At 41.1% G+C, this 143,723-nt stretch overlaps 11 protein-coding genes and 2 long non-coding RNA genes across 18 annotated transcripts in view; 6 read left to right on the top strand and 7 right to left on the bottom strand.

Moving 5' to 3' along the window:
• Nucleotides 1–27,962, bottom strand: part of LOC311054479 (rho guanine nucleotide exchange factor 10-like protein) — a 34,162-nt gene extending 6,200 nt beyond the window's left edge. The window contains exons 1-21 of one of the 2 annotated variants that reach the window (XM_084070483.1): nt 27,853–27,962; nt 23,578–23,645; nt 18,010–18,240; nt 17,291–17,318; nt 16,823–16,899; nt 14,411–14,680; nt 13,421–13,560; nt 11,196–11,309; nt 10,724–10,832; nt 10,070–10,173; nt 9,036–9,113; nt 8,325–8,504; nt 7,428–7,544; nt 6,719–6,811; nt 5,217–5,387; nt 4,444–4,583; nt 3,626–3,804; nt 3,224–3,339; nt 2,179–2,306; nt 1,911–2,011; nt 386–507 (exon numbers count right to left, since the gene is read on the bottom strand). In XM_084070483.1, the coding sequence (XP_083926609.1) occupies nt 386–507; nt 1,911–2,011; nt 2,179–2,306; nt 3,224–3,339; nt 3,626–3,804; nt 4,444–4,583; nt 5,217–5,387; nt 6,719–6,811; nt 7,428–7,544; nt 8,325–8,504; nt 9,036–9,113; nt 10,070–10,173; nt 10,724–10,832; nt 11,196–11,309; nt 13,421–13,560; nt 14,411–14,680; nt 16,823–16,899; nt 17,291–17,318; nt 18,010–18,240; nt 23,578–23,614 (2,535 nt within the window). In that variant the 5' untranslated portion in view covers nt 23,615–23,645; nt 27,853–27,962. The remainder of the gene's footprint in view (nt 1–385; nt 508–1,910; nt 2,012–2,178; nt 2,307–3,223; nt 3,340–3,625; nt 3,805–4,443; nt 4,584–5,216; nt 5,388–6,718; nt 6,812–7,427; nt 7,545–8,324; nt 8,505–9,035; nt 9,114–10,069; nt 10,174–10,723; nt 10,833–11,195; nt 11,310–13,420; nt 13,561–14,410; nt 14,681–16,822; nt 16,900–17,290; nt 17,319–18,009; nt 18,241–23,577; nt 23,646–27,852) is intronic. The other variant, XM_084070484.1, reaches the window with a different exon arrangement.
• A 3,154-nt stretch (nt 27,963–31,116) lies between these two features.
• On the top strand, nt 31,117–41,577 carry rcc2 (regulator of chromosome condensation 2). 2 transcript variants are annotated; one of them, XM_084069104.1, is made up of 13 exons: nt 31,117–31,314; nt 32,687–32,910; nt 33,806–33,899; nt 35,310–35,453; nt 35,616–35,747; nt 36,337–36,425; nt 36,914–37,028; nt 37,138–37,304; nt 37,794–37,974; nt 38,690–38,795; nt 39,594–39,666; nt 39,906–39,983; nt 40,353–41,577. In XM_084069104.1, the coding sequence occupies exons 2-13, from the start codon at nt 32,701–32,703 to the stop codon at nt 40,455–40,457; spliced, it is 1,494 nt and encodes a 497-aa protein (XP_083925230.1). In that variant the 5' UTR covers nt 31,117–31,314; nt 32,687–32,700; the 3' UTR covers nt 40,458–41,577. The 2 variants fall into 2 exon arrangements, with proteins under 2 accessions (XP_083925230.1, XP_083925231.1); XM_084069105.1 differs by lacking the exon at nt 31,117–31,314 and adding an exon at nt 31,574–31,620.
• Nucleotides 41,578–43,586: 2,009 nt separating this feature from the next.
• On the bottom strand, nt 43,587–48,220 carry LOC311053503 (large ribosomal subunit protein eL22). Its single transcript, XM_084069092.1, has 4 exons — nt 48,170–48,220; nt 47,164–47,274; nt 45,913–46,037; nt 43,587–43,773 (listed from the first exon to the last, which is right to left on the bottom strand). The coding sequence occupies exons 1-4, from the start codon at nt 48,179–48,181 to the stop codon at nt 43,629–43,631; spliced, it is 393 nt and encodes a 130-aa protein (XP_083925218.1). The 5' UTR covers nt 48,182–48,220; the 3' UTR covers nt 43,587–43,628.
• A 4,504-nt stretch (nt 48,221–52,724) lies between these two features.
• On the top strand, nt 52,725–71,729 carry rnf207b (ring finger protein 207b). Its single transcript, XM_084068616.1, has 17 exons — nt 52,725–52,760; nt 53,081–53,280; nt 56,887–57,019; nt 57,582–57,726; nt 65,166–65,247; nt 65,486–65,561; nt 66,043–66,168; nt 66,568–66,614; nt 67,344–67,416; nt 67,987–68,055; nt 68,148–68,216; nt 68,790–68,914; nt 69,230–69,401; nt 69,792–69,977; nt 70,076–70,127; nt 70,620–70,737; nt 71,293–71,729. The coding sequence occupies exons 2-17, from the start codon at nt 53,090–53,092 to the stop codon at nt 71,369–71,371; spliced, it is 1,743 nt and encodes a 580-aa protein (XP_083924742.1). The 5' UTR covers nt 52,725–52,760; nt 53,081–53,089; the 3' UTR covers nt 71,372–71,729.
• A 2,587-nt stretch (nt 71,730–74,316) lies between these two features.
• Nucleotides 74,317–79,966, bottom strand: icmt (isoprenylcysteine carboxyl methyltransferase). Its single transcript, XM_084069916.1, has 5 exons — nt 79,729–79,966; nt 78,743–78,831; nt 78,056–78,225; nt 77,382–77,599; nt 74,317–76,320 (listed from the first exon to the last, which is right to left on the bottom strand). Exons 1-5 carry the CDS (start codon nt 79,954–79,956, stop codon nt 76,141–76,143), a joined length of 885 nt encoding a protein of 294 aa, XP_083926042.1. The 5' UTR covers nt 79,957–79,966; the 3' UTR covers nt 74,317–76,140.
• An 871-nt stretch (nt 79,967–80,837) lies between these two features.
• LOC311054125 (uncharacterized protein) lies at nt 80,838–89,399 on the top strand (the record flags this gene model as incomplete). Its single annotated transcript, XM_084070005.1, has 12 exons — nt 80,838–80,940; nt 82,568–82,760; nt 83,129–83,233; nt 83,541–83,748; nt 84,074–84,126; nt 84,461–84,632; nt 84,912–85,031; nt 85,715–86,125; nt 86,495–86,890; nt 87,233–87,823; nt 88,243–88,382; nt 89,307–89,399. Coding segments are annotated over exons 1-12 (2,562 nt in total), but the record flags the coding sequence as incomplete, so codon positions are not given.
• Nucleotides 89,400–89,447: 48 nt separating this feature from the next.
• On the top strand, nt 89,448–91,852 carry LOC311053202 (uncharacterized protein; the record flags this gene model as incomplete). The annotated part of the gene is made up of 5 exons (XM_084068659.1): nt 89,448–89,511; nt 90,174–90,278; nt 90,476–90,663; nt 90,763–90,904; nt 91,182–91,852. Exons 1-5 carry the CDS (start codon nt 89,505–89,507, stop codon nt 91,850–91,852), a joined length of 1,113 nt encoding a protein of 370 aa, XP_083924785.1. The 5' UTR covers nt 89,448–89,504.
• A 921-nt stretch (nt 91,853–92,773) lies between these two features.
• On the bottom strand, nt 92,774–94,727 carry LOC311053203 (P2Y purinoceptor 12-like; the record flags this gene model as incomplete). Its single annotated transcript, XM_084068660.1, has 2 exons — nt 94,173–94,727; nt 92,774–93,196 (listed from the first exon to the last, which is right to left on the bottom strand). The coding sequence occupies exons 1-2, from the start codon at nt 94,542–94,544 to the stop codon at nt 92,774–92,776; spliced, it is 795 nt and encodes a 264-aa protein (XP_083924786.1). The 5' UTR covers nt 94,545–94,727.
• A 3,567-nt stretch (nt 94,728–98,294) lies between these two features.
• Nucleotides 98,295–99,449, bottom strand: LOC311054124 (ELAV-like protein 1; the record flags this gene model as incomplete). Its single annotated transcript, XM_084070004.1, has 1 exon — nt 98,295–99,449. The coding sequence occupies one exon, from the start codon at nt 99,447–99,449 to the stop codon at nt 98,295–98,297; it is 1,155 nt and encodes a 384-aa protein (XP_083926130.1).
• A 2,411-nt stretch (nt 99,450–101,860) lies between these two features.
• On the bottom strand, nt 101,861–105,961 carry LOC311053034 (tumor necrosis factor receptor superfamily member 6B-like). The gene is made up of 4 exons (XM_084068410.1): nt 105,871–105,961; nt 105,135–105,534; nt 104,312–104,494; nt 101,861–104,141 (listed from the first exon to the last, which is right to left on the bottom strand). The coding sequence occupies exons 1-4, from the start codon at nt 105,889–105,891 to the stop codon at nt 103,888–103,890; spliced, it is 858 nt and encodes a 285-aa protein (XP_083924536.1). The 5' UTR covers nt 105,892–105,961; the 3' UTR covers nt 101,861–103,887.
• On the top strand, nt 105,375–122,456 carry LOC311053035. Its single transcript, XR_014601598.1, has 3 exons — nt 105,375–105,509; nt 120,855–121,037; nt 122,381–122,456. It is a non-coding gene; the product is annotated as an uncharacterized lncRNA (long non-coding RNA).
• On the bottom strand, nt 107,842–140,028 carry rtel1 (regulator of telomere elongation helicase 1). 4 transcript variants are annotated; one of them, XM_084068406.1, is made up of 33 exons: nt 139,672–140,028; nt 139,053–139,272; nt 138,478–138,571; nt 138,077–138,158; nt 137,917–137,977; nt 137,226–137,301; nt 136,974–137,058; nt 136,357–136,422; nt 134,757–134,910; nt 134,591–134,629; nt 134,153–134,225; nt 133,523–133,620; nt 133,184–133,239; nt 132,890–132,949; nt 131,989–132,048; nt 131,758–131,839; nt 125,286–125,418; nt 123,946–124,059; nt 122,999–123,039; nt 122,374–122,459; nt 122,185–122,262; nt 121,918–121,995; nt 120,869–121,015; nt 119,232–119,347; nt 118,998–119,121; nt 117,485–117,650; nt 116,569–116,714; nt 113,685–113,780; nt 112,708–112,918; nt 109,536–109,739; nt 109,242–109,379; nt 108,822–109,010; nt 107,842–108,718 (listed from the first exon to the last, which is right to left on the bottom strand). In XM_084068406.1, the coding sequence occupies exons 1-33, from the start codon at nt 139,774–139,776 to the stop codon at nt 108,642–108,644; spliced, it is 3,555 nt and encodes a 1,184-aa protein (XP_083924532.1). In that variant the 5' UTR covers nt 139,777–140,028; the 3' UTR covers nt 107,842–108,641. The 4 variants fall into 4 exon arrangements, with proteins under 4 accessions (XP_083924532.1, XP_083924535.1, XP_083924533.1 ...); XM_084068409.1 differs by having other exon boundaries at nt 109,242–109,370; nt 109,602–109,739; XM_084068407.1 differs by having other exon boundaries at nt 134,760–134,910.
• On the top strand, nt 129,298–131,701 carry LOC311053036. Its single transcript, XR_014601599.1, has 2 exons — nt 129,298–129,392; nt 129,673–131,701. It is a non-coding gene; the product is annotated as an uncharacterized lncRNA (long non-coding RNA).
• Nucleotides 140,029–143,723: the final 3,695 nt, after the last annotated feature.

Raw genomic sequence — 143,723 nt, 5'->3', positions numbered from 1 at the left:
AAAGGAATACTGTATTCATCTCATTAATTCTACGGCTTAGATAACCTCATCAAACGTACAATCATTCTCTCTTTACAACCAATCTATCTATTTACCATACACAGTAAAATCCTCACTGTTCATTTATCCATTGGTTTAACACTCAGGAGTTTACAGTGCACTCATCATACCAGGGTTGTATCCACGGGCAAATAGACAGTGAATAATAAATCCATTATTATTATTATAAAATTGGCATATTGATTCATTATAATTCAATATATTAATTCATTATAATATATACGCTTTATAACCTCATTAGATATGTTCTGTATCCACCACTGCATCATAATCTCAAATAAAGTAGATATGTTCCAAACCGTTGTTGAACATCAAATGTGCCTACCTTGGTCGCCTGTGTTTTGTTGGTAAATATGGGTAACCGACAGGCCAACAGTGGACACCAGAATGGAGCTCTGGTCCTGCCATCGTCCTCGGGACAATCCCAGCCTGGTGTGTTCTCCTCTCCTGTCAAAAGGAAAACAACTCATGAAGTGGGAATTATCACACCTAAAACAGACCAACACACGCATGCACGCACAGACGCAAGCATGCACGCACGCACACACGCACGCATGCGGGCACGCACACACACAGCTCTATGAAACTGACTGTAACCCCAAAACTGTATGGTACTTCATGGCCTGGCTCCTGATTACTGATTTTAGAGTTACTAACACCTTACAAGCCTGTGCGCATCCTGAGCTCCTTAGGCACTGCTGGTGCCTAAGGCTGGTGACACAGTGTCTTTGCTGCCAGGGTTCCTTAACTCTGGAACAACCTGCCTGAGGAGCTCATATGGTCTTCTTTTAAATCATTTCATAAAACATATTTCTACCAGAAGGCCTTTCCATAATTTTAATGATTGCCTTGATGTTTTTATTTCATGATGCACATGAATTTTATACACATCGAACCTTTTTCTTGATGTTTTTCTTCTGTTTTGTTTATTCAGTTTTAAGCAAAGTATGTTTTAGATAGGTTCTATATAAATCAACTTATCTATTATATTATTATTATAAATAACAACCCTATTTATCATTAGCTAGTGTCATGATAAATAGGAATAATTAGGGATTTATACAATAACCTCTAGTCCTCTACAGTAGTCTCTGCTTTGTGCTTGTGCCAATTGCTGTTTGCACCCTTTACCCTAATCTACTGGCTAATCTACATGGCTTTCTACTTTATAGCTCCAGCCTCCAGCATTCTGGTATGCAAGACAATGCTCACACCATTTTTCCTTTACATTCAGTCCAGCTCAATACATCTGCTCCCGGGTTTTTTGAAGCTCGTTCCATACTTACTGCCAGAGGATCAATAAAATGTTGTTTTTCAGAGATGCTCTCAGGACCAGGATCCATTTTTTCTGAATTGAGCTGAAGGAATTTCTGTGGCATCCAGTCATTTATAGCTTAGCAGTCTTGCATGACTGACAGCTTGCTAAGGTAATTTAGCAAATCTGCATTTCCTTGACTCTTGGCTAAATTCCATCTTTAGTTTTTTTCCACATTTCTGTGTGTTGTCACTGCTGTTGTATCCTACTGGCTCACATGCCAGTGAGGAGCCCCCAGCGGGAGGACATAGAGCCTTCGTCCTCCGGCCCAACACTCCCCACTGACATGTTCCACCCCACCCCGAAGGAGTACGTATTGACAAATATCACCCTCCCCGCCAGGCTGCCCGCCCCGAACACGGGCAAATTGTGTTCGTATAGACGCTCGACAAAGACAGAAGCACCGCGGTGGATTCTAACCCCCAGACTCTGCGGTGGTGGGCAGCTACTTTACCACTGCGCCACCCGAGCGATATCGTCTAATGCCATCTTAATATGCAGCTTCTGTGGTCCGTTAGGCAGGTACTGCACTTACTCTGGGCAATCTTGGCCAGGTGCAGTCGGTTGACCCAGGAGATCTTACTGAGGGAGCTGGGAGTGTTGAACACCACCATGACACTGACAGGACGACCAGACCTGCAGGGCACAAAATCACGCAGGTACTGTATGAGAAAATATATTCAGGGAGTTACATCCTTGGCCTAGTGGCACTGGATCAGTCCAGTGGTTTGTGAGATTACACACAGGCCCTCTTCTAGATGGATTGCCCCCTAGGTACCATGGAGTAAAGAACTTGAGCTTACTTGTCAGGTTTTCCTGGTATGGACAGACGCAGACGACACTTGTTGGCACACTGGATCTCTTCTTCCTTCATGCGGATGAATCTCTGAAGCGCTAGACACCAGTCCTGAGATACCGTGGTGTTCAGATTCTATGCATAATGAAGAACAAACCATCATTATTCAAAACATTTTTATTACTGTCATAATAGGCAAACATTCATCAAAAAGTAGCTGGTCTACAATTTCACAATGTGTCACCTTGTGACTCGTTGTGAGCTTGTAGGTCTGGTATTTTCACCAAAGAGATTTGGTGTAGACGGAAAAAAAGGAGAGGTCCAATTACAGACCCCTGGGGGACCCTGGTCAACAAACACATACAAATTACAATGTAGGCATTTAGAAGACGCTTTATCCAGAGAGACTTACAGTAAGCAAGGTAAACACATACTGTACATAAAATGCATAGACAGGGGTCAAGCAATCTATGGTCATAGGTAAACCAAGAACCTAGCATCAGTCTAAACAGTATAATATCAAAAACTATAGGATGCCAGGTCAACAAATGAACCTAAATGCCTTTGCCTTAGGGTCGTCAAGGCTAGGTCACGTGCTACGGGCTATAAGGTGGAGTCTGAAGAGATGAGTCTTCAGATTACGGAGAAAGTATAGGGTGTAAAAAGTGATTTACCAGTAAAATACGCAGAAACACCAGCCTCCAAAAGATATTATAGAATTAAAGGCCTCATAATACCAGTAAAATAGGATTTAACAAGTAGCTTATTGCGAAAGTTTGAGCTCCGCAGGCAAGATTGTTCCAGATCAATCAAGAACATTGTGCTCAGACATACAATTAAAACAACATACACAACATAGACACATTTGCGTAAACCTAGCCAAGCCGTGGATTGACTGAATGAAGTTATTGTCATCGTGAAGAAGGCATGAAGCCTTACTTGTGTCAACAGAGCTTGACACAAGTCAGTCATTATCGTCGAGCAACACGGTCATACAACAAAGTATGCATTAGGCTTCATTATTAATAAAGTCAAGTGAGAAGAAACACTACCTGGTAGGTGCCGTTGAGTGTGCCAACTAGCAGGGTGACCTCCTCAACTACACCGAGGTCATGTTGAAGTTCCAACAGCTCCTGGTACAACTTGGGAGGACCCAGGAACACTTTACCTGCAACACACGATGCACGGTGCAATGTTTGTGAGCTTGTTGATCAGCTATTTTTGAACATTTCTTTTTCCTAGTAAAAAAGAATGAGATACCATAATCCCATAAAAATAGTGATCGTGTTGTGTTGATAACTAATTATATTCATAACTGATAAACTGGCACATTCTGATGCTGGCAAATATTTTACATTTGTTTATTATTTACAGTGCCTCCATATTGATATATTTTTACAGTTAGCATAATCTGTATTTGAAACAAGCTTTTTTTGGGTTGTCTTTTATTTTACCATTTATGCTGGAGGTGGAGTTGAGTTGTTTCTCTGTGCCACGTGGCTGGACGAGGCCATCCTTGATCTGGAAGCTATCCTGTCCCACCTCCACCACCTGAGTGTGCTGGAGCGGGCCATTCCACTTCACTGTGTACTTGGGACCCATGGGAACTAGGCTGCTGAGCTCAGGGGGACCCCTAGTGGACACAGAAATAATAGCAATAAAAAAAATAAACTTTTATGCTACAGAAAATAAAAAGTCCCATGACACATTCCTCTATGACTGATGTGGTTTTTGGCCAAGGCAACAGAATTAGGCTCACCAGTCCACGGAGAATATAGGTTACATACAATAACTTTGGCAATTACTGTATGTTACCAACATCCTTCTGTGTTGTTATGGATACAAGTTCAGATGAATAATCACAATCCTTGCCAAATCTGCCATTATTATCAGTGCATGGGTCTTGAACAGCATGCAGAAAATGGTACTAAGGAATTACTGAAATAAATGGGGCAGGACCATTTTAAGACACAATATCATTCATCCATTTTCCAGGTCAGATTGTGCACGAGAAGCAATATGATGCATACACTGAATCATTAATCATTTGAGGGCATACAGTATAATGTATTTAGCTTTAAGACACTTTAATGAGGAGAATGGCCTAATGTCTGCTCTTTGAAGAGGTCTAATTGTGAAGCTAATTGTGAAACAAATGAATAACTGATAGTCAAAACATACATTTACAAACCACATTAGCAACTACGTAGCATGTGAAAGGAAAGAAATATTTGATGCTAAAGCATAAGATATCAAGTGGGACAAGACTCACTTAACGTTGGCACAGATCAGGGTGTCACTGAGGAGGAATACTTTGCGTTCTTTAGACTTGAGAACTTGTCCTTTCTCCCCGTACACTATCTCAGTCAGCATCTCACAGTGAATTAACTGCCTCTGGTCTGAGTTCAACAGCTGGAGAAAGACAGAGGGGGTGGGGGATAGGGAGAGAGAGAGAAAGTTAAATCAACACTGAAACTGGTGGTGGTGCCAAGCTCATAGGTTGACACTAATCTGATCTGCTGTTCTAGGTGCATAGATGGTACATGGGTGGATAGATGGACAGACAGACAGATCATCATTGCAATGCGTTGTGAGCATGTATATCTGCTTTTTTCGACAAATGTTTGGAGATTATGACATGCCAAGAATAGAGACGCTAGGGTTCATGTGGTTATAGATCAGACCAGACGTTAAACCCTTAAAACCATGTGTAAGGCTGGTGCCTTACTTGAACAGCATGCAGAAAATGGTCTGGAATGCAAGAAATGCTTAGTGTGTTCACATTGGGTTCTCTTGTCTCTGATAATCTAGCAAAACTGTAACATAGAAAGTTGTTTATTAACCTAATATTTGCCATTGCTGGAGAAACAGCCTTCTCTGTTCAATTGAAAAGTTATGCTGGTCAAACAGGTCAATGAAGTAAAGGGCGGTCGAAATTCGAGGCTCTCCACAGACTTGCCAGCTCTGCTGAGTTTGAAAAATCCTAGCTTATATTCTATTTGATGTGAAAGGTATAGACTGAGACTCAATATAAATTACAGTCACCTTATTGAGGCTCCGGTCTCCGACGCTGCGTGCTAGTTGCCGGAGCTCCACCACCTGCTCGGCCAGACGCTTCTGCTCGTTGAGTTTCTCGGCAAGCGTCTCCAGCTCTGTGAGAGCCATCTGCAGGGGCAGCCGGTCCGGGTGAGCCCTCGGAGTGTTCTTCAACATGTCCTGGCACATGACACACAACATGGCACAACACATCGTTAAAGACAGTCCGTCAAAACATATTATAGGCGGGTTTCTTGCTTACAGAAATGACTGGGTGTGTGAGCATGGGGGGGGGGGGGGGGGGATAGCCATTGACATTCTTTGCTATAATCTAAGGACATTAGCTATTAAGCTTGTTTCACTGCAAGCTGGACACAATGCCGCTTTAAAAACATTACGGATAAAAACCTTGCATATGTTTTATATGAGGTGGAAAATGCATTAAACTTGTATTTGATTAAGCCTCAAAGACTTACAAAATGGCTTTTGGGGAGAACATGTGAATGTAAATGTATACACAGTATATAATGTGTGTGTTTAGTATGGCACAGAAGCATCACATTATAAGTATACTGTATATGGGTTAGAAGTTAGGATTGTGCACAGACTTTTTTTTGTCTTTGTTCTTGTTTTAGAGAAGTAGGTACAGATAAAGGAGAGGGCAGACATCATGAACCATACGGAGACTGGTGCAACGGCAGAAAGCACAGCCTCTCACTTCCCTTGGGCGGGAACTCCCACTTACAGTTCAAATGGAACATTCAGCCTTTCATTGACACAAAGAACTTCCAGAAAAAGCACTGGGGTTTCTACCTTGTCGCGCCCGACGGAGCACGTCTAGTACCGGCCCGGCCCTTCCTGACCGAGTTTCTACTTCCTATTAGAAAATGTTTAACGGGCCTCGTTATCATGCAACTTGTAACGATGTCATCTGAAACTAGTCAGAAATACGATGATGAACGTTGTTTCTGTAAATTAATTTCTATCACATCATCTAATGTGTGTGCTCATGCAATTGTGTAAATGTGTAAACAACAGCTATTGGGAGCGAAATGTATTTGTATTCACAGCAAGCCTTAAAAAAGAAATACAAACTCTGGTTCAGGCTTCAGGGACAAAACATGGTATGTAAAGTTATTGTGTTAAAGATGCAATCGGGAACTTATTTTCATGATTAAAAAGTTGGTTACAATATATGCTAATACAATATAAATAGCACATCTGCAGTGATTGGAGGTGGTCTCCGTACTCTTCCACTGAGAAATGTATATCCTGGTGTCAAGTAGTATGCCTGAAGCTCAACGCTACATGGTAGAAATTCTGCTGGAGACCTGGGTTCGAATACCCAGGAAGGACATAAATCTTACGGATTGCAGCTTTAAGTCTAATGTACTTTAGTACAACGGTGTCGCCTTCCAAAAAGAACTGATTGTTGTGACAGGCAACACCGTCGTATTACAGAGTTAGTATGAATGAGGCGTTAGGCTTCTCTGGCCTGGCTGGCTACTGACCTGGAGCAGCAGAATGAATTGTGGGAAACGCTGGATAGGTTTGACCATCAGACCGTACAGAGTGATTCTGTCTGGACTGGCCACCTGCTTCTTCTGGAGACATTCAAACAGAAAGGTTATCAGTACTCTGCTCTACACAGCAAGGGATAGCTTAGCATTTAATATAGCGGTCCAGAACAGGCTGAAGCCTCGCCCTTTTTTTCCTTTTTCCTTTTTTTCTTTTTTACATAAAAGGGAAGCAAAATTCAATGAATTGTATTCAAAAATGGGAGGGAGGAATTCTAGTTAATCTCTTCTGTGCATAATTGAAGTAACATCAATCTAGTCTCTGTTTTGGCCTCATTTCAACAGAATGATAGCGAATTTGTTTCGTTTAGCATTTTAACATTTTATATCTTCTCAAAGCACTGACAACTTATAGATGGTCACATGTGCCATGTTTCTGTGTTCATAGCCACCTACTGTACTAGTAGAGACACAATGACACTTATTGGTATGGATACAGGGACCTGCAACAATTGTGTACCAAACAAATGTGGGCCCCATGGATTGATTACTGCCTCTATGGCGATGTTATGAATGGAAACGTACATTCCATACTTTTCTAAATTATGATCAAAAGGTTGAGGTAAAACAAAGTTCAACAACTTCTTGACATCATATATTAAACAAAATCATACAATGCCAACAGAAGAACCAGTGAGAGCACCTTCAGAAATTCCAGGAAAGCTTGTTTGGAGAGGCAGGCATTCTTGATGAGAACCATGGCATTTGTGAAGTTGTTCACATAGTCGCTGTACACCTCAAAAACCATTGATTTGGAAAACTGTGAAAGTAAGGGGAGGAAATGTTATTTGTATAGTACATTTCATACACAAAGGTATTGGGATGGTTATTTGGAAATGTTTTGGTAAAGGTTTAACCTTTGGACTGTGGGCGGTTAACCGTCTTACCACGGTTATGAAGTCATATAAAAAATAAAGTTGCAGTCCTATGTGTGGGCAGTTCAAATAATAAAAAAATATATATATCAAATAGGGCATACGTTGTTAAAGACGAAAAAAAGATAATGTGACAAAACCCACAACACCAGGGGACTATAATCTTCTCTAATATTGGAAGATTAAACCATCCACAAGGAAATAAAGTAGAGAAATAAAAATAAATAAAGGAGACTGAATTGTTTTATAAAAAAAGGCGAACATGAGGATCAAAGGGCTGCATGAAAGAAGCAAATGACAAAAGAATGAAGGAAGGAAGAAGTGAAGGTAAATTAGGAAGAAAATAATGAGGAAGGAATTATGGCGGGACGTTCAAAATAAGTGAGGAGTAGCCATAGAGTTATAATATATCTAGAGCTAAAATATCCAGCTATTAATTTCAATGAAATTGCTCAGTGGCGTTTTGAAGCACCCGGAAGTAAGACTATATTGGTTCCATGGGTCCATTCTTTTGGTTCATGTGTCGTGAGCAGGCGCACAAACAGAAGATGCACGCGCAAAATGCGGAAGTGTTGCAATATCAGATTTGACCACCAGGCTTGGCCGCTTCACTGTTCTACCGTGGTTCTGGGGCCTTGGGAGTAGCACATAACGGTCTGACTCACCGAGGCCACGAAGAGATCTCCGATCTTCTCGCTGAGGTCCCACTCTGCCACGCGAGACGCCAGGGCTATCTGGAACATGGAGTGACACTGATGAATCTCCCGCAGCCGGTGGAAGATGACACGCACCTTTTTGGGGTTTAGCAGACGAGTATCGGACTCCAACAAAGGCTTCTGGTACTCCTGAGAGCAAAAGGGGGGTCAGACTGTGTTAGTTCTCACTCCTGTTCATAGAAGTTCATAGAAGTTTCTATACTTTCTACGGATGCACTTGGGATTTTGTGAGAACACACAGTATAATACTCTCCTGTGCTTAAGTGAAGTCAACAACGAATATGCACTATTGACTATACACTATTGATGTGTGGTATTACAGAGTTCAGTTTATGGTCATTATATGTTATTATATGTTATTATATGTTTATGTGTATGCCTTATTAGTGAGAGTTTGATGAGAGCAAGAACCCTTTATGGTATACTGTACAGCACTATTTGGTTAGCACATCATCTTTCTAAGACCTCAAGGGAATAGATGAATCGTGGTCTGGGAAACATCACAGGGACATAGCTGGACATCTGTCCTTAAAGAATTAAAATCTAAACTAAGACCTGGCTGACCCTGTCATCTGCAGTGCAGTCTCTTATATTATATTAAAGTTAATGGATTTTTGATCAGATTAAGATTCCACCGTGTTCACATTTTATTTTACTAACCTGTAGGATTCTCTTCAGAGAGTCCAAGTAGTTCCTCTCACTCTGCACAATGGAGTTGAGAATGTGACGCCGGACAATCTGACAGAATCAACCCAACAGAGAAACACATTATCCACACAAGCCTTTGCACCCTCACAATTAAGGCATTTACAATTTAGCCATTTAGCAGACGCTCTTTATCCAGAGCGACTTACAGTAAGCAAGGTGAACACAACATCAAATGCATAGAGACAGTGTAGTGCCTCAGTAATCTAGGATCATAGGTAAACCAAGAACCTAGCATCAGTCTAAAGCTAAGCAGTATAATATCAAAGAAGAAACATATACAAACTATAGGATGGCAGGTCAACAAATGAACCTGTCATCTGTCTAAATAACATGGTATCTACATTTTATTTTTACCTTTGCATAAGCCTGAAAGGTTACGGCGGAACATTTGGGAGTGGGTCTGCAATTCTAACTGCAATGGGGAGTTTGTATCACAGTTTGGGAGCTAGAAGGGATAAGAGTCTGGGTCGTGTGGAGCGTTGTCCCGGATGTTTTAGGGAATCTTTTCCTAATTGGAAGCCTAAAGGTCATTGCACACTGGGAGTGTGTATTTTGTATGATTAATTTGCATTAATTTAAAATGCTGTTTGTGTCCTGAGTACATCCACACTGAACGCAAATATTCCGTGGTAATAAAGCGAGTTCATTATTTTTCAAAACAAGGTTGATTTTTAACGGCCTGGACCGCTGGCGTTGATTTTTCACCGCTAATAAAAACATCAGCCTGTATGAATGAGACATCAGGAACACCAGGAAAATGTCCATTTCTCAAATTCTACTATGCTTGTGGGCACGTTTGGCCTTCACAAGTATAGTAATACAAGTATACACACACACAAACACACACACACACACACACACACACACACACACACACACACACACACACACACACACACACACACACACACACACACACACACACACACACACACACACACACACACACACCATACACACACACACACACACACACACACACACACCTGCTGGCTGCTGAGACCCTCGGGCATGGGACTGAGCTGGGGTGGGGGATGCTTTAGCTCGTTTACAAAGACATCCATGTAACCTGTATCATCCTCGCCTTCCCCTGGGAATCAAACAGAGAAAATAGCTTTATTCATGGGGCCAAATAAATGTATAACAGGACCTCACATACAAAGGCAAGATAGTATAGTACATATCTCAATATATTATACATTCAGCATTATCAGTCTAGTTGGTTGATCGATCATGTGCATAGGATGTATGTACTGTAACATTAGTATATCATTCCTGTTGGGTGTAAACCTTTAATGTAAAAAAAAAAGAATAGTTAATGTAGTTATTTAGTCAAAAGCTCTTGTTAACACTTTTCATTAGTTGAATTTTCAACCAGTGAACATTTTCAAATATTCACTGGTTGTCGTTTGTCTGTGCACTATAACATCCTCAGTGTTAATTAATTTAACTGTGAGGATATTATTGTGCACTGATCACTATTTTTTTCCCAATCGTTTTTGTTCTAATGCCATCTTGAGTCTCCCTTGTAAAAGACATGTGTATCTCAAAAAAATATATAAAAAAATGAACAAATCCCATATTATCAATATACCACAAGCCACTACTTTTGTCAATTATTAAACTCCCATCCCAATTACCAGCAGATTCCTTTCGCTGCAGGAATGAGACTTTATGCATCATGGCCAGCTTTGTCTTTTCCAGACCGTCTTTAGTGCCATGCTTAGCTGCTTTCATAAACTGCTGCACCTGAATGGCAAAAAGAAAAGAAGAAAAGAAAAGAAAATGCAGATGAAAGGAATAGATCTTTTTCAAGTTTTTGGGCTTATGCACTACAGGCAGTACTATTTGACAACCAGTAGGTGTCCTACACCGGGGTCTAAATGTCTCAATGCAAGAGTAGAGAGAATAAAATAAGTTCCGGAATGTAGCTTTAAAGGTACATTAGTCAACATCTTTATGAAAATGGATGATAAATGTTTTAAATGTCAAATCAAAAAAACATTCAAAGTGTCCCTGAGTCTTCAATAAAGGCTGACTGATTGAAATAAAAGGACTGATTTACACGACAGCAGAGTGGAGACATCCCAGCTGTGGCATATGGATTCCTACCTTGAAGTCACAGCTCTGCTTGATGTTGACCACGTTGCATGCACCCCAACGCCCCACCAGGTCTCGCTTGGTCTGTGCACAACGATCTTTTAGACGGCGCACATCTGGAGGCTGCTATAGATAGAGGAGAGGAGAGGAGAGGAGCAGGGTAGGCGAAGGGAGGAGAGGAGAGGAGCAGGGTAGAGAAGGAGAGGGTGTCAATTCAAAGAGGATAGGAAAACTAAGGCAAGGGACCAGAAGGGACCAGAAGATTCTAATTCATAAACAGTCATAAACTGTCACTTTATGAACAATACACTGTTGAATCCATATTATTCCATTGTTCAATGAGATTGTCCAAACGTGACCTACTGTACGACATGACACGTCCCCATTGCCAAATATCGTATTAAAAAATCCACATAAAAAACTGTCAGTTTCTCAAAGATATGAAAATGAGTTTGTGTTGGAAAATCCATTAAATGGTCTCCTGCTGTCTCTGTAAAATGATGCACTGATGTCTTCAACAAGTTCTAACAGCTCATCACTTCATTCAACACAGACAGAGAAAGCACAGTCGCTCATCACAGCCTGATTTCGCATGCCGAAAATAGCCGACCTACAAGCTCACGATGCATCGCGATGGTATGCGTTGTGAACTTGTAGATCAGCTATTTTCACAGGGACAAAGAGGAAGTGAGAAAGACTGCTGACGGAGCAAGGGACTACCAAAAATATACAGTATTCACTTCCTCAAACCAGTGTACATAGAGACTATTATTGTAAGCAGATTCAATCAGGGGCTTCTCTCAGTCACTGTTGGAAAGTAACTAAGTGCATTACTTGAGTACAATTTTGAGGGACTTTTACTTGAGTATTTCCATTTCTTGATACTTTTCGACTCCACTACGTCTTAGTGGCAAATATTGTACTTTCACTCCACAATTAGTTGTCAGCTTTAGTTACAAGTTACTTGGCATATTTAGATTAACACAAAACATACAGCACATTAGATAAATTAACAATGTATTTTTATAGGCTAAGCTACTCAACAATCAACGTAACAATCATCCCCACCTTTGCCAGCTGCAACATTAAAGTGATGAACACACTAATGCATTACTAATTGTCAATAATGTGATATGTGAAATTGACCATTCTGCATAGTGAGTAATTTCTACATAGTAGTATTGATACTTTTACTTAAGTAAAAGACAAATATGATATGCTGTTCCAGCAAGATGTTTTAAGGGTTCTTGTGGAACATCACCCAGAGAATAAAATGCACTGTGCTGCCATCTAGTGGTGTGAAGTCATAGCAATGACACCAAGAACAGTGGCTACTCATTGAGGGGAGAGATGCCATTCATTTCTGTATTATAGAAAAATATAAAGTGTTTCTCGATTCCAGAATATCAGATCTGAGCACTGCTGACTGCCAGCATTTTCATTCAGCTGAACACGTTTAACTGGATAACTGCCAGGCGGTCCAGACTACACCATCATAAAGTACCTTTCTGTATAGGCCCTAAGTCAAGGGACCAGTAGATTCTCAAGTCATATACAGCCATAAACTGTCATTTTATCAACAATACACTGTTGAATCCATATCATTCCATTAATAAATGAGCTTGTCCAAACGTGACACCTACTGTACGATCTGACACTTCACCATTGCAAAATACCATATTCAAAAATCCACTTAAAGACCAGTCAGTTTCTCAAAGATATGAAAATGTGTATGTGTTGGAAAATCCATTAAATGGTCTCCTGCTGTCTCTGTAAAGATTATGCACTGACGTTGAGTTTTTTCTTAAATGTAATGCCCTATGTGATGATACTACAGCGTCACACAAAAGCATCAAAAGAAGCAGATCCACAAGCTCAAAACGCGGCGCGATGTGTCGCAATGCGATGCGTCGCAATGCGATGCGTTAAGAGCTTGTAAATCTGCTATTGCTATTGTTTATAGTTTATAAAATGTGTGTTTTTTCCCCCCTGAAAATGAATGTGATTAAGTACATGTGCTTAAGGAAATTCTCTTGGCAGAATGTGGGGGTCTGAATGTGGGGGTCTGAATGCAGATCTTTTGTGTATCATCTTTTGTGTATCATCTTTTGTGTATCATCTTTTGTGTATCGTCGGATGTCCAGCTCAATAGTTTAGCCGTACCCTTGTCTCTGGTGCTACAGATGCAGATGAATGTACATTTCCCATTGAAGGGACGAGTGCTTGGTGTTTCTTACCTTGCTGCTGCTGAGGGCTTGAGGTTTGGTCTCGCTGTCCGACAGCTCGTCGTAACTCTCAAACTCACTGGAGCTCCAGCCGTTACTGTTTGAACGATGAGGCGGTGGTCTCTGGACGTCCTCATAGATGTCATCTGGATCTACCAAACAGCGGAGGAAAACAGTTATCATATTCTAGCGATAGCAATACTGTATGCTTTGTATTAGATGCACATAATCATAATAGCTACATACTAGATACTAAATACAGCACACTGACTGTTCGTAGTATGGACCGTATGGAGACAATTCCTTTCCCCTAGGATGGCAGGGAAAAGGAGTGTTTTTTTTATTGTATTCGAATGTCCTTTTAAAGTGTACAGCCATCTTAGGAAAACAAATATTGTGTAGTGTTTTGTAAGTACAGGTCAGGGCTACAATACAAATTATACATTCCACAGCTAACACTATTTTCTGCACATATCCAGAGACTTAAAACTAGCTTTAACATCTAAGCCTGACAGCTTCCACCTTTATATATCTACTGTATACTATCTATATAGTATACATAATACTTAAATGCTATTTTAGACAGGAACATCCAAAAAGGGTAGTCATACAAAGATGCTGACATAGCATCAATGTTGCCATATTCACCCAGTTTCATTTAGCAAATAAGGCCAAGTCAATTTAGCTTCCTCAGTAATACCTTCATTTAGTTTTGGTTTTTTTTTGTCTATGGAAGCACTTTCAATTTCAATTCAAATTAAGCCTGATTTTTACTTAATTGCTTGCTTCAGTGTCACACGCCCAAAATAGCTGATCTGCAAGCTCACAATGAGTCGCAGCTGCTATTTTCATGTGCAACACTGGCTGGCACGCAACTAAGTATAAATCAGGCTAACCCCAATAAGTTACACCAATTTTTTACCAGTTTTTACATTGTTAACATTCAATTTCTCTTCCCATTTAAAAAGCACACATACAGTACACCTATAAAATCCCACTCACCTTCCATCGGGGACAGCTGGTTTTCAGAGGGCACGTCATCGTAGATCACATCCAGACTTCTGTGCAGCTCTGGAGCAGCTGTGCTCTCGGGGCTGTAGTAGGTCTCACTGTCCTGGCTCTCCTGCGCTCTCAGACCCAACACCAGGTCTCTGCTCTGCGGCCTGTCCACAACGGACGTCTCTTTCTCAACTGGATCTGGTTCTGGACTGGAAACATTTTCAGGACTGCTGGCCTGGTCTTGACTGGTGGTTGGTGTGAGCGTAGCATTCCCTGGAGGCAAATGAAACCATATTGAAGCCTAATATATACTTTGTTACATGGCTGTGTTGCTCACCGGAAATCTGTTATTAGTCGGCTTTTAGTCAGCTTTAGTGCTAGTGCTAACTGTAATACTCTAATTTACTCTAATATACGCATTACATTTAAAAGATAATGGCTACATCTCGTGGGAACCACGGGTAGAGGAACAGAGGCACTGAACTATTCTTGGTATGTAGGGAGTCACGGACAGCAAACACGCACACACACACGCACGCACGCGCGCGCACACACACACACACACACACACACACACACACACACACACACACACAAAGTAAACAGGAAAAGGGGGGTGTATAAACATTTCTACTATTTTGGAGCAGCTAGTGTGGAACGCTTATCATTTCAGTCACCAGGTTGAATTCAGTCAAACGGAAAAGCTCTTATCTCTCCAGTTCAGTGTCTATTCTGCTGGGATTTGTACTGTCTACTTTACTGAATGTCTGCTGAGTGCTGACTATGAGTCCCCTCGTCCTTGAGGAAAGTGCAAAAATGTCAGGACAGAATTGTGTCTTTAGTTATTACAGAAATAACTATGAACACAGGTATTTCATCTATAGTCGTGCAATTAACTGGAATAGGATTCATTCACTAACATGCAGCAATTCATCTTACTTGCTTTTAAACGGTTGTATAAGAACCTTTAGTTCATGAGGTTATACCTGGAGAATTGTCTTTAGTCCTGGCTATCACAGGACTAAGGCCAGCTCAGTGTCGTGGTAGCCATGCCCTCATCTCTGCTCCTAAGTATAGCAGACAGGTATAAAGACAATTCTCCTTTTAACTCTTCTAAATATCTGTCCATTTGAATTATTTTCCTTTAATCCTTCTCTGCTCTTTGTTTTTCTGCAGGAACATTCTGAAAACTGAAAATTTTGCTCAGTAGGGCCCAAATGTAGTTTAGAGGCATTTTATGGTATTATACAGTATATACTTACAACTAACTGAATTGTTTACATCTGTGTAAATCTATGAGCAATGTAACTAGAGCTCTGAATGCAAACCGTATAGGTTTGGTTCCTTATCCAGGAAACTGTGTAGTTGAATGTTGTCATGGATATCGCCCTGCGTACGTTGTCATGGATACTGCCCTGCATGCGTTGTCTTGGATACTGTCCTGCGTAGGTTGTCCTTCACGCCATCACTTTTTTTATTGCATCTGTGCCACGATTTACAAATAATGATACATTATTCGTCTTTCTCTGTATAACCTAAATTAGCGATTTTTATGTTCTAGGCCCCCCAAGGTGTTTTGTATAATACAGTTATGTTTTGTTTTCTGTTATGACTATGTCTTCAAGGTTAGGAGAAACTGTTTTTCTGGCTTCCTTTTGTACAGAGATGTTTTTTTTGGGTGGATTGGTTGGGGTCTGGTGAGGGTAGAGCGTTGGGGGGTACCGGGGTGGACAGTGGGGAGGGGACAGCTAGCTAACAGCACAGCTACAGTGTACCTTTGTGCAATCGCAATGTGAGCTCTGAAACCACATTGAGCCATTCCTTGGCTCGATGTGGCGTTTGTCCTGAACACACACACACACACACACACTTTTGTGAGGACACAGACAACTGTCACTGATAGACACAACAAAGGCGCATGCACACACATACGTAAGTGCACATACACGTTTACAGACAGTGATCGTAAGGTATATTTACTGCGCAGGCCATACGCCTTTCATCCACCTTACACGCTTCTTGTTTTGTCAAGGTCTGCACTTTACATCTTTAAATCCTTTAATATACTACTACTAAATGTATGCCTTTATACTGTATGTTTTCCGTACATTTTCTACAGTGTAAATGTTGTTTACAGTGGAGATGTATTGTGTTTTATAATTGCAAATCAACTTAAACATCAAGTGAATCCTGTAAACTTTAAGTAAAACAAAGAAATTCAGATATCAAATATTGTGGCTTAAAGTCACAGGCACAGCCAAAACATGTTTAAGCTGATCACAGGGACAGTTTTAAGGAGTATAAGCCATATGTGGACTGTCTATAATTGTGCCACACAGAGCAATGGTAAACCTTTCTTTCATGAACCTTCCGTAATAGGATGTTAGAGATTGCACCATTCGTGTTGGTCTTTACCTTCATAGATACAGTTGGCTTTCATGCACGAACTCTCCGCATCCCCGCTCACTCCTAGCTCAGAGGAGGTGGACCGCCTGAAACAAACAAACAATTAGTGGTTTCACATTTATTCCAGCCTGATTTATACTTCAATGTACAGCAGTGCTTTACGACGAAAATAACGATTCTACAAGCTCACACTGCGCCTGCGTGAGGCATTGTGAGTTTGTAGATCGGCAGAATGAAGGCACATTATATGAGGTTAATTTAGGTTGTGTTCCATTCAGGTCGAACAGAATCAGGGTGCTGCTATTGTGCATGTTGGCTCACTGGAAAGACTCTGCTACATTAAATGGAACAGAGCCTTAATTAGTATCATTGCAACACCTCTGTTTACCTTACTATCTCATGTATTATATGGCTGCCCTGAAAAAAGGTCTATTACTAGATGTTTGATGCGATAGCAAGAGTTGATGATGATCTTACCCTTCTGGCGACTCTCTGGTCTCCATACCTGTAAAAAAAAAAAAAAACAAGACGGGGTGTAAACACAGCCTTTTCTTCCCTGTGGATCTCTGACTTTCCCAAATATGGAGCGATGGGAGAAAAATTGGAATTGCTAAATTTCTTCATATTAATGAGTGCTCATTTAGACCTATTTCTAATGTTAATGGGGGGACTTTAGACTTAGTAGGCTTAGAATACAGGCTGTGTTATCTCCATTATACGCCTCAAATATGTTTTGCGGCTCCAGAAGGATTACTAGTTTATTTCTTTGGCCAAAATGGCTCTTTTGCAAGAAAACAAGAAAGGTTCTAATAACAGCAGGGCTTCATGTGGATCTCAGACATCACATGACCAGTCTATGATGTTAGTCATCTACGACATATCTATGACATACTGTATAACTTCATATTTGGGCAAGGTTTTTGCTAAAAAGTTAAAAGTTTAAAACATAACACTATGTGAAACAAATGCATGGAGGTACTTGGCCTAAAGAAAAAAAAACATTCACAGCATGTGGAGGGAGAAAAAAGACCCTAAAAATCCCTATTCTAGTCGTCTCACCTCTGAGAAGCTATGCTGTAAAAAATACAATTCATAAGCATTGATGTCATTTCCATTTCCATATCCTATCCATATTCAATTTCCCTGAGCTATGAGAATGGAGGGTTGTTGGTTCTCCTCCCGTGCAGGGAGCATACCATTGATTCCTGGCGCTACTTTCTCTTCTTCAGCTCCTGCTGCGTTGCTCCTGGGCGTGTCATGGTCGATAAGCTTCGGGTTCTCCGTGCTTGAGATTATGTTGTTCTTGATCTCGGCAGCAGAATTCCCTGGTGCCACTTGTTCCTCGTCACTGTCTTCAAACTCAAACTTTTGGCCCTCTTCATCCTGGTCTTCCACCTCAGTGTGGGTCGTCCCATTAGGTATAGGCACTAAAGAAGAAAACAGGCCAGTGAAAAAAGGACAACAGGAGTTGTTCCTTACATTCAATTCTTAAGACATTACCTTCAAATAGCAGTGATTTGCAACGTTTTTCATGTCAACAACCCCCAGTTTGATATACTATGTGGGATTTTAAGCCCAATTATCAAATTTTGCTTGCAGTACTCTTCCATCCAAACATAGAAAACAAGGACAAGATGTGCATAGCTGAGCCTCGTGGCTCATTGCTTTGCTTTGATCACCAAATTGGATTATACTGTATTATACTATATGTAAAATCTTACATATAGTAGAGATCTAATATATGAAGTTTCATTGACTTGTGTTGTGATTTGATGATGATAGTGTATTGAGTCATTGCTGACAGTCACACGTACACACACACGACCAGTGTTTTTTTTTTGTACTTGCCCAAGGCACACCAAATGGCAGGTCAAAATCTAAAACACATGTTAACACTCTTATCACTCTGTAAATGTGTATTTTTATTTACTAATGCCAAGTAAAACATTTAAAATATATATTTTTATGACATAGAATTTGCCACTGTATTTGAAATGAGTGCACAAAACGTATTGCTATAGCAAATAAAAAATTGTAAATTAAAAAAGAAATCAAAATAACTTTTGTGGATGTCACAAAATCCCATGGCACACCACGACTTGTCTCACGGCACACCAGTGTGCCTTGGTACACCGTTTGAGAACCACTGTCAGTCCCTCATCTCTGGACCCACTTCTACGTCTACTTCTACTGGACTGACCAGAATGTTAGAGACAGTCACCTACTGTAGCCTACCTTGGCGTGTAACGTAACCGATCCCAGAGATTCCAGGTTGAATCACCAAGTCTGTCAGAGATGTAATGATGTTTCCCATTCAGTTATTCAGACTAATATGACACACTGAAAACAATTCCCTTTCCCACCATATACCGGTAATCCTATATTTATACCCTATAATTTAATAATGTCCTCCTAAACTCAAAACATATTTATATTTATCTTGCTTTAAAATCAAAAGATCTCTGCTCCTCTTGTCTGGATATTTCACTTCTCCTCTTATGTGTGATTTTCAACTCCTGTACAAACATAGTCTGAGCACAATTGCTTGACCCTTGTACTTGTCGCTTGCTCGTAATGTCAACGTACTGTCAGCTGGTAAGCTTGTTTTATTGTGCATGGTGTTGCAAAGTCACTCTGGATGACAGCATCAGCTACAGTACAATAAAGGTAAATGTAAACCGAAATCAGTGCTTCCCTTTGAACGACTTGAGAAATGAAAGCCATTCAAAGGGGATGTATTTGTGGTTTGTCGTGCCACAACCGAGGCCAGCTGAGAGGAAGGATTACAATCTAAGCCTATATGGCTTTTAACCACTTAAGCCCTAATACTTTGTTATATGGCAATAGTGAAAATAGCAGATCTGCAAGCTCACAACATGTCGCGGTGTGCAAGTTTGTAGATCTGCTATTTGCTATTTTTTGTATGTTTTGAAAATGTTGGGGCAAAAAAACATTTGAGATTTTTTTCAAAAAAGAAAAAGAAAAGAAGATTTGCCCAAAATAGTCATCACCACACAGGGTTAATGTGGTTAAACAGTAACCCTATGGCTTATATTTCTCATCAGCACACAATACATCATATACACACATACTGTACACAGATTACACACATACACACATACACACATACAAACACAACCAGACAGCAGCAGCACTTCCAATTCAATGTCATGGAAGTCATGTGACAGATGAAGAAGTGCAGGAGAAGACATTACACGGTCTGTCTTGCATTGCCAGACTGAAACGTCTGGTGACAAGTTAACTCATTTAAATATATGGGCTAAAAGCTGTGGCGAAAACCTGAGCTAAACAAATGCAAAGTGATTATAAACATAAAGACCTTTAACCTTCCAGTAAGTAAAGGCTTTATTGGGAAGGAATAAAAGTATTATTAAAACAAATAGGAGATTATACTGAAAATGCAGGTGATTGGAGCACCCATTTAATTTGTATAAATATTTTAACCAAAATGTGCAGGACAATACTTCCATCTGGCACCAGTTAGGATGGATAAAAGCAAAGTACAGATTTCACATACTATACGTGAAAATGTACTGTGACAAAAAATACCACAAAGGAGATGCAATGGATAATCTTTAAACAGGAGAGCTGAAAGAAAACGGTTTCTTGATACAGTATGTGAGACTTCAATTGCAGCCACTTGGGGGAATCAGAGAGAACACTTTTTTTTAGCTAACTGGTCTTGCCTATACAGTACATTAAGTATCTTTAAATGATATTAACAAACAACAACAATCAACCAGACAAAAAAACATTTCAATCAGGATTCAGGAGGTATTATTATGAATGAAATGTCTGCGGAGCCTAATGGCTGAGGTGTCTATAATAAGCCAGCCAATGGATCATCCCTTCCTTTCTGAAGTAACAGGCAAATATTAACCTCATAAAACGATTGTGTTAGATGTACTTACTGTATACATTTGCATATAGTTGGCAGTTTCGTAAGCAATGATATTGCCTCTTAACCCATTAAAAACAGGAAAGCATCTGTGTCATTTTAGATTTTAACCACTTTAACCATTACATACTTTGGCTAGAAAATCGTGAAAATGTGTGCAAATCTTTGAATATATATACATTTTTTTAAAGCAAACATTTGAAGTCAAATCTTTTCTTCTGGGGGTCCCTGGAACAAAAATATTTTGAGATGGGGGTCGGCGGCCAAATACATATAATCTTGGGGGTCCTTGACATTAACAAGTTTAAGAACCACTGACATAGAAACATGTTTTTTCAGGAAACTGTTTGAAGACATTTGTAGAATCGGCCTCAGGTCTTAATGGGTTAACATAGCTTTAACCACTGTCACCCTGGCATCCATGAGAGATTTTCATATTTTGGGGACTGAAGAGTGCCTACTGAGTAACTAGACGTACTGTAGGAGGTGGGTGTGTGGATAGATGTTCATCAAGATAGGGATCTAAGATAACAATAATCAACCCCTATAATGAAGATGGTAATACATCTGGTAGTAAATTGAAAACCTTCAGCAAGAAGTGGGGGTCGTTGTCCATATTAGGACCATACTATTGATAACGTTTCATGAGATGGTATCTGGATGTGGAGCAGGAAGCACTTCTGCTAATGGCCTCCCTGGCTGTGGGTGCTCAGCTACAGTCAACACTAAATACAATGGCGGCACTCCAAAAAATAAAAATGCAAGACTGTTGGTAGATTTTTATGTGTACCTCGAAGGAGGCTCGCAAAATACTGGATCCGTGCCAACTTTCTTGTGCACACTGCCAGTAGACCAGTGGTGTAAAGTAACTAAGTACATTTACTCAATTACTGTACTTAAGTACCATTTTTACTTAACTGGAGTACTTCCAATTTATAGTACTTTTACTTCTACTCCACTATACCTCAGGAGCAAATATTATATTTTACTCCACTACAATTATTTGAAAACTTTAGTTACTAGTTACTTTAGAGATTTTGATTATTATTACAGAACATACATTTCCCATTTCAGCCGTACATACATTTTGGCCATTTGAAAATAGGCGATCTACAAGCTCACATTGTAGATCTGCTATTTTCAAAAGATTTTTATACATTTGAAAACTTGTGAAATGGGACATTCTGCATAATGAGTACTTTTACTCAAGTAAATTTTGATTACCAGACTTCCACTTGTAACACAGTGTTTCTACATTGCAGTATTGATACTTTTACTTAAGTAAGCGAAATGTACTTTTTCCACCACTGCAGTAGACCAACTTAGTACCTCCATGCATTTGTTTCACATGTCTTACATATATATTTTCCCCCTAATATTTAAGATGGTTGACTGGCTCTGATTTGTATGTAGAAAAGTGTAAAAGAAAAGCAAATCTTCCCAAATGTGTGCACTCTTTTACAGGATGGCACGTTGTTGACACAACACAAAGGTGTGGTCCTGAGGGCAGCATTTAAAGGTTCACGGTGGTAATCCTGTTGTGTTTGACCGCTTAAGGGTCCCTACAGTAGGCTGGACAGGTGCTTTCTTGTGAGGGACATATGGCTCGGGAGGAGCCTAATTGTCCTTAGAGAGCATATGTTCACTATTAGGTTAGAGCTGACGTACCAGGGAGCTGCCTTCTGGCCTGCATCAGATTAACTGATCAGTCTTCTATGACAGAATGAGTTCCCTGGAATCAAAACCGCTGAGCCTACCGTTTATTGTAGAGGTGCAACAGTTAATCGAACTAATTGATTGGGGGGGGGGGACATTTAATACAGTGGCAAAAATATCTACAAAGTACAATCTCACAACGGTTCATCATGCAATGCGTTGTGAGCCTGTAGATCAGCTATTTTTTGTGTGAAATTGATGTATGACAAAGTATAATATAGGCTTAAGTGGTTAATCTTTTTCATCATTTATACTTTTTGAAATATTTAACTTTAACAATATTAACCCTGGCTTCCATACATTTAAAAAATAAAATAAAAAAAGACAAAGTTCTTCAAAACCATGTTGAAAATAGCCCATCTAATAGCCAGTTGTAGATCGGCTATTTTTGCAAAGTGGTTAAAATATATTTAGGCTATGACGTCTACTATGTATACGTCTCCCAAGTGAGATGAACATCCTGTGTCAGACCACAAGATATTGAGCCCACACTGTTTCTCCAAGAACAGCACGGTCTGCCTGTCTAGTTCAATGGTTCTCAAGTAACGTGGGGTCTGGGGACCCCCACGGGTCCTTGAGGAGTTAAGGGTCTGTGACTCTGAGAGCGTAAAATGGAACCAGATGACTCTCAGAGTTAAAATAACACTTAGGATTTCACAGTATAGAGTGGGGTCCCAGAGATATTATCAAACGGGGTGTTCTTTGACTCATTAAGACCTGAGGCCGATTACAAATGACTTCTAAATCAGTAGTTCGCACACTTTTTCGTGCCATGGACCCCTAAATTGATATTGTAACGTCCGAACAGTGCGGCACCCCGAGCCGGGATCGAACCCAAGACCCACGGCTCAACCACATATGAGTAGAGGTCACATGATTCAAATGGGAGGGAACTGGGTTTTACTACAATGAAATATTATGCAGTGAATATTGAGATGAATGATTCATCACTGTATCACAGAATGGAAACCAAAGCCTGATTTGTAAATAGTCCTTGTTTTGTATCTAACCTTTGCATTGACAGATAATGCTGCCTCTCTAATATGTGAAGCACAGAATAAAACGTAATAAAAGGATGTTTGGCAAAGAGGTTATGTTGACTTGTCAATAAAATATTTGAGCGGCTCACCATGGGCTTGACGGATGAGAGGGAGCGGAGAAGCCATGTTGGGTTTCTTGGTTTGATTGTCACATCAACTGTGAATATGAAACAGACAGAGAGACCAGTTTAAAAGTGATTAACAGCACACAGCTGTCTTTTCCAGTGTATTCCCATCCCAATCCAAGCGTAACCGGTTGTTCCAAACCTGCCGCACGACAGTTAATCATTTCAGTTGTCGATAGGTGAAAGGTGTGTGCCTGTCACCTCCCTGGAAATCTGAAGCATCTTGAACGTCTTACAGGCAGAGATGTTGACATGTGTGAGTCAGCATGGCTTCCCAGAGGGAGCCCTGCAGTAAACATGATCTGGTTCTTGTCACTGCATGTTACTAGACAGTGACTAAACATCCAGCAGCTTGCATGCTCAGTGTAAGTGTCCCCGAAAGAGTTGGGCACGCTCTCAAACATAAACCTAGGCTGGAACTAAACAGTGAGGCACATGAAATTTCAGGTGAGGTCGGACAACATATCGTCGCTATCGGGCAGAACGGGTTACTTTTCAGGAAATGGAAAAAAGAACCTGTGCTCCAAAGTAGTTATTATTTAGTCACAAGCTCTTATTGGTTCAATATTTATAAAACATACACACTTAATCACTTTCACGTTATTTCACGCAGATCTACAAGCTCACAAGCGTCGATGCGACAGCTTGTAGATCAGCTATTTTTGCTACCTTTGTGTGACACTGAAGTAAGGCATTACATTACGTAACAAAATATTGAAATATGCAGATAGAGATTTCTTCCCAACAGCAACGATATGTGAATGTTATGCCCTCACATGAGCACACTTGTACTCATGCACACAGTCTACGCATAGCAAATGCTCTGTTATTATCAGGGGAGGGGGGTTGTTGATGAACGGCATAGTCCAATAGGAATTACTACGATGCGATGACTGTACTCTTTTTGTGAAGCACATTGAGTTTATTTTACACTAAATATGCTCTATAAATATATTGACTGACTTCACTTCAGAATGTTGGGTTTCAACTTTCAAATTCTTTAAATCACATCCCTCACCCCCATGCACACACAAACATGCAGCAGTCAAGGTAAACACATCATTATCCCCATGGAGGCCACAGGTACACCTGTAGACAGCTGTGTGCTGTGCAGCAGTGGCGTGAGCGTGCTAACATTCCTTGGACGTTTATAGCAAATCCAGACTTGTCAACTTGTCATTTCCAATATATGTTTGTTTGACGTCAACTCAAGACACTAACCTAACACAAGTAACACTGACTCCATCCCAATATAACAAAATGACTTGTCAATGGGTCAATCTCAAAAGTGTGATATTTACCTCAATGTGAGGTATGTGTGATCAAAATGTGTGGATATTTGGATACATTTAAAAAAGACAGGCCAACAAAGCTGCCCGGACCCCACATTTCCTATACTCAAGGCTGTGATGTCAGGGCTGGAAGCAGTCCACCCTGTTAAACTCACTCACCTCTCTATAGAAGGATACTTATGTCATCAATATATTTATTTTCCCAGTTGAGACAGTAGAGAGGCTGTCAGAGCATTGCACATATAGCTGGTTTTGAATGCTAGACATTTACTGTATAATGTACATTTATCAGCCAATATTGCACCGTCAGTCAATACAGTATTAATCTCTCATGAACAGATTCCGAGCTGCTGTTTTTTCCTTTTCTTTTGATGATGGGTTCCCACTCCAGATTGATACAGTGTGTACAACTAGCTACCTCAACTTGTGATGTCATTACTGTGCAATTCCATTCTACTACCTGCCAACTTTTAGAAACTCTCATTTTAAGTCCTTTCCATATAATCATATAAAAAGCAATTGTATTGTTGTTTAGATATGGACTAATATGTAAATATCTGAAGTTGTCCCTTATCTCTTATCTTTAATTAGCATGTCAGTACGGACGGTAAAATAATGAAGCTGCAACTGTCCATCGGGTACAAATTGAGAGAACTATTATCAGTAACACTTGACACTCCAATACGGTCAATGGAGTCCTGTATTCACCCTAATTTCAGAGAAACATTTTTGCTCTCAAACTATGAAGGGCGGCTCAACAGAGATGAATTATTCACAAGGCTATAATAAAAAAAAGGGCGATCCGTAGATATTGTGGGCACAGTAAATGTAGAACAGCTGAGAAAAAGAGATTACATGTACTTCTGTCATCTCTGATGAGAGAACAGCGTTGCGATTGTCCAGACCAAGGGACCTTTTGTCAGCGTGGGACCGCTGGCGCCCACCGCAAAGGCGGCCATTCAATCTGTGTATGACCCACCCATCAGTTCTTGCAAGGAAAGAATGGTGGTTAAATGAGACACACACACATTCTTGCATATCTCATTAAAAAGCTGATGTGAATGCCATCGTACGTGAAAAGGGCTATTATTACAAGAAGCAGGCCTACGTGACTCTACTGGTTATAGCTACTGTACATGCACATGGGGTTTGAAGAGAACACAGATGAACTCTTAAACTACAAATGATGAAATAGTTCATCACAAGCAATGACTGTAATAAAAGGAATGGTCACAAAGGGTATTCCATGTTCAGCATTTCACAGTGAAATTCGTAGTGGTCATTTAACTCCGATGGATTGGTTCCATTTTGGTACAATTTGTACACAATCTCTGAGTTAGATGTTATGACAGTGAGGATGTTATGTGTTATTGTTGTAGTTTCTATTCAACAACAAGCACTCAGTGTCTCTCTTGGAATTCAAGAACCCAACACATTTGCACCGAGCACCCAATATTCATTAATCAATAGAATGGTATGGGAGTCTGTCAAGCCAGGACCTTTAGGAGGAGGACCCCTCTACCTTTGTACTCTCCTGCAATGACAGCTTTAAAGACGACTCGAGGGGTTTAAAGCAGTCTGTCGTCGTCATAGCGATAGTCAGGCTTCCTGTGTAAACAGCACAGTTGTGCCTTGCCTTGAATACATGAAAACAAGGCACGGTCTAATAACAGCGTGGCTTCATGGACCTAGGATGTGACTTCAATCCTCTATGACATATCTATAACCTTATGACAGCATATTTGGACAAGATTTCAGCCCAGCCAACAGCCAGTGACTTCCATTTTCTAAATTAAAATGTTTCAGAGAATATAAAAACGGGGAAAATTGAGGTTATTGGTGTGCCCAATAACTTCAGTGCTAATCGGTCCAGCGGTTTGCGAGATTAACCCCGGACACACAGACAGACCCCCTTCTAGACGACTCGCATGACATCTATATGAACTACTACACTATCTATATCTATCTATACAGTATAGAGCCAGAAAGGAAGATCAGCACACGCAAGCCAGGCAGTCTGCTGCACGCTCCTGCCAGCCTGTGACAGGTCACATGCACCTATAAACATGTCCTACTTGAGCAGGTCATTGGAATTTGTTACTGTTGTTATTTCACAACGGTACCATGAAACCGTTTCATTCTCTCTGAGGCCTGACTCATGAAACAGACCTGTCATCATGGCCTCCCGTATTACTCCTGACTGTGTACTCATCAACATGGGGTCCCGGGAACCCCAGGGGTCCTTGAGGTGGTTCCAGGGAATCCCAAGCTAAAATTACACAGGGGATTTTACAGTGTAGATAGGGAACCCCAGGGGTCCTTGAGGGGGTTCCAGGGAATCCATAGCTTCAGGTAAATTAACATTGGGAATTTTACAGTGTAGATAGGGGTCCCAAAGATAGAAATCTAACCCTAACCCTAGGGTTGTTGATAATCACTGTATGCTGCTCAGCACTGAATGACGTATGATGTATGGAATAGACAAGTAACTTCTGTGAGAAACTGGGTGGTGTCAGCAGGTATTAGGAAACCTTTTAACACACCCAGTGATTCAGATTCAGATGTTTTATTGTGCCTTTCAGTTTCACACCAACCAAGCAAGGTCATAATGTACTTGCACCCCCGCCCCCCAATGTAGTTTTGAGTCCACTGCACAACCATGCACCATTTCACTCCCCAGCATTCCGATCTGCTGGTCACCACCAACCAGCCATGATCAATCAGGGGGGGGGAATGAACAAATATTGTTATAATACAATATTATATGAATCCTGAAATTATGTAAAAAGAAAAGCATCAGTGTCGCTTTTCTGTTGCAGTCACAGTGGGGTGTGCAATGTGCATGTATGGTGCAGAGGATGAGAGACAGACAGACAGACAGACAGACAGACAGACAGACAGACAGACAGACAGGTAGGTAGGTAGGTAGGTAGGCAGAGACAATTACCTCCTCAACGTCCTCTTGGTACACTGGCACACTTCTTCTTCCACCTGCTGTCTGACACAGTTCTTCAGCCTCTTAAATCCCTTGCAGCACCTGGACGCATTGGTTTAGGATTGAGAAGGGCTGCAGCAGCACCCACCACCACCCATGGGTGCTCCCCTCTCTTCAAGGCTCTGGTGGTGGGCTTTCTTTCTCCATCTGCCACACAGAGCTGCTGTAGAGAACCTAAAGAAGGCTGTCAGCTATTCCCTGGTATAAGCTGTTCTTCTTTCAATGGGTTTTTGCTGTGTTCTGTTTCTCCTCCCTCTCTTCCTTTATCCCTCCCTCCACTACTGCGGCGGTGCTGCCGGACGAGAGAGAGAGAGAGAGAGAGAGAGAGCGAGAGAGAGAGAGAGAGAGAGAGAGAGAGAGAGAGAGAGAGAGAGAGAGAGAGGGGGGGGGGTGCCTTCCACCAATCACAGACAGAGTGGACGGTTAGCGTCTTCATTCCATAGCCCCGAGGGACGATTGCGTGTGATTGGCTTGGTTGTCGGATCCCCTGACGACGAATAGCCTTATTAGCCTATCACAGCGTGACAGTCCCTCCAAGCAATGGGATGAAAAATCCAGATATCCAGATAAATGTAACCACAGTGCATGTTTTAAATAAATGACTGTGACTGTTTTGTTTTTCTTCTTTTTTCCCCTCAAATGTATACATTTCAGAACATTCGGAATAGTAATGATACTCCACGCCTCTGTCGCAGAAAGGACACAAACAAATAAAACATATATTTTATAAATTAGATTTCTAACATGAGCAATAACATTCACTTATGAATGATAATATTCCATTGCGTGAGAGACAGTGTTGCTTCTTGTCAAAAATAACAGATCTTTTGGCAAGCGGTCAAAAAGTGGAAAACCTGGTTCTCATTTACTGCTCGGTACGCAGATCCGGTTTAAAGCACCGCCTACGCGTATCCGGTATTCTCCACATACACATATGTGCAAACACCGACGGTTTCCGTATTGGCCCTGGACCGGATATGGGAACTGCAAAAAGTGAATTGATCCCTGTGTCTAAAAACTAGCAACACCACGATACTGCGAAGTTGTAAACAGGGTTGCCATGTCCGCTTATTATAAGCGACTTTAGGCTTGTTGTCGCTTGTAAATATATTGGTTTGTTTGATTGATTGACTGACTGAATACTTTATTAACAGTTTGGCAAAAAAAAAAGAAACACAGAAAGTACAGTTCTATACAAGGTCTGCTAAAAGGATTAAACCCGAGAAAGCACTATGTCTTGTTTCCATTGGGGTCTACTCTGGGATTAAATTGAACCAACAAATTATACTAAGTTCCCCAGACCTATTGGGGTCCATATGAATTCAATTCATCTAAACATTTAATGACAGACGTACTTTAATACTTTAAACATCATATAAACGGGTAGTAATCAAAAATAAATATATGTTCAGGAATCAGTTCCGGAGAGGGGGGGGGGGGGACTATTTTCAGGGGCAAGTTCCGAATTGGAGCCACCTGTAACCAGTGGTGGATTGGGCATCCGACATAAAGGGCAAATGCCCGATGGGCCAACCAATAATGGGCCGGCGGCTGGACAGTTATTATTTATTTTAATTAATGAATACATTTTATTGCCTCCATCTTAGGATAATTACGACGGGAGGCATGCGTTAATCCGACAGACCTTTTCTCCGACTATGTGGCATCCGCGTGCGGTACGACAACATGGCTATTCCCACCCTGATGTTGCCACACTGCTGCCATCCACAATCATACACTATCCTTTATTTTTGCCACAGTCATTCACAATTAGCAGTCAATAATATTACCAGAAACACACAGACCTAACCCTAAACGTACTGTACACTAGTAAAAAGAATAGAATAGTAAACGGTGCATTTATATAGCACCTTTCTCGAAAGCGCAATACACTCACATTCACACACCAACGGTGCAGGAAACCATGCAAGGCATCAACCTGCTCATTGGGAGTAATTAGGGGTTCGGTCTTGCTCAAGGACAAGGACACTTCGTCACTAACCCAGAGGGAGCCGGGAATTGAATAATATATAAATACATATATATATATATTTGCCCTGATGATAATAGTCTACTGAGAAGCTGATTAAACAGGAACTTCTGGACAAAACACCTTGATCCATTGCAGTTTGCATATACTGTAGGTCTTGGCATTGTGGTGTACAGGACGCTACTGTCACCTTGCGTGATCTATTATTCACTGTAATGTCAAGCTGTTTGTTGATTTTTCATCATCTTTCAAAACTATTCAACCCCGCCTGTTTGTGGATGAACTGCTTCACCCCATTGGGTGTGTTCTGTAATTACTCATTTATATTCTGTGTACAGATTACTGTCGAGGCCAGTTTGATAACCAATATATATCCTGAAGATTGACAATTGACGGCCATGACAATGAATCATTCATGGCCCTGTGGTTGATTATGTTTAAACTGGTGCAAAAACAATCTCCTTCAACTCAATGTATCTGAAATTTTGTTACAGACCTCTTCTACAAACGTTCACCTCCACCGCCTGTTCTCTCCCCTCCAGATAGGGTTGCATCCAGTTCACTGATGTGCTATCAAATCCGAATGCTTTTGGCTTATCAATCAATGTAGAGTGATTTACGTGTCAAATGCCTTTTGGCCTTTTGGAGGTCCAGCATGACCATGCCACAGTATTTGCCCTCATGTTTGATGTGGTCGTTTCAAATACAGTAGGCATGTGTCAGTGGAATGGGATGTTCTGAAGTCAGATTGGAGTTCATACATTAGTTTTTTCAGCAAGATACTTTTCAACCTGTTCATAAACGTTTTTCTCCATAACTTTCGAGATGTAGTTGCGGGTTGCGTTTCTTTGGGCTTGTTTCTAAAGTGTAGTTGCTTATTTGGGCTTGTTCCCCAAAATGTTGTTTAAACCAGTGTTTCTCAAACATTTTCAAGTCAAGGACCCCTAAATTAATATGTATTTGTCTGCGGACCCCCATCTGAAAATATTTTATGCCAGGGACCCCATACAAGATTTGTGTTGTTAAAATGTTATAAAAATATTCAACATGTTTCAAGATGTTTTTGTGTGTGTGAAAATAGCCAATGTATATATGTTTAAAGGTCGAAGGGCTCGCTTCTTTTGGGCTTGTTTTCATAGACTTGGTTGCTTGTTTCTCTCGCGAAACCTGGCAACATTGGTCGTAAATGGACCCGGCCGGCATGATGAATAGTAAATGAATGAACCACGTGGTTTGTTGATGGAGACACTGCAGATTCTTTTGTTCCAAATCAATCAAATAACGAGGAAGAAGCTCGACCTGCTGCTGAATCAGGAAATCAGATGATTTGTTCTGTCATCTTGGAAGGATCCAGCAAAAAAAACAAGTAGAAGCCGCCGCGCGTGCAGCCTAGCCATCCTATCGCGTTAATCCACGACCATCTGGTAAATAGTTTGTTTAAAAAAGTTTATTAGATATCGCGATATTTATATTATGCGTCCAGACACTGTTGTTCATGTTGTGGCTTTTGTTTAAGACAAGGCGACGGTGAGGTGACATAAATAATAGTAAACCGCTAATAATTACGTCAATGAATGCTGCTTTTGTCACATTGTGTTATTAGTTGAACTAAATACGTCTATGTAAAATATCCCAACTTTGTTTTATTTGTTTACAGCAGTTTATTGAGCTGGTATAACGTGCTAGCACGTCGGCTAGCCTGGTTAGCCGTTGTGAACAAAGAGAGCTAGGTGAGTTAGCTTCGTGATGCTAATTCACCAGGCTCCTTTTATTTCGGTTATTGTTGTTGAACTTTCACTTAATATCATTATTGAAATGGGCGCTGAACATCCATAGAACGATAACAATGCACTGGTCGGGTACGAGATGATAAAGAGACAACTACTACAAGAGGTTACATAACAGATGGCTCATAAACTCTCCACTTATGAACATGACTGCAGGTGTCTGTCATATTTATTAATTATTAATTCATAACGGTTAACTTTAACCGACTCGACCACAACCAGGGTCAGGGAGATGCAGACCAGTGTCATCCAAAGAGAAAGCTCCTGAAATCAATGGCTGCTAAATGCCATATATTCCTGCTGAACGGATATGAATCTTTTCAGTTTGTGACCACTGCTACATGATTACTACATGGTGGGAAAACCGGAAAAGTACTCACATTTTTTACTTAGAAGTATCAACACTGTTATGTAGATAATATACTCTGTTACAAGTAGAAGTCCCGCATTCAATATGTACTTGAGTAAAGTACAAGTCTCGGCATCAAAATATACTTAAAAGTACTCATTGTGCAGAATGTCCCCATTTCACAAGTTCAAAATGTATAATGCAATGCATTGTGAGCTTGTAGATCTGCTATTTTCAAATGGCCTATATATAGAGATAGATAGGGCTGAAGTGATGTTTTGCAATAATTATCAAAACCTTCAAAGTAACTAAAGTGTTCATATAATTGTTGTGGAGTAAAAGTACAATATTTTCCTCTGAGATGTAGTGGAGTAAAAGTACTGAGAATTGGAAATACTCCAGTAAAGTAAAAAATACCTCAACTTTTCCTTAAGTACAGTACTTAAAGGTGCAAATGTTCTTAGTTACTTCACACCTCTGCTTCTGTGTCTACCACTATTCAATTTGTATTGATGGTCCGACCAGTAGTAGATATTGATGCTGCTGTACAGTCATAACATACATGAAGGATTCCCTCATAGAAATGTACTGGCTAAAAGTTAACGTCAGTGTGTGTGCTGTAACTTCAATTGCTATTTTTTTTTCTTGTCTTGCATTTAGCTTGTGAGTGAACAATGCCCCGCAAGAAGGTGACAGATCATGATGCTGACTATGGGAAGAAGAAGAAGACTCAGAGGTCAAGTGGCAAACGGAAAGAGAGAGACTTCAGTAGCGATGACGAGTTTGACGACTATGAGCAGGAGAACAACAAGAAACCTGGGAGGCCTGCAGCCAAGTCTGGTTTCCAGCCTGTCACTGTGGCGGAGGATGTGAAGGAAAAGATAGTGAGTTCAGATTGTGCACACACCTCATTTTACATCTGGTGTTGTTAACCGCTTGTTACTTTCTAACCACCTGCCACCTGTTTTGGGTGTGTCATTATACGTGGACATTTTCCAAAATTGCAACAACAAAAAAAAGATCTACAAGCTCACATGGCTGGATGCGGACGTGCTGTCTGATTTGTGCCAGTATTGCCAAGATGATGATCTTTTTCATAATTATCTGGTTAACTTTCTAATCCTGCTTTGTGAAATACAATTTTGACCATCTCACTTCTACAAGCTATGCTGCCAACTCCCCAAGTAGTCCTATCCTACATCCTTTAACTCATGTTCCCATACCACGACAAGCAATGCTGTAAATTGTGCCGCACATCATTATTTCAGGAATGGGCATCTTTGTTTTTGATAGTCGTGGGAAGATTCGAATGGATTCCCAAATAGAATAAAACAGTGGCTAGTAATTCAGTTGCCTGAAAGCACATGCATTAGATAAATAGAATAACATAACATAACATTTTGTTTCTTTTATTAAATAGTATGGTCTAGAACTGCTGTGTGAATAGTGCCAACTATTATTGTGATTTGGTACTACATTGGGGGGAGGGGGGTGTAATGACAAAATTCCCAAGGAATTATTGTCATCTATTATATATTTGTAAATAAGTTGCGTATTCAGAAACCCTAATTGGTGACTTCTCTTGATGGGGCTCAATGGGGAAGTGTTTGGACTGGGGTCATTTTATATACAGCATGTGATTGATTGCATTATGGATCATCTTTGAAGGAGGAAAATAAAATCCCAAATTTCTAAGCATTCTGAGAATGTGATGAATAAGCTTCAGCTCAGTCAGAAAGTGCGTGGCAGTTCACTGACTTAATGCTATCGTTTCTGCAGAAACTGGAGTTACCCAAAGTCAAGGGCCAGTTGGTCATCTTTGGAGCGACGAACTGGGATCTAATTGGAAGGAAAGAGGTACCTAAACAGCAAGGTAGGATACATCTTAAGCCTGTTGTTCCTTAACCACCCACCCCAGATATTTTTAACCTATTACAAGGCAAATGCAATAACACACACAGCCTTTATGCTATACGTCATGGTCTGGTCTGTCATTTCTTATTATCCACACGAGACTATTGTAATTTGGCTGGCATTTAGCTGTTGGACAGTGACTTATGGGCTGTACCTCGCTCCCATTGTTGAACTTGGATGTTAAGGATGATTTATACTTCACCCTTCACCATGTGGAACCGAGGACCAAGTATAAATCAGACATTCGTGTGTAGATGACCTGATGGACATGACAGTGTGGGTCTGTCTGCAGTCAAGACAGAATCAATGAATGATTGAAAAGTGCCATCGCATCTGTCTATAACAGGGGAACATTGATGTTTCTCAATCCAGGGCTGGGTTCTGCTCTACACCCCAAGAACAAAGCCCATGTCAGAATGTATTGGTTTGTCTTTAATTCACCAGCCCGGTTAAAGCAATTTTGAACTTTGATTGAACCTGGGGTTGTATATTTGCGTGAGCATTATGTAAGACCAGATATTGTACATTCATAATTTGTTTCTCCTATAGTTTTATTTTGGGTCTGATGCAAAATCCCAGAATTGAATGCATACCAGTAATAACATGTTGAAGATACTATAATGAACCAAAACAAAAAAAGTCTATACCAGCCAGTGTATTCATTCTTTTCATAAAAAATAAACGCAAACAATAGAAATTGAAGTTCTGTTATGGCTTGTCTTTCTAAAAAAAACAAAAACAGGACACACACTTGTGCAGCCAGCAGCAGTTTGTTTTAAACCAGCCAGATTTCACTAATACCCTTGTTGTGGTGATTGTCTCTCATCCAGTAATGTCTATTCATATGTATGCATAAAAATGACCCCCCCCTCCTCCACTACCCCTGATTCATGTCTGGGGTATGGTATAGATAGCCCTGGCTCCACGGCGCCTTGTCTTTTCTGCATTGGCACACAGTAAGAAGCCTGCATTGTAGAGACTGGGGGGGTGGGGTATTGCTAAGTGCAGCTGCGTTGTATAGACAAAGACCATCTCTATTTAGAGCGCCACTGTGATTCCATTCAATTCACAGGGCAACAAAAAAGCATGCAAAATCTATTTGACATATTTAAGTATCAACATCAGGCAGTTCAAGTCAAAGAAAGTTAAGCTAGCTGTGTCTCTGCTGTGTCATGTTTAAGGCTTATTCATGTTTTTAAAAATGCGTAAGTGAACAGATGTTTTTTTTTCTTTCCGGTATACATTTGCCTTTATGCTCACTAACTATCGGCATTCACGGTACATTGCTGTTGGAAATGAATATGATTACACGAAAAAAAAGCATGGCTCTTCGTGTTGACATGACTGGCATGTGTATTTTTGCTCCCAGTGGCATACCGGAATCTGGGCGTGAGCCTGTGGGGCCCCCACCGCTACGCCAGTCTGAACGATGTCCAGGTCAGCTGCGTGTTTTCTGGTTCCTGTGCTGCCCACAGCCTCCTCATCACCACAGAGGGCAAGCTGTATAGCTGGGGTAAGCCCACACGCAGCACCTCTAATCTCCTCTTCACCTTTATGAATGACATAAACCCACTGAGTCTACACATGTACCTCCTCATTTCTTGTGCAGCTGTTTGAATCTGGAGAGGCATGATGTGTCCATATTAACATTTGGATTCCTATGGCCGCCCTGTAGGTCGTAATGAGAAGGGCCAACTCGGACATGGTGACACAAAGCGCGTTGATGTCCCTAAGCTTATCGAAGCCCTGGCAGACGAAGTAATTGTTGGAGGAGCCTGCGGACGTAACCACACGCTGGCACTCGCGGGTAAGGCTCACCCTGATATGGGTTCTGAGTGCTTCATTTGGACTTGAGCAAACCTGTGGGTGTCTGTCATCTCCTGACTGAATTATAATATTTTTGTGCTTTAGGTTTAAGGGTGTTTATTGTCCATATGCATACCGTACAATACAGCTGATAGCAACATGGCGCAGAGTGAAATTCTGGTACTTCAAGGCAGTGTGAAGCATATACACTTTGAGCCCCATCTGTGCGCCCTTTGGTTAATTAGCAATGTTCTGAAACATTGACCATTTTTGAGAAATGGGTGCATTTTGAGTTGAGAGCTCAAAATGTTAAGCTCCCCCTGAAACATATTTGACAACGTGGACATGTCATCCCTGCTGACACGCCCACTTAACTTAAATAAAGCCATTCCTTCATGTTTCATCCCACTGCTCATGAACCTCGTCACTGCTTCGGTGAGCTTCCGTGGAAGTCGATGTCATGTAGGCTCAAATTAATCTCGCATCTCTATTTGAAGGTGGAGATAGTAATCTTAAGAGGCAAAAATTAGGTGGAGTGGAGTTTGAAAATGATCAACATGACAATGACATGGTCTCTGGTCTTTCCCCAGAGGATGGCACCGTCCACGCATTTGGAGAGAACAAATTGGGCCAGCTCGGCCTGGGCAACCAGACCTCTGCCGTCTTAAGTCCATCTCGGGTAAGCTGCCATCCAGTCTCATGCTGTCAAGAAGGGATAAACTATTCAATTTGTATTGATCGTCCGATCAGTAGTGGATATTGATGCTGCTGTACAGTCATAACCTAAAATACACGAAGGATTCCCTCATAGAAATGTACTTGCCAAAAGTTGAAATGTCGGTGTGTGCTGTAACTTCATTTAACAACGTGTCCCGTCTTCCCTTTTTTTTTTTACTGGCATCCTCTTGTCTTGCATCTAGCTTGTGAGTGAACAATGCACATCAATATTTTCCCATCCTGTTCAACCTTGTAGATATTGTTTTAATACATATCCATGCCTTGTAGCAGTTGGGCTTCCCACGGTGTAAGGGTGAATAATATCTTGAATTGTATTGGTACTGAGGTATGACAGAATACACGGGTGACATTTAGATTCTGACCTACTTTTGCATGTAAATGTAAACCTATTGTTTCTAATCAATATGTTGCTGCTCTGCCTCCCTCTAGATCTCATACAATGGCCAACCTCTGGTCAAGGTAGCGTGTGGCGCTGAGTTCAGCATGGTGGTCGACTGCAAAGGGAATATCTACTCATTTGGTTGCCCTGAATATGGCCAGCTAGGTACGCTCATAACCAGCCAACCATATTTGTACTGCATCTGTGAAGTAAAACATTATAATCACACACCAAAACTTGAACAAACAAACGTCCTTGCCCGTTTTAAATGCAGGACACAACTCTGATGGGAAGTTTATCGCACATGCTCAGAAGATTGAGTTTGACTGCGAGGTCATCCCTCGGCGCGTGGTGATCTTCATCGACAAGTCCAAGGACGGCCAGATCACGCCAGTGACCAACGTGGTGGTCCGAGACGTAGTATGTGGGTGCAACCACACGGTGAGAAAACAAGCTGTTAACCCATTAAGACTTTACGTTGTTATAGCTTTTAAAACCGGGAAAGCCTACTGTATGTGTCATTTTAGATGTTGCTATGCAACAGGTTTTTATTTTTTTGAATAAAAAATACTTTCTGAAAAATTAGGTTAGGATTTTAGAAGGCATTTTTAAAATCGTCCTCAGGTCTAAATGGGTCAAAGGAATACTCGTTTATGATTTAGGTTTGATATTGTACATCCCAAATTTCTTGCCAAATAGTGGAAAACTGAATCTTAAATCAGCGCTGTGGTTACTGAGAAATGTCCACTGGAAGCTTATTACATTTTTATTTCAGTACAATTGTATCCGATGCTAGCTGATTTCATGTGTAGGTACATGGAACTAAGCAATATTGGACATCATCATTTGGTACATAAATATCATTATCAAAAAGCCATATCGCAGTGTTCCCGATGGGAGTATTGATAATGTTGGTGTGTGTGTTCACAGCTGGTTCTGGACTCTCAGAAGCGTGTGTTCAGCTGGGGTTTCGGGGGCTATGGGCGCCTGGGTCACACTGAGCAGAAGGATGAGATGGTTCCCCGGTTGATTAAGCTGTTTGACATCCCCGGACGCGGCGCCGCCCAGATCTATGCCGGCTACACTTGTTCCTTCTCTGTCAACGAGATGGGTAAGCAGCGTGCCAGCCTCAGTGAGGATGATGACAAGTTGAATTCCAGCCATGTTAATTGTGGATTCATAATGCACATAATAAGTCTCATTTATGCACAGTCAAGGGCAATATTTTAATTTAACCAATTAAAATATTGGTTAGGTTGTTTAAAAAAGTGAGCAAATAAATTACCTCTAGGTTGTATGGCCTAGAGGTAATTGTACAGTTCTACAGGTTGGTCAGGGTGCTGTTTGTTCAGTGGGGTGTGGAACTAGGAGGAATAGCATGTTCTCTGCATGCATTAGGTCCTTCCGGTGAAACTCCTTACACTCGGGTGACAAGAAGTGGCCTTGATGTCACATGTATCACTGGAGAGACGTTAGCCGTCTAGCCAACACCAACAAGGGACTCCTGAATCGCTGCCCTCCACACTCTCCTATCTAGCATCAGTCTTGAGCTCTACAGTGTTAGCTAAGCTGTCGCGCCGTAGTGCATCTATGTAGGTGGTGCGTTTCTTGCCTTTTCTGGCTTTGCCCTGGGTTGGCAGACACAATATAGATGTATTTGGGTCCGGATCTCTCCTTTAAGGGAATCCCATCCAGCTCTTAGTTGAAATTAACCATGTAGCCTGGCTGGCTGTCCATGTCATAATGTTGCACATAACCCAAATGAATGGATCATAGTGCCACGCTAATTTCTAATCTTACCATTCACCCATGTCTTTGGTCTGCAGGAGGGCTGTTTTTCTGGGGAGTAACAAACCCTTCCAGAGAATCTACAATGTACCCCAAAGCTGTGCAGGACTTGTGTGGCTGGAAAGTCCGCAACCTGGCGTGTGGGTGAGTGTTAACATTGTTTATCTTTTTTTTTACCAGGATATCTGATATTTACCCCTCCCTAGTCACACCACCCAGCTCCCTACTCCACACACAACACTACACTGCACGCTAGGCCTTTCACAATCATTACATAATTGTCTAATCGCAATACATTTTGCATAATGCTTTCCATGTTATATTTTTCACACATTTTCAAATATTAAAAAAGCAGAAATGGCAGATCTACAAGGTTACAACGCATACAGATCAGCGATTTCTACAAGAATAAAATCATTAAATATGTCTAATTTCTTTGTAATTTCAGTTATTTGTCATAATCTACCCTGTGCAACTTTTGATTACTAAGCCTAAAAAGGCTTCATAGGTTCAATGCCAAATGCACAAATCATTAATCGCAATTATTTAAGTGACAATTAATCGTCAACTTAAATTGTGACGGCCCTACTGCACGCTGGAGGAGGGTCACTACCCAACCCATATCCTTATCCTAGTGGGAGCTACTTCAAGTGACGATGCTGCTCCAAAATGGTGCACAATGGCAGCTTCCATTTGTGTTGAATCTTGAACTGCTCTACAGTGTATTGGCAATTTGGTGAAGAGGGCAACGGAGAAGTCTTCATTAACCATATAAACCCTATTGTCCCCATTTTGGGGGGAGCAAAAAGGGCATAATGTCGAGGTGTGACGCGGCTACTTTCAGCGAGAGATTTGATGTTGAGGGAAATATATAATATTTGATGTGAATTGAACTACGTAACTGATATTAAGTCTTTTGAACACTTGTTTTTCTTTAAACAGGAAAAGCAGCATCCTCATTGCTGCAGATGAGAGCACCATAAGCTGGGGCCCCTCTCCTACGTTTGGTGAGCTGGTAAGTTCTGTGTCGCTACTCAAATGATGCCTTAAGTTACTTCTTGGTTCTAGAAGAACATCTGATGACTGCATTGTTCTGTCATTCTAAGGGCTCATCACAGCTTTGGAAATGGATGAATAAAAATGGCATCAGTGGCTTGAATTCATTGTAATACTTTGCACAGAGTATAACATGTCTGTCTTATTTTAGTGACATGGATTGTGTTTTCTGAACTGTATTTGTCTTCTGTCGTACAGGGCTATGGAGACGGCAAGCCCAAATCATCTACCACTGCTCAGGAGGTGAAGTCCTTGGAAGGAATCTATGCTGAGCAGGTAAAACCTTAATGAATAAGAGTTTTATTTGGGGCGATGGAGCTTTTGCTCTTGCTGCCCCAAACTCCAAACCTTCAAAACCCACCTCTTCAATATCGCTTTCCCCAGCTAACTCCACCCCCCCCCTTTTTTCTTTCTTCATTCCACTGTTTTTATTGATTTTATTCCTTAGTCTAAAGGTCATTATTATTATGCGAATATACGCAAAATTCGGACTTGTTCCGAATAATTAAAAGGCGCTTTTTCGCTCCGTGGAAGCTTGCATTGACTTTATAAGGTTTTAAAAAAAGACGATCATCAGATGTTTCCAGTGGAGATGAAGTTACAACGGTACTGTGGCCTGTATTGATGTTTTGTTTACGGTTGCAGGTGGCGATGGGTTACTCTCACTCCCTGGTCATTGCCAGGCAGGACAACGAGGAAGAGCAGGAGAGACTGAAGAAGCTGCCAGAGTACACTCCCCGTACGCTGTAATCGGCCCATGTCGCCAAAACACCCTCTCACCTTTTCACTTCAGGAGTGGCCTGACGATGCTCGTCAAGAAAGGCATCTGCTGCCCTCTCTTCGAGTCACTGTTAAAAAAAAAAAATGTCACGACGACTGTGCACTTGCGGAATGGTCGGGTCTTAAGGAGGAGGCTGGCTTGTCTCGCCGAGGGTTTAGCCGTCTGGCTCTCAACAACGGTCATCCGGACATCTTCAATCTCAGCTATAGACAAAAACACAAAATTTATCCGGAGCACTACTTGCTCTCCAGAGCGGTGTTTCCCAAATACCTCTGCATTCTGTACTCCGTAGATGCATCCATTCCCATCCGCATTCCTTTTGCCAATTCATACTTGGTCGCACGATGGTCGGCCAATTTGGTTGCACGACACCATCGTGCGACCAAGTATGAATCGGGTTTTGTTCTTTCCCTTTCATCACCATTATTTTGACCAATCGCCTTCCCATTCACATTAACGGGTGCTACATCAGGTCCCTCAACCTTTTTTCCAGTGAGGGATTTTCAAAGACCAACACTCCATATCTGTGCCTTTTTATACAAAAGCGTGTTTACAGGATATGGAATAACAATTGTTTGATTTTTGTCGTTCCCAAAGACCAGTTGTATGACTGTGTTCCCATGGCAGTATTAAACAACTCCATGTGCTGCTGCCAAGAAAATACAATCAGGAAAGGGGACGTGATCTCCACTCACTGATATCTGTTACATTCCTTTGTTCAACTCGTTTGATTAAATGTTCGCATCGAAGATGCACACCTCAGTCCTTCCAAGGCCATAGTTTCTGCCTAGGTTTTTCCTTTTACCATTTCCCTGGCTTGAGCGCTATTAATTGTTCCAGCGCGTAAAGCAGTTCCAGCCCCATGTCAGAAAGAAACTTGGCAGAACCAGTAATGCACTCATGAATATGGTTGAACGTCTAACAAATGCAGGCATGTCCTTGTTTTTAATCAAAATATTCTCAAATTTAGTTTTTCCTGTTGCATTAATTTGTTATGGTGGTGTATGTTTCTGGGCTACAAAGCTCATACAAGTTAAAGTTTGTTTGTTTTTTCATTGAAATGGTAATTAAAGATTCATGTAAATTGTTGTGGCCGTTCTTTAACTGTTCATACCTGTTCTCATAGGCTTCTCTCAAGATCGCAGCAACGGTTAATTTTTCATCAAATATGATTCAATTTCTTAACGCATGCTGCAGTGATTGGGACATATTTTGGTATTGGAACTTAATGGACCCTCATGTCAAATGGACAAAATGTAGACAGGATTTATTCCACACCCGAGCCACCAACCCAGATTAAGGGATTATGTTGCTCTACGCCACATACACTTGGTACTTGGACTCAAATAATAGCTTGCCATACCCACCATTTTTAGGTATCTGCTGTATAGAAACTTGGGTCACATGTGACAAGGGTCAGTATCTCTTGCAAATGCAGTATTTTACAACCTTGAGAATCATCTAATTCAGGTTTCAAACTCCAAGAACCGTACATATATGAAATTGTAGTAAACCATGCCTACATGTTCTGTAAAACTATTAAAAGTAGAATCCATAACTTGTCATACCAGGGATTTCAACCCACATCTCTTGCACGAGAATTTCTACCACTCTGACAAGGGCATGTGAGAACAACTCAACAATTAAGGCTACTTACAAAATGTAAGTAGCCTTAATTCCAGACATGAGGAAAAGGAGGCAACTTGATGTAGAAGTACGTCTCCTGGACGCTAGTATTCTGCAGGGATTTATCCCCAATCAAACCTTTAATGCTGAGTGCCAAGCAGGGTACCATTTTTAGTCTTGAATGACTTGGTTGGGGATTAAACCCTAACCTCCCAATCTCAGGTGGATACTGTTAACCACAAGGTCACTGAGCTGGTTGTCCCACTGCCTCCGTTGACAAGTTTATTTACCAGCAATGACACACATTCGAGTGTAAACGCGGTTTAAAGCATCCTCCCTCAGTCAAGGGAGATCTTATGAACCTCAGGCAGTACTTGTCAACCAGTAGGTGTCCTACCTGACCACTGGGTCTAGGAGAGCAGGGCGATTACCTGCAAGTACAACCACTGCAGTTGTTGGTCATATTGTATTAACATACTCTACCATAGATTGGTGGTTAAAATACACATTTTATTCACACAAATTCCAGATTGTAGCTTTAACTTAAGTCAGTAACAGTCTTGGGGATGTCCATCTTCATAAGCTGTCAACACACTACATAAGAGGCTCATCTGTCTGAGATCAAGTGCAACCAATGGTCTGGCATTTTGACTCAACCACTTATGCCCTATTGTTGTATGAAAATCGCCCATCTACAAGTTCACAACACGTTGCAAGCTTGTAGACTGGCCATTTCTCTATATTCATATAATACACATTTGCCTGGAACATGCCCAAAATAGGGATGTCAACTTGAACGTGGTAAATGTGCTAAGGTCAGGTAAAGTTTAACAGTATTTCTTAAGGCATCTCAATTTCTACCATGGATTTTCCTCCCTTTATACCTGCTTTTATGTTATCTTCACACTGTATAAAACATAACAGCATTCCAGTAATATTGAGCAGGGCTCAAGCCCCCTGCAAAAAGTTACTATATTAGACCAACAACTAAACATGAGATTTGTCTAGACTGACACATTTTATTGTATTTGTGTACATCACATAACTTTGACTTCCGTCTTCGACGTATGCCACGTCAACAATCTATATCCTGAACATAAAACACCATTTTGCATTCAGCTCTCATTTAGTCAAATCAATACCAGGACTTCAAATGTGGCAATGGTCAGAGGTTCCACATCAAACTGCTTCATGCATTTCAGACAAATGTGGAAATATGTTCAGATTTCAGAAGGTGAATACTTAATCACCCAAATAGAATGTAATTTATCAGTAATAGAAAGTATTTTGCCATCATCAAGATGGAACATTTCTATCTCAAAGTTCAAGAAGCAGTTTGAATAAACAATGTCTTAAGGGATTTTAAACCCAATGAAGAACCAAGCTATCCATGCCGTCTCACCTGGCCTGTGATAAAATATGTTTAGAAATGCCAGCAGGTTTCCTATTAATGACAAAGAGGCTGGCTGTCGTACTGTCAACAATTTATTAATTGTACAAAAAACAAGAACAGCTCAATCCTCATCTTCCTCCTCCTCTTCATCCTGATTGATTTGGAAGTAACGGAGCTCATAACTCTCCTTAGTGTTGGCCACGACACGCAGCCAGTCACGAAGATTGTTCTTCTTCAGGTACTTCTTGGTCAGATATTTCAGGTATCTGCAATCAGACACAGGAAGGCCATTCAGATTCATTAGGTCTTTCAGTAATGATGACCACTGAGCTTAAAACTGCAGGGAGCAGAAGCACCACTGTTTCAACATTACGCTTCAAGTGTTGTCCAACACAGTGGTTCCCAAATTGTTTTGGGAGGGTCCCCAGATGATTAGCTTAATGTGCAAAATTGTTTTCTCACTCAACAGTAAACAAACCAATACACGGTATAAGTGTATACAGGGTATCTGCACATTTGTAAAGTTAATTTAATGATTTTAAGACATTTTTAATACCAAATTTAATATGTAAGATAAGGCAAACATTGTGAAATATTTATCCTGCAATTCCAAGTGCTTGTCAGGGTGGGGGGGGGGGGGTTCCCCAGTTCAAATATGATTTTTTTTTGGGGGGGGGGGGGGGGGTTGGGAACCCTCGGTCTAACAGAGCAAGATGGGAGTACATAGACACCCATTCAATTTTATTTTAGCACACAATCACAAGTTGTCTCAAGACACTTTACATGTAGAGAGAGACCCAACAGTTCCCCATGAGATGAGCAAACACGTGGCAACAGTGGCAAAGAAACGAAGGCTACCCTTTAACGGGAAGGAACCTACAGCAGAACCAGGCTCTGGATGGGCGGCCATATGCATTCAACCATTACTATCTACCAGCTTTCATTCACTGTAATACACATGCTAGTGTTAATAATTAATGTCATGGTCATACAGCAGTTCAGTGACCCTGTGGTTAGTGTCCACCCTGAGACTGGGAGGTTGGGGTTCAATCCTCAGCAGAGTTTGATTGATTGAATATTTTATTCGGCAAAAATGTAAAACAGCACAGTTAACATTTAAAAAGTCATACCAAAAGACAATGAAAATGGTGCCTAATGCCTCCGTGCTTGGGAATCAGCATTAAGGGTTGGATTGTTTAAGTCCCTGTGACATACTAGCATCATGTGCAGGGGGTGTACTTGTACATCAAGCTGCCTCACGCTACTCAAACAGGAGACAAGCTACTGAACTGTCTCCCGCCCATTGGGCATAGGTTTGTTAGCGGAGGTTTTCTCAGCTGTTCTAGCAAAACCCTGGATCCCTGTAGCAACTGGTCTCGCGAGGTCACAGAGCCATCTGTTTGCAGGTTGCAAGCTACAGCTTCAAGTGATGGCCCTCCCTTCCTATACGCACGGCAAACAGACAAACCCTGACTCGGTAGAACTGTACTGCCTGCACACAACACTGGAATCACACACCACCACTTTAATATAGGTCAAGCTGAAACGGGCGATCCATTTGGCAATGATGGGTTGCAGACTAGTTCACAAGCAGACTCGACCAAAGATGCAAGAACTTTGGAATTGTCCCTAATAGTATACGTCCTTCATTTCTCGATGTGCCTTATTGTTATTTGAACAAAAACATTATAAAAGGTGTAGGCTATACCGGGGTCTGACTGAATAGATATTGGTTTGATGATTAGAATCAGCTTTATTGTCACATCACAGGTTTATAGGTGTAGATATAGGTTCAATTATTTTTGTGTGCGCTCCATCATTTGTAGTTTCCGTAAGAAGAGAGGATACGGAGTAATATCATTTCACGTTCCAAATCAACATAAAGTGGTCCATGTCGATCACAACTTCAATTAATAACCTGGACTTTTACAGTATTTTAACCATTATATTGCCTAACCTTATCAAAATGAGGCTATAGAATATATAAAGTAGGAATCACTCATTTAACCTCACAAGCAGGAATCATTCATTTGATCTCGCAAGAGCATACATTTCTCAGCACCAATCACGATGCAAACGTTTTATGCAATATTTTACATACAGGAAAAAATACATCGAAATACGATAGGTAAGGTTCATCAAGGGGTCCTATAAATCCATACATGAAATAACTTATCTCAAAATGAAGGTCTCACCATTTATTAGAACCAGGGATGTTTCTTCAAGGAGTTTGAAGTTGAAAGGGCTTATATAGGAGGAGTGTGTGTTGATTGATGAAATGAATATCAAATATCTACATATTGAAAAACTTAAAAACGGTATTGGGTGCACACAAAATCTAGAGTATACATAAAGTAAGTGTTTTAAAGTGAAATTCCCATTTAACAGGGTTTTGAATAAATTACCTTTTGGAGAAGGGCACCTCAGAGGACACCGTAATCTTGCTCTTGCTCCTCTCGATGGACACCACACCGCCACCCAGGTTTCCGGCTTTCCCATTCACCTTGATGCGCTCCTGCAGGAACGTCTCCTGGAAATATTTAAACACAGGGGTCAACATCAGCTAGCCCACCACTTATACGCCCATGTAAAGCCAACTTCAGACTACAACGTACAGGCATAAGCTGAATACATACAGTAGATTGTTGAAAACATGTTTCAAAGAAAAGAGGTTGCACAGCTCGTAGCCACGATGCAATAACTTTTCGCCACAATAGCCAGGTCTTTGTGACACCGACAGACGCCTACTATGGTGCTAAAAATAGCCTATGTCTTTCTTGATGTCTTTCTCAACAAGCCCGCTGCTATCCGGCGGTCGGAAACCGACCGAGCTTTCAACGTTTGCCTACAACTTCCGATCCGACGCAACAGTGTACCCACCGCCCATTCAACAGCAGATCTTCAGCAACCTACGGTTTCCAACAACTACCGCCGCCGACGGTGGTGCGGTGGAGAGCTACCTACATGACCACAGAATGACGTTTTGATATCCAGAAAAAATCCTGAAGTCTTAAGTTCAAGTTCAATAGTTGACTGGCATTTCAACAGAGTTGAAAAGCTTTACGATGATCCCCTGAAAACATTTGTGTATGTTAGTGGTACTGACAAGCCAAAAAGCGGAGACCATCTCTACACCTAACCGTTAAAAGACAGGGGAAACGTCATCCAGCCTCCCACCTAAAAGCAATCATTTCAGCATTCAGGAGGACCAGTAAAGCATTCTGCAACTAAGCCCTGTGGATCTCTTTATAGCTCTGTGCAAATCCATGCGTCTGTGTCAGTCAATCAATATAGCCTATTAAAACAGTGGTTCTTCTTTCTTGGGGTCGGGGGTCCCTAGATTCTTTTTTTGAATATAGCATCACAATCAGAAAACCACTTTAACCTATATACATCGCCAATTTAATAAACAGCCGATCAAAGAGCTTGTAGGTCTGCCATTTTCTAATTATCTTGAAAAAAACAGAACATTTTGGAATATTCTTAAAACATTTTATCATCATTAATGTTGCATGGGGCTGGGGGTCCCTGGCACAAAATATTTTCAGATGGGGGGCCGCAGCCAAATACATATGAATTTGGGGGTCATGGACATGGAAAAGGTTTGAACCACTGGCCTATAACAAACGGCAGCATCGGCCTGTCAACGGACTTACAAAGTTGGCAGCGTCCATGATGCCATCTTCAACAGGATGGGTGCAGTCCAGAGTGAACTTGAGAACCTGCTTCTTCTTCTTACCACCTTTGCTGGTGCTCGTCTTCTTCGGCTAAAACAAGAATACAGGGGGGATTATTTACAGCAAATGGTACCAAATGGACCATTATTGGTTTGTAAGTATAGGTCTGTATAACTCTAGTGCAGTGGTTCTCAAAGTGGATTCCAGGGACTCTCAGGGTTCCTTTTGGGGGGGGGGCTAAATATACCCTTACAAGTCTGACAGTATACAAATGGAAATGACAGGTCCATTTGGTTCCATTTGTATACTGTCAAAGTTGAGGGAAGACATTTAAAAGTTTGAGAACAATTGCTCTATTGTACAACAAGGGTCCATTTCATTTATACTCTCTCAGAGTTAAATGAACACTCTGAATTGTACAGTTTAGCAATCTAATGATGGCACATTTAAATAAGCATCTGTCAGCTGTGTGGTTTGTGTGCCACCATTGATTCCAGCTGTCCACAGATGAAATACCAGTCACATTTAACCACATAAAATGTTAACAGCATACAACTCATTATAACGGTCTATAGGTCTAATCCGAGTTACATTTAACCACACAAACATGCTTACAGCCTACCTAACATTATAACGGTCTATTCTGAGTTACATTTAACCACATAAAACATGTTAACAGCATACAACCCAACATTATAACGGTCTATTGGTCTCATCCGAGTTGCCAAGTTTAAAAACACATCATCTTAACACGAGAAAAAATACACAACGTGGTGTGTTTCACAGGAGGCTAGTGTTAGCCTAGCAACAGGCCTCGGGCTGGAATTAACGACAAAATAAGAGCTTTGCGGGGCGTTTGTAAACACACGCCCACGAGTTGTGCGTTAATGCAGGTTTAACACGACACGTCGGTGTGTTTGTGTGGCTTCTAGGAGTGAATATTGAGTGTTTTGAGGTGAATGTACAGACGCGCCGTCACACTTACGACCGGGGCCATGGCGGCGATGTTAGCAGAAAGGAAGAGCGGCGCGTGCGCACGCGCCTCATGTGGCTGTATGAATCAAACTCAGAGTCATCGATGGAGTCATTTGAGTGTAACCGCATCGGTAATTGATTTACTACAGAGCAGAAGAAAGCAGTAAGTCCCCAGCCCCTCATGGACCCCCATAAGATATTCTGGCCAACACTAACAATTAAGCAGGTAAACAACATGCATGTATCATGATTTGTGTGCATGGGGATCTCATTTTAAACAAGCTAGTGCTTTATGAGTCTTCCAGTTTAGTAGACCCTGTATTGTGAATGTGTGCTTCCATGTACTGTTGTTCTCATGTAGATAAAGTACATCAATCAATCAATCAATCAATCAATCAATCAATTAAGTAGGAGTGAAGTCAAACCACTTAGCAGTGATGGGAAAAGTACTCAAATGTTTTACTTAAGTAAAAGTATCAATACTGCAATGTAGAAATACTCTGTTACAAGTAAAAGGCCTGTGTTCAAAATGTTACTTAAGTAAAAGTACAAAAGTATTGGCATCAAAATATACTTAAAGTACCAAAAGTAAAAGTACAAAAATGTTTGAAAATAGCAGATCTACAAGCTCACAACGCGTCGCTGTGAGCTTGTAGATCTACTATTTTCAAATAGCCTAGTATAAAATGGGGCTGAAGTGGTTAATGTAGGTTTTATAATATAATAATTTATATCTGCAAAGTAACCAGTAACTAAAGTTTTCAAATAATTGTAGTGGAGTAAAAGTACAATACTTTCCTCGGTACTGAGAGGGCGGTGGGTTGGAATAGGAAGGAAGATCACTCGTCTGAGAATTGGGCATTTAGGTCTTAACGACTCACTACATAGAATAGGGAGACATCCAACAGGAAAATGTTCAGAATGTGATGAACAAGAAACAGTTGAACATGTATGTAATGTACTTCTCCATAGGAAGTACAATAGTGCGAGGAATCAGTTATATCAGTTTAACACTGCCAGGTCTCTTAGGAAAAGCAGCAGGCAAAATATGTCATAATATTATTAAGTTCATAAGTGTAACCCATTTAGTTAATAGAATATATGAGTTTTTGTTTTGTTTTATTGGTTAGCTGTAATAATCTCTAGTTCTACAGTCCAGTTGATGGCGGTAATGTAATGCACCTATATTGGTTTGCCAACCGCCAAGAAACCCGAAAGAAGAAGAAGGGACCCTTGTGTGTGTGTGTGTGTGTGCGTGTGCGTGTGCGTGTGCGTGCGTGCGTGCGCACCCCATTTAGTACCACTATATTTATTTATCTTTTGGGGGAAATTTGGGGTGCGTTTAAAACACACCAAGAGTTATTATTTCTGCCACGCCAGAAGGCCTACAGTACACTATTACTAGCCTGATTATCAGCCTGAAGCTGCAAGAGGAGCTCACTCAGAGAGTGGGCGGGGTCTATGGTCTGGAACCAGGCTACACTATTACGGTAGTACCAGGCCGGCCTACCTGGAGCCATGCATGTCGGGAACGATGCAAGTCGTTCCATTTATATTGGCTATGCGCACGAATGTTACACGAAGTTCGGCCAATCAATTAAGCCAACAGGCCGGGTTCGGCAATCTGGGATTTCTACTGGTTTAGCGGCACAAACGTGACACTCCGCCAATCCATGAAGCCGACGGTTTGGATTGGCCAATCAGGGAAGCGTGTGCCTATTTCAGACCCGCGGGCTGACAGATACAGATATTCGTGCCTTTTCAGTTCTCTGAAACCATTTGTCCGTCCGAATTGCAGTTCAACGGAACACACCGCTGGGTAATATGAGACGACACGACGCGAGACCGTTCGGTCGGACGCTTTCTGAGTTACAGAGTGACAGACACACACACTGTCTGGAGGACAGTGTGAAGTTGTCAGCATGGTCCCATCCCCACGCGCATGGTTTCAGTGGAAAGTGCAGAATGTCCTCATCAGTTTACAACATTTACTGTTTTTACTGAAATGAGTAAAAAGATAAATCAAGGGAAAAATGTCCATTCCAGAGGAATGGTTCCCAGAACATTTAAAAAAAGAATAAAATATACAACATTTGAGAAAAAAAAATAGTGGAGGTGCTTCCTTGACCTACTGGCAGTGTGCATGGTGCTGATCAGTCCCGTAAATGGACCCGGACACATTCACTCACAGACAAGACTCAGCCCATCTCCAAATTTGGGCAAGGTTTTAGCCCAAGCAACTCCCCAATAAAAATGGGAAGGACGCCAGCCAGGAAAAAAAGATGAAGGACACCATAATGGCAATTAATTTGGTTGCCACTCAGCATTTGTAACTTATCTTCCATGTTAACGTTGACAAAAAATAGGCCAATCGATGAACAAAATAAAATAATGACATTCTCTACATCCAATTAAATAATCCCATCCTCCCCAATCTTAGTGTGTAACTTCCTCAGTACGATGAACGGCACAAACATCACAGATAGCTTGGCCAATCCGCAAAGCCGTGAGAGACAGACACACTGACACAAATACATGTTTGTTTGTGGAATGTACAGATAATAGATAATGCTAGTGCAGTGCAGTACATGTTGAAGGCCAGTCTACAAAATCATTGGCTGAAGGCTAAATCAACTTCCCTGGTTGACAACAACATTCAGATTCATTTGAGGTGGACGACGTCATCAAACTTCTTCATGATGCGTTAGTGTGGTACAGAGGTTCTCAAAGTGGGGTCCGTGGAGCCCCCAGTGGTCCTTGATGGGGTTCCCCAGCAAAATGAGGAACAGTTTAACCACTTGAACTTGAATTTATAGCCTACTTCGGCTATTCCAAAATAGATGATCTACAATTCCCAACTCGTTGCGATGCGTTGTGAGCTTGTAAATGGACTATTTTCGAAACAATTTTAAATATCTTGAAAATGTTTGAATAATTTTGAAAATACTTTTATACACCATCGTATGAGGGTCTCTGGCACAAAACCTTTACAGATGGGTGTCCACAGCCAAATACATATCAATTTGGGGCTCCTTGACATGACAATGTGAGGAAAACTGTATAAAAGAGAATGAAAGACCACTTGCCAAAACTATTCTCAACATGGGGTCCAGGGACCCCTGTGAGTCCTTGAGGGGGTTCCAGGGGTTCCCCAGCAAAATGAGGTACAGTTTAAGCTATTTTTATTTTTGGCTTTTTTTGAAAAATGTTGACAAATCTTGACAGATGTTGGCAAATCGTCTCTTATGGGGGTCCCTGGCACAAAACCTTTTCAGATGGGAGTCTGGGCCAAATACATTTGGGGGTCCTCGACACGAAAATGTATGAGAACCAATGTTATAGCTTGATAGATAGATTAGATATTCATCCTGATTGGTCTTGCAAAGTGTTCTAATTCAAACTACAATTCCCACAATGCACTGCAGACTGAAAGGCCCAGTGTAGCAGTGTTGAATCCCCTCACACCATGAAGTTCTTAAGCTCTTTGTCTTCACATTTTACTTCAACAGAAATGTTCGAGTACCCGGTGGCTTGTATTCAGTCATAATGAAGACCAGTGTAAAATATTATCCACACCAGCAGAAACAGCGCAAAGGAAGTCATGAAGCCTTCTTTGGTGAGTTCCCACGGGCCACCATACTCCTCCTCGTCAATGTGCCGCTGAAAGCTGCCGAAGTATGCATACAGAACTCCAGCATTGATGATGCAGAAACTGGCTATTCCCTGGAATCCTTTCAGTGGTACAACACCCCATAACACACCAAGGACTACTGCAACGATTTGCCGAAACCAGTAAATCACGTCTAAAAACTCGTCCTTCTCTTCCCAGACAGCATTGCCGTTAAATGCTTTCTTCCAAGTGTTAAGCGCTTTGCTCCATCTGGACTGCTTTATTGCATTCACCACACGCACGTCTTTATTGTTCATCATTCCCTGTTTTCACCACGGTGTGTGAAAAAGCGTCATGCAGACCAGCTATATATATGGTGTATGACGTCACAGTGACGTCACTGGACAGGGGTGCGGCATCATGCCACATGCCATGCCACACCCCTGCATAGGCAACATTGGGAAATTAATAAATTGTGTTTTTTAGCATGTTTGTCTTGTTGGTGCTATGGCTACAGGGAGAGAGGAAAGCCTGATTTATACTTCAACTTCATATGATAGTGCTGCTTATAACATTGTGTGAGCATAAATTAATTTGATTGATTGAATGAATCACATGCACCACTCAGACAAGTAAGATGGAGGCATGCGTCCTGATGGAGAGCTGCGCACTACTGATCGCACCTTTCTACTTAGACCTTGTTATGAGAGTGTAGTACATGTAGATTACCACTAGAGAGAGACGTTGGAGGGGGTCAGAGAAAGGCAACGTCTATTTCGGTCACTATAGTGTCAGTTATGAGGCATCTGATTGCCTGTCATCAGGTTACACTGCTTATTGTTCCATGGTCACATAACATGCAAGCACACGTGCACGAACACACACCCAGAACCAAGAGTTGGCTGGCTTTGACTTCGGGGCCAGAGCTGCATCCTCGTGGCTCAGTCAACTCAGGGACCCTCTGGCATACAGTGGCAACAGGAGAGCTGAGGTAAATATATCAACGTTATTCATGATTCACATGATGTCTTGGACTTGGCAGAGTCTAAGGTATTGTATTCTCTTTGGCTATTTAGTTTAGTGGGACAGCTGAGTGAGAACAATGCCTGCAGCTCTGTGAGTTGATTCCTCTTCACGAAGGAAGAGGATAATGGATTATTGATCATTGATTCTGAGATATCATGTTTTACTATTACTAAGATAGTTTTTTTAGTTTTCGTTTTTTTTTGTACATACAGCCATTTGCCAAATGGCTGTATGTTTCATGCATCTAATTATTGATTGTGAATTCTTTCCTCATCTGACTGACAGTATTTCCAGATGTCTGGTGGAATTTTCTGTCCTTTGGAAAACCTGTATGATCCAGACGGTGCCAGTTGTCACCCTTTGGTGTGCCTGTTGTGTCATGAACAGTACGAGCAGCCTTGTCTTCTGGACTGCTACCACACCTTCTGTGCCAGCTGTCTCCGTGGCAGGGCTGTGGATGGTCGCCTCACCTGTCCACTGTGTGGGTAAGATCTAAAACCATAGATGTATTAACCAGTTAAGCCCTAGTATATTTAATACCTAGTTGTACTACAGTGTAGCATGAAAATAGTGCAAATAGTAGATCTACAAGCTCACAGCACATCACATGGTGATGCGCTGTGAGCTTGAGAACATTGGGGAAAAATACAATTTTGTTGATTCTGAAGTATGGAAGTTATGGACAATGGTGGAAAGTAACTAAGTAAGTACGTTTACTCAAGTACTTTACTTGAGCACAATTGTGAGGTAGGCTACCTTTACTTGAGTATTTCCATTTTTTTAATACTTAATACTTCTACTCAACTACATCTCAGAGATAAATAGGTTTTACTCCACTGCAATTATTTGACAGCTTTGTTTACTACTTTGATTTAGATTACTAGATTTTCAGGCTGCCTTCAAATCTTGTCCTATATTGCGCCGATCAGAGCAATGGTCTCAGAGTTATGGCCATTTGAAGTGTTAAACACTGCTGTAACACTGCTGTACTGCAATTTGGGGTTTTCTGGTGTGACTTATGCCAGACCCCAGAACAGTGTTTCTGTCAAGTTTGGTGCGGAGTGGAGCATTGGTGCACCTGAGGCCCCTAGGGTCCCCTGGAGGCCACACGGCTGTTGGTGTGACTATTGTCATGGCAGACCCCTTAACAGTGTTTGTGCGAAGTGGAGTGCGGATCAGAGCAACGGTGCTCCTTGCAAGTCCATATGTTACGTTTGTGACGTCATCTGCTGTTTGACACAAATAAAAAACTTTTGGAGCATTCAACAAGTGAGTTGCGAGCCTCGCTTTGTTCTTACGTTTGTGACGTCCACCATCCAGCCACCCATCTGACCACCATCCGCTCATTACGCATTTTTTATATAGGGTTGTATTAATACAGAACATGCATTATCTGATAACTGTTGATGTATTATTATAGGTTAAGCTACCCAGCACTGCAGCACATAAAGTAATTAAAATCAGCCCCACCTTTACCAGCTGCAGCATGCAACAGTGACGAACACATTAATGCATTCCATTACAATCCAATAATATTGTTATGAAATGGACCATTCTATATAATGAGTGCTTTTACATATGATACTGTATATAGTATAGTATGTTTTGATGTCGATACCTTTGTAGTTTTACTCAAGGACATTTACTATTAACGGTATTATTGCATTGTGGTATTGCTACTTTTTATCTAATAAAGATTCTGAGTACATCCACCACTGTGTTGGATTGGAGCTACAGTAAGGCTAGCTGATGTTGACCTGTCTTCACATAGATGTGTTTTTATATGAAGAAAAAACTGTACACACTTGCATGTTGTCTATTTAATTAGCATTCATTCATTAACATTTAGAGCGAGGCCTTTGTGGTCATGAAGAAATGAAGTTAAACTCAAAATCAGGCAACAATCATACTGGGTTCATTGGTATGGTCAAAAACAAGTTTCCTGCCGTGACCAGAGGCTCATGTTCAGCATAGTGTTTACAGCCTGTAGTAGTGTAGTAGTTTTACATTATCTTATGTAAGAGTGAGGGCTGTATGAGGTCACTGGGAACCTCACACTCAGTGTTTGTGTTTTCGGCAATCCCAAGTCTATAAAACACAACAATAGCACAATCAATAATGTTGTTGTTGTTGTTGTTGTTGTTGTTGTTGTTGTTGTTGTTGTTGTTGTCGTCATCTTATATTATTAACCATTTAAACTCTAAATCATTTGTTGACTGGCTGTCCCCCAGGGGTCTATAAGCTTTTCCCCCCTCTACACCAAATCTCTTCGCCAAAAATCACAGATCTACAAGCTCACAATGTGCTGTGATGCGTTATCAGCTTGTAGGCTATTTGCGCAAACTTTGCACGACACTGTCACACGATGAAGTATAAAATATGAGATTCATTTTTGAAAACAAAAAAATAAAACAAGAGATGAAATATGGAGATGCAAGCTTTCTGCCCAACATGTAAGATAATGTGATTTTTGTTGAGAAATTGAGTCAAAGTCTTAAAGTAGCTCACATTACTTAAAGGACCACTCACTCACTTCACCCATGTTAAACCTATTCATATAATTGGTCCTCACAAAGAAATTATTATAAGATGGCACCATTTCGGTCTACTCTTTTGAATTATCAATGCAAAGCTACAGCCTTTCCAGGAAGAGAAATGCTGTAGTTTCTATAAGCTTGGAATCCCCATTGATGATGTCATTCCACAGCCCACCAATGAGATGCAGAATGACTAGACGGAAATGGTGCCATCTTATTTTGAGCATTAGTGAGGACCAAATATGAAGATAAGGTTGAAAATTGATGAAGTATGAAAAGTAGTATAAAATGTACTTGTTTAACAAAAGTAAAAGTATAAGTAATATATCAAAAGTAAAAGGGCAAAGTGCTTTTCCTTGTACAATGAAACAATACAGGCAGAAACAGTTTTTTTCTCTCTCTCTTCAAGTATTAACTGTAATTTGAACTAATATTAAATACTTAAAATAAATAAACTATACACTGACAATTAAAGAAAATCCCAAAAGCTACTGTATGTTATTACTTTACACCACCAAGCAACAATATGGCTTTAAAACTCTTAATAGAAAATTGTCAGTCTGCACTGGCAGACCTGAATTGTCAAACCAAGTCATTAAAAGATATTTTAATGTCCACATAATATTTGACTAAAGGAGATTTTGGCCTCTATATGTCTCCATGTAGTAGATTATGTGCTGTTATATTTATAGCTGACATCAATCCATGGATTGAGCTTGCAGCTATTTGTGGACATGTTATCTATGGAGACCTGGGAAACACTTGGTAATGGGAGGGGAGAGATATAGAGAACAAAAACTTGGCAGTCGATGAAGAGAATACATCCGACTGAGAGGCCCACAGGAGAAAGATTTTCTGTTTCTGTTTGGATGAAAAGCACTTTTTTGTTTTGTTGTTTTTATTCATGATACTGTACTGATTAGAGTTGTTGTGATGCCGATACCAGTATCGGAAAAGATGCCGATATTGTGTACAATGCTGGTATCGGTATCGGCGAGTATGCAATGATAATATTGCATTTATAGAAAAGTATTCTTTACTTTGAATACTTCAGTTGATGTTGCTGTTTTATACTCTTACTGTACTATTTACATTATTATTTTACTAACTTGTGGCTGCACTTTAACAACTCTTAATGGAATTGTTATTTTCCTAGTTTCTCTAAGAAAATTACGCATTGTATCGGATCGGTACTCTGTATTGGTATTGCAGGTATTGGAATCACCCTCTGAACATGTTCATGATTTTTTTAGTGCATGGATTTGCGGTCTATTGGTCTGACTCTTAAAAATAGAAGGTAAAAGAAAAACCTAGAAAACATGATATTGCAGAAATGCTACGTTATTTATTGCACTTGGACCTCAGCCTCTGTTTGTCACTGTAGGGAGATGGCGGGTAAAGCATCTTATTGACTCCATCAAGCATATCTTAACATCACTATCAGGATAAAAAAGGAATCGGGACAAATACATATACAGAGGATAGGGTTTTATTTTATTGTGTGTGTGTGTGTGTGTACGTGTGCTGATGTGTACATATTTTTTCTTCTAACAGACAACCATCTACAGTAAAAGGCTTCAGTGCGTTACCCCCTGAAGACCGTCTTCTCAAGTTCCTGGTGGACAACACCACAGACAGCGAGGAGGCCGTTCAGTGTGCCAACTGTGATTTGCAGTGCAACAAGCAGGTGTGTTCAGTGTGATGTGATGTGCAGTGCAACAAGCAGGTGTGTTCAGTGTGGTGTGCAGTGCAACAAGCAGGTGTGTAGAGTGTGATGTGATGTGCAGTGCAACAAGCAGGTGTGTTCAGTGTGATGTGCAGTGCAGTGCAACAAGCAGGTGTGTTCAATGTGATGTGCAGTGCAACAAGCAGGTGTGTTCAGTGTGATGTGCCGTGCAACAAGCAGGTGTGTTCAATGTGATGTGCCGTGCACCAAGCAGGTGCGAGTGTGACAACAAATAATGTGAAAATAGTCGATTTACAAGCTTACAACACTTGAGGTCAGGCAGCTATTGTCTTATTTTTTTTGCTTATAATGACATGCCCATAATTAGGTCAGGTATAAAGTGAGAACTCCGACCTCATGGCTAGTTGGCTACTGAAGTATTTTCATGAGTCCCACAAAGTTGACACTGGTGTGTGTGTGTGTGTGTGTGTGTGTGTGTGTGTGTGTGTGTGTGTGTGTGTGTGTGTGTGTGTGTGTGTGTGTGTGTGTGTGTGTGTGTGTGTGTGTGTGTGTGTGTGTGTAGGATGTGGATACAATGTATTATTGCAACACTTGTTGCCAGCCGCTGTGTGGCGCCTGCAGGGAGATCACCCACCGTGCCAAGATGTTCTCTCATCACGAGATCGTCTCACTGGCCAAGCGCACCAAGGAGACCCACAAGAAGTGCGGTGGGTTCACATCCTCCAGTGCACAACCATTGTACACTGTAAAATCCAGAGAATTTCACTCAGAGATTTCAGAGTTCATTTTACACTGATGATTTTACTGTTTAGGATTGGAGGTAACACATTATAGTAAGACAAATGCACATGTGAACAGGGCCGAAATTGTATCACATTTGACTTGCAATTTGTTTGTACTATTGCACTCTTCTCCTTTAATAAATAATCCAGAATAAAACTCACAACAATAAAATATAAATGCACAATAAAGTGCTTCAAGATACTCAACACGGTTTGTTCAGGGGTAATGCTGCATGTCCATATATGGGGGTAAGATGGGAAAGGGTTTGAGGCCAGTCGTCTTCGTCTTCTCTCTTCTTTCTCTCCGCCTGCAATTATAGAGATCTAGACCAGTTCACTGTGCATTTACACGATACATTTGCGTTGTCTCAGGCAGTGGTTATACAGGGATTCAACGTTGCTTGTTCGAATACTCACTCGCCAGCCAGGTTTTTACACCTGGCGCTGAGTTGGTTGCGTATGCAACGTTATCGCCACTTTCCAGTCTCAGCGCTTCTTATATGGTCTGGTCTCACTCGTCTCTCATATGGTCTGGTCTCACTCGCCTCTTCCTCCCCTTCGGTTCGATCGCTTTCTCCTCTTGGTTTCTCCTTTGAATGTAGGCACACCTCGGCTTCCAAACTCCTAGGTGGCTGGTATGTCTACTTCATCTATGCACTCCTCTACTCCGTGTCTCGGCACAACCTTCCCCTCTGCTGTCCTTCTCCTCACTGACGCCTCTGTCACTTGGGTGCTCTGTTCTCTCTTTCAAACGGTCCCGCCTCCGCTTTTGTACCTGCCAAACCACACCTCCCTCTTCTTTCATTTGTCCGTGGTGACAGTCTGTCTGGGGACATTGGCCATGACCGTGGCCTTGGGCGTGACCGCGTGACTGCCGCTCTGCCACTCAATGTCTCTCAATACATGTGACCAGGGGATCATGGGGAAAACAATTATAAACAATACAGTGCGTAATAATAATTGGTACAAAAATAATAAGATGGTGGGGTTAAATGAGGCAATTATACACATTAAGCACCAATAAAAACAAATTACAAAAGTTTTAAGAACCCCTCATTTCACCCTTGTCACATTCCCCCCTACTTTTTCGTTGGCAGTCCCTGGCAACTGGTTCTAAACGTCATGCCCGTACCTCTCAGGTGGCTGTCCTTGGTTCGCTCTTCCAGAGCGCCGCGGACCTTCAGGTTCCCTAGGACCGGGGAAAAACCCTACATAAGGCGGCCATATTGGTCCCACCGGTTCGGCTACTGGGGCAGGTTCGGGGCTCTCCATCGGTGACCTGGGGGCTATACACACTTTTAATGCATTCCTATGGATCGTTCTATCTCGCCCTCCTTTTTCAGGTCGGATCCTGTATACTAGGCCCGCATCCCCCACCCTCTCCAATACCACAAAAGGTTCTGGGTCCCACCATGGGCCCAGTTTACCTTGTCCCTGTCGGTTCCGGTTTCGTACCCACACCCTCTCTCCAGGTAACAATGGTGGCATACCGGCTCGGCGGTCATAGACCTGTTTACGCTGTCCTGCTATATGCACCATTTTTTTCTCGGCTGTCCTATACGCTGTGGCCATTCGTTTCTGGTGATCTTGCACCCAATCTCCCACTCCCATTCGATTTTGTGACAACGGTACTCCTAATGCTACATCTACCGGACGCCTCAGGTGGCGACCAAACATTAAGTACGCAGGCGCATAACCTGTCGCACCATGTTCAGTATTGTTATAAGCGTGTACTAACTCAGGTAAGTGTTCATTCCATCTGCCTTGGCGATCAGTATCTAGAGAGCGCAACATGTTCAACAGTGTTTGATTAAACCTCTCCACCCCCCCATTACCAGCTGGGTGGTAAGGGGTGGTGCGACTCTTAGTAATACCGTATGTATGACACAATTGCTGCATTAATTCGGATTCAAAATTCGGGCCTCGGTCCGAATGGAAACGAGCCGGGCAACCGAATGGCTGAATAATATGTGTCCAAAGCGCACGGACAGTCGTGGGCGCAGTTTGGTCACGCGTTGGAATAGCCCAACTGTACCTGGTGAATAAATCGGTTGCTACAAGAATATTCTGCCATGCGTCATTCGGCCTACCTAATGTGAGAAAATCAATAGCCACTACCTCCATAGGATACGATACTTCGAATGGCTGTAAGGGGGCCCTGGGCTCTATCCTGTCTTTCAGTAGGCTGCAGGCAACACAACCTCGCTGGAACTGTCGCACCGCCCCCTCCATGCCCGGCCAGTAGAACCGGCGCCGAAGCTGCGCCAAAGTCCGGTCCACTCCGGCGTGTGCCGAGGCCTCATGGAGTCCTTTCCACACCTCCTCTCGTCGCGCCCCTGGACAAACAAGCTGTAAGTAACATTCTTGTGTATGCTGATCAATCACTTGCCTATACAACACATTGTCTCTGATGCGCAACCGGTCCCACTGTCGTAACATTTGCCTGGCTTCCCGTGACCAACTCCTCTTCTCCATAAGGGTAGGCAGTTTCCTCCGCTCTACGCAACTCTTCACCATCTGGATGTCCGGATCTCGATCCTGTGTTCCCCGCCACTCAGCTCCAGCCCACCCGTCCTCTCTCTCCACCGGTGCCAACTCCACTACGGCCACTCCTACAGGTTGAACAGGGAACCTAGACAGGGCATCTGCGTTCGCATTGCTTTTTCCAGGTCGGTACTTTATATCATAGGTGAATGATGCTAGCTGGGCTGCCCAGCGCTGTTCCACCGCGCCTAGTCGAGCTGTTTGAAGATGCGCAACAGGATTGTTATCTGTATAAATCGTAAAATGAGCGCCAGTTAAGTAATCTTTAAATTTTTCGGTCACTGCCCATTTAAGTGCCAAGAGTTCTAATTTAAAGGAGCTATAATTTGCATCATTTTGTTCGGTAGGGTGTAGACTTCGGCTGGCGTAGGCGATTACTCGCTCCTGGCCATCTTGGACCTGTGCCAGAACGGCGCCGAGCCCGCGGCCACTCGCATCAGTATACACTACAAACGGTCGGTCATAATCTGCATAAGCCAGTATTGGAGCCTGCGTAAGGGCAGTTTTAAGAGCATCAAACGAGTTTTGGCATTCAGGGGACCACTCTATTTTACACTGATGGGACTTCACATCATTCGGGACTCCGATCAACAAACTATTTAACGGCCTAGCTATGGCAGCAAATGAGGACACGAAGCGGCGATAATAACCAGCCAGACCTAGAAAAGCGCGGACCTCGCGGACAGTCGAGGGTGGGTTCCAGTCTCTTACCGCAGCCAACTTTTCAGGGTCCGGGCGCACTCCCTCTTTGTCTACAACGTGGCCCAAGAACTTTACCTCCGGTTGGAGAAGCTTGCATTTATCGAGGCGCAGTTTCAATCCGTGTCTCCACAGCCGCTCGAAAACCTGGTCAAGGTGCTGCATGTGAGAGGAAAAGTCAGGAGAATATACAATAATGTCATCGAGGTACACTAATAATGACTCTGTCACCTGGCCACTCAAGCATCGCTGCATTAATCTTTGGAAGGTCGCGGGGGCGTTACATAAACCGAACGGCATACGTTGGAACTCGAACAGTCCTAAAGGGGTGGTAAACGCTGTCTTTTCTCGATCCCGAGGGTCCATACCCACCTGCCAATAACCGCTGGCCAGGTCGAGTGTGGAGAACCACTGAGCCTTGGTCAGGCTTGTTAAAGTCTCTTCAATCCGAGGTAAAGGGAAGGCATCTTTGTGCGTCACGGCATTCAGTTTACGGTAGTCGACACAGAAACGCCAGCTGCCATCTTTCTTCTTCACCAGGACAATGGGCGCTGCCCAGGGACTGCAACTCTCTTTTATCACTCCCTTGTCCAGCATGTCACTCAATAAGGTCTTCATTTCTCTATACATGGAGGGCGGCAGCGGTCGGTGCCTCTCGCGGATGGGTGCCGCGTCTCCAGTTGGTATTTGGTGTTGCACCACGTCCGTCTGCCCAAAATCTTCATTATGGACTGCAAACACCTTCTTCCATTTACACATCATCGCATGCAGCTCTTCTCTCTGCTGGTCAGGTAGGTCATCTCGCCGGGTCAACGCCTCCATCTCCTCAGGTAAGGTCTTCACGGGTCCCTCGTCTTCGATGCTCACCAGGGACACTTCCACGGCTCCGTCGGTTCCTAGGGACAGGTTCAGGTCTCGTCGTCCACGGACGTCGGCCTCCTCCACTGGATATAGCTTCCCTAACTTTTGATGTCTGCCCACGGTCACGCTATACGCGTGGGGGTTGCAGATGCGCACGGGGACTCGGCCATTACGCACGGTGACCAACGCTCGGGCCACTCCCAGATCAGTTCCTTCCGGCATGGCCTCCATCAGGGCCTCGTATTCGGCTCCATTTGGACCTTTCCAGGCACGGCCCCATACTACTAACTCACTGCGGGCGGGGACTCGGATTCTCCGTCGGCCGACAGGCCACACATAGCCCAATGCTCCGTCTTCGTGGGTCACTGCCTCCACTCTCCTACAGGCGGCAAATGCTTTTTTCCATGGTGTCCTCTCCTGTTGGCATGGAAACACAGACCTCCCAGAGAGTTTAAATAATGCATGCCACACTGCGTGGACTACGTTCATCCCAATGATCAGCGGCTCAATACAATGTTCATCTTTTACAATTACGATTCCTCTTCCCGGTATTTTCAGTCCTTCTAATTCTAAATCGAATATGGCATAGCCAGAATAGGGTAGATCAAGGCCGTTTGCTGCCCGTAGGCTAAACACCAGAGGCCCATTTTCCATTTTATCTTGCGAGAACTTTTCGTTAAACAAACTCTGCTGCATCAATGTGACTTGAGACCCCGTATCTAATAAACCCCTCATTTGGACTCCCCCCATTGTTATCCCAATTGTCGGACATTCCCCCACAAACACTTCATTGGCCCTTAACTTTTTTTGTGAACGTTGCACCTCTGCCCCCCGGACCTCGGCGACAGGTCGTACTAGTTTAACTGACTTCGGTCGGATCTACAGAATCTCGCTATATGACCCGCCTGTCTACACTGGCTACATATCGGCCTACCTCCTTCATCCCATTCGTAGCGCTGAGAGGCCGTATACCGTCGCTCAGGTGGCGGTGGAGTGCGCGCTCGTGCGTCATTGGTGCCAGTGCGGAGGAGCGGTCTGATTTCTTTCATGAGTTCCTGCGTGAATCCTTGCATTTGAGTTTTTACGTCGTCCATGATTTCCTGTTTTAATTTTTCTCTCCAAGCAGGGTCCTGAGAAGGGTAGGGGACAGAAATAGGATTAACAGCGTGGCACGTTATTTCAGTAGTTCCATGTTCAGCAGCTAACAGGTAGGCTTCTTCGCGTAAAGCAGCAAAATCTTCATCTGGGTGTCGTCGAGCATATATTTTTAAGGCTTGGCCCAGGGGGCCCTCAGCTAAACCCATAACAAACTGATCACGAAGAATGGCTTCGGAGGGAGCGGTGCTTGGGTCGTGCTGCCGCAGCCCACAAAACAGCTCTCTAAGTCTCAGGGTGTAAGTTTGTACATTCTCTCCTGCGCGCTGTGCGCACCGATAGAATAGTGAGCGCATTTCTGCGACAGAGACAGTTTCTTTATATAAAGCATCTAAGTATTTAAAAACTTTTGCCACTGTGTCGCGTTCGCCCTCCTCAACCACACTAATCTGCCGTTTAGCTTCGTTGGTTAGCGTTTTAATTATAATAGCAACTTTCCTGATTTCTGGTAGTTCCTGGGTACTTAATAATCCTCTAATCTGGTCTTTCCATTCCCTATATTTACTCTCGCCTTCTGTTCCACCAAAGATGGGTAACCATGGGGCACCGGGATACACCGCCATCATCATCATTCTGAATCCGTAAAGCAAAAAACAAAAAGCAACAAAAACAACAAAACAGTACAGTTTCTCTTAAGGGTATTCTCATGTGTTTGTTCTCAACCAGTCCTGCCGCCAACGCCAAATATGTGAACAGGGCCGAAATTGTATCACATTTGACTTGCAATTTGTTTGTACTATTGCACTCTTCTCCTTTAATAAATAATCCAGAATAAAACTCACAACAATAAAATATAAATGCACAATAAAGTGCTGGGTGCGTAATTACTGTGAGTCCTATCTGAACTAATTGTCCTGCCGACTACGCCAAATATGTGAACAGGGCCGAAATTGTATCACATTTGACTTGCAATTTGTTTGTACTATTGCACTCTTCTCCTTTAATAAATAATCCAGAATAAAACTCACAACAATAAAATATAAATGCACAATAAAGTGCTTCAAGATACTCAACACGGTTTGTTCAGGGGTAATGCTGCATGTCCATATATGGGGGTAAGATGGGAAAGGGTTTGAGGCCAGTCGTCTTCGTCTTCTCTCTTCTTTCTCTCCGCCTGCAATTATAGAGATCTAGACCAGTTCACTGTGCATTTACACGATACATTTGCGTTGTCTCAGGCAGTGGTTATACAGGGATTCAACGTTGCTTGTTCGAATACTCACTCGCCAGCCAGGTTTTTACACCTGGCGCTGAGTTGGTTGCGTATGCAACGTTATCGCCACTTTCCAGTCTCAGCGCTTCTTATATGGTCTGGTCTCACTCGTCTCTCATATGGTCTGGTCTCACTCGCCTCTTCCTCCCCTTCGGTTCGATCGCTTTCTCCTCTTGGTTTCTCCTTTGAATGTAGGCACACCTCGGCTTCCAAACTCCTAGGTGGCTGGTATGTCTACTTCATCTATGCACTCCTCTACTCCGTGTCTCGGCACAACCTTCCCCTCTGCTGTCCTTCTCCTCACTGACGCCTCTGTCACTTGGGTGCTCTGTTCTCTCTTTCAAACGGTCCCGCCTCCGCTTTTGTACCTGCCAAACCACACCTCCCTCTTCTTTCATTTGTCCGTGGTGACAGTCTGTCTGGGGACATTGGCCATGACCGTGGCCTTGGGCGTGACCGCGTGACTGCCGCTCTGCCACTCAATGTCTCTCAATACATGTGACCAGGGGATCATGGGGAAAACAATTATAAACAATACAGTGCGTAATAATAATTGGTACAAAAATAATAAGATGGTGGGGTTAAATGAGGCAATTATACACATTAAGCACCAATAAAAACAAATTACAAAAGTTTTAAGAACCCCTCATTTCACCCTTGTCACACACAGTCTGTATATATCAGAAGCTGTGAAAAGGAATAGAAAATAGAGCAGATCTCCACCTCCTGAGCACTTCCGTTTTGCCTGTGCAGTAGTGTAAATAACTCTAGCAAGTTCTGTTACTACTTAGATTCTTCTCATCACCACAGACAGACAGACAGATGCAGATCCACCCTTTATGTCCATTCATTTAGCTGAGTCTGAGGTTGTGTTTTCTCTGTGATTCCTCAGCCCTCCACCAGGAGCTGTACATTATGTTTTCCACAGAGAAGAAGTCAATGCTGTGCATCAACTGTTTCAGAGACATGCAAGTGTGAGTTTGTGTGCATATACGTGTGCGTGTGTGCGCGTGTGTGTGCGCGTGTGTGTGTGTGCATGTCAATACATATAGTATTCAATATCAATTTATATTGATACTGTATGAAGGCTTGCATGTAGGAGTGCAGTGTCATACAAATCCTACTGAAATAAGGTTGAGTAATTGTTCCATTATGTTATGTTTTGAATCAAATCAGATTCATGATTATTTAATAAGTGTTTGTTTCCCTCAGGGAGGACCGGGCACACTGCATTGATATCGAAACAGCCTATATGCAAGGTTGTGAGAAACTGGACCAAGCTGTCATCGTAAGGCGACTGCTCATTTTCTTGGCTATAGTACAGGATTTATTTGTGATTTATTTATACAACTGATTATTAGAGCACTCCATATCTTGGAAGAGCCCAATTATGTTACTGTCACTATTCTTTATTATGTATACATGTACGGTTGCGCTCAAAATTAATCAAACCCCACTGTTAATCTGGTTTATTGGCAAAATTCACAAACTGTGAACTGTACGAAATAAACAAATCATAAAAGATCTACATAAATAGCTCAACACAACTAATATGAGTTGTTTCTCCAAATTCAACACAAAATGCCACTTTTATGACTATTGGAGTGTCAGAATTATTCAAACCAGAACAACAAATATATGCAAATACTTCAACTATGATATTACTGATGGCTGTGTTTGTTTATACCAGCATTTAATTTAATACTACTTAATAATAAATGTAATACCATACTTAATAATAGCACATACCTATCACACAACCTGATCAGGCAGTCAAGGAGCTCCAGACATTAGCCCGGGAATCCATCGTCCTGCTCAAGGCCATGATCTGCGAGGTGAGAACCAACGTTGAGGATGAGGAGAGCGCCATCAGCACGTTGTTCAATAATCTCCAGGTGAGCCCAAGTACTATAAAACATAATGTGATTGAACTAAGTTGACAGCTGGAGTAATGCAGGAAGATAGTCTGTCAAAGCACTGAAATTACAGCATGACAGGAAGCATCTGAACATCTTCTGAGCACTTCTGTTTTTAATCTGCTGTAGTTTTTCACCTGAAGTGGAAAACTAACTACAAAATCAGCCCTAGGGTGAGGTTTAGACTGAAAGGCAGTTGAGTGTGTCACCACAAGGGGTCATTCATAGACATAGTATGAGAGGGCAGATGTCATAGTTCAAGAAACAAATTGTGGATTGTCTATGTGCTTGCCACAACATGAATGAAAAAAGAAGAGATCATGATTTTTGGGTGAGAACTACAGTATATTGACATAAATTCCTTATTCGCCCTTTAAGGAGAAACTGGCTGAGAGGAAGAAGATCCTGCTGAAAACAGCTCGAAGGTCAGATGGATCTACTGATTTCCAACACTCATCATTTTAGGCTCAGTGAATCACAACTCGGGGTTAAAGTGTTGCTGCAGTTAAAGCTGCAGCAACACTGGGTTCCCTGGACCCCACTTTGAGAACCACTGACATAGAAAAAAGATTGTTTGGCTCTGTTTTGCTGTAGCTAGACTGAGATCAAGTCGCTTTGCAGGTTGCTGATATACGGAAATCGTGCATACATGCGTGTGTGTGTTTGTGTGTGCATGTGTGCTAATGACCAGATACGAAATATGGGCTCTGGACTGGACCATAGGTCAATAGGCTCCGAGCATCTCCAGCCAGACTCTTGACTGACACAATTTTCAAATGCTTCCAGACTCTATATTGCATTCAGAGATTGTGCAATAGTTGTCTGGCTACACGAGACTACTCTGTGCATATCTGTAGTCCCAGATATGCACAGAGTTCCGGTTATTTTTTACATATAGCTTCGTTTGATTAGCTTGGCAGCAGATTTAAACCGGAATCATAATGAAGGATCCAAGCCAATTATAGGAAAATAAACCGGAACAGGAAATGGGTATGCCACCTTCACGTGAAGTTAGTAGCCAGTATAAATACTGGAAAACACGTGTGCATTTAACACTTGTGTCATTTTGATAGTGTTCAAATATATTTACATAAAAATCATTCTGATGCTCATAAACCACCCACCCACTCTAACTTAATACTACTGTTTTGTAGCCAGCATGAAGAGAAAGAGAGAGTTTTTAAGGAGCAGCTGTCTCACCTGGCTGCTCTGCTGCCAACCCTGCAGGTAAAGTCATCCTCTTAGTTAATAATACCCTGCACATATAATGTCCCACTGGCCCTAATCATGCACCACACAGTGGAATACTGAGTGTTAATTTAACTCACATGTAAATGTAACCAGATTTGTATACTGTCAAATTAAATTAACACTATTGATTTGACTGTATAGTGACTACACTATAGTCCGTTCTTAAGTAAAAATTATTAATCATTCAAGCATTTAGCTCTTTTGAGATTTACCCAAATGTAAAGTGCATTATAATGCATTATATGCCAGATTATAAATCAAACCATTAAAAAAAAACACATAAGGAAATGGAAATAGCGGCACTCTTTAGCTCAGATGCTCATGTTTTATTTTTAGGCTACTACAACAGGCTAACATGTTATCCTAATGTAAATGTGCACCTGAGCTAAAGTTTAGCATTTTTCGTTTTTGGAGTGCCACTATTTTCCACTTACTTTGTTTTTTATATACGTATAGTACTGAGTCTACTGACTGTAGCTCAGCACCTATCAACTTTTTTGTTAACTTCAACAGACAACATGACGTACAATCCTCTCGTCTTTCCAGGTTCACCTGGTCACGTGTTCCGCTTTTCAGAATTCAGCAAACAAGTTTGAGTTTCTGGATATGGGCTACGTAAGTCTAATAAGCAACGGTGCATTTGAATTGGTACTTGTACAGCTGTGAAGATGACGTGCATTGAGTAAACCGATGTGTTCATCACACAGCAACTGATGGAGCGGCTGAAGAAGATAGTCAAGTTGCCCCACAGACTGAGGCCGGCGCAGAGTAGCAAGGTATCTACCAAAAGACAGGATCTGAACTTGTGACTATTATGAGGAAATATCATTGAGGTTATTAAGTTGGGGAATAATGAGGAATCAAATCATGTGGATCTCGGGATCCATATGGGAATGGCGTGGCGCAAATTTGTATCTCATACTTCATGTCGCCAGCCTGTGACGCCAGTCATCTTTATAATATGTATGACCTATGACTGAATGGAGGATTTAAGTTGGCATACTGGCAGTGTGCATCTGATATTTGACACTGATCCATTTGCGAGATTATCTCAAATCACACAGACAGACACACACACACATAGACATAACCTCTTATAGATGGGTAGCCACCTACGGATCTAGTCTCGTATGGCCAGCCCTCCAATCTTGCTCATAAAATGCAGGTCTGGAGAAACTTTCATTAGAAACAATGTATTGAATGAGCGAGCAGCTCACTCGCTGGTCAAAATTGGAAAATAAATGTATTAAAACATGACCTGAGGTATAGCTTTTGTTAGTCTAGCATTACTTGGTGCAGTCGCAATGTCTGTTGTTGATTTAGTGTCTATTGTACGACTCTCTTTTCAGGTAAACACAGAGTATCGTGCAGAGTTCGCTCGTTGCCTGGAGTCCTTGTTGCTGCTTGGTCAGAGACGCTCCGTGTCCATAGCTGGCAGTGGCTCTGGATTAAGTATGGGCAACATCAATGGGCTGTGAGTTCTGATAACAAAGGTGTTAAGTACAATACGGCATAGAGCCAATTAATAATAAAGCCCCAAAAATGTAAACATACTATAAAAAGCTATAGCATTACGCAAAGGCTGCATACGTCATCCGAATCACAATATCAAATAGACATACATACACAATCACATATGCATATATTACACAATCAGATTGTGTATGTAGCCTATATGATGATGTGGTGCCTTGGTAGACCATCATCATATATCGTCAAAATCAATTGGCTAAATTAAAGATGGGCAACGAATGTCATGTAACGTTTATTCTGTTCCTGTTTCTCTCAGTCTCCAGCTGTCAGGACCCTGCCACTCCCCTGTTGGCAGTGACCTGTCCCTAGCCTCGTCTGGGGTGAGGAAACCCACCTCCCACCGTTACATCAGTACCAAGGTCCTCCTGGCCGAAGGCGGCGAGACCCCATTCGCCAATCACTGCCGCAGCTATGAGAACAGCTACAAGGTGCTAGTATTCATGCATGCTGACTGATACCGTCTAGCAACATTCTGTGGGCGTATCATGGTTTAGATCTGAACCTTATGAAACAAGTTCTGTTTCTGACGCCTTTTGGATCCAGCTGCCAGAACTGCCATAAGAGTACCGAAGAAGACTTCAAGTCAAAGTCAAAACTTTGGTTTGCCTATTAAATATGTATTGTTTTGCATTTGGCTTTGAGCTGTGGAATTTCTTCTTTTAACTTAAATCTTATTCACCATGGTCAGCGCCTCCACAACATTGGTGTGCACTCCTTCCTTTGTTTGTAGGATCTGTTCTCACACAACTTGAATTGAATTGTTCATCATTTAGCTCCAGAAACATATCTCTTACCGTCTTGTCTGTCCATCGGACCAGGCGCTGCAGATGTCCCTCCAGCAGCTAAAGGAACAGGTGCAGGAGATCCACCGTGATCTGACCAAGCACCACTCCCTGATAAAGACTGATGTAATGGCAGAGATCATGGATCACTCTCTGCAGATGGATAGACACATCTCCTCCCAGTACTCCTCCGTGGAGCTGATGAGGGCCATGTTTGAGGAGGTGAGTGGGGGAGAAGATGCTTCCCTTCTGGCATTAGTTCATTTTACGGTGAGATCAACTGTTTCACCTGTTGATCTCCTCTGTCATCCCTTAATCAGGTTTGGGAGGAGACCTTTCAGAGGGTTGCCAATGAGCAGGAAATTTATGAAGGTACTGGCTCACATTCTGCTAGTCTCAGGCCAAACATTCCTGCTATTTACAGGAATGTACATTCAAATCCTGAGTGTTAATGTAAAGGTCCTATAGACAAAATTCAGCCACTAGGTAAGGTTCCTTATTTAAAAAACAACAAAAAACAGAAGCAACATGCACAATTGCTGCCTTCAGCTTACAGATGTAAACAAAAACAATAATTTTGGACCTCACAAAAATATTATTTTTATTTCACAATCAATTATTTTTGGGAAAATCAATATTATATTATTGATTTTAAAGTAAACCATACTATTTTAAAAGCTCTGTTGATGTTTGTTTTTATTATAAGTTACATAAAATGTTATCAATATGACCTTTAACTCTGAGAGTGTACAAATGTAACCAAATGGACCTGTGAGTTACAAATGGATAAATGAACACAGGATATTACTGTGTATATAAGTTATTGCTACATAATTTATGTTCAACATACTCATCTCATAACAGCCCAGCTATATGACCTGTTGCAGTTAAAGCAAGAGAACAGATACCTGACCACTATTGCCAAACAGATTGGACCCTACATCCGATCCATTGCCAAGGTGAAGGAACGCCTTGAGCCAAGGTATTGGGACATAAATATTCCCCAACTTCAAAGCATAATGCAATAGCTTCCGTGACTGTATTATTCTCATTCTGACATGTTTTGCAGCTATTTATAGGTGTAGATTCAATGATGTCTTCAATGTTTTGAATGCTAGAATGAAAGTCACTGGGAGGTACAGATTCTATTACATCTTTATGAGATCCAAGTGATGCTTTTAGATTATATTTTCTGATATTGACATTTCTGATATAGAGTAATTTTCAGCATAAGAAAAATATATATACATAGAGAGACAGGGAAAGACATAAGACAGATCTTGAGTCAATTTTGAATCCATATGAAGCAACTCTTGTGGGCTGTATATGTTAATGTTTAATCAAAGCTACACATTGTAATGTGTATGTCCTGCCTGGGATTTGAACACTGGTCTACTGTATTAAAGAACTTCTACTGCACATGCAAGAGGATTGCAGCTTTTAAACACATGTAACTTTGAATTTTCAAATGATTCACATCAAATTCACTTTTTAAAATAATTTAAAATTGTGTGTCTATTCCCCTGCTTGTTTGCAGGCTAAAGGAGCCAAAAGAACTGAAAGATGATCGCACGGAGGCCATGCTGAAAATCTATGAAGACAGCACCATGGATTGAGTTGCTAAAATGATTCACACCTTCCTTTCACCATCTCATGTCCCATTGTAGAAAAGACATTAAAATAGTCCCAACCAGTCCAAAAATGATTTGAAAGAGGGCTGTTTTGCCTCATTTCTGTCTTCAAAACCATTTGTATTTAGTCCACCATACAGACATGGTGATGAACACATGCAAATTATTCAAATAAAACTCATTTTACTTAGTTTTAGAATCGATTTGATGAAATAATGAAATATCCCCTAAAGCACAAATGGCTTGGCCACAGCTTAAACATTTTCTGAAGCTTTAAATGTAAGGAAGTATAGATTTATTATCAAAATCAATACTATACAATTTATTGTGAGTAATCTAGCAAGTGTATGCGGTCAGTTTGTTATCTCATTAGTTATAATATCTTACCCCCAAACCCTGATTGTGTCATTATTTGTTAAGTGTAACCTTTTCTCTAAATCAGTCTGATGTTCTGAAACTAATAAGAAAAACATACATCAAAAACAAGATTTGGATCTTTTTTTTTTGCTTCCACAGTAAAACATTGTGATCTGTTGTACAAAGTACAGTGACAATAATGTTTAATTTGGTAATAGCATGCGTTTGGGTATATTTTCCCTCTGGAATACAGGACTTGTTGGCAAGACTTGTGGTCAACGGACAGGAAACAAATGGACCCTTATGGATCTGTAACCCAGTGTACAAATGAAACTAAATGGACCCCTACATGTCCATTTAGTTCTAAGATAATAGAGGATTTTACATAGAGTTATGGGATTTTACAGTGGATTAGGGTCCTATAGATACAAAATAATATCGCTGGTCTTGGTCTAATCGATGCATATCAAACTGGAGGGGTCCTTGAAAGTCAGAAAGCAGGACAAGGTGTTTACAAGAAAGGTTTTATTTTATTTCAAGTCAAAGTTTTATTTCACAGGCCCGCGGTGGTTTCAGACAAGACAAGTCTGTCTTGTGAATGAATGCCCCAGTGTCACTGTCACTTCTTCAGTCTCTGTGATAAATACTACTTTTAAATGCAATAAAATGTTATGAAACAGTGCAACGTATCTGTGTGGATCAACTCGGGTGTGTATAATGCTGGGAACATGTGCAGTCCACATGTGTGTCTCAGCCATCTGACAAGTATACGTACCCGTATAACTCAAATTGGTCCTGTGTCTAAGCCTAATGCTTCATTTATCCTCTGTCATACAACAGCGTCACATGCCAAAATAGTCAATCTACAAGCTCACAAGCCAGTAGATCGTTTATTTTCGGCACATACAAGGACCGTAATTATAAATCAGGCTTTATACAGTGCTCTCCACAAATACATGTGTGCTACAAATAGTGTCAGTGTAAGAAATATAATAAATAACCCCCCGTTCGGCCCCAGTGCACGCAAACTTCCTGCATTAAGATGCTTGGATCAATAAGATGTGTACCTAGAGGCCCATCATTGCTCCCATCTTTATTGGCTACCTAAACACACACACAAAATAAGGTGGTGAGGGGCCAGAGTAGAGGGCAGCAGGGGGACGGGGAAAGCGCAGCTCTACTCTCTGGACCACTCCATCCCTACGACTGCATCTTTTGGTCAGTTTTTAAGAATAGTGAGTGTAAACGAGAAGCAGAAATTTTAAATCAGTACTGAGACAAAATGATGACATGTCAACATGAGAAATGCAACCGTTTCTAGACAGGGGACCCTTTTTTGGACGTGATTTAGAAACTACAATAGGAAGAGAGGCCAGAGTCTCATTGTGACAGTTTCACATTACCATGCAAGACAAAGCCCAGCTTGTCCGGTAGTTGATAATATACAGCATCTCCAGATGCAGAAGTACCGTCGAACTTGACAAAGTGAAATGAAAAGTGCCACTCTAGCTTTACATTGACATGTCTACTAATGCTGCACAAGGAAAACCTTGTCCTATAACAGCATGGATTCCCCTCACCCCTTACGCCAAATGTGTTTCAATGCATTGTCTACTCTATAGTGAGGAGCGACCACCACCGTCCCCACTACAGCAGGAGGCAGAACCGTCAAAAAGTGGGGAGACAAAGTTGAAAAAACGAAGAAACGTTGCCGCTGTCACAGGCAAAGGTGTGGTTACATGTCATGCACAAGCCTGAAACTGTCACAATAAAACCCCAGTGCACCACCCCTGGTGTAAAATTCTGGAATATAAAAACAGGAAACAGGGGTAAGGTCCATGACAGCGTTAAGTAAAAATTATACAATACAGGAAGAGATGTCATCAATGGCTACATTTATATGTGCACCGTTATGGTCTTAATATTCACTATAGTCATATCCCATTTTCCGCAAAGAAAAAAACTGAACAAAATGATGAAGAATAATTGGCTTGCCACTGAAGCAACACCCTTGTGTTTTTGTAAGGACCTTACACTGTGATATCCTGACAGTTAACTCTTTGGTTACACATGTAACCAAATGGCCCTGTAATGGTTACAATTGTACACTCTCAAGAGTTAATACTAAAATAAAGTTAATACTGAGGAATTTAATGTGTAACGTCACTAGCTAGAAGAGGAGCAAAGATAGGTGGGAACCTGTTTATTTGTGGACACAAAGGGGGGAGGGTTGTAATTCTAGTTATTAAAATTGTACTGTACATGAACAGCCCATCCCGAACACGTTTAAATGTAAAACCAGGATAGGAGTCAGTATACCAGATACTGTGTAATAGAGATGGGCTTTTTTTTGTAAACGGTGTCGAGTGGTTAAATGCGGTTAAACATAGCGTGACGTCATATTTATACAAGTTGACATTGCAGAGCACATCACAAGCTTGGACACAGCATCTGTGTCATAAATGTAGTGCAACTGACCTCCAGACCTGAATGCAGTGAATGAAGCCGTCTCAAGGTCTCTTACAGACAGAGCCTACAAGGTGAACAACGTGCAATAAAATTAAGCAGTCATCTGTCTTTGGTTAAAGGTTTTCCACCCTCCGTGTGGTTTCCTAGACGTCTCAGACCAAAGCCTTTTGTTTATTTTAAAAGACAAGGCATTAAATGCAATGAAGCTTACCGGGTTTATACATGGATTACAATACGATCGGTTTACCCCTTAACGCGCTGCTTGATTTGACATATAGATTCTGTGGCAGCCAGTAATATTGTTGGATATTTGATACATACATTGGATACATCCCACAGGATAAAGTATCGCAGCCCTGGACATAGTAAAGGCAGTTCATCGGTCACTACTAGCGGTGCAAGTCTGCACCTTAAAGCGGTTTGCGTCCCATATTAGAATAAAACGATTGTTAAATCCAGCCTGAGACTGCTGAAAGTCACTTTGAAAAACAGAACAAATGTGTGACACTGGAAGAGAATTGTATGAGATACAATTATATACAATATTCTAATAATTTATATTATTTATGAGTTTTTTATTGTATTATGATTATTTTCGTGTACAACGGATAACCTTTAAATGTTCCATCCATACTGTGTACATGTAAAGGCAGCCAATATGAACTCAACTTACCTTGGATATTTTCATTTTCTGATTATCATAATCACAATCATCACAGCTCGTGAGTGATCCATAACTATACATCATAACTTATGCCTCCCTCACAGCAGCACCCGCGCATACAACCATGAACCGATTGTCCGATCTCCCCCTTCGTAATACACAATCTCGAAACCTTTTAATAGAAACTGTTGTACCCGATTTATACGTAAAGGCCAGTCCACACCAACGCATTCCTTGCAACAAAACTGTGTTAGAGACCGTTGCAGAGGTCTGGACTGACCAGTTGCAGACTGGTCAGTCCTGGTGCCATTTGGGGATAATAGTGGCAAGTAGTAGCAAGGAGTTGCATTGGTGTGGACTGGCCTTAAAAGGGTTTTGTTGCAAGGAGTTGCATTGTTGGGGACTGGCCTTTAGTTGTACATTGCCTTGTGTACCGAAAATAGCCGATCTGCAAGCTAACAACGTGTCACACTGCACCACGTGTGAGCTTGCAGATTTGCCATTTTCAATGCACTACACACTATGGCACAACTAAGTATAAATCTGGCTTTAGTCGAATAGATAGTGGGGGGTTTGTGAAGAGGAAGTTGAGAAAGCTGTGTGTGTTGAAACACTACAATAAGCCTGGTTGACTCATTCGTTTCAACTTCAAAATTTACCTGAAACCACTTGTCTACCATAGTAACACAAGTCCTAAGTGAGAAGCAGACGTAGGAGGTCAAGTCACTTTCAGTTCAGTGCGCGGATTTTATATGAAATTAAAAATACAATAATACAACATGTAAGGAGGCAGTAGCCATTCAAATTCAAGCTGTGTCAAGTAAACTGAACCAAATCCTGCTAACAAGCGAAGATACCAGCTATTCTGGTGATAGGTCCGCCGAGTAGCATACTGAGCCACGTCAAGCCAGGTTCAAGTGTTCTGATGGGGGGTAAAAACCAAATCAACCTAAAAACAGACAGAATATGTGGAAGTGAATACACAGGTACTGTACTGGAGGTTGTCATGTCTTTCTAAATGACTTGTCTTTTTAGACTTAAGAGGTTGGTAGAGGAATAAGGAACCCAGCTACTGTCCACCATCAGAGTTGTCTGGGCAGGGAAGGGGCGGCAAAGAGCTTTTCTGGGTCTTTGCAAGCTCCAGGGTCCTCCCCTTGGGGGTGCAGCTCCCAAAGCCATACCCACACGCCGGGCAGGGCCGCCCCCCTTCTTAGTGCCATTTAGCCAAGTTTGTATGTCTCCCATGTGCCTGTCTCCCAAGTGCCTAGTTGACACGGATGCCTGAAATGAAAGGCAGCCCTGTGGACACCTTCTTCTTGTACTCCACATAGTCCTCTCCAAAGAAATGAATGAGAGTGAGCTCCTCCTCCTCTATGCGCTCACGGAAGAAGCGCCAGCTGGCTAGAGTGTAGCCAATTATGCACACGGGATTGCACAACATCACCTGGAACGTTGAACAAGCACCATGTCAGTGAGGTGCGATTATAATACATTCTGTTAATATTTGTGCTCATATAAGGTTAAAGCTGCAATCAATAGCTTATTTTAATGAATAATGGGCCGTGTCCGCAGAAAGCGTTTTTATGAGCTGCCAGAGCATTTCTGCCATGCATTTTTATAATGGTAAAAAGACACACAGGAGCGCTCATCTTCCCAGCGTCGTGCGTGACTCCTCAGTGCTCTCGGCATCCAGTGTTTTTTGTGGAGAACTCTGAACGCTTCAAACTGAAAATAGTTCAACTTTTTGAGAGGAGTGCTGCTCATTAATTTCACTTTGATCCTCCTGGATATGTCTGACTACCCGGTTATTTACGGACTGTTACTGTTGTTTCAGCTAAGCTATTTGTGCTAATAGCACAGATGACACGATGCTTGAACACAGCAACAGTCGATAGGTCAAACGTTGCGGGCGCCAATAAACGCTCTGTGCGAGCACTGACATGATATCCAAGCGCTCCTCCGCTCATAAAACGCTTTCTTGCGCCCCAAAAACATTCTTTTAACTGATCTGTATGGTTAGAGTATGTGGATACAATACATGAACAATATAATAAACAACCATAAGTAGTGGTTGGCGGTGGTCTCCCTACTCTTCCATTGAGAAATGTAGCCCCTGGTGTCAGGTAGGACCCCTCCTGGTTGAGTACAGTCTACTGAAGTAGTACAGTCTAAAGCTCATGAGGGCAATAGGTCCCCAGGCCAAGCAGGGACCGTCTCTTGGCTGAGTGGTTGAAATGCGGTCTCTCACACAGGAGACCCAAGGTAGAAAGTCAGGTGGGATATAAAAGTTACGGCTTTGCTATGGATTGCAGCTTTAATGGTACTTGCACATTTTGCAAAAGAGTACTGCACTGAAGCAGCCCATTGCTCAGCCTTTTAACATTTTGCCTTATACATTTTAATCTTGTTGATATGGATGTGTTACTAACTATCTCTCTCTGATTTTATCTCTATCCCATGTCCAGCTGCTGTAGCGATCAAATCTTTGTGTTCCGTGTGACTGACCTGTGTTCCTACGCTCCAGTGGAACCAGCCCACATAGGACGGGTGTCTGAAGTAGGCGTAGACGCCGCTGGTGACCAGGACGTGGCTATTGGCCTTCTCGTTCTGGACGATGTGGTTGAAGTTGGAGCCGGCTGTCAGCATGGCGGCCTTGCGCAGGCAATCCCCGTACACGACCATCAGCAGACCCACCACACTGAGCCAGTTGAGGTGCTTCAGCTCTGTGGAGGGAGAGCGGCAGCTGAACCCATTCCATCCACTCAAAAGCATGTGTGGTATGTGGTGTGGTTCCAAGCTTTCATACTAGACTAAACAGTAGTCACAGTGAAATCCTGTGTTTATTTAACCACTTTAAGACCGGGGACGCATCAGTGTCATTTTAGATTTCTTTGGCTATTCAAAAATAGCAGATATACGCTATGAGCTTGTATATCAACTATTTTTAAATAGCCAAAGAAATCTAAAGTGACAGATGCGTTCCCGGATTGAATGGGTTAAGCCTGAAGCCAATATACAATTATCATCATATGATGGTGTCGTGTGGCGAAAATAGCAGATCTACAAGCTTACAAGTTCAACACTTTGCATTGAGACGCTTGGGAGTTGCTGAACACAACACCTCCTCAAGGACCACACTATACATCCATCATCAGTGTTACTTTTGCTCAAGCATTTACCTGGTACTGTGAGCTTCTCGATAGTAAACTCCACCCACGATGACACAGCGGCCAGGGTGTACTCCATGCTGTGGTTGAGCAGGAAGGAGTCCAGAGACAGGCTGCGAGGGTTGATGACGGCCGTCACCAGGTACTCCGAGTAGTGGAAGAACGACAACGAACACATGTACCTGTGACGGTTAAGAATGCACTTAGTTCAAACTGACATGCTTCAACGTGAAGTGAAACCGGTGTTGCATCACTTAAGCCTTTCCACATATATATTTTTTTATTTTCTAATCATGGCATAATTTTCTCCATCCATCAATCTTCAACTGCTTATCTGGAGTCACATACTTTTCTATTAGAAAATAATTGTTTTTTGGCAAAGCAGGTCACATACTGTTCTATTCCCATCCCCTTGGGAAGAAAGGCAACCATTACCATTGTCACATGGCATCACTCTGTTAAACCCTTAACCACTTAAGCCTGGCACCTGACAAAATACCGTTACGTCAAACAAATGCCTTCACATAAGGAAACGTGTCAAGACCAGACTGATGTATGGAATAACTATTATGATGGCTAACAATCAAATGTTTAAGAGGATGGAGATGAGAGGCAGTGAAACAATGCAGTGGGAAAATCCACTTTCACCACTGTCTGTGAACACAGCTCAATCGACCATCTCATTGAAATATTACATACCAGCCAAAATGGGTCCACGTGGTTTGTGAACAGCTGATGATTAAGCCACACCCAAAGGTAACACCCAGGAAGCAGGCCCGTACAGCAACCTATAAAGGAGAGATCGCACCATAACAGCTATAAAAAAAGATTTGCCCATTCAAGCCATTTGATTACTAGGCCTAGGCCACATTGAATTACCTTAAGTGGAATGTAAAGCTTAACGTTCAATAGGTAAGGTAGCATTAAGCCTGTCCACTTTGTGAGCAATACAGCCAGGGCAACTGGCTTAGTGGTCTATCCTGAGCAGAGTCTGACAGCTGTCTCTGTCCTACTCAAGCCACATAATGAGCTTAACTAATGCATGTCCGGGAGATATTAACTAATATAAATCATAATATCGATTTTCTCCATGTTGTCAAGCATTGTAATTTTTACTCCTGCAATGCAGAAATACTCTGTTTAGTAAAAGTGAAAGTACTCATTATCCAGAATGTCCTGGCCGTTTCACAAGTTCTCAGGGCAAATGTATAGGGCTGAAGTGGTTAATGTATGATTTGTAAAAAAAAAATAATCTAAATCTAGAAAACAACAACTAAACCTTTCAAATAATTGTAGTGGAGTGTAAAAGTACAATATTTGCCTTTGAAATGTAGTGGAGTAGAAGTAAAAGTACTGAAAATTGGAAATACTCCAGTAAAGTTAAAATACCTCAAAATTGTACTTAAGTACAGTACCTGAGTAAATGTACTTAGTTACTTTACAGCACTGAAAAGAACTGCAGATTAGAATCCAATGCACAGCTGCTCAGCCCCAATAGATTAGCTAGAGCTGCATTAGCAACCGAGCTGTATGAGAGCTGTCACTGTCAGATAAAATGACGACATGAAATGTCATTATTATGAATAAATCAACAGAGGACAGCAACAGAAATGATAAATACATATAAATATAAATCATCTTTGTGTGACACAGACGGTAGAAGCACTTATAATAATAGGTCTCACCTGGTACAGAGGTCCTCTGTATAGGAGCAGCAGGAGGCCGTTGATGACAGCTATGTGGACACAGATGGCTATTTTACCCGGTGTTTCGGTCAGATAGTCGAACACCCAGTCGATGTGTCCGAAGCTCAGTCTGGTGATGGGGATGAGCAGCACGCTGAGTCCCAGCAAGAAGCTCTTTATACTTATTCTGCCCTCCAGAACCAACTTACTGCCTGCCATGATGGACATCTATGCACTCCTCTAGTCATCTCTCGCGATAGGATGTGGAAATAATATACAACGTCGTTATGCCGCATCCGGGGTCTCGGAGAAGCTTCTAGGGCACGTGACACCCCCGCGCACATGCTCGCATGCTCGCATAACGTCAAGCCCCTAGAACCACGGAGGATTATTGAAGCTACTTCGCCTGGTGGACAAATCTGGAATTGCAAGACTTCAACATTTATAATTCTACTGCGCATGCTTTTATAGCGTGAAACGTTAGTACGCCTGCGCTATTGGCTCTGATGTTGGAGCCAGTCAGTAGAGGTACTTTCGGGTGCTTCATGCGCTTGTGAGCAACTTTCATTGAAATTAATAGGTGGGAGCGGGGAAGTCCGCCCTCTAGATATATTATAATTCTGTGCATAACATACAGTGTGGCCATGTCCGCTTGTTATGAGCGCCTTTGGCTTGTTTTTCTGTAAAGTTGCTTGTAAATATTGGTAGTTGCGGGTTGCCTTTTTTGGGGGGGCTTGTTTCTAGGTGCTTGCTTATTTGGGCTTGTTTCTTAATGTTGTTTAAACCAGTGATTCTCAAACATTTTCATTTCAAGGACCCCCAAAATAATATGTATTTGTCTGCGGACCCCCCATCTGAAAACATGTAATCATGCCAGGGACCCCCATACAAGATTTGTGTTGTTAAAATGTTTAAAAAATATATTCCAAATTTCATTCCAAGATTGTTTTGAAAATAGCAGATCTACTATGAGCAAAAGGGCTCGCTTCTTTTGTTGTTGTTCATAGACCTGGTTGCTTGTTTCTCTCTCAAAATCTGGCAACACTGGTAACGTTTTATCATTATGCACTAGTCAGCCATCTTGCTCCGGGGTTGTGTGCGTGGTTGTTGTGGCTAGAGCAGAACCATCATCATGCCAGACTTCTGTGCTGCCGTTGGATGTTCCAACGAAAGGAACGCAGACACCAGGCAACAGGGAATAACATTTCACAGGTGATAAAGAGTTGTATTTGTCTGTGGTGGGAAAAAGTACTCATATATTCTGATAGTAATCATTGCTACAAGAGCGTTTGTTCGGTCACAGGGGTCTCTCCAACCCTCTTAATAAACAGAATATAATACATTCTCATGTAGGTGACAACATTTAAGCCAATCAGGAGAGAGCACTGAAAATGCATGTTATGTTTAATAAATAGCTGGAGAGACATAGGAGACTCCTTTTACTGAACACTCTATAGCAATGAGTACTATCACAATATAGAGCTATTTAACACTTATTTTAACCAAAGTAAATCACTTACCCACCCTACCTTTAAAGTAAAAGCATCAATACTGCAATTTAGAACTACTCGGTTACAAGCAAAAGTCCAGAATTCAAAAATTATTGGTATCAAAATGCACTTAAAGTACCAAAAGTAAAAGTACTCATTATGCAGAATGTCCCCCTTTCACAAGTGTTCAAATATTTTAAAAATAGCAGTTGAAATAATTGCAGTGGAGTAAAAGTACAATATTTGCCTCTGAGATGTAGTGGAGTAGAATTTAAAGTACAGAAAATTGGAAATACTGCAATAAAGGAAAAATACCTCAACATCGTACTTAAGTACAGTTCTTGAGTAAATGTACTTTATACTGTGTACAACATTCTACTGTGTATTAACTAGTTTGAATTTCATATCACAAACAATAAGTAATCATTCTTTTAAGATATTAAGGTAAAACAAACCTCCCAGGATGGAAATTGAGAAGAGCATAATTAAACACATACAATGTAGGGTTTAAACATAATAATAAAAGAATGAGCTGAACTTAGATTCTGGCACTATTATAGCTTAACCTTATCTCTCTGCACTAGCTCTCTGAATGAGTGAACATATAATATGTACAGTCGATCAATGATATAATCTAAAGGTACCATCAGCATGAATTAATATAAAGTGCAGTATATTATTATTAATATTTAAAATAAATATAGTAGCACAACTGTAGTGGTTGGAGATGGTCTCCCTACACCTCCTTTGAGAAATGTACAGCCTGTTTTTTTTATTGATTCTTGAATACTTTATTAGCAGTGCGCGAATAGACTAGTACAGTGGTGCAAATCATACAATGGTGCTAAAAGGATAACACAAAAAGACTACAGGGCTCGTTTCCATTGTGGTCCTATTGAATTCAGCGAGAATGGTGTTGGGTAGGACACCTACTGGTTGACAAGCAGCACTGCCTCAAGCTCATAATCACAATTTTATCTCCTGGCCAAGCAGGTATTCTATCTCGGAAGACATCCTTGTAGATGTTGTTAGGTCTCATTTGTCTCACCACGGTTCTGATCTCAGGTACGGCAATAAAGACTGTCCTAATAAACACTAGTTTATGTCAGGTAAAGTAAAAATTAAAGTAGCATATCAGTCAAATTCTGAAAATTATATCAATCAGCCATGTAGCTGTATACTATATGTTATTGTGTTACGTCCTAAATGATCTCCTGGTAGTCCTAAATTAGGTTTCACTGCACTTATTGTGACAAACAGTAATAGTTAACCTACAGTAGCACATGTGCCTGAATTGTAAGAGCATGCAGAACCGCAGCATTGTTCAGATGGAATTGTTTTGTGTTTAGGTTCCCAAAAGACCAAGTTAAAAGGAAGGCATGGATAGCAGCCCTGAGGAGAAGAGACTTCGAGCCAAAGAACTGTTCAGTCGTCTGCAGCTGTCATTTCAAGTCAGAAGACTTTGACAGGACTGGACAGACAACTCGTTTAAAGGAAGGAGTGGTCCCGTCAATTCTTATATTTCCTGACCATCTTTGCAAAGTTAGTGTCATTGGAGATTGTTATAGGTCCCATCACTTTTCCTTAGTTACATATTTTTGGGGTTCTGTGGTGTGCCTTCTACCCCCAATAAAATCTGGTCTGGCTATTTCTTTAAATGTGTATTCAAACAGACTGTTTGTTTTGCTGCCAATTATTACGTGATACTGGGCTCCTTGTAATAATTCAACCCAGGCAGGGAGAATATATTTTCCACTTTAATGTTGCAATGAACGTCTACAGGCTACCAGACGGGAGCCCCGCGCAGCGGCTAGACGGAAGGGCCACGCAACGGCCCGGACCTCTAGTATAAATACACTGTTAAATTGGGATTTTGACACATTGTGAGACATTATTTTATTTTGTTTTAGGTCCCCAGTAGTACGTCCAGGTTGAGCAGGATGTCGCCGAAATCAGCTGCAGAAAATCCAGATAGTCTGGATGAGCCATCAGAGGAGCTAGAGGAGCCCACCCCAGTGAGTGAACAATTGTTTTTTAAACACCTGCAGGATGCTGGGCTTATAGTACAGTGACATTAAACAAATAATTGGTCTTTGTTCAATCACTTGGAATTGTACTTGTTTATCCTGTATTCTTTTTAAGTTCTCTCTCCTGAGTGGATACAATTGGTATCCCAACCTGAAAATCTGTTTTCTCTTTACTAAAGAGCTGAGTAGACAGGGAGACCCCTATTACTGAACAAACACTCTATAGCTATCAGAAGATCGATATAGAACCATTTAACACTTATTTGAACAAAAAACAAATCACAATTCTTCTCAGGATCATCAGTATGCCCATGACCCAGTTAAAGAAGTGGCAACAAGTTTAACTGAGGCTCAGGAGAAGGTTGTGGAATTGCAGCGGGACTTAAAAAATGCCATGGATCGGGAAAGAAGGCATAGGAGGACAGTGAAATGCCTGGTACAGGATTTAAAACACAAAGATCTGCTAACAGAGGAACTGCAGCAGAAGTTTGACTTCTACTCTGGTTGGTTGAACTGCAAGGCCCCTTTCTCAGATGCATGAGGAACATTGATATATATTATAGAACATTATATGTAAATATCCAAGCTCCATATGTTTAATAATGTACTGTCCCTCCCCCTTAAAAATCACAAAGTTATCATAATTGTTGCACCCCTAAAATGTGATTATCTTACATTCTTCTCTTTCCTCAGAATTAAAATGTCTGTAATATTTTAATACCGTAATATGTAAAAATAAATACACACAATGTGTAATCTAATGTTAATTTCACAATTTTAATGTATTAAAATAGCTTGTTTTCCCAAACTCATTATATCGGATTACAGGAAGTACAAATAAGCCAAGAGGAAGAATAAATAAGGCCACCTCCAGCACAAAGGTAAGCCACACTGAAATAAAACAATCGCTCGTAATAATTGGGACAGCAGTAGCTCAGTTCTTAGGGCCGTGCCCATTTGTTAATGTTTTGAAATGCTTTGGCAAAATATGTTTGCACATCATGTACATCATCAATTCATATTAACAACTACATTAGTTAATGCCAATTAATGTCACCCACTCGCCCCATTATAAACTGTTACCAGTCTTAGATAGTCAAAACAAGGGCTTTGTTCTGTGTCTGTCTGGCAGCTATTGTTCTACCAGTGACTGATATTGCTGATTTTAACATCCTCCTGATGTAGAATATTGATTTCTGTGTCTCTTTTGTTCAGCTTCACATTACAGTGCAACAACATGGTGTACTGCCACCTCTCCAGAAGTGTGTTCAGTGCTGCAATAAGTACCATTGTCCATTCTGCACACCAGATACGTTTAAACCCACAAAGCACAGTGGGTGCAAAAAGCATCTGTTGTCACACAAAAGCAGAGCTGTACGTCATAAAGGTTTGTATGTATTCTCATCTGTTGGGTAGTCTATATGTATGAAAAAAGCATGGGTACAACAAAAATAAAGTTGCATTACAAGTTAAAATGACATGATTTTTCAATTTCCTATCCAAGACCAATCCACAGCAATCCCCTTTTATAATGTATTCTTAATTCAATGTTTTTTTTATTGCTCTCCCTTAATACTGTGTATTATTTATTAATGTTTTATGTAAAGCACTTTGAGTTGCTTTTTTGAAATGCTATACAATATGTATTATTCTGTCCTTTTTGCAGGCTATGACATCTACAAATGCAATCTGCCGTGTGTGCCAAATGCCCACTTTCACTGTGTGTACTGCACGTTAACATATTCCCGGAGAGATGGCATCATTTACCACTTGACAAAATGTCCAAGTAAGATTTTGTCAGTCTTGCGAGATTCGTCCATAGAAGGCCATAGCCTCTTATTAATGCAATTTATGAATAGGTCTACGTTTAAGATAATACAAGTCCAAGATGACTATGGCAAATATTATGTTATATCAAAGCATCGACACGGCCCCTTACAGAGTTTAGAGTGCTGATGCTCGACAAAGCTTGCACCAAAACTAAGATGGCCAAATACAGCGCTGTCTTGAAATCACCTACATGTAAAGTTGTCGAACAAGCAAGCAAGGAATTGAATATAATGTTTTGTACAACTGGTTATCACGTGCTGCACTACTCTTTCATGGCTGTAGGTAGAAATGTAACTACATATATTGCTATTATTAGTAGGACATTGGGGAGATTTGTGCTCTACTGACCACACTTTCTAGTTTTATGCAAAGCACATTGGGTGGTATTTAAAGGTTGCATATCATCGATATCATCTTTTTACTGATAATTCCAGGTCCCTGGTGTGCCTAGCCTACTAACACAAAAAGTTCAATTTAATATATATATATTTTAGGGCTGGCTATTTCAGAAAAATATGTAATCAACAAGCTGTTTTGATTTGCCTCCCAGTCATACTTGTTTTGACCGGCTTGACTCAGGTAAAAGGCTCTATTAAATACCGGCCATATCTGCTTATAAAATTGATTGATTTTGATTAGGTGAGCGATCCTTGGACGAACCCGTATTGGACGAGCCAATGGACAAGCCAGTGGACAAGTCATCCTTGAATGAGCCAGTCTGGAATGAGCCAATTGATGAGTCAGATTTGGATGAGCCAATGGACAAGCCGTCCTCAGAAGAGCCAACCTCAAAAGAGAAGGTCCGCTGTCCTCAGTGTAGTCTCATGGTGAAAGCAAAACATTTGAAAAACCATTTGCAAAGGAAACATTCAGAAAACAAGATTATGGGCATCACACCAACATCCTGCAAAAGAAGTGAGCCCATGGACAGCACAAATCCAGATATCCTCAAGCAGGCAAGATGGACAGAGCCAGTGTTGCATACAGAGGGTGTAGTAACCATAGATCTGGACAGCTGGAAAAGAGATCAAACAATCCACCCTGCCAAAGGTGAGACAATGAAAAGAATGGTGAAATTTAATTCCATACATCGCTATTATTAGTGGGGAATGCCTGTTGGTGGAGATTTGCACTCTAATGATCGCACCAATCTAGTTTTACGTTAAGCACACTGGGCAGTATTGAATGCCTTATGCCTTAAAGTATTGAAGGCCTTTTTTGTGTCAATGTTCGCCAACACATAAGTTTATCATGGGTCCATTTGTACACTCAGAGTTATGGGCGTCCTTGAAATGAAAAGGTTTGAGAACCTCTGCTCTAAGGTCTAACACAATTTAAGGCATAAGGCTCTCAAACACTGCCCATTGAGTTGCTGTTGTTGTATTGTGCTATATGAATAAAATTGATTGATTTGATTAGGTGATCGATCCTTGGACGACCCAGAGGACACCCCAGGCTGGAACGAGCCAGCTTCAGACGAGTCGGTGGATAAGCCCTCTTCGGAAGAGCCAACCTCAAAAGAGAAGTTGTCACATGTAAGAGGTTCTACAAGGAAGTCAGTCCGCTGTCCCCATTGTGATCTCACGTTGAAAGCTAAAAACTTGAAAAATCATCTGAAGAGGAAACATTCCCAAACCAATGACAGGGACATCATATCAACAACAATGTCCTGCAAAAGAAGTGAGTCCCTGGACGGCACCAATCCATATATCCTCAAGCGGGTGAGATGGACAGAGCCAGTATTGCATACAGAGGGTGTAGTAACCATAGATGTGGACAGCTGGAAAATAGATCAAACAATCCACCCTCCCAAAGGTGAGATGATGAAAATATTGGTGAAATGTAATTGCATACATTGCTATTATTACTCGGGCATGCCTGCTGGTGGAGATTTTCACTCTCATGATCACACTAGTTTTAAGCACATTGGGCGGTATTTAAGAAAGCCTTATGCCGTAAAATATTGATGGCCTTTTTGGTGTCAGTGTTATCTAAAACCTAAGTTTATCTTTTACCTATGACTTATTAAGTCGTATGTAGGAGATTTATGTCCTCAAAGATCTAACATACTTTAAGGCATAAGGCTCTCAAATACTGCCCGTTGAGTTGCAGTTGTTGTATTGTGCTAAATAAATCAAATTGCTTGATTTTGATTAGGTGAGACAGATTTGGACGAGCCAGAAGACGAGCCAGTCTGGAACGAGCCGGCTTCGGACGAGTCGGTGGACACGCCGTCCTTGGAAGAGCCAACCTCAAAAGAGACGGTGTCACAAGCAAGAGGATCTAAAGTGAAGTCAGTCCGCTGTCCCCAGTGTGGTCTCTCGATGAATGTAAAAAATTTGAAAAAGCACTTGCAGAGGAAACATTCAAGAAGCAATATGATGGACATCACACCAACATCCTACAAAAGAAGCGAGCCCCTGGACAGCACGGATCCGGACATCTTCAAGCGGGTGAGATGGACAGAGGCAGCGTTGCACACAGAGGATGTAGTAACCACCGCTCTGGCAGCAGCAATCTATCCTCCCAAAGGTGATCTGATGAAAAGAATGGTGGAATATACATTCAACCACAAGAAGCTGCCGGCAACATTACCTGAGGAACTTTGGCGGATTAATACAGATTATCCAAAGGCCTTGATTCCACCTGAGAACCTGTGCTCTGTCTGTCCTGGAGCAGGCCCCCTGACTGACCCCATTCTTATAACTTCCAAAGCCAAAATTGTCACTGCTGATGGCATTATTGAAGGTAAGCAGGTTCCACCTGGTCATTCATATTTATGGCCGGTGGGGGTATGTTTTATCCCTGCTTCTGGTCGGACTGAATTATATACTGTACTGTACATGCATTTCCCAACTGTGTGTAGATGGTCTCGTACAGTATGTATGACATTTATGTTTGATAATATCACAATTTGAAAAAAATATTATTCAAAAGAATTGGAAATGGCTCATCTGGCTCACAACGTGTCACATCGCAATGCGTTGTGAGCTTGTAGATCAGCTATTTTTTGTTATTTGTTGTGCAAAGAAGTATAAAAGAATACGTTTTTTTTTGTTGTAGTTTTTCTTGTACAAATACAACCCTAAAGGTACGTGTAAATATAAATAAAAATGATTTGTACCATTTCACAGCAGTATCAGTACAATATTGACTTTTTCTTTCAGACATATCTACATACTGCAAAATGTGTTGCAAGTGCGGTATGTTCTACCGCTATCAGCAGTTTGAAGATGGACTACATAATTTCAATGACAGCATACTTCTTGGTCTTCACTTTTGTCTATTTTTGAGGGCTAATCTTCAGGTTTGTATTTTCTTAACCTTCTGCTGCATTTACCTATATTCCCAGAGTGTTTGTTCAATAACATGGGTCTCCAATCTCTTCAGCTCAAACTGAAAATATAAATATACATACCAGTTTCATCCAATCAGGAGCGAGAACTCTAAACAAGTGGGGTTGGAAGTGATGAAATGAATAAACGAGCTGACAAAAACTTTGTGGGGTTCTCTCTCCTCATTGGATGAAATTTGAAGCCCACCTGAAAATGAATTGTCTGTTTACTAAAGTGGTGGAGAGACCGGGAGACCCCTGTTACCTGTTACCGAACAAGCACTCTATAACAACCAAGAAATATCACTTACAGCACCTTTTTAAGGTAAGGTAAGTGATATTTATTTGTTAAAATAAGTGTTAAATACCTCTATATTCTGATAGTAATCATTGCTATAGACATATAGCATAGAGTGTTTGTTCAGTAACAGGTGTCTCCCTGTCTCCAGCTTTTTCGAAAACAGAAAATGCAAGATACCAATTGTATCCAATCAGGAAAGAGAACTCACACAGGATAAAGGATAAACAGGCGAAATTGGAAGTTATGACACAAAGAAATGATCAGACAAAATTGGAACTGGAACACTACACAATCGAATAATGAATACATTGATAAATGGGTACTCTCTCCTGATTGGCTGAGATTTGGCCACCCACCTGAAAATGTGTTTTCTGTTTATTAAAGAGCTGGGGAGACGGGGAGACCTCGGTTACTGAACAAACACTCTATAGCAATGATTACTATCCGAATATAGTGCTTTAACCTTTTAGCAAAAAAAAACATTTTGTTTTAACCAAAAAAATATCCCTTACCCTATGGGACCATCTCTAGGGAGAGCAGAGTGAATTATCTACATGCTCTAATGTTCTGTGCTAAACTTCTCTTCCACATTTCAGAACAATCAGTCTATTGGAAGTCTTATTCAGACTCTGGAATACCTTACAGAAATGCAGTTCCCCTCGGCCGAATCAATTCGTCATGGGTACCTGCATTTTGAGGCACTTTCCAATCATGTCTACAGTTACAACTGTGTGCGTTGTGGGGACCATCCACCAGTTGTCATATTGGATCTCCACAAAAAAGGAGTGTTCAACATGTCAGGTAATTACATCTGTTGACTGGCTGTCCCATGAAGCAATGGTTTCCAAATGGTGTGCCTAACAGAAGTCCATGATTGCCTTGGATTTTATGAAATGCACACATTATTATTGCAATATATAAAACTATACAAAAACTTATTCATTATTTTATTCGTTACTGTATTAGAACTTTGTGCGCACTAATTTCCCAAAACAGGTGAATTCTAATCTATACCCTAACAAAAAAATATTTTAATCACTTTGAACCTGGCCTTGCTATTTTGTCATTATTTTATTTTATTTTTATTTGTGAAGTATGAATGGGGCTTAACTACTTAGGTCCATATTCTTAGTTGTACGTCAATAGCAAAAACAGCTGATCTACAAGCTCACAATGTGTCACAACGCAGTACTTTGTGAGCTTGTAGATTATCTATTTTGGCCAACTGTTTGCCTATTTTCACCTATTATGACATGCCCAGAATAGGACACAGGGGTTCATGTGGTTAAGTTATTCAACTTCTTATTAGGCATTAGCAAACAAAAATAAACGGAAGTTCACCACACAACCTTTCCCTTGTTGAGAAAGACGTGCAATGTATTGAGCTTTCATATGGGGGAAAATGGCATTGCATTTCTGTGTGGTGGTCGTGTTAATTAATGATATAATTCTGGTATTTGTAGAGACTGACCTGAAAGCACCACCTGAGAGCTACACGGGAGAAGTGCACATCGAGGACTTTTGGGATTCTGTTACCAAACATATGATTGCCAGAGGGTTTCTTATTAGTAAGTTGTACAAAACAGATTTGCAGCTGTGGTGAATTGCTCTCCCACACAACTGTTATCAAATGAATTACACAATCACTGGAGATAGAGTCCAATCATTGTATGAACTGCTGTGTTAAATTGAGATCTGAGAGGCTGTGACAAAAGAGAGGACAGTTGACTTCACTGAACATTTTTTTTCTTTCTGTTGTATTAAGGTAATGATGAGAATCCTTTCAAGGTCCCGCCATCCTTTGAATCCTGGGCTCCATGGATTGGTCCCAAGACCAGGAAGTCTTCGGTTGTGTTGAACACTGAATTCCAAAAGCTTCATGCAGCTCCTGATGAAGAGGCAGAACTGCACGTGACAGAGAATCACCTTGTAGATGAGCTTGTGAATCAGGAGGTATGGAACGCTATGCACGCTCAGGGTTATCCCCATTTATAATCATGAAAATGTAAAGATGATGAAATGCCATTGAACGGGTATGCACTTATTAACCAGGTTGAGGTAGCTCGAATGCTCTGTAAGCAGTGCGACTTGGACACCACTGGCTCGATATTGGACCTTGTTCTACGACTGAAGGATGGGATGCGCTCAAGAGCGACCTATAACAAAGTCTTCGAAAAGATCTGGGGTGCATCAGGTATTATTTTCCACTGAACATGTTGTATACAGTATGCACCTGTGTTTTTAACACTATATACTTTTTATTCGTTGGCCCGCTGGGGCCTCTACTTGGCACCCTCCTTTTTGCCCTCTACACCGAATCTCTTTGCTGAAAATAGATGTTGCATACGTTGTGAGCTTGTAGATCTGGTATTTTTGTAGAATGTTCACCTATGACATGCCCATATTTGGGATTCTAGGGTTCATGTGGTTTAAGTGTGTGTCTATTTATTTATTTTAATAATGTTTTCCAGGAGGCTGGGCAGCTGTACTTTGCCCATGTGGCATTGTCTACAGCGTGAAGGTTCTGCTCAAGGGAGAAAGCCCACAGGATTTTGCGGATCTCCTTCTGTCATGGCAGCACATTCCGAATGTTTGTGTGTACGACTCTGCAAGAGGCTTGGCCAGGCACACCAACTCTAGGGAACCAGAGCGCATCCCCTTCAGTCCACATGAGGGTCAGCTGTTGTACCCGACTCCAGAAATCATCCGAGATGCCAGAGATGGCAGAATCAATGTCAATCTTCCTTGGCTATCAAAAAGAAAGAATCCCCCTGACGTAAACTGTCATCCATTCACAGGCTCTTCAGAACATTATGTTCTGAGTAACAGAGTCCATGAAAGAACTTCAAGTGACTCCAAGGATGTTCTACGACGTGTGAGTTTGGTGCCACAGCTGGCTACACTTCTCAACACACAAGTAGTGGAACAGTTTTTCGACCATATGAGAGAAGCTGATTATTTCCAGAATGACACAGCATCAGAATCCTACATGTTTCTGTTGAGAAATGTCTTGCATCACAGAAATATGAGGCTGAACAAGGAGACAGCTACACTCATCAGCAAGCACACATTGGAGGAAAAGCAGCCATCTGCAGTTTCGCAGACCAACCTGATGTGCGGTTATCGCTTTATCACTTTATAGCTGGAGTTTTCATTACAATTGAAATGTCTTTTATGGTGTTCACAAGTTACTTGATGATGTGGAGGTTGAACAAATAGTTGGAATTTCGGTTAATAAAAGTAATAAGAAGAAACATTTTCACTACATGGCAAGTTTCTAAAATTGTTCATTATATTACAAATTAATTTCAGTTTGCGAATGTTGGAAATGTGTGTACAAAGCTGTAGTTGATAGTTCATTATTGTAGTAAATTATTTTGGACACCAGGTGGCAGTGTACTACTGTATGCCTATAATTTTGGGTCAATTTGGCATACAGTACATGTGGGGGAATAAGACAATGTTTAGGTTTAGGAATGGGTTTGGTTTGTTTAAGGCAAAGCTACAGGAATTGCATTGATTCTGAGACATTGAATGGGGTTGAGGGCTTATAAATCATTTATAAACAAATTAATCAGTTCATTCCATGACATGAGTACAATATGGCATTTCTACTTTCAGATAACGTCACAGTAATTGATATTGTATCAGTTAAAAATGTAATTAACGTTTAGCAGCCACCTCAGAAATAAACACATTTACATTACCCATTACTTTTTGGGGATCATTTTAGGTTGACTAATGAATTCAAAGTGTCATCATTCTTAATATTTAAACCAAAGGAACAATTAACAAACGTTTCAGAGTGTATACCCTGTGTCACTCACAACAGTATGGAAAATATTAGTATTATTTTACAGTAATATTTTGTTTGCATGAAAGGTGTGGCCATTGAACTTCTGTGGATAAATGAGCTCTGTCAAGTTGTTTCCCATTCTGCCAAAATGATACCAAGGGAAAATTCAGTTTGTACAAGATTAGAGAGAAGGAAGTGCAGAGAGTCAATCAGCAGAGTTGTCGTACAGTTAAATATATCACATCACACTAGTGATGGAGCTCAGTATTACATCTCTAGCTGCGTTGAAGATGCCATGTCCATGGTGCCTTGTGAGTGAGGTTTGTGGCTCATTATGGCCATCAGTTTTCTCCGGAACATCTTGCACAGGAATATGTAGATGAGTGGATTCAGACACACGTTGGTGGTTGACAGCCACAAGGTGATCTCCTTAATGATGAAGATGGCATTCTCTGAGCTGCAGTCGTTTGCTGTGTTTCGGGTTATTTGGCTCAGTGAGTAGGGAACCAGGGCAAAGTGGAAGGGAGCAAAGCAGATGAAAAACACTGCTACCACCACAAAGACCTTTGCTTTGGTTCTGCGACTTGTCGCTTCAGAGCTGCTCCTGGAGGCTTTGTATGACTTGTATACCGTCCTGCTGATGAAGGTGTAGCAGACCACCATCAGAGCCAGTGTGCCCCAGAGCACCACCTGGACAATAAATCAACAGAAAGCACAACAAAGTGTTCACTTAACTTTAGTTCCACATGGACTCACTGCAATTCCCTTTGGTTAGTTAAGGGCAGTCTTGCACAAATTGTGGGGGAGTATGTTCCGTCTGTCCATGGACATTTGAAGTTTGTCTCACGCATGCAGCACTCATTCATGGATGTTTCATCCACGAAACATCCACAAGAAGTGTTGCTGTTTCCATGGCAACTATCACCATACTTGCCGTTGTGTGCCCACCGCTTGGCTGGCTTATTCCGTGTTAAATACATAAATAGACTTTTATCACTTTGGTTTCCCCTGAGTAGTAACGAATGCTTTATACCATTCCTTGGCTTTTCATTATTAAAAACATGCCGTTATCAGCAGTCAAAAATTAATTCTCAATTAATTATTAATACATACTACATTGGGTTGGGACATGGTGACAAGCGTGGATCAATAATATACTAACTACTTCCATTTCATAGTAATACAGTATGTAATCACAACAGAGGGCCATACACACATTTTTGAGAGGGCAAGGTGCCCTAATAAGCAATCAATCTAGACCCAGTCAAGCAAAAAAGTACATTCTTATATATTAGATTAAAAATAATTATGATAAGCCCTTAGAATTTGTACTGATTCATCTGTGTAAAAGGAAGTTCACTTGTCTCTGTCTCCTGACGTGCATGAGAACGATGTGGTAGACATGTCCTCAGACCAGGCCTCACACCTCTCACACCCTCACCAACGTCTCACTGAGAATATGCCGGCCGCAGTGCATGATTAAAAGCATTACACTAATTTGTATAGCCTTTGTATTGATAAGAGCAGGGCGGAGAGCAACTGGATAAATGAGAGAAATTATCATTATGACGGTACTCAATCACTAGTACTAGGGCACTGGTTGGCTCCTACAGTATGTGTGCATGTGCCTGACAACAGCAGCATTTAGACAACTGTGTTACCTTACCTGAACAAAGTAGCTAGCTCCCTCGTACCAGATCAGACCAAGCTTGTTCTTCGGGGAGGTGCACTTGAACTTGACTCCAGATTGCTGTGGTGGCTTGTCAGCCAGGATGGTGTTTGGCTGCGCTAGAGATGACATCACCGCCCAAACATTTGCACTCAGCACCTGACCAACCCTGACCTTCTGCACAGCATATTTCCCAAATGGCCGGACTATCTTCAGGGAGCGGTCTAAGCTGATGAGGCCCAGGAAAAGCATGCCGATGTTCATGGACAGGTAGAACAGAACAGACAAGTAGCGACAGAAGAAGGCACGAAGGCGCCAGGATCCCACACCAGCATCCTCAAGCACCCTCACAGGGATGGTCAGAGTCATAAGCAAGTCGGACACCACCTATTGGGTGAAGGATCATGAAGTGGATACCTGTAGACTTAGGACTCTTTCTGCCAGGTGTTTCAATGGAAAGACACGAGTCGAGGTGGATGTTTGTTCAATCAAGCTTTATTTTGTGCCGGTAGGTTACAAATAGCATAGCAGAAGCAGGCAGTGCTCACGAGCTCATCTCCGTTCGAATCTGTCGATTCTTATATCTTTACTCAGTATTTATACACTCTTTATCTGACTCAGTCCCTTTGGTCGGGCCCCCTCTTTTCTGATCCATGTCTGGTTATTTCTCAATCTATCAGGCACATAACAACATCTTCCATGTAAATAACCTCTTTTCCGAGAATTTAAGAGTTTGCTCTGACATGATATTAATTCTATAATCCTCTTATGGGACCTTCTATGGCTCCCTTCCCAGAAATGGACTTCAGACCCTTGCCCTAGTAGCACTGAATGTCTGCTAAACTCAAGAGTAGCTGCTTCCCCAACTACTCTTCGTACATGAGTACTTTTACTCAATATCCTGCTCTAGAGGCCTTCTAACTGTACATAGGGTCTCACCCCTGCATAGGTTTCTCTTCTACATAGGATCTCGCCAAGGTCTTCTGCCACTACAATGGTCCGAGTCATAAGCAAGTCTGCCACCACCTATTGGGTGAAGGATCATATTATGAATTACTTTGTTCTGTTTCTTTATTTTTGCACTGACCAAATATATTTCCAGTGCAAATCCACTCACTCACCACATCTTTGCCAGACCCAGGGTCGGCCTACATGAGGCTTTGTCGGTCTGTCCCTCTTTCCCTCTTTTCTGTCTCTTTTTTCCTCTTTTCTGTCCCTCTTTTCCTCTGCACACACGTCATGCGAAGTCCGGCCATTCAGATTTCAACCACTAGGGGTCTGGCAGTACCAGGTCTCCTGGTTCCCTTGTTTAGATAGACCCTTAATGTGGAGGTAGTGGGGATGGTGAAGAAAATGCAGCCAGCCAGGCATCGCTTATTTAGTCAGCCTGTGCCATGTTTTCCCATTGTAGCTGAATCGGGAGTAGTACTGGCACCTGCCGTATAGGGTGTTCTTCCAGGTTGAATGGGAAAACATGGCACAGGCTGACTAAATAAGCGATTTAAACGTTTTTTTTTCAACCCCGTCCTAAAAGGTTTACTTTCCGGAAAAGCCTCAAACATCTGTAGGTGTTCCACACTACGTTTGGACGGACTGTACCTCTGTCGGTACCCGCTACAGTGGGACCTCATCTCTGAGCTATATAGCGGAGGGAGAGGTTGAAGAGGACCACAATGGAAATCAAGCCCTCTGGCTTTATTTTGTTTTCATCCTCGGTGAAAGTGCGTTCATGCTATTTTTTATGTCACCAAATAAAATCAATCAATCAATCAACACCCACTGACAGACGCTCGGCCGAGCCGGATGCACCACTGGTGGCTTGAGTGCCCCTTGGCGGCATAGGCGGATTATGAGACATTGGGCCCATGGGCACCCCTCAGCAGGGCAGGTACACTGACTTGCAGCTAACGGTGCAAAACTAAATTGACTTTGTACCTCAACAGGATTTACATTTTCAGGCTCTCAGTTGGCACCCCATGTGGCTCAACACTGTGTGTCCTTGTACTCATATGATCAGAACCATTTCCTCTCCACCTTTGTCACAAATCTTGGTTAACCTTCGAGAACCACATGAAATAATTATTATATTCACTTATTTTAGTTGAGAACGGGCTGCTGTGGGTCAGGCAGTGCTTGTACAAAACTAAAGGGAGGAAATTAGGGGTTGGATGGTGATGTTTTGGGTCCTGTAACATAGCGGTTCTCGGGTCCTTGAAGGGGTTCCAAAGAGCCCCCAGCAAAATGACGTTATGGATCAAGGGTTTACATTATGCACATGAAAACATTAGTGAATAGCTTGAATAAATGTTCAATAGAACGGAACAATAAAACTGGTTTATAAGTTTAAAGTTACAGGGCAGGAGCAAGAAAGAAAAAGATCAGAGAATGAGAACAATGTATTGGTACAGTTAATACCAGTGCTCTTTTTGGAGCAGCTATGAAATAATGTGTGCTTTCCAGAAGAGGGTGCAGTAAAGTAACACATTTGTATCTTAACCTTGAGCAGACTACACCAATTTAAAACACACAAACGTTCATGTTACAATGAAATGTTATTGGACTCAGAGAACACAGACAATTACACTATTTCTGTCAGGAAAACTCATGAATGGATAAAGGACAACTCGTGAAGGATAAGATATTTTTATTGAATATAAAATGAGCAATATGTATTATGGTTTGGCAATTAATTTATTCTGCTTTTAGGTATACTCTGATAAAGTGCATCTCCCAACCATAGGGACGAATCCCCCGTATATACAACAGATCCAAAACGACAGGTGGTAGCTGGGGTGGTGGAGGGTGAGCAGCAATGTTTTAGCAAGACAGCAGTGGTGAGAGCAGCAGCATCAGCATGAGCAACAGCAAAAGCAAGCAGGTATGAGTAGTGCAAACTTTAAACAGAGCAGTCTGAGAATGAAATGAGTGTGTGATTGGATGAGTGGATGTGAACGTGGAGCTGAGGCGGCCCAATGGTGGCCGCCCCTGACAGAACTTGTTCCCTGACAGAACTTGCTCTGGCATGTCTGTGCCAAGTGCGACGCTCATGTAAGAACAGCAAAAAATATAACATTTATGAATGATAATTTATAAACTTGAATTGAACTTAATTTAATATTTACACAGTGTAAGGTGTTGCACTAATACAGTGCACCAAAATGGATAAAATCACAAAAAAGCCATATAGGCTTGCCTCCATTGTGGTCCATTTAAAACATTGCAATAAACAACAATACAATAAATACTATACAATAAATATAGTTACAACAATTCATAACAAACATAAAGGGGAGGGGGCCAGGGATATACATACACGTGGAGGTTACCACTCTAAGTCTGTAACCCTGCAAGGCCAGCCAGGGAACAAATTAAGATAAGACTAATTGGGATTATTTAAGTGGAGCCATGATTTTAGGTCAGCTTTAAACTATAGTAATAATAACTTGGATAATGTTTGGAGTGAAGTCTATTATGAGCTAAACACAATACACTGAATAGCAGCTGCAGTGTAGAGCAGCTGAAACAGTCCATGGTCTTTGCTAATCCTTCAGGATTTACTGACACATCATCTGGTGTATACAGTATATCCTGGAAGGAGGGAAGCTCACATCCACTGATGCTCTGGGCCAGGGTCACTTCTGGCAGTTTGGGTGCCCTAAGCATATGTGGTGCCCTCCTCCCAAACAAAACTAACAAAGAATCTAACAAAAACATTTATTTGGGAGTGTGATCTTTAAACAAGAAACAATAAAGTTGAAAACAAAAACAACAATAAAAACAAAAACAAAAACTATCTCCATTGTTCGCAATTTTCATAAATCAACTAATACATAGCAATTGGGTTGTTTTGATGAAGTACAAATAACTCAACAGAATACAAGTAGTACATCAGGCAACAAAAGACTAAACAAAAACAGATAGGCCCATCACAGTTACGTATTAATTAATGTTCATAAATCACGTTTTCTGTTGTGCATTCCTGCAGTTGAGTTGTTTTGATTAAGTAAAAATAACTCAATAAAAGGGGTCCAGACTACATGGGCATCACATGGAGCTAAAATCTCCTGCCCGGGGGCCAGCTGTTTTCCAGCTGTGGTTGTTTTGATGCACACAGATGCATTAACGCCTCCACAGATGCTTATCATCAGGTGCATATACGCCCCTATCTCGGCAATGACAGTCTAGTGGACGGTTGTCATTGTGTCCATCTCTCTCCATGTCATCCACAGTGTCACTCCCTATTTTTCCAGTCTTGGAGGACACTTGGATCTTCTCTCTGAGATCGTTGTCTGGCGTGTGGTTGCCCATATCTCTTTCTCTATCGCTCTCTTCGACCTTGAAGGAAACTTGAAGGATTTTGTCTCCGACACTACGCCCGTTGAGCTTGGCAATGGCATCGATAGCCTCTTCATAGTTCACCATGGTAACAAAAGCCAATCCCCTGCATTTGTTTGTGTGGAAATCTCTGATCACCTTGACGTTAGTGACGGTGCCAAAGGCTCCAAACATCTGCCAGAGTTGTTCTTCATCGGTATCCTGGCTCAGATTGTAGATAAAGATGCGTGGCACCCTGTCTGTGCCACCCTGGTGATGCTTAGGCTGTGAGGTGAGCTCAGCCTTTACATCGGGGCGCTGGTTGTCTTCCCGCTGGGCGGCGGCGGCAGCCTTATTAGCCTTCACGTCGGGGCCCATGCACAAGATGGGTTTTGAAATCCTGATCTTCTTAGATGCTCCAGGAGGCTTCTGGCCGTTCAGCTGTTTGGTGGCCTCCTCTGCCTCAATCCGCTTGTCAAACCGGATAAACGCCGCCCCACGGGACTTACCTGCCTCATCGACAAGCATATAGGAGTTGATAATACGCCCGTAAGGGGAGAACATCTGTTCTACATCATTCAGGGTCATGGTCTTAGGCAGGCCACTAATGTATATGTTGGCATCCTGAATTGCTTCTGAGCTGGGGCGCGCATAGGACACCTTGATGATTTTGAAGTGCAACTTTTGTCTATTCAATGTCTGGATAGCTCTGGCTGCATCACAAGGGTTAATGTAGTTTACAAACCCGTACTGCAAACTGTGACCTTTGTCTTTGTCCCTAATGACCTTGGCGGTTTGCACCACTCCAATGCTACTGAATAGAATCCTCAGCTCCTCATCCGTTGTGCTCTGAGGCAGGTAATTGATGATCAGGTTGGTCCTCCTGAAATCTTTCTCGAAGCCCCTTGTCGTGTTGGATTCGCAACAGCTCGTGTCTCTTTCTCTTCCTATTTCTCTCATCACTAAATCAAACTGCAACTATAACTATGAGAACGTAATTCAATATTAGCTGCTCCATAAGCAGTTTTTATATTGGCAGTGACGTCACAGTTAGTTCTGACCTCGCATTGTGATTGGCTGAGATGCATAGTCTATTTATCTATAGTATAATGAAGATGAAGTTGTGTCTCTTTTAATCACGCCCACACCTAAGGTCCGATTAACCTATATGTTATGATCAAGGGAAGGTCATGGCAAACTTAATAAATGTTTATATTTTTAAACTTTGATTTTACACTGGAAGTTAATTGACAGGTGGCTTAATTATTTGGGAACTCTCACGGTGAGCCCCTGACTGTTGTGGCCCCTTGCAGTTGCCTACCTTGCCTAATGGGCTCATGAACAATGTGCCTTCTGACGTTCCCTCATAGTGCTCAAATAAACACAATGGTTTAGGCACATTTCATTTAGACTACTGTATGTCTCCATCAGATGCAAAACGGGCCTTGAATGAAATTACGAAACTAACTTTATAATGATAATTATTATATTCATAATAATAATAATAATAATAACACCTGTATAATATTAATAAAGGCCCTGCAAACAAGCCTAAAATTGTATAGGCACTGGAGTCTAAATTTCAACTTTCTATAGAGGGTGGATAACTTCAAGGGCTAACTGTGACAAAGCTACTATCAGCAGTGGTTATCATACCAACAATATTTTGGAATGCAGCTTTTGTCTATGGCAGGTACTGGGCTGGTATCATGAGAGAGACTGCCCTTTAGTGGGCATGAATGGAATTGAGATTGGGCCTTTCAGGATATCATGAGCTCATGGCTGTGGTTGGTTTCTGTGTGACGCCCTGCCGTGCATGTAAAATCTATCTCAAGTTATATTATTATGAAGACATGGGTTAGGGTTCATGCCAAGTTGCGGTCTCATTATTCCTGTGTAACAGCAGCGCAAGGTGCTTATTATGTGCAAGAATTATCTGGTGCAGCCAAAACAACCTGAAGCTTTCAACTGAAATCCCTGAAAAGGTCAGATTTCTTCAGATATAACCAAAGAATGTGTGACCCACTCTTTTGGTACCGACTCACCGGGGGGTCTTTTTAAACACATACAAAACATTGAAGCTCCTTATCTGAAACAAGAGCAGTTGTACGTGCCAACTTCCATATTTTTGACGATGATTAAATGTGGGCCTTGTTGTCACGGAATATTCCATGAGCCTATGAAAATGCAAGTCAGAGGTGGACCATGTGAAATGACATCACTACAGCTACACATCTTGGCCATTGAATGCAGCTTTTATCTCTGACAGGCGGTGTGGGCTGATGTCGTGAGACCTCCACCTGATGGGCGTGAATGGCAATTAAATTGACTTGTTGGTTTCTGTGTGATGTAAAATAATTCACATTATCTCTCAATGTCACAATGGGTTTGCACAAGCCCAGGAATGTCCAAACTCCTTCCCTAATCCCTGCACTGTTCCCCTACCCCCACCCCACCCTGTGGCAGTGAGCAAGAAGTCTCCAGACTATTTGTAACTCGTAAATATTTCAAACACTTAGGCCTACAGTACTTGCAATAAAATAAGATTCTAGATTCTGACATCCTACTTTTATATAAAATATTAATAATCAAATCTTCCTTTCTTTGTTCTCTGTAGTTAGATGCAACATGGACAGACTATCTCCCTGGAAACGATAACAACAGATTGTGTTATTGGAGCTGACAGGCTTAGCAGAGCTTGACAATGCCTATTTTAGTTATGTGGAGTGGGTATTATTAAAGACTATATGAATTAACTAGAGGTTCTCCCTCGAGTCCTTGCCGCTGCGCGTGTCGAGTTTGAAGTAAGTCGGTCGGTCCCATATATGCACATGACCAAATATGGGCATAGCGGTCGGATCTGTGGCTCTGGACAACCGGATGAGTCATAGTGAGGTCGCCTTGTGTTGTTAATGGTTATGTTGTCAGTGATGTGGCCGTGGTTTGCTCATGGTTATGTCTCGTCATAGTGACGTTGTCGTGGTTTGTTTATGGTTATGTTGTCATAGTGATGTGGCCATGGTTTGGCATGCTCAGGGAATTACCAAGGTTATACTCCAAACAAATGCTACAGAAAGCAGAACGGGCACCGAGTAGTAAGCTAGACATCAGAAGGCCTGTGATAGTGCTACATTCAAAGTTGCATTGCTCTTTTAATAAATCTATTGTTTCAGGGTTTTACCTGGTCAGATCTGCTAAGGTTTTTGCTCACAGGTCTCAAGTCAAGTTGTGTCCTAGAGTAGTCAAGTCTCAGAGGAGTCTTAAGTCAAGGCACAAGTGCTGATTCTCCAAAAAGTCTCAAATCTGCAGCTCTGATTGATTGATTGGATTATATCCTCATTCCCAGTCTCCCCATAAGCAAAAGCAGCACCTGACTTTTGCTTTTTATTTAGCTGTATATTGACTGAAGTGGGCAGTACTGTAACAGAACATTACATTACATTACAGTCATTTAGCAGACGCTTTTATCCAAAGCGACTTACAATAAGTGCATTCAACATAGGTAGGGAACGAAACTACTAATCACCAGAAGTCTTAAGTGCATTTTATGCAAAAACAAGCAACCAAGAGTATACCTAGCGCTAAGGTAAAAGTGCAATATATCAGCTCCCTTCTTTAGCTACTTTCTTAAACAGATGAGACAAAATAGCAAAATCAAATGAGAAAGAGCTAAACAATAAGTGTATCGACTAAACAAGATCCAATAAAACAATACAACTATAAAACAAGAGTTTGTACAACTAGTTAACAACAAGTAGGCCAGGCAAAGAGGAAGGGTAGTGTTTCCTGAAGAGGTTGGTTTTCAGCCTGTGGCGAAAGATGGGCAGTGACTCTGCTGTCCTGACATCAGTGGGAAGTTCATTCCACCACCGTGGGGCCAGAACAGAGAAAAGTCGTGACCGTGTAGATCGGCCAGAGTGAGTGACGAGGCAATCAGTCTCCCCGAGGTGGCAGACCGAAGTGGTCGGGCAGGGGTGTAAGCATCGACCATAGCCCGGAGGTAAGAAGGAGCTGTTCCTTTCACTGCCCTATAAGCCCCAGTTTAAAACCAGGGTTTTAAACTGGATGCGACTATGCGAGCTGCTACGGGGAGCCAGTGTAGAGAACGGAGAAGGATAGTTGTGTGGGAGAACTTGGGGCGGTTGAACACCAGACGAGCCGCAGCTTTCTGAACAAGCTCCAGAGGTCTGATGGCAGATGCCGGAGCACCAGCAAGGAGGGGAGAACATGAGTTTGAAATGTGATCATGACATCAGAGCCAGCTTGTTAAATATCTATGGGGAACTGTTAGGTCTATCCCTAGAGGGACAACCCAGGTTTTATGTGCAGACATGCCATGGTGCAGCACGTTGAGTTCAACAAGGGCTTTCCAGGGAAGCTTCCCTAACAACAGTGTCTGTCCTCATTCCTCAAAGTTTTATTGTATGTCAGAGGGATAACATTTATTTTGATGTCTTATTTCATGTCCATACTGTTATGGTGATAGTTTTAAAGCTCTAACATTGTTGGTCTGTTAATCAACCTGTCAGTGAGTGCTCAGTCATTAAACTGTGAAAAGACTCATCAAATGCAAATATATGACCAATGTGTTCACCCTATGATGTTGACAATGGATGATATATCGGGTGATACTTAAAACACAACTTGGGACACTGGTATTGTATTATATACTTTAGATTGACCCAAAATGTTATCTGGTGATGAAGTAATACTATTCAATGGCCTATGTGCAGCAGAACATTAGCATGACCCCCCCTCTTTAATATGCATGCGGTACGTATTTCCCAAAATATTTTGGAAAGAGGGATATAAATGGGGTGCGGATGGCCAAGTGGTTAGGGCGCATACCACAGCTCTAATGCAGCCTGACAGTGAGTCGCGGATTCGATTCCCGAGCCTGACAGCCTTTGCTGCGTGTCACTTTGTCTCTCTCTCCTGTTTCCTGCCATTCTTCACTATACTATCTTATAAAAGCAGAAAAGACCCAAAAATATCTTTAAAAAAAGTTAGTGGGATATAAATATGAAGAATTTGATATGTTGTATGAATATAATAAAGTCATCGACCATTTTAGTCTTTATTTAACAACTCTTGAACAACTTCAGGAAGGATAAAGCATAAATTAGATTTAAAAAAAGGTAGTATAAAACTTGACCAGCTTGGCTAAAAACAGCAACCATAGGTTAAATGATACTTTCACATTGAAATTATTTACAAGCACTGCAAGACACTGTCTTATTTCTCTCTCCTAAAATATAAATAATGCAGAGTAAACCATTTGGTTTCTGTTGTTTCTACTTTCCTCTCATCTACTCCAGGAGAGGAGAATGGAGTGATTCATATTTTTCTTCCCTCCAGAGTTCAACATAGAGTTAGTTACTATTGAATATGTGCGATGTCACACAAACCACTGTTTCACTTTTCGCTCTAAACCCGGAAGGATGACATCACCCAGGATGGTGAGGACTTCATCCGAAAAAGACACATATCTGTGTGACTCTTTTAAACTACTCAAGAGGTCCATAGTAGATGCATTTTGCTTGTGAAGTCTCGTCTTTCTCTTCAGGATCGTGTGTAGTCTTTTCTCCTTCTTTTGTGGCAAGATCTGCATGGCCACGAACTTCATTAACTCCCCGTCACACAAGTCTCGTTCTACATGGAAAGATGTGGAAACATTACATGAGGTATTGAATAACAATAATAGAGAATAACATTAAATCAAAGTAATGGTAAGATGTCAAATCCTCCAGATCTGTGCAAATGTAATGTTTGCTCAGCAGCTAAAAAATATCAAATATTTCAAGGGTGGGTTCCATTCTGACCTTCAGCTGTTTTGGTTCCATTCTTGCAGTGAGAGCAGAAGACATCATGCATGGCGTTACCAGGTATAGTGGTGCAGTTTGCTTGGCACTCTCTCATCTTCTGACAGGGTTTAGTGGAAGAGGACTCTGAGGAGAAGAAACCCTCTTGGCACGGGGTACACATTACGTCATGGTGTGTTGCACCTGTGGTAATCAATACACAAAAACAATACTGTTGTTACATGTGCATATAGTATGAAACAAAAGAAAATAAGAAATATGTTGCCTTGAGCTGGCATATACAGTAGCCATATAAACACAGCACAGGTTGTTGCAGAACACAGACACTCGTATAACATTAAACACCAAATTAAAGAGAAAATACAAATAAAAATGAACGAATATGTCAAAAAACTATAATAACTTATAGACAGTTAAATAATTCTAGTGTGATTTGATATCATCAGCTCAAAAGTCAAAATGTCTTTAGATTTAGGCTGTGTTGAAATACTCACACAAACTAACAATTAATTTGACTTATAATGTAACCAAGACCAGTGGTGGAAAAAGTACTAAAATCTTTTACTTAAGTAAAAATATCAATACTGCAATGTAGTAATACTGTTATGTTTTACTACAGATTTGATTATGTAATAATGTTACTAGTAAAAGTCCGGAATTCAACATTTACTTGATTAAAAGTACAAAAGAATTAGAATCAAAATGAACTTAAAGTAACAAAAGTACTGAAAAATGGAAACACTCCAAAGTATAAAAAAGAAAAAAAAATTGTACCTAAGCACAGTACTTGAGTACTTAGTTACTTTCCACCACTGACACTCACCGAGATGTGAGACACCTTCCCCAGCCGGACACCTGCGGTGTCTGAAGCAGGTGTCGTGTCTGCTGTAATAGCCAGCCTTGCAGCGACAGTCTCTGTTGTGCGTCCTGGTGCACGGCGCGCTCTCCTGCTCGTACACGGTACTGCAGAAGCGGCTGCAGTACTGGCAGCGGTCGATGTAGTTCCAGATCTCCGTGAAGTGGTTCTCCGGACAGGGGCCGCACTCCGTCTTGCTGGTACTGGAGCAGTGCGCGAGCAGGTACTGTCCCGGGGGACACATGTCGCACAGGAGGGTCTCTCCGGTCACCTCGTCCTTCCGTGTGTAGGTGGGCGGTGGTGGAGTGCCGTTTCTGGCGATGGTGCTGCACAGCGCGACAGGTAAGAGCACCGACACACAGAGGAACTAGAGAAAATACATGGATGAAACATTTAATAAACTACCGTTTCACGAATGGCTGGTATAGTAACACAATCCGTTAGCTATATTGAAAAAGATGTAAACATTTTTAATATATGTATACACATACATATATTAAAAACAAAAACAAAAATATATATATGTGTGAATATATATATATATATATATATATATATATATATATATATATATATATATATATATATATATATATATATATATATATATATAATCTATAATATATATCTTTAAAAAAAATAGGCTATATATTATTTGCATATATATATATATATAATCATAGGTCTAAAAACGTCTACTCACCTCATGCAATAGAAAATGCATTTTCTAGTATTCAAAGTGCTATTTGCCTTTTAGCTGCTGCACATTATGCGCTGCTCTGAGTTTATATATAATCCTAGGATGAGTCATTCAGTCATAGTTACGCCACACCACCATGTGCCACCCATGACGATATTGAAAGAGTAATAGACCCCTTAACAGACGACGTCACACTGATAAGAACCAGTATGCGTGCAACCAGTATGCGCGCAAAGAAACCCATTATATCAGGTCTCGCTAGGACGCGCCTCACTAGCCAACACACAAGAGGGGGTTGGGGGTGTGCTGAAACCAGCGCACCCCGAAATAACAGGTTGAGAATTGATTGCGTGAAACAATCACCTGTGCATCCAGTCTCAATGTTAGTAATAAACAAATAATTGGTCTATATCAGTCAAAATCATTATGACGATTTAAAGACACGTGACACAGTTGATACGTCATCAGTTGTTTCCTCTACATATCAACCCTCGGTCGTGTGCACGTGAAGAACAAACAATAGTGAATTTAGATAATCCTGTTCACTGTCTGGAAACCAGGGATTTACGGGAAACAGATCTAAGAACAGGGAGATAACATGTGGGCAGCCTAGGCTGCCTAATAGGCAGCCTAGGCTACCCACATGTTATCTCCTATCTGCCTATATAAATACGGGGGAAATGGGGAATCCCGGAAAACGGGAGGGTTGACACTGACAGCAGCTTTCAATTTCACATAGTCAACATTATAACATTATTTATTTCAATTCCATTAGGCTTCCATTCTGCTAAATGACCTTTTGATACCCTAATTGATAAAATAGGCATACAAATTTTACTTAAAACTTAGATTATGACAAAGGCATGAATGGTAGAATGTTCATTATTGAGCCTTATCAGTCACTCCTACTAGCCTACACTAAAGTTTTATTTAAAGGACAACTTTGGTTTTTTACAACCAATGTTTATGTTTTAGATTGTAATTAAAGTAAATAAAAGATGAGTGTTAAAAATTTCAAATTTACTGCTTTCTATAGTTTTAGCAATTTTCACAATCTTTTTTACAGTGTTTTCACAGTGGGCGGGGGCATTCTGTCCGGTGGCTAAATATGTATTTTTTTAACACATTAACCCGGCGTTTTCTTTATTATTATTTACAGTAGCTCTTCTAGCCCCCAATAACTCACATCTGGCCATCTCAGACAGCCGGACCTTTTTTATTGTGTAAAAAAGGCATATTTAGCCACCGGACAGAATGCCCCCGCCCACTGTAAAAAATATCGCAAAAAATGCTAAAACTATAGAAAGCAGTAAATGAAAAAAAAATTACACTCATCATTTATTTACTTTAATTACAAGCTAAAATATAAACCTTGGTTGTAAAAAAACAAAGTTGTCCTTTAAAGTTTATTTTGAATATAAGGGATAAACCACACACACACACACAATTTATTTATCGTTTTTACAGCATAGCACTGGAGGGGTTTGCCATCCTAGAAAAGTGTCTGTCCCCCCAAATTGGGCCGAAATATCGAGTTCCACACATAGCCTTTGCCCAAATATGGAGTTCAACACAGCTCCGGACAACAGACTTCATTGTTGACAGTGAATGCGGAAGTAATGCTTCCCCATAACAATAGTTCCAAACTACCTGTATAGGGAACTACATGTAGTTGTTTGGAACTACTATTGTTAGTTACTGTTACATGGGAAGACTGATGTCATCAATATGACGTCTCGTCATTGTTAAGACATCAGTCTTGCCCAAGTAAAGTTCTATTGGAATGTAGGAATTGAGGCATTCTATTTAGTTTGACTCGGGTCCACAGATAAATATTGCAGATCTATAGCAGATCTCACAACGCGGGGCGTTGTGAGCTTGTAGATCGGCTATTTTCAAAATGTTTGCCTCTTATTTGACAATTTGGCCAATGTTTGACAATTCTTTTATAGTATAGTTTGATTACTTTTGATGCAGTAATGTTCTTTTTCTTTTGTTTCTTTCTTTTGTTTGAGGTATTAAAAAGGTCTTAAAAGTCCTTAAATTGTCACTTCACTGTCATCTGGGGTCTGGGGATCTCCCAGGTGACAGCAGGTTGAGAACCCCTGCTCTAGACTGGCCTCCACGTAGCAGGGGTTGTAATGCACTGTTTCTTAAAACTGATAATAAATAGGGTACCTTGTTGTACCTTCTATATTATGTACACCACACACACACACACACACACATGCATACAGTACACTATAGGGATACAATATACTCGTATATTAAGACGTGTGTTGGATTTAATAACAAACCATTTATTGATTACATCTTAAAATATTAACATTTATGTGCGGCCAAAGATTTTAAATCTGCATTTGAACATAATACTACTTCATACAGTGTACAAACATAATGTCAAAGAACCACATGGTTATTCTGTGATACAAAGCCATGTATTCACCCAGTTCAGATTCATCGTAAGTGTGAACTTGCCATCAGTGGGGTTGTTTGGGAAACCGTCTTCAGGCATTGGAGCAATAATCAAAAATGTTTTTAATGGTCTACTATTATTGCTTTTCACTCTGCACTTTTGCAACCCAATGTCAACAGCCCCACTACAGTATGTCAGCTTGGGTCTTAACTCAAGCTAACCTAGACAAGTCACTTCAGAATCAAACCAAACCGGGGATAACTGTTGTCAAATATCACTTTTTGAACATTTGTCACTGCACTTGCTGTCAAGAGTCCTGCTCTTCATCTCATTCTAGGCTGTTCAAAGAAAGAGCACTTCAAGGTCCACCAATCAGAGCATCCACCATCTCATTGTACTGTTTCTTATGGTGAGGACGAATGAACTGGCCAAATTCTGAAAAATAGTTAAAAACAAAAACGAAAAACTTCTGGTTAAATTTGTTATATTACAGAAAAGATATCTGCTCATTTAAATGAAGAACAAAAAAAGGACTTACTGATGAGAAGATCGAAGTTTTCATTTCTCTCAGTTAACAAGCTCACCACTGTGGACACCATGGTGTCATAGTTTTCTGTATCTTTGTAGTTCTTTATGGCTCGTACGAGCTCGTTGCACTTCTCCGCTCCCAGAACTTTTTTCAATTCGGCCACAAGGAGTTGAGATTCTTTCTTTGCAACTGGTTGAACTGTTGCGAGGAAAACACATTCACACAGAATTGTAATGAACTCCACTGCGAGATCGATCAACTCGACAGACAGACAGACATTTAGTCCATTTGGAAATTCACTGTGTGCTGTAGAGCACATAATTATGTCCAGCTCATGTTGACTAATGCTCTGACGCAACTGGGTGGTGCGCAAAGGACCCCCTTCATAAATAAAGAGAAGAATAAAGAGAAGTAAACAGAATCCCCAACCTGTCTGAGCTTGCGATGCACCAGGCTTCCCTGAGGCATGACTGCCTAGGTGACACCCTCCATTGTTGAGCTGCAGAGCCGTGTTCAGTTCAGTGCCATTGGAAGACAGCCCTGCTGCACCCGATTGACCTACAGAAGCTTCAAGAAAACAAGCCTATTACATAATGTTTCTATGTTCTTTCAGAAAAAAAGTAAACAAGAATAATAACATGTATTAGTCATTTCAATCCTCTGAGTCAGAAGCCATTAAGTGTTCTAATAATAACGTGGTTGTAACAAACTCCCAGGAAGCACCTGCACACTGCTTGGGTCTTGGGAACCATTGGTATAATAAAGGGTAAAAGTTGGCGTGTGGCTTACCACCCTGCTGCAGGAGTTCCTCCTTCTCCTCCTTGGACAGAGAATGATCAGGCTTGTATCCACACCCAGAACCAGTCAATTCCTGGCACTTCTCATCAAACCTCTTTTTGTGATGTGGCCGTATGAACTGGTAGAAACCTGTGACATACAATTTAACAACTTAAGCCCTATCTACTTCATCATACTAGAATGAAATGCCCAAAAGAGGGACAGCAGGTTAAAAATGGTTAATGTATACTGCGTCATACGACAAATCAGACCACAACTGAAATGACTTAAAGGACTTCACCCATTTTCAATCTATCTTCATATAATTGGTCCTCACTAATACTCATTATAATATGGTCCCATTTTGTCTACTCTGTGTCTCAGGACTGTGGACAGTTCAGAAACCATCTACCAGTGACATCATCGATGGGGAATCCAAGCTAATAGAAACTGCAGGATTTCTATTCCTGGAAAGTTAGCATGCTATAATGGAAGCAATTGTTCTCGTGTTAAGACAAATCTAAATAAAATAAAATAAATCCTGCCTAATGTGATTATCCTGCCGATAATGTCACTGGTAGGCGGGTTTCTCCATTATAAGTTTTCTATTCAGCATATAGGGTAGGGTGTTCTTAGTTAGACAGGGCAAAATATACAGTACAAATGCTTCTTTTTTTCTATTACATACATACAGACAAATATACGAACATGTACAGAACTTCACAGTAAACATAACATGGATAAAAGATTTGAGTAAATGAGGGCGTTAAAAACACAACGAAACGCTCCCCTACCCTTTCCCCTCCCACTTGGAGCTTTGGATCCCTCTCACCTCACCATATAGGCGTATAGAATATTTCTTGAAAATAATTGACACTACAAATCTACAATTGTCTAGGGTGATCATATCTTCCCCTTCCTCTCTCTCTCTCCCCCCTTCCCCTTAATAAAAATGGAAAATGAAAAAAACATAATGTAAGAAAGGAAGAAAAAGAAAGAAGAAAAGAAAGTAAGAAAATAAGAAAAAAGGGAAGAGAAAAATAAGTGTTACAAAAAGGAGATATGTATATGTGTATACTTAAATGAGGGACATCCTGATGCGTCATAGGACATTATCTTCCAACCTTTCCCTCCTGCCCTGCACACACCCTTTTTCTCCTTTTTTTCTTTTCTTTTTTCACACCTCTTTTCTTTCCCTTTTCCCTGTCAGGCTTAAATGTAATATCACATCTTTCAGCCAAATGTCTGGTTTGGGGGGAGTGGAGATTTCCAGACTAGGAGGATTCTCCTCCATGCCAATAGTGATAAAAAAGGCTATACAATTCTGGACTCTTTTGTCACAAGTCTGATCTTTAGGGGGTACTTCAGGACAAGGTTGCAAGTTTATATTGAACATTTCCGATAGAGATCTGAAAATGACAGTCCAGTAATTCTTTAGTCGAACATATGAGTTAGGTTTGCAGAAGATGCGTACCATCTGTCAACAAGGCGGGTGTCCTATGAGACACAGACTGAGTGGATTTCTTTCTTTTTTTTACCTTTTTATCATGAGCATTAGTGAAGAGCAATTATATGAAAATAGGTTGAAAATGGGTGAAGTCGTAAGTTCACATACACAACACAAATCATGGCATCGATCTAATATCGTTCTTCACGTGTTCTGTAACAATATCATTATTCATTACCGATTTAATACATTTAGACACAAATAATTCACTTGGAAAATACATTTATGCATGGGTTGATGATCACCCTTAGACACACCAACATTCATGTGTTTATTTTGTACTCCAGAGATAATTCAAGTCACCACTATTCATCATAGTTGTAAATGTTACAACACCTACTGTACACTGGTCCATGTGATTCTCTCATCCTCACAGCACCACTTCCTAGTTCCATGTTACCTTTCATTGTTGAAACTGACCTTTAAATGTCACTTGCAGTGAGCCAGGTTTATGGCTACATCCTCATGAATTCAATAAAGGTTCATAGTATTAGTGTCCCTGCTTAATTCAGAAGCTGTTCCACCAATGTCAGAAAAATCAACACATTTATTACAACCTCCATAACTAACAAGATTTCTAGTGCCAGAATTACATATATATATATATATATATATACACATTGTGTGTATATTTGCCTAAGGATTAAGATATTGTTAAAAAGAAAAAAAAGAAAAAGGGCCACATGGTTACCAAAATCAGTTAGGGTTCATACTCTGGGGAGTCTGGATGCACTCAGCAAGTGCCATTCCAATCCACCAATTCGTTTTTGAGATATCCTGTGTGAAAAGTGGCCATTTTTGCCTAAGGTGTTGCTAGAGTCTCTTTGGAGTCCAAATTATTGGGGGTGCATGAGTACAGTAGATAAACTCTGTGATTTTATTGATGTACCTTTTGTTAACAGACTTGCATTGTTCCCACATGAAAAAATGAAAGATAACATTTTCACAATGCACCCAAGTAAGTAAGTTGGGGCGGGGGGACTATGTCAGTCCAACACTAAACTTTGAAGTGCCAATCCAAAATGACAATTCCCCAGATACTTTTGAAGACAAAAAAGAATGCTGTGTAGAGGGACTGCATTATGAATGGCTCTTGGGTGATTTTTTTTATCTCCGCCAGGCTAGAACAGCTAGGACATGCCCACATTTTAATCACACATTGAGGGGCCTCTAAACAACGCAGAGCCAAAAATGATTTCACATACCACCTACAAGGGGCAGCACAATTGTGTTTTTCCCCCACCAAATTAGGCACAAATGGTCTCATGAGTCATGTCTTCAACGTCACTAGACAAAAGGACAAGGGGTCAGAATGAAGGTGCTCATGAAATTACATGGCAATCAAGCCAGTAGTTTATGAGATATGCTGTTTATAAAATCTCAAAAAGGTGTGTGGAGAACTTTTTTCTAGTAGTGAATCCACAAAAAGGCTGCCACCCTGACTAACGCTACTGACGTAACACCTGTCAACTACCGTTTGCCCCAAGTTTCACATATTTGTACTCTTGAGGGAATCACTTCTGAAAACAGAAACATGCATTTGATCACATCACATAGCATAATATGCTATGTGATGTGATCACATGCATGTTTGACTATCATATGACTTACCTCTGAACAGGCTGTGAGTATTGATATCTCCAGTCAAGAGGGAGGCTGTCTCAGCCAACAGCTCATCAATATCGTTTCCCCTCTTGTAATTCTGAAGAGCTTGCATGATTCGCTGGAAGTTCTCCTGGCTCAGGGACCTTTTCATATCTGCCAGGAACTTCTTTGCTTTGTCACCTTTACCGTCATCTGACACTTCTGAAAACCCAGTTCTCTTCAAGATGCAACAATAGTGGAATGCATGTCAGGAAGGGCTCTGAACATAATACAAAAACTCACAAGGTCCAAGGATGCAACTTGAGTGTTTAAATAACCTGGATAACATTATTGGATAATGACTAATAAAAAGTCACTCTTAAAACTACTTCACCCAACCACTCTCTCTAAGATTACTTAGACAAATATGGAAGCGTGCAACAGAATTGACCAAATACAGTGTTTTTTGTTCTCTGTCATATGTGGAATTTGGTGAATGTTCCTCATTTTGCAGTCAGTGACAAGAACAATCGTCAGGGTTAAGGGGTTACCCAAATAAGGAAAGAAAACCTTTATATGATTACAGTTTGTGGAAACAAGAAGTGGTCAAGCTATAAATATAGCCAATGACGAATATGGTAGAATGAGTTAAAAAATGATGTCATTATGTCAGTGCGCTATAAATAGCTTTTACAGTTAGCAATGGCTCAGGTATACAGTATATACTTGAGGTATGTATACCACATTAGTATGTAATGTGTAACAGTGTTCCGCCGTTGCAGTGTGTATGAACGGGTGAATAGGAAGTACATTGTTAAGCATTATTTGAGTGGTCGGATGAAGCGATATTAATGCAGTCCATTTACAGTAATATATTTTCAATTACTTCTACATTGGCAATAGTATGGGTTTATAGTAGCTAGGTATATAATACCAAAACATAGAGGTAAAAGAAAATAACATTGATTTTGTATTATTATTGTTATTATCATTATTATACACACCCTTTCTTGGACCAATTTGATTTTACGTTTTCCTCCTCGTTGTTCATCATCCACACGCTTGTCATACTGAAGAGACAGTGTGGATAAACGGCTTGCCTAAAGAAGGAAGCATAATTGTACAAATGATTCCAAAATAATTAAATGCATCAAGAAATAAAAACAGGTCTCCAGTACCAATCATTTCACCCAAAACATTTCTGAGTTCATGACCTACAGTACAAGGCATCACAGAGGCAGATAGATGTAAGAAACAAATACAGCAAAGTCACGTTTCAAAAACCCGGTCACCATGAGTTTGCCTTTTCAAGATCATTCACATTTGGTTCATTGCCCACTTTTCCTGAAAAGTGCCATGACATTACGTGCAGCCATTTCTCTTAAAGTAGCCAACAGTTGGCTACAGTGGCACTGTAACGACATTTATTACGATTAGTTTGTTTGCTAGGGTGGACAATAAAAAGGACATAAATTAGGGTTCCCACAAGAGATATGTGTACAGGACATTTTAATGTGATCTACACCTATCGACATCAAGTCATCATCATATACAAACGAGTGACAACTTAAAGGTAAAACCCAGCATGAAGTGTCTTAGGTGTTGGGCCATTCAGGGGCAAATCTAGGAGCTGACACAGTTGTTATCTCACTAAGAGTCATTCAGCAGCTGGTTCAAGTCACTGTTCAGATCACATGACTATTTCAAAATCTCCTAAGTGTTCGTTTCGGTTGAGATACGGTGACTGTGAATCACTTTCATACTCATCAAACCATTCAGTGACCCGTCATGCCTGAAAGGGCCATCGTCACCCTGGAGGAGACCGTTATTCTGGTTATCACTTGGAATAACTGTATTAATTTGCAGTGATCCTTCCCTCTAAATTAGTGAACCGAAGTAAGTAACGGAACCATCTCAAAGAGCAATCAAGAAATAAAAACAGAAGTCTATAGTACCAATCATTTCATGACTGGAGTTCTAACTGCCGGGGTCAAGCATTCAGGCCTGAGTTGATCTCTTTGTGTACGCCACACATGCACTGCACACTAGTGGATGACTCATCTGTCCATATCACTTTTTTTCCCTAATCTCGGTAGACCAATGTCTTTGAATTTTACGCCACTAAACTTTTATCCATTTGACATTCTCAGTCACCTGAGGAAGAGTTGCTCTTCTGCTTTTCCTTACACCACTGAACTTTTATCCATTTGACATTCTCAGTCACCTGAGAAAGAGTTGCTCTTCTGATTTTCCTTACATGTCACACTAATGAATAATGTAAGACTAATAATGCCATCAAATGGGTGCTTTGGAGTTAGACCACAATTTCCAACCTACTGATGATGTCTTTGCCATGGGTCGAAATGCAGAGGTCACTTTAGTCACTGTTCCTATTGAAACATTTTTGACTGAAGCTCCTGCCTTCCGTTCCACAATAAAGCACCTTCTTTCATATTCATCTTCATCCAAACTGGGCCTAATTAGGATGTTTATACACACACACACACACCACAGAGCACGATAGGATGTTAACTTTGTATCATGCAGTGAGTACACCTTTATGGAAGCATCTGCATTTGTTATCTCCACTCATTTATTCAGGCTTTTCCTTTAATTTGTCACCTGTCTGTATTACTGTATGTTCTTACAATGATAATATACTTGATAATACGGCATAATCTCCTTAATATTTTTGAGCAATTATTCTATAATGTATTTATTGAGAAGGATTTCTTTTGATAATTATTTTAAAACAATTATAAAATAGATTAAAAACATGTATTGACTAAATTGATTAGTCTGATTAACCAACCACTTAGGCACTATTTTATACTTTGACATACAACAGTGCCGAGCAAAAATAGCCATTCTACAAGCTGACAAAAGGTCAAATCATGACACATCGTGAGCTTTTTGCTGTATTTTTAACTGCACCCCTAATTGTAATATATGTTATGGGGTGAAACAATTCATCGAATAATTGATCGACATAAAATTAATTTAACTTTACTTTGTGAGGCACAGGACTGACAGCAGCCAAACGCTCACTTTTCAATGGCTTGAAGAATCACTCTTATTCTGAAGTTGCCTAGAAATCTCATGCTCAATGTGAAGCAATCGAGCAGGTCCCATGAAACTGACACGGTCGTGCTCGTCTCATGCTGTTGAGTTGAATAGACCTTTTTTCTATGCGGCACACACAGCACAGCGAGCTGAACTTGAAGCAAGCTATTAAACAAACTGGGAAGTGTGCCGAGTGGGGAAAATATATATTGACCATATCATTGACATTTGCCATTTTGAATGTTCACTTCGAGATAATGATATGATTCAGCCCTTGCACACTCTCTTGTGAGGGTATAGGGTACAGCTTACATTGTCTGTTTGCATGCCAATTACAGTAAACTGCTACATTCCTATGTTACAAAAGTTGCTTAATCAATAAGGTCAGGATAGACTGTGACAGTGAATGTTTGCTCATCTAGTACAAATTGATGTTGAAATACCTCAGTTTTGTGTTTTGGTCAAATAGGGGATGATGTGAACATGACACAAATAGGATTCAGAGGTTTCTAGCTTTATGCAGCTAATGTTCATGTTCACAAAACACAACACAAATACTGTACTAATACAGTATGATCAGTACTCTTATTTAAAAAACATACAATTCACTAAGCGAGATATCAATTTAAGTGACATTTGGACACTGACATGCTGAGTCTTTCAATTAATATTTACTTGGCTGTTAAAATGACACGGGAAGTGCAGAAGAATACATTTGAGGTTACGTTATAAAGTTTATGCCAATAATGACATGCCCAAAATAGGGACACCGGGCTCAAAGGGCCCCCCCCCCGCCCCTCCAAAAAAACAACAACTAAATATTACCTGTTCCTCTCCCACAAAGGAGTGCATTGGGTCTCTTTTAGACTGGTCGCTGTGCTCTAGGGCGTGCAATAAGCTGACTGGTCTCCTCTGGAAGCTCTGCACATCTGTTTCATATTCTATACAGAGCTTGGCCATGCCCTGTTCATCTGAGGACACACACAAGAAAGAAAGAAAAGACAAAGGACAATGAATTGTTTTTATTTTCCGATTGTTTTTATTTTTTGCCCCATTTTTTCTCAATTTATTTAGTAGTTATGTTAATTCCCAATTCCACTTGTACTGTAGTCCTTTGTCGCTGCTGACCTCCACAGGTTGGTTCAGTAGGGAGGGTGTAAGCCAGTGGTTCTCAACATTTTTTATTTCAAGGATCCCCATATCATAACTCTGAGAGTGTACAAATGTACCCATACTAGTCCATTTGGTTCCATTTGTACTGTACACCCTCAGAGTTACAGACCTGTAAGGGACCATTTGGAACTCCCTCAAGGTACCCTGGGGGTCCCTGGACCTCACTTTGGTAACCACTGGTGTAGGCACCTCCAATACACTTAACGCCCCATGCACCCTTAGGGGCGTTTTTATCTGCTTGCAGAGAGTGTTTTTTTAGGCAAGCGCCTGGCGTTTTCAGCTGCAAAGAAACGCTTTGGTGGACACACCTCCGAAGTACGTGTTTATTGGTTGTTTAAATTGGCCTCCCGAGGAGGTTGGTTAGAACGCAGGATCAACCAAAGTATAACATCTGCCTCCAAAAGGTGAACACATACATGACTCCTCCAGCTCACAGGAGGGTTATCTAAGCTCTTAACACATTCATCTCACATTCAGTTCACATCTACAGTACTTCAGTCCATTCAGGATATTCTTTATACAAGGTATTGAAGGCTTCACACACAATCTTCACACATATTTGACTCACTCAGTTTTCTCCTCTTGAGACTGGGAACATGGGCATCGAGCATTTTGGCCTTCTGGGTCTGACAGCTCAGGGAGGATGAGCAACTTCTGGAGGTCGAAGGCTGGGTTTCTGCAGACTGTACTGGTTCACAGCTCTTAACTTCACCTTTCTTATCCACAAAGGGCCTCTGTCACATAATACATTCACACACAATGGTAAACAAGAGTAATTTCACTTCCTCCAAACTGTAATACCTGATTTATACTTAAAGGATCTACACCATGAATTAAAAAAAAAATAATAATATTTAATATCATATTGTTTGTGTTTTTCAAAAGGTTTGAGCCGAAATCAAGCCTCAGATATACTCATTCCAACAAACTTCTCTCTGGCTTATAAAGCACTTTATCAGTTTGGCCTGTTTTGAGACCAATTTACATAAAACCCCAGATATGCTGTGAAAGCATGGGGTATTTTTTGGGATAGAAGAGAGGTAGGGGAGACCAAAAACACACAAAAAAGACGGAAAAGTTTAAATTCATGGTGTAGTCCCTTTAAAGGTAGGGTAAGTGATATTTTTTGGTAATTATCATCATTTATTTTTTTAACGGTTAAAGTACTATATTCTGATAGTAATCATTGCTACAGAGCGTTTGTTCGGTCACAGGGGTCTCACCAGCTCTTTAGTAAACAGAATATAATACATTTTTAGGTAGGTGACAACATTTAAGCCAATCAGGAGAGAGCACTGAAAATGCATTTTCTGTTTAATAAAGAGCTGGAGAGACATAGGAGACTCCTTCTACTGAACAAACACTCTATAGCAATGAGTACTATCACAATATAGAGCTATTTAACACTTATTTTAACCAAAGTAAATTACTTACCCTACATTTAATTGCGTGTGGGTGTCGCAATAGCCTATCTACAAGCTCACAGCACTTGTGAGTTTGGGTATGTTCGGTGCGCACCATGGCACTCAAGCAAGTATACCGGTAAATGTACCAAGCCACACCCCCATGACCCACTGAACATGAAAGTTTCACATAAAACTAAATTACGTTAATAAAGAAATGGCCAGTGTTTATGAAAAGTTCATCAAATTGACTACTATAAGCACCGACACAGGCACTCTGAGCTGTGTTGCCCGATGTGGTCTGCCTACTAGGTATGTTTGAAGCAGACACCTCTAGCAACGCTTCTCAGTGTGATCGCCCCCTTTGAGTATCATCAGCCTGATGTTTTTCATCGATTATTTGGCTTTCAGCCAAGTGTTCAAATGTAACATATCAAATGGCATAATACTGCATAATGTATTATACAGGTAGTTTCTCCTGAACTGGCCATATCATACCCACGATGCATTGCACAAATGGAGCAGAACCATCCTCTACCTGTCGAAGGTAGGATATCTAATGAAATTCCCACTGGCGATTGAAACGTTGTCATTGCCTAAATACTGTAAATGTTGGAGCAGCAGACAAGAATTAGCCACATTCTTTATCATTTAAGAACAACAGATGTAAACACATACCAGTTTCTGTGCTACCTTGAAGAACTGAGCGACATCGCGCACCACGTGCCCAAAGTTGTCGTACTGGCGCACATACGGTCTCACCCATGAAGGAAGCTGTGCTTTGGCATCATGATTTTTAAACCTGTAGGGGGGAATTATGAATTCCAAATGGATGAATGTGTATTGTGTAAATAATGCAGAGCCATTGTATTTTACGGCTAATTTTGCCATTGTTTGTTATATCATCCTTACCTCTGGTCACACAGAAAGATGGCACCAAAATCCTCTTTGTGACGAATCACTCTGCCAATGGCCTGGTTCACAGCCCGAGAGGCCTGCTGTCTGTACCACTCCTGCCCAGACAGGTACTGGGTGTTGGAACACATGGCATAAGCATAATCACACAGGGTAAAAGGGGAAACGTCAGAATCATTCAGTGCTCTCAAGCCTTATAGGGCATAGCAGTGGTGGACATTTTGTGGTTCCCCATTGATTTTTCCCATAGAGATTTCCGAAAATATTTATACTAATTATTTTAAGCCTGGAACCAAGCCATTCAGGCTCCTGGTGAATCATGACTAAAAACATTTGATTCTATGTTAAAAAATATTTGAAAACAGAAAAAAGGTATGTATTAAATGTAGTATAATAATGTAATTAAATATTCAAAGGCTTAGAATAATTTATATACACATTTTCGGAAATCTCTATTGGAAAAATGAATGGTCTTTCTATCTGTGGAACCACAAAATGGGTGCCACTGCTATGGCCTATACTAAATACCAGAATTTATTGTTTAGAACAGTGGTTTTCAACCTTTTTCATGCCAAGGACCCCTAAATTGTTATACATTTGGCTGCGGACCACCACTTGAAAATGTTTTGTGCCAGGGACCGCCAAAAGCAAAGATATCAGTACATTTTTGCTTAAAAAAAATATAAATATTCAAAAGATATGCACACTTTTTCAAGATTTTTCAAAAATAGCAGATCTACAAGCTCTATCTGCTATTTTTGAATAGCCAAAGCTAAGCGGTTAAAATGATTGTGACACTTATGTTAACTAATTTCGCTGGGGACCCCCTGTTACTCCCTCAAGGACCACTGGTGGTCCCCGGACCACTGGTTGAAAACCACTGGTTTAGAACACCATTCATGAAGATTCTTCATCAGATTTCAGTAAGCTGAATTAAGGCGCCACAGGGTCAGGTCTTGGATGACTGCTAGTTGCTATTTACAGTACTGTATGTGCTACCACTTACATACCATGTCTGTCTGTGAGTCTGTCTCAGTCTGTGTGTCTGTCCACGGTTAATCTCATAAAGTACCACACTGATCAGCTTCACATTTCTTGTGCACTACTAGGCCAGCAGGCCAAGGAACTGAATTTCAGAAATATTTTTTAAATCGCTCAACTACAACTGTCATTTTTGTGTGTAAATCTCAAAAATATTTTGTGCCAGGGATTTTTCAAAAATAGCAGATCTACAAGCTTGTATATCTGTTATTTTTGAATAGCCAAAGTATAAAATATGGGTAAAGTGGTTAAAATGATTGTGACGCTAAATAAACACATTTTGCTGGGGACCGCCTGGTACCCCCACCAAGGACCCCTGGGGGTCCCCGGACCCCACTTTGAGAACCAATGGTATTTACAGTGTGTCCTGCTGGGCTATGGCGTGGTACTATAGCTAATGTGTCGTGTCAAGTGTGTTGCTTCATCCATTCAAACATTGAGACCTCCACTGAGCGCACCCTTCTGGTTTGTATTACTAATGCTGATGATGCAGATGATGGGTTGCCTATGTGGGCATGCAAAGACCTTTGAGACTTCCAACAGTGATTACAAATAAACTTGGCATGATTTTTGAAACAGCATTAGGCCTTTACCTTCACCCCGGGAACCTTCTTCCTGCACATCTCGTCCAAGAACTGCATCTTCAGGAGCACACGGGGATCCATCCTTGGGGGGAAGGGCATGCCGGTGATGATGACGCCACGTCCATAAGTGTCAGCAAAATCCAGTCCCTCGCTTGCCTACACACAAGAAGTGAATGAGGTAGGGTATAGATTTTCATTGTATATTATAATGTCACCCAACACCATGATCTGTTCTTTTCAACCAATTTGACACTATAGGACTTGACGTTTGCATTGTCCATGTTGTCATGACATCTACTGTAAATAAAACAACACAATATTACTCTGTTAAAGTTGGTCTGGTCACACACACACACACACACACACACACACACACAGCTCCAGTGGCCATTGTTGCACTATAGGACTTGACGTTTGCATTGTCCATGTTGTCATGACATCTACTGTAAATAAAACAACACAATATTACTCTGTTAAAGTTGGTCTGGTCACACTCACGCACACGCGCGCGCACACACACACACACACACACACACACACACACACACACACACACACACACACACACACACACACACACACACACACACACACACACACACACACACACACACACACACACACACACACACACACACACACACACACACACACACACACACACACACACACACACACCAGTGGCCATTGTTGACTGAGAGGCTCGAGTTCTGCTTTTAAGATATATGAGGATATGATAGCAATACATTCTATGATTACAAGTTGCGCTTTTTTGTAGAAGTGATTTACAATCAGTGAGTGAAACTTATTGAGTATTTGATGATGGCAGGTAAGAGATGTTGTGGGAATTACATAAAAAAAGAACGATTGACACTACAGACCAGTTTCCTGTGAGCCTACTACCACCACCACCACTAACTACTACTATCTCACACACAAAATTTGAATACACCCCACACAGGCACCTGAAATACATATTGAGATTGCACACACAGACACACAATGACATATTTATGAGATGTAACAAAAAAACAATAATATGAAGAAATATACCTCACCTTTCCTCGACACACGGCAAAAAAGCTTCCCCCTCTGGATGTGGGATCATTGACTTTGTTATAATATCCATCGATAACCTATAAATGGGTATGGAAGTGAGGTCACTTCAATCGCTGTCAATATTCCCGTGTCAGTATTTTTAGACCCGACTCAGGCAAAGTCATGTAAGCTAGACTTTCCATAGACATAGACCAAGGTATTTCCAACACATTTCAGTCGACAAGATCTGACAGATGACAGGACAAAACAAATCGACCCAAACTGACCTCTGTGAAGGTGCCCTTTCCTCTTGGCTCGACAAACATTGGCTTCATATTTTCAATGCGCCCCGCGTGTCCATTTGCCTGGGGCAGAGAACATGTTAGCTACAGTCATCTAAAATATCTAGTACATCAGTACTGGCAACAACAGCTGAATTGAAATTATTATTATTAATTGATTTGAGGACTACCCACTCTCCAGAACTCCAGAGTCTTGTCCATGACCGGGTAGGAGGGAAAGAACACCAGCAGACCATGAGGAACCACGCGACCCAGGTTAGCTAAGGTGACACACAGACAAACACTGGGCTTCATTTCATATGATGGATGATGATGACCTTTAAAGTATCTAAATATACTCAAGCATGAGAAATACTGTACCGTTCTTTAAACATTTTACTACTAGTCTTTATTCCACTGAATATATAACATCACTTTTCACAAACCAGGGTGTTCTTTTCATGTGATAAATTCACCTGAAAATATATTTTTTCACACTGTTGTTTGTGTCATGAGTACATCCACACAGAACTCGAATATTATATGATGATGACACATCAAATATTTTATTCGAACTAGATTGATTTTTCATTGTGAATATAGGCATAAACCTGAATAAATGAGGCATCAACTGTATAAATAGTTTGATGCAGAATATTTGCTGCCACATTTTCGTGTTTATTCATCACGCCTCTGGTGTTCAAAGACCTTTAACATGACAAAAGCATGTTGGCAATGACGGAGATTTGTGTTAAGTGGAAACAGCATGAGCACAGAACCAGGGTTTAATATGTCTAGCATACATAGTGGTTTATCTTACCAACAGTGCAACCTAAAGAAGACATGTTTTCAGGGACAAACCTGGGGAAGTAAAAAAGAAGTAAAGAAAGAAAGAAGGAAAGAAAGACATCAATGTTTCTATTGAGGTAGCCTAGTCACCTTGGATGTGAGACCCTGTCAGATAATTCCAAAGTAACACACATCTCTTTCAGTGAACTGAAGTATGCTTGTCCTAAAGTGCTAGTGGACACAGGACTTGTTTGATACACATTTGATACAAGGAACATGATTAAGGTACTAGATAAAGCTTAAATAATGTTATATATAACTACCGCATAAACTGACATGTGGTGGTAGGTGTTTTCATTTTTCTTCAGTGTGTAGAATTATTGTTTTAACAAGGCTTCTTCAGAAAAGCGTTTAACATATTTTTCATACAGGTTGTACAAGTTTGAATGAAAATGACTCGATGTTGCGGTGTCTGGGGTTGCAATGCTAGATATCAAGGTCAAAATTACATCATTATACTGTAACATAGTATGTAGTCATCCCGCCTCAGTGCCAACAGTAAAAGAAACTGTATCTTTAACCAATTCATCACTTCAACACCATGACGGCAGTGTAATACGCAACCACAAAAAACTCTTCCATTTATAGCGTCATCTTCAAAGAAGTGCAGGCATTGCTGCCATGACATCATGGGAATGAGACCCATCTGCTAGTATGCACACCTTAAAGAAGATGGTGTTGTACCGTTAAAAAGAATGATAATGTGAAGACATGGTGAAAGCCAACAGTTTGGAAGTGACTGTGAATCCAAAACAGGCTGGATTGAACTTTGCCGATCAGACTACAAACAAATCCATCTAAACCTTGGTGCACATTGTGTTCTTTCAAATATGTTAATAGTTGAACTGAACCATCAACTTAAATCTGATCTTTGTTCTGTTTACTGAATGCACTGTAAACACACCTAGTGATACTTACCGTCTATCAAAGGCTGAACTTAATTTCTCGCCATCTGGGCCTCGGTCAATAATGGTCACAAAGATCTGGTCCTTTTGAATCACGTGTGGGTTCTCCAGAGTAACAGGAAACGGGCTGTGGGGCATGAGGGCACAGCAGAGGAAGTGAAACTGAGATGGGCATTTGAATGTAGTATTATAGGCTTTACCCCCTGATCCACTGCTGCGAGTGCCGCCCCAGTTTAGGTATAAGGATATAAATGGCTGTTTATTTTTAAACATTAGGCTAGAGGTGAGGTTATTTTTTAGACATGAGATTCAAGTTGCAATCCGTAACTTTAATGTCTGACCTGGGATTCGAACACGGGTCCCCTGTGCGAGCACTGAACTCTTTACTGTTCAGCTATAGTGGCGAGCTCCTTTGGGAAGGCAAGATATTTCTCTCCAATCAATAGAGATTAGACATCCTACCCAACCAGACTATCTACATTTCTCAATAGAAGAGCAGGGAGACCACCACAGTTGTGTTAGTTATACTGTGTTACCATACTCTACTACACAGACCTGTTCAAATAACATTTTATTCACAAAGAAGTTATTAACTAGAAAAAGTGTCGATCGGGCCAACGGTGCCGGAGATTAGCTGTTCACAGACAGACAGACACACACACACACACACACACACACACACACACACACACACACGGACGAACGGCCTGGCGGAGACAATTACAGCTTTAAGTTTAGGTATACGGTTAAAATGGTTGTGTTTAGGTATTAGGTTATAAATGGTTGCATTAGGTATAAGGTTATAAATGGTTGTGTTATACAGTACATTAGGTTAGACATTGAAAAATGTAGGTATGGGTTTGGTGTGGTTAACCCATTAAGACCTGAGGCCGATAAAAAAAAATGTTGTCTACATCCTAACAGTTTTCTGAAAAACGTATGTTGCTATGTCAGCGGTGCTCAAGCTTTTTTATGTCAAGGACCCCCAAATTATATGTACTGTATTTGGCTGCCGGTTGCCCATCGGAAAAAGCTTTGTGCCAGGGGGACCTCCAGAAGCAAATATTTGAAACATATATTCAAATATTTGCACAAATGTTCACAATTTAAAAAAATGTGCAGATCTACAAGCTCACACCAGCACTGTGAGCTTGTATATATGCTATTTTTAATAGCCAACCAATGTTCTAGGTATATAGCTAAAATCTAAAATGACACGGATGCTTTCCCGGTTAAGTTCAGGGTAAAGATCTGGGAGGATTCAGAGTATAAATAAATTGTGTACTGGTACAAAATCTGGAGCCATGATAATAAAACAAGTTTTGGTAAGTGATGGGAGACGACAGGACTTACATCTGCATCTCAGAGGCGAAGGAGGTCAGAGGAGACAGGGTGCCACTTGTGAGGATGATGCTACGCACACCCTGCCGCGTTAGTTCCGCCATGCTGAACCCAGGGGAGAAGCACCAGTAACTCAGAACGTTGCCTAAATGCACACACACACACACACACACACACACACACACACACACACACACACACACACACACATTTAACATCTTTATTTGCGTTCACATTTAACAAGAAATTATTGAACACAAACAATAGTAGATGCACAAACTTGGTAAAAGTATTTCAGGATACAGATCACAGGTAGAGGAAGCATCGCCTCTTTCATATATGGCGACTGCCAATTATCACACAGAACATAATTTTTCCAATGCCTTAGCTCTTGGCTTGGGCATTCCTGCAATCGGCAGGCCTCTCACAACTGATTTATGGACATTACCGAGGCTTCCAAATATGAACACAAGGAGTTTACATTTGTAGCCAAGCTGTATAATAGCATCCTTAAGACGTTGGTACTTAAGCAACAATTCTGTCACGCCACACACACACACACACACACACACACACACACACACACACACACACACACACACACACACACACACACACACACACACACACACACACACACACACACACACACACACACACACACACACACACACACACACACACACACACACCTCTGTAGGAGGAGCGTCATGGTTCCTGGACACCTGTTATGTCTGGAAAAACTGCTTTAAAAAGTGACCATAACAATGGTATTGGATTTCATTCCAGTATATGAAAATCTACTTGCAGAGACTTGAACCTTGCTTGAGACAGGTAATCCAGCAACTACGCTCGGCTTTGGAAAATTAACAGTAGTAATGTAACATATACCGTGACACTGTAGTCAATGGGCTTAACATGCACCCCACCCATACTGTCTTTTAAGTTTGAAAAAGGATAGCACTGTGGATCTCTGGTTGTCATTCATACACCACAACTTCAGCATAGCTACAGTGCAGTCGGCACATCACTGATGTTGAGACAGGCACGAAGATTGCACACAAATACACTAAACATTCCCAAAACCGAGACCAACCTAACAACCAAACCCACAAGGTTAGTAATACTGTGGGATATTACGTATCTGTAATATCTTACTTATCATGAGCAAATACCATGACCAGAGTTACTCATTACGCTCATGTTGTCATCACAGACGTGCTTTCAGACACGTTTACATCAGCAAGGTTAGACATGTTTCACTTCAAGAATTGATATTTCAACAAGGATGGGCTGATTATAGATATGGAAAATACATCTTTGATTCTCCTTTAACCTGTCATTTGAAGTGTGATTTCAATTTTAAAATGCTCATAATAAGTCATATCACTAAATTCACAGAAATGATAGTTGTCGTTGACCGATTAGAAAAATCAATAATTTACGTCATTGGCCTGCTCTCAGTGTGCACAAAAACACAAATGACAATGAGTATTCGAGATTAGCTACAGACATACACACAGGGGTCTCCTGGCAGCTGGCAACATCACGTGTATCAGAAGAGATGTGTGGTTGTATACACCTTCCCCAAAAACAACCAGTTAGCAGTGACAGGGACTACATAGGGGAATTGGGAATCTAATCTAGTAGCGCTGACCAGTGCACTATCCCACACAAAGCTTGGCCAATAAAATCTGGATGTTACAATTGTGTCCTCCTTTTGGCCATTCAAATCCGGAAGTTAAAACCCAGGAGAAAGTACTTTTGACAGCTGTGGTACGCAGAACAATGCGGTAGATTGTGAAGGAAAACATGAATTATTACAATGGACACCAGCATCAGTGGATATCACTTTTCAATGGAAATGGACAAACTAAAATTGAAACTGAAACTAGCTTCTGTCATTTCATGATCTTGAGGTTCATTTTGTTTCGATTCTAATTCTGCTTAGTTTATCCTCCTATAATTCCAGAAACCAAAATGTGGTGAGGCCAAAAACTCTTCTGCCCGGTTCTCCTCACTGGCTGGAGCAATTGATCTGAATTTGCACACAGCCATTGACCATTACCATCTGAACGCAACTGCCAAGCTCGTTTTTCGATTTCACCAAATCTCAGCTGTTTATTGGAGTTTTTGTGTTAAACAATGTTGCCATGGTTACGGCTGCCTAGCACTGGGATGGCCCCGCAAGCGATGGGATCCATAGACCCACTGTCTGCCACAAGCACACACACAGAGAGTGTGTGTGTTTGCGACGGGACGCGCGAGGGGGGGGGGGGGGGGGACTTTCTAAAATAATTGTCTGTTGTAAGTACACTAGAGTCTCGGACCCCATCCGCTGTTTTTGTTGGTCCCTCCGTGTCCCTCTCTCTGTGTGCGTGTCGCCGCAGCACAGAGTGGGCAGTAGAGATGGGATTTATGGCTCTTTTAAGGGAGGCGGATCGCGGGGTTCCGTTCCTTTCAAAGAGGCGTTGTCAATACTGGCTCATTTATGGCTCAGGTGTATATTATAGATACGTAAAAATAGAGATAAATATGTATGTATTCATATGTCATAATAGTATGTATGTTTGTATTGTAGATATCATTTATATGTGACTGTAAGTATGTGTTATTATGAACTATAATACAGCATATGACATTATAAGATAGATAGATGTTATAAGGTAGAATATTATTAGGGATGTCCGATTTTATCGGCCTCCCGATATTATCGGCCGATATTAGCATAAAAATTGATATCGGGAAAATATCGGTATCGGTTTTTGAAAAAAAAAAAAAAATTTTTTTTTTTTTTTTTTTTTTTTTTGCTTTATAAATAAGTTACAGGAGTTCTTACTGTATATGGTGTGTGTGATATGAAATTTGAGCTTACCCTAATCACAATAATCCCCGCATATATCGGTATCGGTTGATATCGGTATCGGTAATTAAGAGTTGGACAATATCGGTATATCGGTTATCGGTAAAAAAGCCAATATCGGACAACCCTAAATATTATGATATATAATATATAACATATATTATGTAGAAGATATATAAACGCGGCCGTAACCTCTAGTAATATACATAATACTACATATGATTATAGTATATGATGGTATGATATATAACATTGTATTGCAATAAGTATTGTGTGACATCGTGGCAAATGGTGGCGAGCCAATAGATTAGCGGTGTTGGTATTATTATGACGTTGCCCCCCCCCCCCCCCCCCCCCCCAAACAGGGTTTGCAGAGGCGAAGAGAGAAGGCCTGCTGTATATCAAAAAAGTCTAACCTAAATGTACTGAAATGTGTCTATCGGGCCCTAAATGTAGTGTAATGAAGGGGGGGGGGGGGGGGGGGGGGGAGTCATGTAGTGAGGCCTCAATGTACTGCAGAAGCAGAGAGCATAGGTCGAGTGACAATCTGTTTGTATTGAGAGAGAGAGAGAGAGAGAGGCGCGCAGGTAACTCAACAGTAATATATTGCGACGCATTGTGAGCTTGTAGATCTGCTATTTTCAAATGGCTGAAAAGTATATAGGGCTGAAGTGGTGAATATATGTTTTGAAATAATCATCTAAATCTACAAAGTAGATATTGTAGCTCTATTATACATTAGTATACGTTCAATGTACACGTTCATTGCAACAGCGGGCTCTCTCTCTCTCTCTGTGTGGAGGGAGCATGGTCGAGTGACCATTAGACAATGTTGCCATGTCCATTAATTGTAAGCGACTTTGAGCGAGGAGGAATGGAGGCAAATGGAGGAAAATTCACAAACCGGATTGCTTATTTCTCGCGCGCAACGTTGATTCTCCGTGTAGCGTTCTTGATAATGTTGTCTTTAGGATGTACATGGCACGTGAATGACGGACATATTACCGTGAGTGTGGTGTGATAGAGACATGACCAAAGTGAAAGCAACGGCACGGGTTGAAGCGAAGTGGTCGCGTGTGTTGTTGTGGAGAGATTTCAATGGCGGCTGCGTCGTGTTGGCTCGCGGTGTTTCGGTTTCGCTCGGCGGTGGTCGGTGCTGACGCTAGGGAACAACATGGTGTACCCGTACTGTTGTCAGTTTGTGCTCCGATTATGCTCCGAGGAGGAGCATTATGGTCCGAGGAGGCAAATGTGTGGTGAGCATGAGCAATGAAAAGTAGCCTACGCCACCCGTAAATTAATCGCGCGTGTTTAGTGCGAAACAATGAGATGGGAAAATGATGACGGGACTTATCTCTAATGTAATATAGGATACGTATATAGTCTTCAAAATGCTGTGTAAAGTTTTATCATAGGATAATGTAGTATTAATATGACATCAGCAGGAAACACTTTCAAGTCAAGTTGATGGAATAACTCTCTATCAATGTATCTCTCTTCTGTTTCAACTTCACAATTGCAATTCCCTACTTGCAGGTCTGCTGGCATGCTCTCTCTCAAACCCCTTCAACTGATCCAGATTTCAACAGCACACCCGTTCTTCAATCTCCCTACTTTTTCTGCACTCCCTTGACTGGCTTCCGATTGCTGCTCACATCCAGCTCAAAACACCTACAAGGCAATCAAGGGGGAGGAACCGTATGATGAGAGACTTCAGGACCCAGGACAGCGCCTAACTTTGGGTGACTTGGTAGAGGGGAGGTACTTTGCCAGACAAATACAAAAAAGGCAATGTGGGGTTCTGGGGAACAGCTGTTTCGGTGTCTTAATTATGGGCCAAAGCAGCTGGCAGTCTCTCCTCAGAAGGTGCTCACCTTAGTCGAAGTCAGCTTCGGGCATTAACCTTAAAATGTCTCATTCTGGTGTCACCTGTACCTTGTTGACTGGAAGTTAATTTAACGTGTTGTAATGTGTGTGATTTCCTTCAGGCAAAATGACTCTTTACTGAGATCTGTGATCATCAGATTACTGTGATCATCCAAGTCCATGAAGAACATTAGTAGTCAACCTCAATCTCCAAAAACCACAGTGACTGTAGCTGTGGTGAGGAGGATGCACATACCCCACCCACCAATGCCTTAGGTTAGCAATTCAATACAGGACACGATACAGTAGAAAGATTGTTTTGTTAAAAAAAAGAAAGAAGCTTATGACCGAGTATTATGTTCACTCCTCAATGCGCAGATCAATCAGGCGGAAATGGGCAGGCCTACATGTATATGAGGAGTTGCGTATACTGTATATATGTTATTACCTGTGGTTTGAGAGTTATAAGCCAAAACATGAAGCGGCATGTTATTGCAGCAGCATGAGGCCAATTTGAAACATTTGGGGTGGAGGTTCTTTCTTGGCCTACTCAGGGTGGGTGTGCAAAGTTTCACGCGGTGTCCGGAATTAGCTGCTCACAGACAGACTCACAGACTCACAGAGCAAAAACATTATCCCTGACCCCAGCCGTTCCCACCTGGCAGAGATGAAAATTAAAATCTAAATACATTAAAATGAATTGAAAAATGCGTTGATATTGATATTGTTTATGGTGAAAACAATACTTTTAAACTACCTTCGGATGATTAAACATGCACCAGGTCAATTGACCCAGACAGGAACATTCTTGGCATATGAACATAACTGTAAAATATAATTGGCCTGTTTCATGGGACATAAATAATTTCCTTGTCAGGCTGTACAAGGAGGAGTTAACCAGTTTATTCTAGCTAGTAGTTAGGAAATATGAATCACTGCTCTAAAGTCAACGTTGCCTGTTTAAGCATCATGAAATCTATAACTACCTGGAATTCCATCCTTGTTCTAGCTTCGACATCCCAAGATAAAAATCGAAAACATTTCATCACACTTTAGTTGGAATCCTGTTTAGAATTTCAACATTTTAACTCACCGAGTGCCAGAATTATTTCTGGCTATGTTGTCCCAGTGCCAACAAGTAAAAAAAAAGTGCTTAGGAAGCGAGATACAGCTTTTTTCAGTTATAAGTTAAACAAGGAGTGGATGGAGCTGCAAATCTTCAGATAATGATATCTTGGGTTCTGAACATTTTTTTCAAAAAAAAAGAAAAAAGAAAAAAAAAATCCCCAAAAACACGTCATTGGCACGTTGTGCCATTGCGGTAAAACACGTGAAACACGTCAATGGCACTCAATCAGTTAAACCCTCTGGATTTAATGTTCCCTTCAGAAAAGGGTTCTGGGGTTCAAGTGATTAAATTCCTATAGTTTTTTGTTCGTTTTCACGTTTTAATCTTTCATTCTTCACAAATGTTGTGTCCCCAATAGGTGCCAATATTAGCCACCACAATTACATTTCTTGTGCGCACACGCACACACACACACACACACACACACACACATTTGAGTGCTTCATTATGTATAATTTAATTTCTCGTTGCTCCAGCTACAGTATGTTTGTTTGCAGTAGTACAATCATGACTTGCAATGTCATCCCAACACTTTATTTTCCTCCCTTTGATAAACAGCTGAAATCATCACTCTGACGCAAGTCTTTATTTATCTGACCTTTGACTCGTCACATTGTGTCTGTTACCTTGTTTTTTGGAGGAGGAGGCGGCCCAAATGTCAGTCTGTTGTTTTTTCTTTTGGAAGCTGTTGTCTTTGTGGATATGTACCTGGGACAGATAACAGACAACAGCCCATGTCACTGCATGAATTAATGATTAGGTTGTGTCGAAATGCACAAACATTCCCTGTGGGATCAATGCAGATGGAAGTGTGTGTGTGTGTGTGTGTGTGTGTGTGTGTGTGTACATCCACTGACCTTGAACATAGCAATGTTAGATTGCATGTTCTTCCCTTTTCCTTCCTCTTGTGGATCACCCTTTAAAATAAATATGGACAAAGTCACCATGACGTCACCCATTGGATTGTGAATTCCCATTATGAAGCCTTGAGTAAGGAAAATTGACCGTTGCCATATTTGCTACAGTATGTATATCGCCATCATGGACTTTCTGCAGCCAGAATGACCATATTTGGTTGAGAGAGGTTGATATGCATTGCTACGCCTCTATCCTGATCGCGGTCGTACTCAGTGGTAGTGACTTGTCAATCACAGCGTGGCCACACTTAAAGCGTACCCTGCTTTATCATCTATTTTACTCTAAATGGGACCATAACTCACAAAATGAGTATCATGTTGCATTGAAGAAGACTTGAAACTACTGATTAAAAACATAAACGCATTAGGAAAAGTAAAAAGGGTAAGACCTGGGACGCATCTGTGTCACTTTTTGATTTGAGCTAAAAAAAAAAGCATTATTTTACACTTTGGCTATTCAAAAATAGCAGATATACAAGCTCATACGAGCTTGTAGATCTGCTATTTTTGAAAAATCGAGAAAATGTGTGCAAATTAATATATTTATATTATTTTAAAGCGAACATTTTTAACTCAAATCCTTGCTTCTGGGGGTTCCCTGGAACAAAATGTTTTGAGACGGGGGTCTGTGGCAAAATATATATAATTTTGGGGTCCTTCACATGAAAATGTTTGAGCACCACTGATATAGAAACGTTTTTCAGAAAACTGTTGGGATTTATAGGAGACATTTGTAGAATTGGCCATTACTGTTACAAAAATGTTCAACTTCCCGCTTTACTTAGGATCACCACACTTCTGAAGAGAGAGAGCGAGAGAATGTGTGCGTGTGTTCACTGACCTTGTTAGACTGCATGTCCTTCCTTTTTCCGCCCTCTTGTGGATCACCAGCGAACACCAGCTACAATGAATTGAGACGTGAGTAAAGGAATAGCTATAACTAGTACATCTGCAGTGATTGGTGGGTGGTCTCCCAACTCTCACATTGACACCTACTAGTTGCAAATAGTAGATAATAAGTTATTTGAAGCAGACGGTGCACCGGATTGGACACTACAGTAACCGCCATTTTCATTGTAATTCAGACATTGTTATAACACTAACTTTAATACGATTTTACCTGATGATAACCTACCTGAATAATGTCTGCCAACTTCTGCAATCCAGTGGTGTTTGAGAATAATCCTGACCCTGTTCACATTTCATAATAAAACGAATGACATAATAAAATATGTTTCATTATAGTGGAACACAAGAAGGTTATTTGGCTATTGTGCACTCAACATTAACTACATTATCCCTTGTTTTAGGCAGATTGTTTTAATTTAAAAAAATAGCAGATTTACAAGCTCTATGAGCTTGTAGATTGGCTATTTCTGCTATTTCTCGCACAACAAAGTATATAATAGGGCTTACTTGATTAAGATATATGTGAACACAGAAGGGACAGGCAATGAAAAATGGAGATGCTCACTTCCTGCCAGGTACCCGGTGATTTTTTCCAAATTTTCAAAGATTTCCGTCTTGGTTTTATAGTTGAGATGAGCCCTCTCCAACAGCTCATAAATGAAGCTGTGTGTGTGCGGGGGGGTGGTAGACAGGAAGGCAGAATGAAAGACACAAAAACCTCATCAGTTTCAAAATGTCAAATTGCACTTTACAGAGTAAATTCACCCCAACACTGAATTCACACCATTCGGCTTCCACGTTCTGAGAAAGCAACATGGTTCCATGCAATGTCTATGGCGAGGAGCGACAGCCACCTTCCTCAAGGCATGCTGGACTAGGCGTAGACACAAAGGTGATGTGGATGCTTCGGACATTTAGCAGAAACATGCGTTGAGTAAAATCACTACCACTACTGACATTCAGTGTTAGTCACATACAACTAGTGTTGTACTGGCCCCTACAGGCTGAACATTTCAGGTACAATTACATCACAGGTGGGGGTGTGGGGGGGGAGGTCATCAGTGCAACCTAACTGAATCAAGTGCAACACCAGTTCTATTACAATGTCTCTTTTCAATTACATATGTATGAGAGTAGATCAAATGATATTTATTGTGACAATGTATTCTAGGCAAATGGAACTTTGTTTGGTTACCTTCCAGGTTTAGTGATCCCTTTGTCAGGGACCTCATAGCAATCAATGGTAGCTTCAAGATCCAGGAGGATTTCTGCAAAACCACACAGGAAGTGACTCAAGTAAAAAATAGCTATCAACTGGTGACAACATGGGATCATCAGTCTTTACATAAATCCAATCTACTTCATAAAATGCAGAATAGTATCACTGGAAAACAACATGAGATTATCAGGTGTACACATGGGCACCTGCTTCTCATATTAATAATGCCAACACATCTTTACGTTTTATTTATCAAGCATCAAAAGCAGCAAAAACATCTCTGTCATGTGTATGGTATGTGTTGATGTAGTAGTTTGTCTGTTTGTTTGTTAAAAAGTACTACACAGACAATAATTAATATAATTAAGGGAATAAGGGAATACTGCCATTGAAAAGAATAAATAAAAGGCTTACGTTTTATTTTTGCAATATCTTGTAAACTTAGGTTTAAACCTGAAACAAAAGAAGAAAGAAGCAGTCATTCACTTTTCATTTTTTTTAAATCACTAAATAAACAGCCCTGCTTGTCCAACATCATGGTCAGAAGATGCAATGAACTATTTCATTATGGTGTCCTAACCACCAGAGTTGAAGTTCTCCACATTGAAGTCCTCAGTCACGCCAGAGGTCTCGTCTTTGGCCTGCTCTACAAGCAGCTTATCTACAGCATCGATGGCTGAAGCCACATCGTAGGGCGTCAGGTCAAATGATGTGGACTCCTCACACATCTTCTCCTGTGGATCACATTTAGAATGTTTTTAAGACATAGTGCCACTATTTTTGCCTTTTTTAATGTTTTTTCTTTATTAATCTAGAATTCAAAATGTGGTAGACGGGAAAAGGTACTTAGAATGTTGTAGTACTAGTCGGGTAAAGGGGGTACTTGGATTCAGAATGTTGTAGTTAGGTAATTATGAAATGGTATTCAGAAATCAGGGAAAGGAGGCATTGAGTCAAAAACATTTGATAACCCCTGGCCTAGACCAGTGGTTCTCTAGTACCTCTGTGTACAACACCCCCATTTGAGAAACACTAGCGAACTACATTTGAGAAATACTGGTCTAGACAATATACAGTACAATAATGTTTTGTGCAAGAATGTTTTATTTTAGGTATTTCATATTTTCTCTTTTTTCACACTTTCGGGTTGTCAAAATGATGCACGTTCTTGCCACTGTTTGCCCATTGCCTAGCCCCTACGGAACCTCTCCCTCCGCTGTACGCTGTATAGCTCCGAGATGAGGTCCCTCGTTAGTTACTGCCGTCTGTTTTCGAAATGGTCGCACGTCTTCCACTTTACATGTTTCTTACCCCTTTCTGCACATCGTATCCAAAAAGTAAAGCATTTCCGCCACTCTCTCAGATGTTTTAAGTTTTAACGCGCCATAAAAGCTATCCAACGGGTTGAAGTTCCATAATATTTTGCATTAGAAGATGCAATTCAACATTTGACCAGTAGGGTAACCAGTAATGTTATCTCTACGGGCGCAACTCTTGCGCAATGTCTTAAAAACCATGTAACCGGATGAAAACCGAGGCAAATTAAATACTTTCTTCAACCCGTTGGATAGCTTTTATGGCGCGTTAAAACTTAAAACATCTGAGAGAGTGGCGGAAATGCTTTACTTTTTGGATACGATATGCAGAAAGGGGTAAGAAACATGTAAAGTGGAAGACGTGCGACCATTTCGAAAACAGACGGCAGTAACTAACGAGGGACCTCATCTCGGAGCTATACAGCGGAGGGAGAGGTTCCGTCGGAGCTACCCATTGCCCAAATAAATCCAGTCAAATTCAACCATCAACCTGTTGTCTGGTTGTGGTTAGGGAAGTGAGAAGCTGGTGTACAATTAAGAGTATGCTGGTGTAAAAAACTTTAAGAGAGGGCAGCAACATAGCATTTCTAAAATCTTAATGGGTGCTATGTGGTGGTGCCATGGTGGCCAAGTGGTTAATACACTGACCACAGAACTGCAGTGCCCTGGGTTCAATCTGCAACATTATTCCTTCTCCAGTCCATATCCTACTTTCCAGTCTCGATTCACTGTCCTCTCAAATGAAGCCAATATGGCTAAACGAAAATTGTCTATAGACTCATGTTGAGGATTTCAACAGATGGATAATCATGGCCTGTCAATAATGGTTTGTCAATAAGTCATTAAGATGTGGGGGTCCCTTACCAGGTTGTGTGCCTCATCAAAAATAACCACGGAACCTTTCAGCTCAATGTTGTGGGCTCTGCGACTCTATGGGACAAATAGAAAAAAGAAAAAAAGGGGGTAAAAGGAGCACAAATTACAAAAATTAAACCATTACACATTTTGCAACATAATAAGATTCGTGAAAAAAATGTCCCAGTTTGATATGCACTAGGCCAGAGCACAGACCTCAATTTGATACAAAGAAAATTATCACTGGGACCCCAATCTACATTGTAAAATCCTCACTGTAACTCTGAGGGTGTAGTTAATACAACCAAATGGACCTGTAAGGGTCCATTTGTACACTCTCTGAGTTACATGTACTACAGACCCATAAGAGTCAAATTAGTTTCTAAATTCTAACTATCCATCATTTAACTGGGGGACCCCCATCCCTGGAACCCCACGTTGAAAAACACTGCTTTACTAAGTTAACCACAAAAAAGCTTGTTCTAAGCATGCTCTAACATTTCCCTCAGAAAAGCACTTCTCAACCCTTTTGAAATGCATGACAGTGGCAGTTTTTGATAAGGCAACTGAGGGCTCAGACGATGCCTCCATGTTGACTGGAATGTCACATCAGAAAGTCTGCTCACCTTTGGGTCCAGGAGGTAGTTGTAAGGCGTGAATATGATCTCTGCATTCTGTTTTAAGGAACGGGCGAGGTAGTAAGGACAGGACCTGCATAAAAACAAGGCAGCTAAGAATTACAATGGGAACAACAGGAGGCTAGCCGTCTATAAGAAAATCATATTCTATTCCATTCCTCTCTCAGAAAGGAAAAATGGTGGATAAGCGCTACCAACAGAGAGATTTGTTTGTGTGAAGACGGGGAGGAATTGTCTCACTTTTGCTTGATGCCATATTTGACAAGGTCCTCTACATCCATTATGGAATTAACCAAGTCCTTGTCGCTGCTTTTCTCTGGGGAGAGTGAGAAGATGACATTGTATCAGGATCACAAATGTAATGTGGCTAGATATAGCAATAGCATGTATGTGGGAAAGCCCCTTAATAAAACCTTGCCCCTCAAAAGTAATATCCCGGCTTTACCTATTGAATTCCTTACCAATGGTGTGATGGGTTAAGACCCAGACAAAACCATTAGCACCACGGAAAATAAATAAAGCCCAAACAGAAGATAAATACGACGTTGTGGCCAGCAGTGGCTTGAGATAAGAAACAATACAAATGGTATTGAAGTTCCCCTCTATGAGGTTTTGAATACATCTAGGTGCAATGACCAGCAATGGTCATTATTCCAATGATACTGTCCAGATAAAACCTTGGTTCAAACATCTGCTTGCTTTACAAATTGTCCCCTTAAGCTCTATATACTGTGTTGTATGAAGGAAAGCAAAAAGAAGATCTCTAAGATTGCAAAGCCTCACAATGCGATGCCTTGTGAGCTTAGAGATCTGCTATTTTCGCTATGTTAGAAGATTTTTGAAAAATGTTGACGATTTTGTTGACAACTTTTGACAACTGTCTCCTTTAATGACATGCCCAAAACAGGAACGCCTGACTGAAAGACATTACCTTCAACAGTGTTGTAGAAGTGACATGTCCTGGTGGCGATCTTCGCTCTGCACATGTGAATCTGGAGAGACAGTGGTGTGGGGAATCAGTATGAGATCGAAGATCAATGCAAAGATGGTGAACGCACATCACTATCTGAAGATGTTCTCCATGTCTGTACCTTGACATGGGAGCTCTCCTGACGCATCACTTCCGGGTGGATACACATCTGGTCTCGGGACCCCAACACACACATCTTGGGTCTGGGGGACAAAGGAGAAAGACATATAGTACTTCTCACCAAACAGAACAGAAAAGACATGCCAGTCACCTCATTATTGAGTTTGTTCCAATGTTTTACATTTGTGCTCTATATATACTGTGCACTTAATTGTAAAAAAGTAGAACTAATATTTGAAAATAGCGATTTACAAGCTCACAACTGGTCGCAACGTGGCGCGTTGTGAGCTTGTAGATCGGCTATTTTGAAAATTTGAAAATGGTAAACACTATATTAACCAACAATAAAAAGCCCCCACGCAGAACAATACAGAATGACACTGAACCATAACGTGTTTGTACCTGTATGCAGTGTTCTTTAACTCATTTATGACCTGGGAGAGCTGGGAGTGTGTCCTGGATGCATATATGATCCTAGGAATATCTGAGTAACTCGCTGGTGGAGAAACAAAATTAAACATTAGCAGATTCTGCATACACTCGTCAGCCATCGTCCATAAAATAACAAAATAACAGGCATTTCTGCCCTTGTGATAAAGTTTACTACAGTAAACAAACAAACAAACAATCAACCATTCAATATTCATGATCTGAAAATCAAGGGGGGCTAATCTTAACACTACACATTTGTTTCACACTGACAGATCACACTTTGCACCCTCTGTAAAAGAAAAGTCTGGATGTAAGTAGCCAACTAAAGATTATTTTGGATTTTGTTGTGTGGTGGTGGTCCAAATGTAAGCTGTTTGTGTAGCGCTACAACTGTGTCTATGTATGGGAAACACTTCAAGAAAATCACCAGTTACTAGTGGAAACACCATCCAACACGTTGCTGTTATTGTAGTAACTACCTTAAGCACTTTCAAACACTGACACTGATTTATGTTCAACAAGTGTGTGTTAAATAATGCTCGTACTTGGAGTGTCACCGTCAGTTGCGGCAGGCGCCCCCCATGAGGATGAGGCCCCCGAGGACGAGGACCCCAGGGACTTCATCATCTCCGCTCCACCCGACTTCTGTAGGATCTTCTGGACAGAGATGGTGTCTTTGAAATGGTCCCTCCAGGCGAGGGTGGCACACAGCAAGCACAAGGTTTTCCCCGTGCCCGTGGGACTCTCAAGAATTCCATTTGTCTCCTGAAAGACACGGACAGAGATAGAGACGTTGGTTTAGTCCTCATTGGTGAATTGTCTCCGGACTGTATACTGACAATACAGAGAATGAGATCTTCCTCTTCATCACAATCAGAAAGGATATCCGCTTTGTCTTATGGCGTCTTATCAATCAATCAATCTATCTCCCTTTATATGGTATAACGTGATATAAAGTTGAAGATCTTCTAGATCTGCTATTTTCAAAAATATTTGTATACATTTAATACATTAGAAAACTTTCTGCATAATAAGTACTTTCTACTTTTGGTACTTTAAGTACATTTTGAATTCCGGACTTCTACTTGTAACAGAGATTTCTACATGTATTGATACTTTCACTTAAAGTAAGAAATGTGAGTACTTTTTACTGGTTTTGTTTACCTTATTCAGACACTGGATCACTCTGCTCATATAGTCCCTCTGGCAGTCATAGGGTGTGAAGGGGAACTTGACATTCACCCCTTCCATGTTCAGTGTTGTAGTCATGTTGCTTATAACGTTACAAGCAACCAATACGTTACTTAATGCTCCTCACTCACTGACGTTAGCTGACATTTAGCATGTTAAATAGTAATAATAAAGTACTTTCTTCCTCGGTCCCGGTCGTTCCACCTAAACGTAAAACATGTTGAATATTTCTAAGGTTTAAAACATGTTTAAATGTTCTAATAAGACGTAATGTTAAGGATTAATTATGTTTCATCATGTAAACTTCATCATATTTTATGCTTGGCGCGACGCGCCTGCGCACTTATCAAAACGGTAGTGACGTATGTCGTGCATCCGATTGTACTTTTCAAAATAAAATGCTTATTCGTCCCAACTGTACTTTACAAAATAAAACAACACGAAAGTACCATAATGTCTGTCTATCATTCTCCCAAATGATACAATACAAGACTGTATGAGACTGCAGTCTGCAGCAATACCCATCTGGCCGTCTCAAATGATAGACAGACAGACAGACAGACAGACAGACAGACAGACAGATAGATAGATAGATTATAAGCCTACTGTACAGTATTCACACACACACACACACACACACACACACACGCACGCACACACGCACACACGCACGCACGCACGCACGCACGCACGCACGCACGCACGCACGTAGACGCAGACACATGCATACACATTTATTTTTTTACTTTTTTTGTTAATATATTTTTTTGCCAATATATGGCAAGTATATGCAGAATATTTGCTGCACATAATATGCCATTGTCATTGTTTCTATTGAGGTCCTATCAATTCATCAACATAGCATAAACATTAACACCAAAATGCAATATCATCACATATATAAAACACTATGCACATAATGCACAGAGTAGAAACGGGGGGGGGGGGGGATTTGCCTTTTGCACACTGCCATTCAGTATACAAACAATAAAAACACAACTAGTATATAATATATACAAATGCAATAAAATAATAAATAATAATACAACAGCAACAGTGATCGGCTGTAGGGGTTGGGTGATAGGGTTATTTTAAAATGTTCTTATTTAAAATATCCACTGCAGATGCACAAACACATTATTGTAACCCTTGTTTTCAGTTAATTTACGTAGCATACATCTAAGCCTCCTGAGTCCTGCCTGATGGTAACAGCTGAAATGAAGGGTGAAGAGGGTAGAGTCATTCATTGTAAACCTGAATTGCCTTTTTGGTTATGGAGCGGTTGTACAGTATATGTCCTGTGTCTACCTGGGTGAGCTTGTTCCTATCTCTAACTGAGAGGTTCCCATACCACAAGACGATGTAGGCTATGTATATCTCTCTCTCTCTCCCCGCCTTTCTCTCTCACGCACGCAGGCACGCACACACGCACACACACAGCTCTTCAGGGTTCCTTCATGTCATGAGTGTGTGATTGATGATGCTTTAACTCCCCTCTTCCCCCCCGTCTGCCAGCCTCCTCCAGGATACAATAAATTGCACATATTCTGGATTCATTACTTTTAACACATTACATATTCTTTACAAGTCCAAATCACATCTACAGAGCTACATATTGTCCACTATCAAAAAGTCTTATTTGATCTTGGATAAGATATAATCCATGAAGAATCCAGCTCCCACTGTGTGATATGTATTTCTTTGACCAAACCTGAGGATTTTCTTTGCATGCTATGTTTCTATTCCAGACCGAGCATATTGAATTAACGTTTTGTCATCAAGCAAGCAAGCAAACATATTAAAATGGATGCCTGCATGAGCAAAAACGATCAATAGCAATGCACAGTATGTTTTTGATCTGTATTTGTCCCGTGATGCAGTAGCTAAATTTGAAAGGAGCCATGAGCTACTTCATCCATATTAATTTTGTCCAGACTGCCACACCTAGGGCCAGACAGAATGCCATACATCATGTTGGGAATGCCTGCAGGCTACATGTGATGAAAGACTAAAGGTTGCAGTGGGAAAAACAAACAGAGGCACAGTAAAAATCCTCAGTGTTAATTTAACTCAGACATTGTATAAAGTCTATAAACGTAACCAAATGGACCCGTCTGGGTCCATTTGGTTACATTTGTGCACTGAGTTACAAATTGATAAATTAACACGAGGATTTTATTCTGTGGTCACAATCACAAATGTAGAGTCCAGCTGTGTCATATAAATCCTGAAGTGTTTGATATGTAATGCTTAGAGGCCAATAAATGTTCATTAATTACTGTTTATCTGCATTGATAGCCATGATTACATCATAAACCAGGATTGGAACCCAGCCTCTACTTCCTAGTGTTTTACAGTAGATTTCCCACAAATAACAAACCAAGCTAACATGGTAATTGCATTGCTACTAAGTTGCATGACAAACATGTTTATGTGGACATCAATCATTTGATGGTGGATTGATCACATGCCTCTGTCTGGTGTCTATAGTGTTTATCATACTTGTGCAGTTGCCCGCAGTAACTCCTTCAGTTACTGACCAACCCGCACCGGGTTTGGGTCCTTTATGCGTCCTACTTCACAGACTACCTCCATGAGCGAGCCTGTGTGTCGAGCCCATTGGTTGAACCATGAACTTGTGGGCCCAAGCTGGCAGTGCCAGAATTGGAGACTTGTCGTCTTTTGCTTGAAAGGGCTTAGGGCTTTATTGTGTTTTTATCCTCTGTGATATTGTGTCTGTTATATGTTGTGGAAGTGCTGATGTGCTCTTTCATTTTATCACCAAATAAATCAATTTATTCATTCATGTCAGTCTTTGGGCATATCTATATTGCAGTACCTGTTTATAAGGTACATAGGCTATTCTGGAGCCATATGGAGTTTGTAGCTCCATATTTGGGACGGCTGAAATCCTTCGGTGACATCACTTGTCCGGTTCTGGTGCTGGTTTGACCAACTTCACACTCAACACTGCCCTTTCCCCAGGGTCCTCAGCAATACCCATGTCAAGTTTGTAAGTTGATTGGATGAGCGGTTCTTGAGATATGCAAAGGACACACACACACACACACACACACACACACACACACACACACACACACACACACACACACACACACACACACACACACACACACACACACACACACACACACACACACACACACACACACACACACACACACACACACACACACATAATCACACACACATAATCACTCACAGTCACATACAAACAGAATCTTGCAGAATGTATAGAAAGAAGATACTGTAGTAGATATAGGCCTAATCCCTTTTTCTTTTGAATACCAAGACTTGACTTATGCTATCCGTGCACTCATTCTCATAAATGGAGAGCAATTTTCTCAATTGTCAAGGAAAATGGCACCCTCAGGGTACCCCTGTAATTGGTATTATCACATCTCTGAGGGACAAGAGAGAGGAGGAGAATTTTATCTGTTTGAAAAGTGCAGAGATGATTACACTTCATGGGTGACGAGTGCATGGCGATGGCAATTATGTTCTGTTCTATAGATGTGTACATTACTGTATGCAAATTGGTGTGTTGCTTTCTTGAGCCATAAATCAAAACAATTACTTTAATTTGCTTTTTGTACTGAAATGGTCCCGTGTGGAATCGTAAATGAAAGATAAGAGTCTGCACACTGCCGTTATTACCGGCAGCAGATTGTTTTCATCCATGTAGTAGGCCTACATTGTAGATTAGAGGTCTGCAACGTTTCAAGGACCCCTTAGCTGAGAGAGAGATGAAGCAGGGGCCCCTATACATAATGGCAGGGTGGGGGGAATTAATTAAACAAACTCCAACAACACTTATTGTATTGGTGGTCCATTGACTTAAGAGCGAGTCCTATGTTGCCACCCGAGCAGATGTCCTTGCAAGTAGAGAAGCCACTACTGAGGAAGAGTGAGCACTAAAGCTCAGTGGTGTAAAGTATCTAAGTACATTTACTCAAGTACTGTACTTGAGTAAAATTCTATGGTATTCTTTACTTTACTGGAGC

The sequence above is a fragment of the Gymnoscopelus microlampas genome, assembly GCF_963454915.1.
Source record: "Gymnoscopelus microlampas genome assembly, chromosome: 10".
Lineage (NCBI taxonomy): Eukaryota > Metazoa > Chordata > Actinopteri > Myctophiformes > Myctophidae > Gymnoscopelus > Gymnoscopelus microlampas.
The sequence above is the reverse complement of the archived record's forward strand: the minus strand, read 5'-3'. Positions and strand labels throughout refer to the sequence as shown.

Coding starts and splice junctions, on each gene's coding strand:
- LOC311053503 (XM_084069092.1), bottom strand. Junction 46,038..47,163: donor TCATGGACGCTGCCAACTTT/GTAAGTCCGTTG, acceptor AAATATTTCCAG/GAGACGTTCCTGCAGGAGCG. Junction 43,774..45,912: donor GAGGTGCCCTTCTCCAAAAG/GTAATTTATTCA, acceptor GTCTGATTGCAG/ATACCTGAAATATCTGACCA.
- icmt (XM_084069916.1), bottom strand. CDS start 79,956: ATGTCCATCATGGCAGGCAGTAAGTTGGTTCTGGAGGGCAGAATAAGT. Junction 78,226..78,742: donor ACGTGGACCCATTTTGGCTG/GTATGTAATATT, acceptor TAACCGTCACAG/GTACATGTGTTCGTTGTCGT. Junction 76,321..77,381: donor ACTGGAGCGTAGGAACACAG/GTCAGTCACACG, acceptor TCAACGTTCCAG/GTGATGTTGTGCAATCCCGT.
- rnf207b (XM_084068616.1), top strand. CDS start 53,090: ATGTCTGGTGGAATTTTCTGTCCTTTGGAAAACCTGTATGATCCAGAC. Junction 53,281..56,886: donor CTCACCTGTCCACTGTGTGG/GTAAGATCTAAA, acceptor TTCTTCTAACAG/ACAACCATCTACAGTAAAAG. Junction 67,417..67,986: donor CTCTGCTGCCAACCCTGCAG/GTAAAGTCATCC, acceptor TCGTCTTTCCAG/GTTCACCTGGTCACGTGTTC.
- rtel1 (XM_084068406.1), bottom strand. CDS start 139,776: ATGACTACAACACTGAACATGGAAGGGGTGAATGTCAAGTTCCCCTTC. Junction 124,060..125,285: donor TTCGCCTCTGAGATGCAGAT/GTAAGTCCTGTC, acceptor CATGCCCCACAG/CCCGTTTCCTGTTACTCTGG. Junction 109,740..112,707: donor TACTCACAGCCTGTTCAGAG/GTAAGTCATATG, acceptor TGTATGTCACAG/GTTTCTACCAGTTCATACGG.
- rcc2 (XM_084069104.1), top strand. CDS start 32,701: ATGCCCCGCAAGAAGGTGACAGATCATGATGCTGACTATGGGAAGAAG. Junction 36,426..36,913: donor CCGTCTTAAGTCCATCTCGG/GTAAGCTGCCAT, acceptor GCCTCCCTCTAG/ATCTCATACAATGGCCAACC. Junction 38,796..39,593: donor GTCCGCAACCTGGCGTGTGG/GTGAGTGTTAAC, acceptor TTCTTTAAACAG/GAAAAGCAGCATCCTCATTG.
- LOC311053034 (XM_084068410.1), bottom strand. CDS start 105,891: ATGCATTTTCTATTGCATGAG. Junction 105,535..105,870: donor TGCATTTTCTATTGCATGAG/GTGAGTAGACGT, acceptor TATTTTCTCTAG/TTCCTCTGTGTGTCGGTGCT. Junction 104,142..104,311: donor TGGAACCAAAACAGCTGAAG/GTCAGAATGGAA, acceptor CTTTCCATGTAG/AACGAGACTTGTGTGACGGG.